A 144179-nucleotide genomic window follows, 5' to 3' on the forward strand; every position below is an offset into this window, starting at 1 on the left:
GGCCAGAGGAGGATTGCCAACTGATGTTTACAAACACTATAGCAACCTGAGTGCCTCTGATATGCAGAATTCCTTGCCCAAAATTGAATGAAATGATTTTTCCTAAAGAGAACCTACAAAGAAAGAGCTCTTCAAAGTGTACAGACTTCAGTGTAGGAAGCTGCCAGTGGCAGGGGTGTACCCTGTCATTGGCAGGGCCTATCTGTGATGAAGAGCGTGCACACCCGGGCATGCGCCCTGACCACACCCCGTGTCCAACATCAGGTGCAAGGGGTGTGGTCAGATGTGGAAATGGGACACTTCGGCCCCATTCACGAGGCACTTCAGCCAGCGTTGGGGTTCCAACCTGGCTGGGAATGACATGCTCCCAGCCAGGCTGGGAACCCAGTGCTTGCTGAAGCACCTTGCAAATGGGGCCACTCAGCCCCATTTCTGTGTTTGACCATGCCCCCTGCGCATCAGATGCAGGGGGTGTGGCTTGGGCTGAGGGGGGCGTCTCCACGGGAATGGGGGCCTGGGTGCACAATAGTGGCTCTGCCCCTGAGTGCAGAATGCCTTTCTTTCAGGAACACACTCAATCATTTTTCAGCTGCAGAATTCTTCAAAAATCCAGGTGAGGTCATTACATTTTTGGTTAATGCCTTCGGTTATGACAAACTCTGCTTCTCATTAAAATGGTCCTAGATATCAAGATGTATGATTCTACCTTGAACATGCATCGGAATTACCCCGTGTCACAAACTCCTTCCAAAAGGAAGGGAATTCCACCTGCATTCTGCTGCTATGGAAGAAAGTAGAGTGCCTTGGGGGGTTTCCCAAGAGTGCCATGTGGGCCTAGCATATTTTGCTTTTGCTGCAGGGATAGCCATCTGCTGATGTTTTTCTCATCTATTTTTTCCCTTGAAAATACAAAGGGAAACCTAGTAATCTTGTCAAACATTTTCTTCAGTTTATTTCAGATATTCTACAAAATGTTTCACCTGAGCAGAAGCCTCCAAATTTACTTCATATTTAATGTGAGCTGAAAGTTAACTCAGTGGTAATGTTATTTTCCAGGCAATCACTTGTCCGTAGGGGAGAGTTCTGCTCTGGGACATTGATTTGATCTGTACGACAGCCATTGGGGAATCAACACATGCACATTCATAAATGCACCCAGCAAAGACCAGCCTCTTTGCCATGCTGAGACTGCAATCTTTTGTACACTTACATAAGCTCCATTTCAATCTAAACCTGAGTAAATATGCACAGCATGAATCATCATGCAACTGCACAGTGGGCAGGCATTAGCATTCACAGTGCACACATCTGCACGTCACTACAAATTTGCCACCACAATCATGTTAAGCCTCAGTATATATGCATATATACCGTATTTTACGGACTATAAGACGCTACGGACTATAAGACGCACCTTAACTTTAATCCGGTTTTTCAGAGTTTTAACATATTAAACTGTTAAAACATATAAGACGCACCTGAATTTTGGCGGATATTTTTCGAGGAAAAAAGTGAGTCTTATAGTCCATAAAATACGGTAACAATTATTCATTCACATGCAACAACAACAAAAATGGCTTAGCGGTAGATTTTTCTGGTTCTGCATCTTCCAGTTCTGGCAATCAGCCAAGAGCTGGTTGAAAATTTGACTGAAGTTTCTGGACAGTCCTATTAAATTTAAGGCAGAATCAAAAGTTCTCCTATGAGAAACTTCCACTGCATTTTTTGTGATCCAACCATAGTACTCCTTGGAAACTAGTAGCCATGCATTTTGTTCTTCATTGCAAGCAGAGTATCTTTCTAGAGGTGGGACGTCATCCTCAAGCTAATCAGAGCTTGAGAGTGATTTCCCAGCCTCACTGTACCTAGTGCTCTGCCTGCTGGGTAGGAAAAAACAGTATCTGCCAAGACACCAGGAACCACCATAGCTGCAAAGAGAAAGTTTATCATCCATTTCTGCCTCCTTTCACTCCCTTTGAAAATGGCTAAAATTGCTTCCAACTTTACCCCTGCCAATGGTAAAGGCTCCCAGAATCACAGTGTAAGAAAATGAACAAAAAGCAGAGCCTACTTGGTCTGTAGGCCAACTCCCACTGCTGTGTTCCAAACTGGCAAGAGGAGTGTGGAGAGAGAGATTCTTGCTAAGACAAAATGCTGCAGAAGGAACAGAAGAAAAAGGCTGGTTTGGTCCTCCACTTGCTTCCTACATGGCAACAGAACCCCTCTATCACTCGGCATATGCATGCATCCCCTGGAAATACCATGCTGGCATGCTGCCTTTTAGACCTCATTAAAGACATCCACATTTCCCCATCCATCATGCACACCATGCCTGTGTTTAGTGCCTTTTGGGATGTGCAGCTTCTCTACCCCACCAAACCAGATATGAACCCTGCACAAACATACACATACGTGAAAGATGATTTGTGGTTTGTCAAGGGAAAACCCAGGCACACATGCAGATTTTGTTTATTGTATTCTCCGTTTTTCTGGTTTCCTCCCATGATGTGGCATTTCTACTGAAATCAGTGAGACTTCTAGAAACTGTACCTGATCATTTTTTCAGAGAAATATCATGATGTTCATCTTTCAAAAAGCTTTTTGAGGAGTATTGGATTTAATTTCTGTTTGTCTACTTTATGGTGTTCTTGTTGTATTTTTACTGATGTATTATTTTACTGAACCTGGGCCCATATCAGGATATGAAAAAAGATGGAACAGAAAATAAATTATATGGAATAAAATAAATATTCCAAATGGCAAACATATGCATTAAATGCATACATCTAAATATGGTATATTATTTTTGTTCATTCATGGTATAAACTGCAGTTGTGGAAGCTGCTTTAAAGGCCAAGTGCTGACTTGTTACTAGAAGCAACATACATGTACCCTAGAATTCCAGCTTTGTGTGTTTTGCTGTTTTAAAATTTTATAATATAAAAACTTTTACTAACAAAAATTGGTTAAAATGGGCATTGAAAGTATGTGGGTAACAGTGTTATAACTACGGTAGTAGCTAAACAGATCAATAGATGAATGAAGAGGGCCATCTATATAAACCACATTCAAACAGAAGTTGTAAATAGCTGTCGTAATTGAGAAGGGCTGTATGGGCTGAAAAGCTTATCTTGCCTGACCTCCATTTCCATTCACATGGTAAGTAATTTGAGTTTTAAAGTTGGCACACATTCATCTCTTTTGGTGTATGTGCACAGATACATCAATGTGAAACTAAATTCTGTTCCCTTATGTGGACATAATTATGTGGAACACCTTTGTTTGTGTGAATGAATGTCTTAGGTGCGATGTTTCAGTTGGAACACCTCTGTGATCTTGAGAAGTAGGGTGCAAAAAACTAATTTTATGTGGTGTGTATTCATTTATGCAGAGTGTAAGAGAATGGATAAAAGACACAGAAAGAAAAATATGCTATCCTAGTTTTTAGGATACAAAAAATTACAAAAGGTTGTTTATAAAAGCAGGCCTGGGGGGGAAATGTAGAACATTAAAAATAAACTCGGATTCTGAACCCCATAAGTGTGGCTGTATTCTAATGACATTCTTTTACTATATTTATATTTTTGACATTTAACTATGTATTAATTGTTGCAATACTTTTATGTAGTAATATTGATCTATTTATTATTTATTTATCATATTTTTATATCACCTGATATGTCCACCCCAGGCAGTGTACACAATTTAAAATATAAAAAAGTAGAAACAGATTGATTGATTGATTAAGTGCCATCAAGTCGGTGTCGACTCTTCGCTGATAGATTAGCGCATAGATAGATTCTCTCCAGGATGATCGGTCTTCAACTTGGCCTTTAAGGTCTCTCACTGGTGCATTCATTGCTGTCGTAATCGAGTCCATCCACCTGCTGCTGGTCGTCCTCTACTTCTCTTTTCTTCAACTTTCCCCAGCATTATAGACTTCTCAAGGAATCTGAGTCTTCGCATAATGTGTCCAAAAGAGCCTGGTCATTTGTGCCTTGAATGAAAATTCTAGATTGATTTGTTCTATGATCCATTTGCTTCAGGGGCATAGCTATAATTGAGCGAACGGGTTCAAAGAACCCGAGCTGTGCCCATTCAGGAGCTGCCATTAGCGGCCCTGACACACCACACGCGTCTGACATCAGACATCAGGGTGGGAGTTTAGCTCCCGAGCAGGGGCCACGCGGCCCCTTCGAGAGCTAAACAAAGGCTGGCGCTGTGTTAGCAGCACCAGCCAGGAGCGGCTCTTCCCTGCAAAGGCAGGGAAGAGTTGCTCCTGGCTGGTGCTGCGAACGCAGCGCCAGCCTAACTAGCTCCTGAAGGGGCTGCCCGGCCTCTTCAGGAGCTAAGACTGGTGCTGCATTCGCCACACAGCCCTGAAGCGGCTCTTCCCTGCAGGGAAGAGCCGCTCCTGGGCTGCGCTGCGAATGCAGCACCGGCCTTTGCTTAACTGCCGAAGGAGCTGCTTCTCCTGAACGGAGCCTGACCACGCCCCCCACGTCTGATGTCAGATGTGGGGGCGTGGCTATCTCCTGCATCTGACATCAGATGCAGGGGGCAGGGCTATCGGGGCGCCTGCCGTGGCTGCACATGGGCTGCCGGCGGGCTAGCTACGCCCCTGATTTGCTTGTTTTTCTGGCTGTCCATGGTATCCTCAAAAGTCTTCTCCAGCACCAAAGTTCAAAAGCGTCAATGCTTTTTCTATCTTGATTCTTCAAAGTCCAGTTTTCGCATCCATAAAGCATCATAGGTAAAACCATTGTCCGAATGAGTCTAATCTTTGTAGGCGTAGACACATCACGGCATCTAAATATCCTTTCCAAGGCCTTCATTGCAACCCTACCAAGTGCTAGTCTGCGGCATATTTCTTGACTGCTGGATCCTTTACTGTTGACAGTCGATCCTAAAAGGCAGAAGCTATCCACCACTTCAGTGTCTTCATTATCAATTTTGAGACTGGTTGCTGTACCCGTTGTCATTAGTTTAGTCTTCTTTACTAATGTCATTAGTTTAGTCTTCTTTACTAATTGTAGTCCCATTTTCCCACTGTGCTCCTTGACTTTCATTACTTGATCTGATGATCTGATGCTTGCAGATCATCCACATTCTCAGCTATCAGAGTGGTGTCAACAGTGTAGCGCAAGTTATTGATGTTTCTTCCTCCAACTTTAAAACTACGCTCATCTTCTTCCAATCCAGCTTCTCTCATTATATGTTCAGCATATAAATTGAATAAAGAAGGAGAATATATACAGCCTTGTCTTACTCCTTTGCCGATCTGGAACCAGTCTGTTTCCCCATGTTCTGTCTGGACTGGGGCTTCCTGTCCTGTGTATAAGTTTCTCATGAGAATAATGAGATATTCTGGGATGGCCATTTTCCTAAGGATATTCCACAACTTGACATGGTTGATGCAATTGAAGGCTTTTCTGTAGTCAAAGCACATATTAACTTCTTTCTGGTATTCTTTGGCTTTCTCAATTATTCAGCGTGTATCAGCAATGATGTCTCTTGTTCCTCGGCCTTTTCTGAAACCAATTAAGACACAGATTAAAATTCCACAAGACACAATAAAAACAATCTCAAAAAACAAATTATTAAAAATTCCACTTAAAAGCCTGCGAGAACAGATGCGTCTTGAGAGTCTTCCTAAAAAGAAACGGAGAAGGAAATGCCCTTATTTCAACAGGGAGCATATTCCAAAGCTCTGGGGCAACCACAAAGAAAGCCTAGTCCCAAGTTGCTACCAAAGGAGCCAGCAGCAACTGTTTCATGGGGTGACCTCTAGTCTTGACGTACTAATAAAATTTGTAGTAATTAGCGGCAGGGTTCATAACAAAGAAGGTGCTCTCTTAAATAACCTGGGCCCAAGCCATTAAGTGCTTTATAGGTAATAACCAGCACTTTGTATTTTGCCTGGAAACATATCGGCAGTCGGTGCAGTTCTTTCAAAACTGGTGTTATATGGTCCCTTTGTGTTATCTCAGAGACCAATCTGGCTGCTGCATTCCGCACCAACTGTGGTACCATTATGTACCAATTATCTAAACCTCTCTTAAAGCCATCCAATTTGCTGTCACAAGTTGGCTGTCACCACATCTTGTGGCAGAGAATTCCACAGACTGATTATACATTGGGGCTATTCTCACGATAAACAAAAATCAGGCTAGGAGAGCCTAACCCAATTTTTGTTAATCGTAAGAACCACTGGGCTCAGCTGTGAGCCCAGTGGTTCTAGAGCGGGTAACCCACTCGAGAACCCCTGGTCAAAAACCAGGTTTACGAAGCGAGCGCTCCACAAACCTGGTTTTTAGTATCATGAGTAGCCGCAGTGTGGCTTCGCGCCACACCTACTCAAGAGTAGACCCCTGGAGGGGAGATGAAAAGCCGCCTCCTGTCTCCGGGGGTCTCCCCAGTATGCCCTGCACACTTGTGCAGGGCATACTGGGGCTTGTGGGGGTCACGTGGCCCCCGCTCCCCCAAGCCCCCACCAGCTCTGTCACGGAGCCGGCAATCATGTGGGCAGCTGATTCGGCCGCCCAGGGCTCCCTCCCCGCTGGCTGCCCCAAACCGGGTCTCACGGATCGTGAGACCCGGCTCATTGTGTGAAAAAGTATTTCCTTTTATCAGTCCTAAATGTCTTGGCAATCAGTTTCATGAGATGACCCCTGGTTCTAGCGTTATGCGCATGAGAGAGAAATTTCTCTGTCACCTTTCTCCACACCATGCATGCTTTTATAGACCTCTACCATGTATCCCCCTCAGTCATCTTTTTTCTAAACTAAGAAGCCCCAGGTGTTGTGGCCTAGAGCACCAAGGAAGGTGCTCTAGGCCACTTATCATCTTGGTTGCCCTCTTCTGCACCTTTCCCAATTCATATGATCCCTTGTTCTCTTCTGCATTTCAAAGCTGACAGCATCAACCATCTTTTGGGTGGGTAGCTGTGTGTGTAAGTGTACTCACACACGGGAACAAAGAGCATTTTGTAAGAATGTGCTCCTTGCATACATATCTCTGGATCAGGGGGAAAGTAACTGGCTGTATTCGTGACAAGGTTCTTATTAGTGTGAACACAATAAAGCTTATAAAGGAAGTTCTGAATTTAAAATACTGAAGAAATGATAAACAGAACCATGACTCATGAATGGGACATTTTCACCTCTAAATTAACATTGTCTTCTGACAGCAAGATATCATACAATATTCGGCAAATTATCTCAGAAAGCACACTATGTTTGTAGATCTTGGGAACAAAAATATAGCCTTAATTGCAAACAACATGTGATGCTAACTTCTTGACGGAGTCAAGTTAGCAAGAAACATACAAATGAAAAACAGAGCATCACGCGCACAATGGGTGACCAGCAACCCCTTTGAAGCCCTTGTATTTGTTACTGTGCTTACCAGATGGCAGCACCCTTTAATATCTCTTGGAGGTGCTGACTTGTGTTGCATCATTCTGTCAGGGAACTGAAGTCACTCTTATTTTGACTTCTTCTTTGAAGAATTTCCCATGATAATTTCACTTTTGTGAGTGACCAAAAAAGCAAGCACTTTAAAGGAAGAAATGAGAATGGGGTGGGGGGGGGAACCCAAACAATCTGTATAATATTTAATATTACATCCTGAAAGGAAAATAAAACTGTAAAGAGACTTATATAGAACTTAGTTATTTCTTATCTGTTTTAAAGATTTTCTCCACATTCCCAGTAAAAGACTTAAAACATAAAACAAAAGTTGTAAAAATAACCAATTTGCTTTCTACCATTTAGTTAAAGTAAATCTAAATTAAAAACAAACAAACAAACCACCGGGAACAAAACAAGAACTGAAGATAACTAACAAGGAGGTGCTTCACACAGGCAGTGTGAAGCGCCATAAGGGGGTTTGGGGGAGTGGAGATGATCCGCTCTCCCTGCACATGAGCAGGCAGCTCGCCTTGGGTGGCCGGTGCCATCACGGAGCCAGCTGGGGCAACAGGGATCAGGGGCCTCCCACCCCCCAGAAGTACTGGAATGCCCCACATGAGTGCACAGGGAATTCTGGGGAGCCCCCTGATGCCAGGAGACTTGTTGTAGACTCTCTGTCAGGGGTCTACTCATGAGTCACCATGGCACGGAGCCACACCGTGGTTACACACGACCAGGAAAATGGGTTAGCAGAGCACGCATTCCACTAACCCCATTAAACGGGGTTAAACGGGGGGAGCATTTAAGAGGTCTGGCTGGCTCCCTTAGTCCAGTTTCGGCTGGTTGTGAGAATAGCCTCAAGGACTACCAAGAGTTGTCAGCCAATAACATTAGCAGCATAAGCATAACAGCAACAAAAATAATAAGGAAGAGGCTGGATCGGGGTGGGCAAACTTTGCCTTCCAGATACTGTTGAACTACAACTCCCATCATCCCCAGCAACAGTGTATTGGAGCTGGAGGGCAAAGTTTGCTCATGCAGAGGTTAAATGAATCTCCTGGGAGAAGAATTTCCACAACAGGGGTGCTGCCCCTAAGGTAGCTTCTCCCACCAGCCATAATTCCAATAGTGGTGGAACATGCAGAAGCACCTCTCCAGATTATTTTAGAGAGTGGACAGGTTAATACGATAAGAGATCATCCTTTAGATATCTCGGACTTGTTTAGGGCTTTACAGGTAATAACTAGGACTTTGAGTTGAGCCCATATTTGCACCAGCGTGCCATGGAGGCCATGAAATCCCAAGCTGCACCAGACAAGCAGGTTTTGGTCAAGTCTCCCAGAACGACCAGCCTAGGGAGCTCCAACACAACATCTGAAACCACTTCAGACAGCTCTGGCAAGACCATTGGGCAGAAGGGTAGGTGATGCACCTTGTCTCAATCATCCACTTTCAGATACAAACCCTCAAAATCAGATGACAGGGCACCTGCATAGGAGGAGGATGGAATCATGATAGACCTGCCAAAATTATATGTCCCCCTTCCACCCAATCAAGGTTGCTGCTAAACCTCTCACATGCTATTGATATTGATGTATGATCACTGCTCACTAATGGGCAGTACCATATTAGGCAATGCATCTTCCAGAATATTGGTGTCTGAACAGTATTTTTCTATAGTTTTTAACCTTGGCAATCAATGTGGTCAGCAGGTGATTGTTTAGAAGCACACTAGAGAAGAACTGAGATATAAGGACTAAGATATGAATTGTTCTCCATAATGTTCTCTGGCTGCAATTGAGTGGGATTTTCTAGACTTTCCCCAATGGTGTAAATGGCCATACCACCCAAGTTGATGATAAGTGCAGAACCTTCTCAGGTAAACTGTTTAGATTAGCTTGTGATGCATTCACATATTTGTCTCGGCTACAAATGTGCTTTCAGAGACAGAGTGTTATGAGACAAAGTATGAACTCTCAGGGGACCTGGAAAGATATATGGTGGCAGGAGTGTGTCAGCATCTGTGGAGAAAGCTGTCAGACAGGTCTAGAAGCCATTCAGCCTAAGCCTTGTTTTCTTTGCCACACTTGAAGGTTTTATTAGCTTTCTGTTAGATGTTGCTGGTTTAGGACTGAGAGTTTTGCCCTCCCTGCAAATTATACATTTTCCTCCCTCACCCATTAAGCAAGTGCTCTGACTTCTGTCAACTTTCATAATTAAGGTGTTTTTAACTCCTCTACATCTGTGATGCATAAAGGGGGGGGGGACATTCAAGGAAAGCGAGTGACCTCTGGAAACATTCACCCAAACCAAATGCCGTACAAAACAGAGATTAAAGGATCAAGGAAGGTTGAGAATGTTACATAGCAAATGTGACAAGGTATTTATTTTTTCAAATCCTAAACTTTAAGATAAGTCGTGCTGCCTGTAGAAAACTGACATCTATAAGCAAGTGATCGAAACTTTTGTTCAGTTTAGTCCAGTTCCTGTGAAAACATGTTCTTTGAGAACCCGTTGCAATAGTTGGTTCTCATTTAAAGCAACACCTCCATCTAGTGGATTTATTTTTTAAAGAGCCAATAGCATTTTTCATTGGTTTCACTGGGTGTTTCCCATAAAGCTTAAATCACCTCTGAACCTCTCTCACACTTCTTATGTTAATATCTGATCATTGCTCATGAGGAAGCAGAAAGTGGTGGGGAGGTATCTGTAACACAAACTAATGTTCTTTCCAACTTAGTCTCTACAAATGTATTCTAAAACCTGACTGAAGCAAGATCCACTTCAACCCACATGCCTGAAAACACCCTCAGAAATAACTATTTCTGCAAGTGTAACATTAGTAGCACACAAAAGCTAGTAACCCTTGTCAGGTGAATATTGATGTTCGCAAAAAACCCCTGTACTTCATACCAGTGAAGAGGACTGCTGTGCCTGCAGGGCATGAGAGAATGTTTCTATTTCCACTGGTAGCACGTGAGTAATAAACAGCAAATAAGAATGTAAGCCCATTGCTAATGATGGCCTGTTCTTATTATCACTGTGTTTTCATCTTTTATCATCTTTAAAAAATAAACCAGAGAAGTGACCTAATCCATAGAGGACAGCCACATGGAGATTTAACTCTTTCCCTCGCACTTTCCCCTGTACAAATTCCACACACACTGCTGTTTGCCACACGCCACAGGAGGAAAAACACAGTGAGGCTGTTCTCATATGCAGGAAAAACTGGGCTAATGCCAAGCCGGGTCTTGCCCATGCATGAGAACTGCCGGGATTGTCCCCGATCCTAGTGGCACCTGGGCAGCAAACCCACCAAGCCAGTCACCCTCTTAAACGGGGTTACGAGAGCGCGTTCTCTCTTAACCCCATTTTGCTGATTGTCAAGCAGCCAGGACTGGGAGATTGCGAGGCTCCCAGCCAGCGCCAAGAGGTGCCCCATAATGCACTGTGCACTTGCACAGTGCATTATGGGAGTTCTGGTGGCCTCCCGGCCCCCAAACCTCCTGGGCACACAATCCGCTTGCCCAGCAAGACGACCAGGATCATCTGCAGGGGAGGTAAGCATTTTAAGACTTCCTCCCCTGCAGCGTGCAATTCTTTCTCCGTGATTGTGGGAAAGGGCTCACTGTTGCATCTGGAATGGAGCCAGACAATCAAGTTGTCATCCTAGCAATGTTGAGCACTTTTGCCTTCAAATATTTTTGTTTCCTTTCTAGGGACTACTTTTATGTTAGCACTAGACTACGAATGAGTTACAACTGTATTATGGCCTCAGAATGTACTCTTATTGATACGAATACAATGAATATTTATAAACTGTTTTTCAACAAAAGTTCCCAAAGTGGTTTACATAGATATAAATACATAAATAAAATGGTTCTCTGTCCCCAAAAGGCTCACAATCTAAAAATAGAAACATAAGATGGACACCAGCTACAGCCACTGGAGGGTTGCTGTGCTGGGGATGGATAAGGCCAGTTTCTCCCCCACTGCTAAATAAGAGAATCACCATTTTTAAACTGAGCCTCTTTGCTCAGTTAGCAGGGGTGTTAAGATGCAGATCAAGATACTGTCATGGAAAGATAAAAAGTGCTTTGTTCTGTGCTTTCTCTGACAGCCCATCCTATAGATATTCAGCTGCTCACAACCCTTAACTAGTCAGTGAAACTTAAGAAGAAATCACAACACAAAATAGTAACAACTCTGTGGCATCAGCAGAGCAGTATTTATTTATCATATATATTTATATAATATGATATAAATATCAACATATTTATCAGCCATAGAAGAGTCAAAGGCTCAGTTCAAATGCAACTATAAAGCATGGTTTGGTATTACATGAATCACCATGCCCCTTCTGCCTTACCAAACTCTGAACCAAGCAAATTGGGATTTGCACAGAGTCGTTCATGCAAACACACCTTCTCGCAATGCAATGTTTTGAGCACATATTCCTTGGGATATCAGCAGGCAGGAACCAAACTGCTTAGTGACGGGATGCTGCATTACCTGGTTGCCTGGGTGGCCCTGTGGAGTCCAGCGGGGAGCACAGCATTCCTCCTTTGGAGCTTCTGTCTTCCCCTGAAGGCAATGGGGGTGAGATGGTTCCAGGTCAGTCATGTCCCAGTGGGGTTGAGCAAAGAGGCAAGGAACAGCTCAAGTGGGGCTGCCATATTGGATGTGGAAGGAAGCAGGGAGTGAGACCAGGGCGAGGGCAGGTCTTGGAGTACCCTGTCAGGTCAGTATTAGGGTATTTAAAGCCAAGGTAGCCAATGACGAGGGTTGCTCTTGAGCATGGGAGCTGGCATTCCCCTGGAGTCGGAACCAGCTTGATGTAGTGAGCCAGGAGAAGAACTAAGGTGATGAAGTAACTACTTCCCTGGCTTACTCCAAGGCTGACCTTGGCTGTTCTCACCCGGGGATTCTGGAGTCAAAAAGGGCCAAGAACACACCTCATCCCCCCCCTGGGAGCATGACACGTATTGATGATTGAAATCAATAAGTTGGTCATGAGTAACTTAAGCCTCATTAATTTCAATGGGACTTAGTCATGATTAGTTTAGTCTGGATACTGCCCAGTATTTCTTGGGGTATGTTCTGTTTGGGTTCTGTCCTAATTTAGATTCATTTTTTGAACTCCACCAACACATATGCCAGTGCTGCACTGGTGTCTCTCAAGTCAGTGCTGTCAGCAGTGGTGACCAGGAAATGTTGATTGGGCTTTAACACCAACAACCTTTGTCAATGCACAAGGAGCAGCACTAGTTTGACAACAGACTAGGTGCTAAGAACATGGGAGGCTGCTTATACCGAGTCAACCATTGGTCCATCTAGTTTAGTATTGTCTACACCAGGAGTTCCCAACCTGTGGTACTTGAGATGTTGCTGATCAACAGCTCCCATCAATCCCAGGCCACAATAAATTATAGCTGGGGGTGATGGGAAAGGGAGTTGTAGCAACATTTGGAATACCATGGGCTGGGAATCCCTGGTCTACACTGCCTGACAGCAGCTCTCGAACATTTCAGGCAGGAATCTTTCCTAGCCCTACCTGGAGATGCCAGGGGTTGAATTTGGGTCCTTCTGCTTCCAAAGCCGATGCTCAACCACTGAGCTACAGCCCCATACTAGACCAGAGATGTCATGGAAAAGGCTAGTTATTTACAATGAGGAGAAATATGAGCATCTTTTACACCTAGAAAGCCAAATAGATCAAAGCAGGAGGTGCCTCTTGTTATGGTTCATCACCACTTTCCCTTCCAACTGTAGCTGAAAAACAGAACATTTTGGACTTGGCGTTTCAGTCTTGTGCAAAGGGCCATTAGTGCAGAAATCATTCTTTAGAACAACTAATTTGTACACATCCTTTAATGATGTAATCTGCCATGGCAAAAAGCTACCCCAGTCAGGACAAAAAGCAGCAGTCTGTTTTCACAATGTTTCGGCTGCTAGCTGAAGCAAATGACATCAGCATAATCACTGCTTAAAATACCTAGTAAAAGAGCAGAACTGAAGTGGTTTAGAAGCCTGCTCTGTACCTTGTATCATGTTCCAAAGGCCACCTTTTGTCAATAAAAGGTTCTTTATCACATAATGTACCTGTCCACATCTTTAGTCAGGAGCTAATATAAAAACATCCAGAACTACATTCTTTTCTTTTCTTTTTTCCTTTTCTTTTACAAAAGTTCCCCACTACTCATTTCACAATGTGTGTGGATTGTGAGCACTTGACTCACACTTCAACAGGAAGCACCTGTGGGTTGACCATTTATGGAGCAGGTGGAAGTGACTTGGGGTCTATGGATGCTGTAAATGGTAACATAGTTAACCAGCAAACTATCGATTCATGCCAGAAAGGAGTTTTATGAATTAAAAACACACATTCCTTTGCCATGGTGGTCTTGCAGGCCTTGAAACATGCAGCATCTGCAAAGGACTTTAGTCAAGAATGGGGGTGACCTATTTCTCAACCTAGGAGACTTTGCAGGTATAATTTGTATTTCAGCAGAATTGAAGACACATACATAAGACTGCAGGTTTATACCTAGTTCAGTGAATCTGCAATAATTACCACCTCATTTCCATATTCACACCCACCCACCACAGTGCTGCAGGTTGTAGGATCAAACTTTAAAAGACACTAAATGTGAAGGAAGCAGTGTTGTAAAAGGACAGATTTTAGAAGGTGTAAAAACCATCAGCCTGGCCCCATACACTGTCATCTACAATATGGATTTTGAGACATCTATGTTCCTTCTTCTATGTTCTTTCTTGAGTCATCTATGTTCCTCCTTTTTTTCGTCCTTTTACGGGCCTCCAAACAGGTTCAAACACGGGGCTGGTTCAAAGTTCAAAGGCCTCGGGGAGTGGCACTTTAAGGGCGGGGGAGGGTGCACTTAATCCTCCCGCCACTTTCCCCCCACCAGTGTTATTTTTTTGTAAAAACCTTCAGGGCGGCAGCATACCTCCCTGCCGCCCTTTTGCCCTCCTTGGCCAGAAGTGGCTGGAAGTACTGGGTGAGTGTGCACGCATGTGACGGCCGTGCGCCTGATACTTCTGGCCACTTCAGACCAAGGAGGGCAACAGGGAGGTACTTTGCCACCCCAAAGGTTTTTTGGGGGGGGGGGACAGCGGCAGGGGGAAAGCGGCAGGAGGGGTAAGTGCACCCTCCCTCCACCCTTTAAGCACCACCCCCACTGTTTCCAAACTGCAGTTCCGTGCACATCCCTACCTTCTCCCTCTTTTCCTCCCGCTTTTTCATTTCTTTTCTTCTTCTTCTTCGGCGCATTTAAGGAAAAGGAGACCATTTTGGGAATGGGATAGGGAATATTTGTCCACTCAGTGTATGGAACAGGCAGTTCAGAAACAGAAGCATTTTAAAACATGATTACCCTGTGCTATTAAATATAGCACTATTCCTCTCTGTCCTATCTAGACCCTTGGCTATAGGCTATATCTTAACAGCTTGGGTCCAGGGTATTTAAGAGAGTGTTTCCTTTGTTATGAACCCAACCACCTGTTACGATCTTCTGGAAAAGTCCGGTTGCCGACTCGTTTGGTGGTGACCCAGGACTGGGCTTTCTCTGTGGCTGCCCCGTGGCTTTGGAATAAGCTCCCTGCTTTAATAAGAGCATCTCCTTCTCTGTTTGTTTTCAGGAAGACCCTCAAGACAGTTTTTATTTCTGTTTTTATGCTACTGTTTTAATTGTTTTGTATTTTGATCTGTGTTGGTTTTTAAATATTATTTTGAATTTTGTACACCTTCTAGAGATGCACATATCAGGCGGTTTAAAATATGATAGATAGATAGATAGATAGATAGATAGATAGATAGATAGATAGATAGATAGATAGATATCTGCTGCATTTACTAGTTTCTGCAAGCTGGTACCAAATGGATGAACATACATATTTAATGGATGGGTTTTCATTACCTGCACGATGCCAGCGAATAGGAAATAAGAGATTAACATAGTGCATGTGCTTCTGATTTCCAGTTCTAAGAACCCAGAAATTTTAGTCCATCTTGGTTTGGCATGGTGGCACCTAACATTCAATGGAGATTGATAATCTAGAATTTGATCTAGGGTTGCCAATCTCTGAAGCTCTTCTCATGGTCAGTGAGAAGAGCTTCCGGGTCTTCTCAGGTCTGCGGCGGGTCTGCAGGGAGAGTGGGCTTAACCTCCTCTCTCCACAGATGAGCAGCCTCCGAGCCCTGGGCGGCCAGATCGGCCACCCACATGACTGCTGGCTCCGTCGTGGATCCAGTGGAGGCTATGGGGATCAGGGGCCACGTGGACCCAGGAAGTTCAAGGATGCCCCACACAAGTGCACAGGGCATCCTGGAGAAACCCCCGAGACCATGCGGGGGGGGCTTGTTTCAGCTTCCTGACGGGGGTCTTCTCATGCATTGTAGTGCCGCAGCAGCACAGGACCAGAACACCTGGTTAGCAGACCGCTAGGAGGGCTTCTTTGGTGGGCTAGCCGTCAGAGAAACACCAGGCTTGCCCTTGAGCCTGGTGGTTCTCACGATGGATGAAAAACAGGCTGGGCTCTCTGGTTTCCATCCATCGTGAGAATAGCCTCTCTGTTAAGTAACAGGTTGGCATGATGTTAAACTAACAGCAATGAAACTTTCTGGGTTCTTACAACTGGAAATTGAGAGCACGCATGTCTCACAGATCTCCCCTCCCCTGTTCCTCTGGCACTCCACGGGTCATAAGAACCTGCCCAACGTATCTGGTGATCAGAGAGATACTCAAGAAGACTCACTTCTACCTAAGCATTCATTCCGCATTTGAGCTACAGACCAGTCAAGCATGGGATTATGAGATATGCTTTATTTTGCTGACTGTGCATCTTTTCCTTGGATTATGATTTCTGACCTTACTTTCTGTTTTGTTTATGCTTCTAGTTTTGAATTTTTTTTTTTTAAGGCTGCTCTATGGCTATTTTTTTTATTTGTTGTTTTGAAGTTTTTTGGATTACTGTTTTAATTATGGATAATTTTTGGATTACTGTTTTAATTCTTATAAATCACTTGAAGCATTTATTTGAAATGGAAATGCGGGATGTAAATTGGACAAAAACAATAAATCACCACAGCCGGACATGAATTTCAGAGCACAACTGATACTAACTTACATTTGTATTTCCTGTGTAATGCAAACAAAGTCTGTTCCAAACAAGGTCATATTAAGCACAAATGCAGACATGGAATAATCTAAACTAGAACATTACGGCCAATCCAAAAAGGCATGAATAGAGAATTGTAATAGATTACTGTTAAATTACTTAGAGCTAGTTCACAAATGCATTTTCAACACTCCCCCATAATGGTGACATCAAGTGATGACTTGCGTGTGTGATAATAACCGAACCTAACTTCTTACACAATTATATTCAATGAAGGCAGTTCACATATTCATCACTTGAAGACTGACAGCCTAATACGTATGTCAGAATCAGCGCACGGAGAGGCTATTCACACGATGGGAGGAAATCGAGCTAGTGGAGGCTAGCCCTATTTCCTCCCATTGTGAGAACCACCAGGCTCAGCTGTGAGCCTGGTGGTTCTTAAGCGGGTCACCCGCTTAAGTAGCCCAGCAGTTAAACCCAGTTGTTCTGCTCATGAGTTGCCACTGTGAGATGCTGTGAGTTGCCATGGCTACTCATGAGGAGACCCCCGACCGGGACGCTGAAAAGCAGCCTCCCAGCTCGGGGGTCTCTCCACCATGGGGATCCAGCATGGGAGGCCCCCGACCGGGAGGCTGAAAAGCAGCCTTCCTGGCTCGGGGGTCTCTCTGCATGGCCCTTGAACTCCCCAGCTCCCACCATCTCCGTGACGGAGCCAGCAGTTATGTGGGTGGCTGCCGCAGCCGCCCAGAGCAGACTGTCTGCTCGTCTGCAGGGACAGCGGGAACTGCCTCAGAGTTATATAATTTTATAACACCACTTTTGGATGCTGTAGTTCCAGGGGTGGCCTTTTCATGAGGCAAGGTGAGACTTGCACCTCAGGCCGTAGATTGCTGTGGTGCCATCAGGGCAATAAGATGTTCCTCTGCCATCATGATCTTTGCCACCAATCTGATCTTTGCCACCCTTGTAAACTGTAAACATCATGTAAACATCATGATCTTTGCACCCTTGTAAACTTTTCAAGGAGCACCTCTCCTTGCAAAACTTGCAAGAAGCTTGCAAGAAGAAAAAGGAGAGAGGAAGAGGCTGCTGGCAATCTTCTCTCCTCCTGGTCCCATGCACTTTCAAAGCTTGCAAGGGTTGGTTGGTTTTGGAAGGGGCAGAGGTTCACCTAGGAATTTCTGGAGCCTGGACCTCAAGGCCTTTGGAGGGTCCCCCCACCCCCACACACACCCCCCCCGTGTACTCACAAGAATGTAAGAATATGAAACAAGTATATATATATATATATATATATATATATATATATATATATATATACATACACACACACAAATATGCATTAGCAGAACTATTTCAACACACAACTTAACATATTCCCATCCCACATATTTATTCCCATACTCTCTCCTCAGTTTCTAAAGCAGAGGTCACACTTGGCCACCCAGCAAAGGTCACAGTCATGTTTGGCTGCCCGGCGCAGTGTGAGCCTGCGGTGCGGTGACCACATCACCCTGGACAGGCTAAAGAGGACTTGGGGGGCCCCAGGGGGTGCGGAGGCCCTGAACGTTGTCCAAGACGTCCAGGGTAAGAGCAACTCTAGGAAGGGGGCAGGCCCCTAGAAGGGGAATGGGACCATTCCCCTTCTCCTCAGGTACCTCTTCTCAGGTGAGGCACAACATCATTTTGTGCTTCTCATCAGGCGTGTCACAATACCATGGACCACCTCATGTGATCTGGTTAAAGGATATGTTCATGTGACTTCCCACAAAACGTAAGTGTGTGTGTGTGTGTGTGAGAGAGAGAGAGAGGGGGGGAGCTATTCTCACGATTGGCCAAAAGAGGGCCTAGCCCACTTTTGGACGAGCATGAGAACCACTGGGCAGGCGAGCCTGGTTTCCTCAAAGCAGGTAACCCGCTGAAGGAGCCCTGACCTAAAATGCCCCCACTGGGCAGGCAAACCACCGGGCAGGCGAGCCCAGTTTCCTCAAAGTGGGTAACCCACTGAAGTAGCCCTCACCTAAAATGAGGTTAATGGAGTGCATTACCATGGCACGGCTCTGCGCTGTGGTTACACATGAGGACACCCCCGCTGGGCATCCCCCCGGGAGGAGACCCCCGCCAAGAGCGAGTGCGCGAGGCATCCTGGAACTTCCGGGGACCGTGCACCCCCCCGATCCCTGCAGCCCCTGCCGGCTCCATGACGGAGCCGGAAGTCATGTGGGTGCCCTATCTGGCCGCCCAGGGCTGCTGCCTTGATCATCTGCAGGGAGAGTGGGCTAAGCCTGCACTGCCTGCTAACACCCTTACGGTGAGTCTCACTGATCATGAGACGTGTATGTGTGTGTGTGTGTGAGAGAGAGAGAGAGAGAGAGAGAGAAAGAGAGAGAGAGATCGATCAGGAAATGTGGCTCCCACACAGATGGATGGATAGCCTTACAGTCTCATTAGTCTGTTGCAGCAAAAATAATGTAAGAGTTGTGAGACACCTTAAAGACTAACTGATGCCTAGATCAGATGGCTAGACATTTACTAAAAGACCAAAAAATATTATTCTAAACTTGATTAGAATCCGGATCCAAAATTGTACAGCATTGTTAAGACTGTTTCAGTATAGACTAGAAAGAAACTAAGTACTATACTTTCCAATGACTATATTTTAAATCCTTGCCATTTTGAAAACCCAATGTGACAAAATGTATTCTTCGGTATGCACTCTTCTACTGGCTGCATTAATTTAAATGAAGACCTAAGCTAAGCATCATTCCATAATCACACCATCCCACAATTAACTACATGAGAAGAAAGGTAGAGCTCTCCTTCTTTTCTTCCCTCCGCCCTTGCCAGTTTCTCACAGTTTGTGCCAGTGGGATTTCGGCAGCTAAAGATTTGCCAGGTCAGACCTTTGGCAGCAAGCATTAAAAGGCAGGTGGTGACACTAAGAACAGCAAAGCATGTGGAGACTGCAAAATGCCTTCAGTCCCCCCCACCCCCGTCCACCCATTTTACTCTGAGTGGCCAGCACATATTCATCTCTGTTTTCATGAACTTTAATGATAATGTTAAGCTGCACAAATGGAAGACACAACCTTAATAATTAGTTGAGCCGAAGTGTTGAAGGGAATGAAATGAGGTTTGTTGGCACTAACACTGGAGACACAGAAGCCTGTCTGTTTGGAGCATTTACTACAATCCCATGTCTGGGGTGCTCTTCCTACAAACACTGATCACCTGCTGAGAGCTTGAATTGAATTAGGGTACATTATAATTGGATTTTCCTAAGGCAGTGCATTAGCATTTTCCATGATCTCACCCTTATTAGCCAAATCACTAATCAGGAGTAGCACGGTTACACTGTCTGCTGGTTAAATTATCTGCTGCTATAGTGGCTGTTTAAGCCAGCTTCCGACCCAAACATAGAGATAGATCTTTCCCATCTTCCTTAAAGGGCACTCACATTATTCTCCCACGGCTAAAACTGCAGCATGTGTTTAGACCCCGAAAAAAACAGATGTGCACTGGAGAATTATAATCTTGGTCTGTACAGGTTCCATTTTACTGTACGATAAAGTCAGGGTGAGCTGTGTGTCTGATAAACGAATGTAAAAATAAAGCTGTCAGTTTAATTGCAAGGATGTGCCTAATCATTAATTGTACCATTGTGACTTAAGTATTTGAGATAAACACACGTAATTATTTAAGGTTATTAGTTCAATGCTACTACCTATGTTCATTAATTAAAATCACATTTATTTTTATGCACATGGGAGCTATGTTCAATATAGTCTCTGTGTATATGAACATGTCTTTCAAAATTGCCTGAGAGGACACTAGAAACTATCTAGAATGCTATTTTGCAGAGTCAAATTTGATTTATGAATGCAGGAATTCCTACTTTTCTGAGATGTCTGAGCTGTTTTACAATGCTGATTCAGAGACCTATCCTTTACAAGGTTAAGTTCTGTAAGAAGTGTGCTATTATGAGAACAGGTAATGCTGTAAGCAGATTAAATCACATAGTATTTTCACAAACATCTGTCATGTTGATTTCTTTCACATTTTGAAATGCAATTATATTTAGGTGCATTAGATTTATTCTCAAATTGAGAGCCAGAGGCACAAATGTTTAACATTATTAAACTGGTAAACCCATAAATCAAACCCTTTGGCCACAATGTAGTGTAGAGCTATGCATGTTTAAGTCCCAATTAAAATCAATGGCATTTAAGCACACCTAACTCTTTGCTGGTCTGTGGAAGTGTTCCCTCTAAGGTATGGACATATGTGCACGCTCACAAGTTTTTGATGTCATTAGAACATAAGAAAAGCCCGGCTGGATCAGGCCCAAGGTCTGTCTAATCCAGCATCCTGTTTCACACAGTGGCCCACCAGATGCCTCTGAGGAGCCCACAGGCATGAGGTATGTGCATGCCCTCTCTCCTGATGTTGCTCCCCTGCAACTGCTATTGAAAGGCATTGTGCCTCTGAGGCTGGAGGTGGCCCACAGCCACCAGACTAGTAGTAGCCATTGATAGACCTGTCCACCATGCATTTGTCTAAGCCCCTTTAAATGTTATCCAAGCTGGTGGCCATCACCACATCCCATGGCAAAGAATTCCATAGATCCATTATGTGCTGTGTGGAAAAGTACTTCCTCTTGTTGGTCCTAAATTTCCTGACCTTCAGTTTAATGGGATGACTCCTGGTTCTGGAGTTGTGAGAGAGGGGGGAAATTTTCTCTTTGTACACTCTCTCCACTTCATGCATAATTTTATACACCTTGAGTATGTCTCCTCTTAGTCGCCTCTTTTCCAAGGTAAAGAGCCCCACCCTTGCCTCATAAGGAAGGTGCACCAGGCCCCTGATCATTTTGGTTGCCCTCTTCTGCACCTTTTCCAGTTCTACAATAGCCTTCTTAAGATACAGTGACTAAAGCTGTATGCAGTACTCCAGTTTTGACTGCACCATAGATTTGTATAAGGGCATTATAATATTAGCATTTTTATTTTCAAATTTCAATCCTCTTCCTAATGATTCCCAGCATGAAATTAGCCTTTTTCACAGCTGCCATGCACTGAGTCAACACTTTCAATGAGCTGTCCACAACAACCCCAAGATCTCTCTCCTGGTCAGTCACTGACAACAAAGATCCCATCAGCGTATATGTGAAGTTAGTGTTTTTTGCCCCAATATGCATCACTTTACACTTGCTTACATTGAAATGCATTTGCCATTTTGCTGCCCAGTTCCCCAGTTTGGAGAGATCTTTTTGGAGTTCCTCACAATCTGTTTTGAATTTCACTACCCTAAATAGTTTAGTGCCACCTGCAAATTTGGCCACTTCTCTGCTTACCCCCACTTCTAGATCATTTATGAACAAATTAGGGAGCATTGGCCCCTGGGGGACCCCACTTCCTAGCTCCTTCCATAGTGAAGACTGTCCATTTATTCCTACCCTCTGTTTCCTGTCCTTCAACCAGTTACCAATCCACACATGAACCTGTCTCCTTATCCCATGACTGCTAAGTTTACTCAAGAGCCTTTGGTGGGAAGCTTTGTCAAAGGATTTTTGGAAATCCAAGTATACTATGTCAAAGGAATAACCTTTATCCATCTGCCTATTGATACTCTCAAAGAACTCCAAAAGGTTAGTGAGGCAAGACTTTCCCTTGCAGAAGCCAACCTGGTTCTCCTTCAGCACGGCCTTTTTCCCCCATATGTTTAACAATTTTGTCCTTAAGTATGCTTTCCATCAATTTACCTGGCACTGAAGTTAAGTTGACCAGCCTGTAATTTCCCGGATCCCCGCTGGATCCCTTTTTGAAAATCGGTGTTACGTTGGCTACTTTCCAGTCCTCTGGTACGGAGCCTGATAGTAGGGACTAGTTAAATTTTTTGCTAGCAGATCAGCGATTTCAAATTTGAGTCCTACAGAAGAACTCTTGGTTGGATGCCATCTGGCCCTGGCGATTTGTTAATTTTTAGTTTTTCAAGACTGTTTAGAACATCTTCTCGTCACCTCAAATTGGCCCAGTTCTTCAGCCGCTAAACCTGAAAAGCTCAATTCTGGAGAGGATATATGGTCAGTGTCCTCCGCCGTGAAGACAGATGCAAATAACTCATTCAGCTTCTCTGCAATCTCCTTATCCGCCTTAATAATCGCATTCACGCCCTCATCATCTAAGGGGCCAACTGCTTCCCTGGCAGGTTTTCTACTTCTGATAATCCACTCAGTTAATTTTAGATCCCGCTCAGGTTGAATCAGGAAGGCCCCACTCTGAATGCACGTGAACACACACTGTCTTAATACTGCCACCCAGGACAAAACTCTGATGAGAAAACAATTAGAGGGAACACTGGTCTGTAGCCTTAATCTTCAGCTGAAAATATTAAAATCATCCCAGTAACCAGGGGAGTAGCCACCATTGTGTGAATGGGTTCAAAGAATCCGGGCCACCAATGGTAGGGGCTGCTTAAGCCCCCAAAGGGGTGTGGCTTGGGCTCCGGAAGAGCCCCGAGCAAACTCCCCATGCCCAGGCTACTAAAAGCCCCAAGCAAGTGCTTTTCAGGCAGCGTTTTCAGGCAGTGTCCTTTTCAGGCAGCGTTTGCTAGCTACCTGAAGGCATCTATTTCCCTCTCTCTCCCTCCAGAGAGGGAGAGAAAGGGAGAATAGGTGCTTTCAGGCAGCAAGCACTGCCTGAAATGACATGGAAGCGCTAGCTCAGGGCAGGGCCTTGAGTTCTGAAAAGCCCAAACAGCACTTCCTTGTCATTTCAGGTAGCACTTGCTGCCTGAAAGCACCTATTCTCCCTTTCTCTCCCTCTCTGGACGCTGCCTGAAACGCTGCCTGAAAAGGATGGGGAAACTGCAGTGCTTACTCGTGGGTGGGGAGGGGATTCTCTTGGGGCTCGGGCACGCCCCTTGTGCATGACATCACGTGCACAGGAAGTTGTCAGGGGGCCACTGGGCGGGGCCGGACCCAGGCCACTGCTCGGCTGGCTCCACTCCTGCCAGTAACATTCCATTTATATATGTGTACACATCACCGGATTAGAATTACAGTATAATTCATAATTTATACCCATTTCATACTTTCTCATTTCCTTTTACAGAATCCAGAGACCTGACATCTATAAAAATGGATGCTTCAAAAGATTTTTGTTTTTACCAGAAATTAACATTTTGATAACTGAGGATAAATAATTGGGATCTAGTTTGCAATCTTGAAATAGTTTGTTCACAGTTTTATTAAAGTGGATAAGACTGTCATGGTGCAGGCATTCTTTAAAACCCATACTTGAGTAGCCATGGCAACTTGTGATCCACCAATCAAATGCTGCTCATCAGCCATTATTGGCAGCCCACCAACGGTTCTTGAACATCTTGATTTTGCTGCCTTCTGGAACAGCAAAAGCAGATAAGTTATGTTTCTGCCAAACTACAAGACATGGCTGTAGGGCTATATCTGATCTGGTAGGTTACAAATTGTCTAAGTCTCTTAAGTAGAACTTTCAATAATAAATCAACTAAAATTTAGAAAGACAATAAAGAAGTGATAAAGTTTAATGGAAGTATGATCACAACGCACTTGTACTTAAAACTGTGGCAGTCAAATAATATACAGATACTAGGAAAATGGTTTGCAATTTGCAAGTATCCCTCCAATACTACAAAGTCCGGACTTTCTGTGTCTAAAAGTACCTAAGAAAACTGCTAAAGTTTGTTCAATTTGTAACCCTAACCCATGCTTTCCCAATGGGAGAGTTTTCCCACATTTTCTGGGATATTAATGAATTTTTTCTGGGATTTTAAAATTTTTTGGAAGGTTGGGCGATGTTTGGGACCTACCTGTTTCTATCAGGTATGTTTCTGTCTTTCATGGTTTAGTCTGGGTATTTAATGTCAGTGAGAGAGGCCCAAGTGGTTTTATATATAAAAATTCTCTGAAATCCTGCTGATATTTATCCTGACATAAGTGGTTGCAAGCAACAGATTATTGCAACTGGTTTTGCAGAATCTTTTCCAGAAGAAAGAAAATTATTTCCATGCAGCCAACAGAACTGTAATTGGACAGAATCTGCTCCTTCACCACAATCACAAAAACCTCTCATGTACATATATTACAAAAATGTATATTATGTACAATACATTGGAATAAGAGAAGAACATGCAACATCAGTGACAAGCTGAAATCATGCGAACTGCTGCATTTGCTCCTGTGATTTTTCTTCATGTGTTACAAGTGAGAGACTTCTTTCTCCAAAGAGGGACCTGTAAATAAATAAATAAAAACATCAAATAATATTAGATATTGAATTAGTGGCAGGTGTCTCACTCATATTGGTGGGTGGTTATCAATTCACACATCACTAAGTGCCTTGATCAGAGTTTCTCTAATTTTTTTCATCTGTGTGCGAAATGAGTTTTGTTCTAGGCAGCAGTATCAAGGCAGTGTGTGTGCGCATGTGCATTCAGAATGGAGCTTTCCTGATTCACCCTGAGCGGGATCTAAAATTAACTGAGTGGACATCCAAAAACTTGTGAGCGGGCGCACATGCGCATGCCTTAGAGGGAACACTGGCCTTGATTTGTTACTTTTCTTATGGAGTTCCATTCTAAGATAGTTTGCCATGGCACTTTAAGGACCCAGTGGATGGAGGAAGAGAGGAGATCATCCTGACTATCTGTGACAGCTTCTGTAGTAGTTTTGACCAGTGGCAACCCCCGGGGGGAGGGGAACCTGAGCGGGGAGCAGAAGCGGGGGAAGTGTCCCAAATTAGATTTCTGAAACAGAAATGGGGTGGGGGTTGCTGGTGGGGTGCTTGGCCTGCCTCTGGAGCAGCCTTGATTCTGACTCTATGCTCTTCCTTTTGCAGCTAGAAGAGTTTCTGCCAGCTGCCAGGAACTTGTGAGTAGCTGCCTACAAGACTCCTTTCTAAGGGTACTCAGATAGCACTAACGAAGAAGAAAAGACAAACAATGATGCATCAAGCCTCAGAACAAAACCAATGAAATGTTGGATTCTTAATTTACAGTGGAAACATTTATTTGTATTATCATGCATTACAAACTGTAAGTTGCTTTAACTATCAATGAGAAAAGCGGGACAGATGTGATAAAATAAATAAATAAATGGCCAGCTTATCTTATTGGTAACTGGGGAGCAGAACTGGTTCTAGGATAATTCAATTGGGTTGTGAAAGGGTGGCAAAGACCATAATGAAGAGAGCAAAGGTCTGTTTTGTTTTGGCTGTTGTTCTTAGGCAGGCAGCTAGTGGGAGTAGGGCTGGCTGCAAGCCTGCTGGCTGATAAGCGGCATCTCTCATTGTTTCACTGGCTCCTGCTTGCTGGGTTGGAAGTTGAGAGGGGAGAGGCATTATACCAATCAATAAATTAAAACCACCTGCAGCTTAATTCAAACTCAGACATTCATCTACTCTGATAATTAACTGGTTGACATTCATGAAGCTATGCTTCATGAAATTCCAGGCACAATGGGAGAGAGATGGAATAGCAAAGATCAGGGGGGTGAGGTGTGTTTAGAATAGTGGGTTTAAGATAGTGACCCTTGTTTTGTTTTGTTTTTTAAAAGGATCTCTTGATTAGATTAATCTTTGTGTGGAAGGAACTTTCAGAAGATTGGATTTGATGCTCTAGGTACCTCGCTCAGTTCCATTATTCTAGGAAACCAGGACCGGACTGGCGGCACTGAGAGGGCGGTGGAATGTATGTGGGGAGAGTGCCAGGTTTTGAGCAGAATAGGTAATTAAGGGTGGGAGTATTCACTGCTGCTGAGTGTGGAGGGGCACAGGGGCACCCCATGGGTGGGCTGCACCGGGAATATGCCTTTTGCCCAGTCATGTGTATGTGTATGTGTATCTTCTTCTAAAATTCATAGGATATATCATTTTATCATTCCCCTACCTATAAGAATTTCATTTTGACCCTGAAACTGGGTCAAAAAACCAAAAACCAACAAGAACTACCTGGTAATCAGTACAATGTTTTAATGATACTTAGGGACAAGCCCAAAGGAAGCATTTTTCATTAAGGTTTGCAGTTTCCATAAAATTAATACTCTTCTAACAAAAATTAGAGAGCACCATGAAAAGGGCAAGGAGAGCAGTTCCGAGTATTCTGAAATTATCTTATTTAGAATGAGGGCAAGCAGCACTGCTCTCTATCTGAAATAGTTTTGTGATGTTGCATGTAACCCAAACTGATTATGTGTATCGGACAGTCTTCTTATACTGTTCATATTCCTAGGGAGGAGAACAAAGACAAAAAGGCATTGTAGCAGCAGCAGCAGCAGCAGCCAGTCAGGAAACAATCCCCAGATTGGTTACTAAACAGGTGAAAAAATGGGTTTCAGAGATATTCCATCCTCCAAAGCATACCCTTTACCCCAAAAGTGTACACATTCATCATAATCCTATCAGTATGCACTCAGTTCTCTGACTGGTTCTCTGTCATTAGAACTGTACCAGTTTAAGCTTCTGTGGATTATAATTCTAGCGATAAGGATTTGTGATACATGAGATTGAAGAGAAGAGGAAAGAGCAAAGATGCACAGGAATCAGCTCATTTATTAAAGCCCAATGCAATTTTAGTCATGACTTTTTTTCATGGGCAACTGAACCAGTTTCTTCAGAGGAAGTGTTTAGACAGTCTTAGACTAGCTCCTTTCCTTCCATCCTCCCAATCTGATACACAAGATAGTTGGGACCACAGTTACTCCTGAGCTAGAAATGCAGAAATCTCTTTCAAAATCCTTGTTAGATGGTCTATTTACTTCACATCCTGTGGCTGTTTACATAAGCAATGTATGTGGAAACCCATGCTAGTGCATGGAGAGAAAAGAGAGCACACTATAAGGGACACAGATGCTGTGTTGGTACCAGGAAAATCGGAGGGAAGACACAGGCCTAAAAACACAACTGATCTGTATTGATACATTTAGGATCTGCAGAAGCTCCACCCAACAGCTACAGCTTCCAAAAACTATAGGAGCTGCAGAGGAACAAAAAGCACAACTAAACAACACAGCACCCTGTGGCATACATAATGGTGGGGGGGGGCATGGAAAATGGGTTAATTTCTGAATTGTGCACCCAATTGACAACCTTTAATTACTTAATTACTTAATGCTGAAAGGAAGGCTGCATTCACACGTAACATGGAACAGCAGGTCCTCCCACTCTCCCGTCCAAATTCTGACATTACAGAGAGCAATTTCTCACCTTTTCTCTGCAACAGGCAAATTGCGAAACCAATGAGAGGACCGAGAAGAAAACCCAATAGGAATTTCAATTTAAGAAGCAATTAAGAAGTCCAATTCAAAGGACTCAGTAAAACAAACACTCACAATTTCAACTCTTTCAAGGTTGCAGCATCTACCGTATTTTTCGGACCATAAGACGCACTGGACCATAAGACGCACCCAGTATTAGGGGCTGAATTGGCCCAAAGTACTACCGCTGTGGCTGCCGCCGCCCGCCCGCCCGGATTAGGGGCCGAATCGGCCCAAGCTAACTGCCGCCGCGGCCGCCCCCGCCGCCGCCCGCCCACCCTCCCAGCTGCCCAGTCCTAACCTTCTAAGCCCGATCAGGGACCCATACTGGTAACTGGAGAAGGAGAGAGGAGCTCGCAAGCAGAGCTCCTCTCTCTGCAAAGCCTCGGCCTGAACTGGCGCTTTGGCCGCAAAAGACGCCGAGGCTTGCGAGCTCCTCTCTCCTTCTCCAGTTACCAGTATGGGTCCCTGATCGGGCTTAGAAGGTTAGGACTGGGCAGCTGGGAGGGCGGGTGGCGGGGGCGGCCGCGGCGGCAGTTAGCTTGGGCTGATTCGGCCCCTAATCAGGTGGGGGGAGCGGCGGGGGTGGCTGGTGCACAGCCCTACTGGACAGCATTCGGACCATAAGACGCACCCCCATTTCCCCCCCCCACTTTTTTTTGGGGGAAGTGCGTCTTATGGTCCAAAAAATACGGTATATTAGTGAACAAATAGCATGGAACTAATTTTGCATCCTTCTTCCAGATAATGGATGAGAAGGCAAAGATTTTCCACATGTTAAATGAATGCCTCATGAAGCTAATGGGCAGGGGTGGGGGGGGGTGGGATTATAGCCCCATTAGCATCTGGGAATTTAGATTATATTACTAGAATACTAGTATTACCAATGCCATATGCAATTGCAATGCAAACTAGAGACAGACAAGTTGCTATAAAATGCGTTGATATCTTCCCTACGCATACTGAGCCTCATACCAGATAAGCACTGTGCTTGAAGCTCTTTATAGTCACTTTGACCAATAACTATAAAGTAGGAAATGAATAAATATTGGAACAGTTGGTTGCCGAAACAGAAAACTATGCTACTGTTTAAATCAGGTGTACTGCTTCCCGCTTTCTTTTATTATGGTGCTTCTTTCTGATTGACTTTCTTCAAAGAAACTGTAGGCTTGCATCTAGAAGGCTAATGCTGAATGCAGAAGAAGTAAAGGCAAAAGAGGGCACAATATTTAAAGTTGTACAGTTTTAAATATATAGGGATATGTTAACTTTAAAGTTAGTGCCAAGAAGATAATGCTTTAATCATATGTGGTACGTCTTATTTATACGCCGCAGACTAGCACTTGGTAGGGTTGCAATGAAGGCCTTGGAAAGGATATTATATGCCATGATGTTTCTATACCTACAAAGATTAGAATCATTGAGACAATGGCTTTTCCTGTAATACTCTATGGATGTGAAAGCTGGACTTTGAAGAAGCAAGACAGAAAAAGTATTGACGCTTTTGAACTTTGGTGCTGGGGAAGACTTTTGAGGATACCATGGACAGCCAGGAAAAAACACAAATGGATCATAGAACAAATCAATCCAGAATTTTCACTTGAGGCACAAGTGACCAAGCTCAAACTATCATACTTCAGACACATAATGCAAAAATCCAGTTCCCTTGAGAAGTCCATAATGCTGGGGAAAGTTGAAGGAAAGAGAAGAAGAGGATGACCAGCAGGAAGGTGGATGGACTTGATTACAACAGCAATAAATGCACCCTGAGAGACCTTAAAGGCCAGGTTGAAGAGAGATCATCCTGGAGAGAATCTATCTATGTGGTCACTAAGAGTTGACACCGACTTGACGGCCCATAATCAATCAATCAATCAATCAACCAACCACATCTTATTTGTGTTATCCATCTCTTTCACTGAACATTGCTTTTTAGTTATTTTGATCCAAGAAGTCTGTTCAATCGTTATTTGGCCCTGAAGTTCTACACAGGGGTGAGGCAGGATGTGGGACCAGAGAGATGGACTTTCTCTCTGATCCTTACTCCCTTCACAACATTGAGACGGCAGCATCTGAGCCAGGAGGGTCATCCTGTATTTATCTGAACAGGGAATATCCCCTACTCTGTGAGAAGGGATAGAACTTTAGGGGAATCCATCTGTCTTGGAAGGCCAGGAAGACCCCAAATTCAACCAGTTACGCTATCTTCCTCCCCTTCCCACTGGGAGAGTGCAGTACGGAACAGAGAATATAAAACTGAGACTAACTTCCAATATTTCTCTGGATACAAATCTCTTTGGGTACAACCCTTGGTGGGAGCCAAGTATGAACAGCTGTAGAGGTCTTTTTACACACTTGAAATAATATATTTCCAACATCAGAACCATTCTTTCTGTTTTAAAAATTTTCCCCTCATTTGCAATCCCAACCAATAACTCCTTCCCTTATTTCCTAGAATTGTTCAGGCAAAAGAAGCTGCTGATGTGCTTTCAAAGTTGTCTTCGGTGGAGAAAGAGCTTAGTGATACCCCTTCATCTGTGCACACAGTCAGCTGTGCACCAACTTTAAATAAAATTTGATATCTTTAGATATAAAGCACCTTGTAATTACATGAGGGCTTTGGCGCAGTGGGGAAATAACTTGCCTAGGGAGCAAGAGGTTCTGGTTCGAATCTCCGCTGGTATGTTTCCCAGACTATGGGAAACACCTATATCGGGCAGCAGCAAAAGGCATCATCTCATACTGCACGGGAGATGGAAATGGTAAACCCCTCCTGTATTCTACCAAAGGAAGTCACATGGCTCTGTGGTTGCCAGGAGTCGACACCGACTCGACAGCACAACTTTACTCACTTAAATAAGATAACTGTGGTTTCTGAATACAAATGATGGGGAATAATTCTATATAATATATATTATAATAATTATATTCCATCGCAAAATGCATGTTTGGAAGTGAAACAGACATTACAAGCTTATGATTCTGGCAGGCAAACCAAGGTCTGAACAATAAAACCTCTTTCCAAGAGAAATTTGTTAAAAGTAGTTTCAAGGAAATCTGCAACTCCATTTTTAAACTCTCTTTGATTTTTCATAGTTGGACAAGGAAGGAAGTAAAACGGATCCACCTGCCAAAATAAGCACTTAGAAATAGCTGTCCTTTGTTCCTGAAACCTTGGTCTCCTCCCCCTAAAGAAGCCAATATTAAGGAAGGGTGATCACTAGCTATATTGAAAGGAAGTCAACTGATTTTTAGATCTGGTATCCAGCAACAGACACACACACACACACACACACACATGGTAGTACTAAGAATGGCTAAGGAAGCAGTGGTGTATGTACATAATGGTGACTTTAAAGGAACCACTCTAGAGAAACCTCTGTCTGATTGTCTATACCCTCATTGCTCAACCACAGAAACATCCCATAGGCCTATCTTCATATTTCTCTATTTTTCACCACACACACAATTTTGTAATAAAATTGCAGGAGGGGGGAAAAGACAACAAAGCAAAGTGTTTTTCTTTGCTTTTCCTACCATTAGATGTAGCTTATGACTCTTCTGCAGCCTCGTCTGGTGAGCTTGATCATTCTATTATATATACTTGGGAAAGTTTCCATGAAGGAATTTAATGAGATAACTCTGTGCACTTTTATGAGCACACAGAGAAAGAAGAACTTATTAAAGTCTTGAGTGGTAAATGTGGAGCGAGTCACCGCCCTTCCTACTTGATATTTTAAGACTCCTGGATCCAGTGTAGGTGGACTCAAGCAAAGCATGTAGCTGGAAGCACCCTGAGCTTGGCCAGGCATTGCTGCTGAGGAAGCAGAGACTGGCAGCCTTCTTTTCCCTCAGGACACTCCCATGGTCACCATGGAAAAACAGCCAGTTCCTGGCAGCTGCGTGGACACGCTGTCTGGGCTGGAGGCATCAGAGGAGGACTGAAACAGACACCCTGTTCCCAAAATTCCAACCACCAGGATGTGCCTGAGGTTGTCTCTTTATGACACACCATCCTAAAGTAGCAAGACAGGGGGAAGATAAAGGGAATGGACAGAGGGAGCAGATTAAGGACTTATGTTCATCAGCACACATCATGCATTTCCTTATAAAACCCTCTTAGCATGACACAGTGCAGCCTGGCATTTATTCCTATGCTACCCAAATCCATGGAAACTCCCTTAAGTTAATATCCTGCATATGTGAAGGGCAGGGAGCACATTAAATGCATCATTAAAGAAGAAGAAAAATCATGTATTTTTTTAAAATTAACTTTTAAGTGGTTGTTAAATTGTCTCCATAGCCTAAAGCTGGAGACAGCCGATGCTGTCTCTCTACTCCTACACTTTTTGTGGGGAGGATATGCATGTAATTTCTGGATCTTATTAAAGCACTTGTGGGTCACAAGTTGATGTACATGGATAACTATTTGATAATGTCTAAGCTACGCCGCCTTTTGACCTCTCCTCCCTCTCTAGCTACCATCCTACTCTGAATTGTCTACCGGCAGAAGAACTAATAGGCCTGGGTGTTAGTGAAAGTGAATATCACTTTCTCCATAGTAGCACAATCACAGTTGTTGCTGCCATAGCTAAAGCATATCAGTATGTTTGGTTAACTACAGGCAATAAACACAACCTGTGGAGGAGAGCAAACAAGCAGATAAATCAATTTTGGAAGTTGTTGAATATAGATTACTTTTCTGCTCCCAACTCCTTGACTGACATGATGAGGAAAATTACTCCAAGTAGACCCACTGAACTTAAAATGACAAGTTAGGCATTAATTTCAATAGGACTACTTGGAGTCTTTTCCCTGATCATGTCAGCCCTTGTCTACTAACCTGGGCGCTTTCCAGACTAGACCTTGCAATGGGGTCAGGACGCATCTCGGAAGTGTGCTTCCACACTTCCTGCATCCTGACACCGCAGTCCTACGCGGACAGCTGGGTGCCGTTCACATTTCCAATGCCTTGTGTCAAATTTAATTGCTGTGAAATGGAGATACTATCACATCGTACATCTGGCATGGGAAAGTTGCTGTTTTGTTGGGTTGTTAGTTGCTGCGAGCCTGCTTCCCCTGCTGTTTCCGAATGTGACTTGCCCGAACGGAGGCATTTTGCTGCTAATGAGAAAGTGACTTGCCTGAACGGAGGCATTTTGCTGCTAATGGAAAGTGCTCTGGATACTTCAGTTGCACCTCTTCCACACCACTTTTGATTGTACACAACTCACCTGATATGGAGTTGTGAACTTGCTTTGTCCTTGCACACCTGAGATGCTATTGTTTATTTAGTCACTTCTTTTCTCTCTCTTAATTTACTTCAGCCCCTTGAACGTGTAAACAAACCAGAGGCTAAACTCTGCAGGCGTACTCAACTTTGGCCCTCCAGTTGTTTTTGGACTACAACTCCCATAATCCCCAGCCACAGAAGTCAATAGCCAGGGATTATGGAAACTGTAGGCCAACATCTGCAGGAGGACCGAAGTTGAGCAGCCCTGGGCTAAAGGAAGTGTCATGCACTCTTCAAATATCATCTTTCTAAGGCTAAAGATTGGTTTTCCTCGTCAAAGCCATGTGTTCCCTTGGGGACAGCTAACTCCAAAAAGTGCAACAACTTTATAAACCGAAGCTTTTAAGCACTTAAGGGCTTCAGCGCATGCAGCTAGCCAGTTTGATCTCCTAGGTTAGCTGCCTCAGCAAGGCTAAGCTTTATGTATTTGAGTGATTAAGTACTTATCAGGGCTGCAGAGTCTTCTTATGGAGATCTTACCAGACTGTCTTACAGTTAACCAGTTCATGAGCTGCAAAGAGCTTTAGTTCTAAGAGCAACGGACATTCTTCTAGATATTTGAAACTCACTTAGGGGAAATAATCCGCTAGGAACTAACTTCTCAGCATGAAATTCTGTTTAAGCAGGTGGGTGGGGGGGAAGAGGGAAATTTAGCTTGCACACCGGACATGGAAGAATTCAGAACAGCATTGAGTACACTTACTAACCCTGTAACACAGCTGGTACTGGGGACAGGAGAGCTGGTCTCGTGCCATGGAGTCGGTGTCAACTCCTGGCGACCACAGGGCCATGTAGAATACAGGAGTGATTTACCATTCATTGCCTTCCCCCCACACACTATGAGATCATGCCGTTGTCACTGAAGTGAGCATCCGCCTCCAGCACCGTCCTTTATTGCTGCTGCCCAGTATAGGGGACTACATGCTTGCAGAAGATCCCTGGTGCACCTCCAAGATAGGGCTGAGAGAGACTTCTGCCTGTAACCTTGGAGAAGCTGTTGCCAGTCTGTATAGACAATAATGAGATAGATAGACCTATGATCTGACTCAGTATAAAGCAGCTTCCTATGTTCCTATGACAGCTCCCCCATAAAGTTGCAGTACAGGCACCTCTCCCAGCTCCACCACTTGAGTCATCCCACCTGCCTGCAACCATTCCATCTCTCTTGATTCTTTTCCTTCTGTACACCACACCATCTCACTGGCCCCGCCACCTAGGGGTGTAGGGACAATGGAGCAAGAGGGAATGACTGTCTCCCGGCCACCAGGATCTGGGAGGGCCAGCAAGGCACCCCCCTGCCCTCCGCCAGGGCACCCCCTCACCTCCTCTGCACCCCACCAGTGAATGCAGCACAGACCCTCTCCCAGGCAATGGCCATGCCCACTGCATCTGACATCAGACACAGAGGGTGTGGCCAAGTCAGCCCCTGTATAGGGATGTGTGAATGTGTTCAACATCAAACCAGTTCGGTTCAACTGTTTGGGGTCAAACTGAACCACCCCGTTCAGTCCGACCCCAGACCGAACCCCCTGGGGCTCTGCGTTTTATTTATATGATTCTGAAAAAAACTTACTCCCTTCCAGGGGAGTTGTCCGAGGTGGGGGGGCAGTCCCAGAGAGGTTCCTCCTCCCCCCGCTGGCCTCCCTTAGTCCATAAATCAGCCGGTTTTCAGCCATTCTTTGGGTGGTTTTCGGCCTTCCCCTCCCCCCCCCAGTGAGGCAGACTCACTGGGTCTGGAGGCCACCGCACCTGTGCAATGGGCCTCTGCAGGGCCTGGCATGACCGAATTGCTCAACAGTGGTGCCAGCAATGAGGAGAGGCCACCATTGGATGCAAGCTTTATTCATGCTCCTTGCCCGTGGCTTGCAATGCCAAGCAGCAGAGCACCCTGGAAGGTGAGGCTGGCCCAGTAGTGATGAGAAAGAGGGATGGTGTTAGGGCCAGTGAGATGGCACACGGCCAGCACCAGCTACAGCCCAGGAATAAGGCCAGCAGCTCATTGCCTTTCATCTCAAGCAGCCAATGGCAACGGGCCAGCTCCACATCGTATTGCACAAGTCTTACAGTATCCACTTCTGACATGTAGCCTGCACAATTGGTTTCCAGTGGGAACATGGTGACTGCATTTAAGCAATTCTCCCCACATGTTTGATTTAGGAATAAGGAGCAGAAAAGAGATGGTAGGAAATAGTGATTTAATCAAAGTTATGAATGAAGTAAGTGTGAGTGTGTGTGTGAGAGAGAGAGAAAACAGCCATTGGTGAACACAAGTGGGACCCTGACGCTCATGTGTATGTTGAGTTTCTTTGTGATTGTGTTACTATTAAAAGAACAAGAGACCTCTGAGGAAAAGGCTGGAAACCCTTTTCATATAAACCACCCTGAGGCACTTCCAGAAGGGCAGTATATAAATTGAACAAACAAATAAACAAACCCTATAGCATATTGTCATTTCAGTGATACAAGTTCTTATCAGGGGTAGTTGCTGCAGATGACTGAGGTGTGTGGGTGTGTGAAAAAATAGGTTTCAGGGCTGTACATTCACCCTTCCTGCTGCACACAGGCTGCGTGTGTGTGTGTGTGTGTGTGTGTGTGTGTGTACGAGCAATGGCCCTGTGGCTCACACACACCCTGCTACCACCTACCAGCTCATTTGCAGCAGTTGCCCTTGGTTCTTACAGGTACCCAATTCCATCTTCACTCCCCACCTGCACTCCTCAAAACTGCACCAACCCAACACCACTTGCTCCATATATCCTCCATAACCAGTTCAAAACACCTGCCTGTTCCTGCTTCCTGGTGCAGCCCCCATTTTCCTGACTCACCCACGTCTGCATACGGCTCTGACACTGTCCACCTACAATTACAATGAGCCAGACGACCCTCCAAACGGCAGACCCATTTGTCCTGTCCCTATAGAGAAGGGATTGGTTAAGTTTGGTGTGTTCTCTCTCTCTCTCTCTCTCTCTCTCTCTCTCTGTCTCTCTCTCTCACACACACACACACACACACACACACGAATCTCCATGGTCAGGCAGTGTGGTTTACACTGAGAGAGCCAGTGTGGTGTGGTTAGAGTGCTGGACTAGGACCCGGGAGACCCTAGTTCAAATCCCCATTCATACATGATCCTTGCTGGGTGACTCTGGGCCAGTCACTTCTCTCTCAGCCTAACCTACTTCACAGAAGGTTGTTGTGAGGAGAAACCTAAGTATGTAGTACACTGCTCTGGGCTCCTTGGAGGAAGAGTGGGATATAAAATGTAAAAAATAAAATACATACATAGATAATGCAGAGTGTATACCCGGAATCTTCTAACACTTCACATAGAATCTTCACACTTAGTTCATATTCTGAACTAATCTGTGCTAAGTACTCAGTGCCTGGATGGGATCAACATCTATCTAGTCTAACAATCTTTGCAAAAATCCAAGGGACCAGCAGATACTAGCTCATCCACGAGTGGACCTCCATCTGCTTCTGCTACCTCCTACCATGCAGCCTTTGAAACAGGGTGGTTTTCTGCTCTGGGGGTGTTTACATAAAACTGGGAAGAGGAAAGGAACATGCATAAAGGGCAAGAGAGATATTATAAGATGGTTCTCATGGATTACTGACTTGTTTGCATACTTGTACAATGACTTGACCATAAATAAATGAAGATGCCAAACAGCTTCAGTTGAGAGAAAGGAGAACAATTTGCGATTGCTAGGCAGTATTTTCCCATTCTGCAACTGTGTTGAGGCTGAGCCAGCCATACACCTAAAAATGGTGCTTTGCAGGCAGCAGAGCTGGTAATAAGGTATTGGAGAGGGAAGTCCAGTACCAGCTCCAGGGACCTTCAGAGGGCCCCTGAAACTGGAAGATGTGAGGCATGCAAATAGAGGATTCCCTCACATTGCCTCTGACCTTCATTGTGAAGTGCAAAGTGAGAATGGTGACAGTACTGAGGCCACGAAGCCCTAGTTGATCTTGGACCCACAGCAAATAGACCATGTGTGTGTGTGTGTGTGTGTGTGTTTTACCTGGTTTGTGGCCCCATAGGCTATATATAAAAACTATATTAGGCAGAAGCTCTGTGATTAGACTTTCCCAGTTTTTCCTATGTCAAAAAGCGGGGGGCAGGGGGACAATTTGGATTAGGACCAAATGGGAGGAATCTAACCCTACACTCCATGCCACAGCCCTGAGCCAAACAGAAACTGAATAAATAATAAAATAATAATAAATACCCGCCACCAGCAAAAAACCCCTACTAACTACAGAAGGGAAAATATATAGGCATATTTTTCTGCTTAACTTTCTGCCCCCCCCCACTCCATGATTAATAACAGCTTTGGGGGTGAATAAAAATAGAGAATCAGCACGAGGGGGGGATGGTTAGACCTCCCCCATGACAGCTTTTTGAGAGAGAAAACTGGGCAATTCCAGTCACAGAACTCAAATGTAATCTGTAGTTTGGCTGTGATATGGCCTGCTGCGTACTCTGATCAGCCAGCTTTAAGAAATAAAAGAAAATTTCCGAACACAGAACTCCCAATTAACAGAATTTGGCCCTTAGATACACCATTTACCATTTTGTCAACTAAAATGTGGATGGATCACTATATACCCCCAGAAGAATCCAATTCCAATATCATTCATTTTCCTTGAGTGTTCAGTGAGAGATTGATGTGATCTTGTAATTCATGGTGTGTGTGTGTGTGTGTGTGTGTGTGTGTGTGTGTGTGTGTGTGTGTGTGTGTGTGTGTTTTAAGCAGCTTGGTAATACTGAAAGCTGTAACACATTTGCATCATATTTAGAATCTGTAGCCTTGGCCACATGTATGTACTGCAGTTTTACAAAACAGAGCTGTATACAAATCACACTCTGGGTGCTTATGAAAGTTTACTAGCTATCACAAAAAAGAGACCCCATTTAAAAAAAAACCTCTTTAAAAGTGTGTTCAGTACAGCTGTTGCCTTACCATTTGCCTTGTGCTGCACATCTGGCGGAAACCGGTCAGGAACATACCATTGATAGTCTGGCTGCACAGAACAATAAAACATTATTACAGCAATATGGACTTCATAGACACTTCAAACAAAAGAATAGCAGCATGGTAAATATAATTATGCTGTGAAGCTTTTCATTAGTCATACCAAAGTAATTTACCCCCAAAATACTCCCTCTTATTTTGTTCAAATAATTCTTCTGATTAAGTCTTTCAGCTGGCTTTCTTTTTATTGCTGTGTCTTTTGGATAGTGGGCACATTATAAAAAGGTTGTGTGAAACCTCCTAGATCCCACAAATCAAAACAAACTTTATTAACATTAACAAATCAGGTTTCTGGGAGCCTCCTGAAGCTTGACAAGGAGCAGGGAGAAGACAGGGTGAGATGGAATGCACCTGATGCTATCATAAACAGTTAGGTCTCTCACTCCAGTCAATGTCAGCTGTTAAGAGGCTAAGCGAAACCTGGTGTGCATCAACATGACAGGTGATGGTGCTCCCAAGCAAACTTGTTTCCAGTGGGTTAGAATTCTTCTGAAACTCTAGTGGCCCCACAAAACAGAATTCTAATCTCTCACCTCATGGCAACAGGTCATTTTAACATAACATAACCATGATTTTGTCAAAAATATATATTATGGGAACAATGATTGTTTTTACAAAACCATGTAGGATTTAAAGAATGATACTTATGTCATCCTTTGACTTCGTGCTTCTAACTGAAAAAGTTGAATAATTTAGGGAGGCAGTTTTTCAATTTAGAAACAATATGGTCTTTTCAAAGTAATTGAACTACAATGCCACCTAAGTGTTCCGCTCATACTACAGTAGAAATGGATATCATTCTGAATAGATGTTTAATGTTCCTAATATGCTTAATATTCATTAAAGCTCTGATTACAAAATACATATATCCTTACAGTGGAACTTTTATTTCTATTTATTACACCTTTATCCCACCTTTCCCTGAGTAGCTCAGGGTTGTGAACCTAGTTCTCCCTCCCCTATCCCATGTTATCCTACAAGCCTGTAAGGCAGATAGGAGATAGGATTGGTCCAGGCTAACTCTGTGAGTTTCATGACTGAGTGGAGATTTGAAGCTGGGTCTTCCCAGTCCCAGTCAGACACTTTAGCCAATACATCACACTGGCATAAAGGCGACAGGTTTAAGCTGTGGCACTGCCATTTTAAAAGGATATCAGTTTACAAGGCTGGGGAAGACCTCAGCCTGCAATCTTAAAGAGCCATTGCCAGTCAGAATTGACAGTACTGGGCTATATGCATCAATAGGTTGACTCAGTATAAGGTCACATTATAGGATATATGCAAGAGTTTTCCTGTCACATTTCCACTTTAAGTTCCAACCCCGAGTCATGGGGGAATAAATATCTGATTAAATAAACACATTTATTCCCTAATAAAACATTCTACTGTATTAAATCACAAACTTCTATATGTTCATAGAGGCCGAAACAGCAACGTACAACCACTACAGAACAGTTAACATTTTCATAATTATAATCTTGAAAGCATTCCAGGGAATGAAGAGACATGATTCAAAATCAGACTAAACAAATGTTTTCTTGGATGATTGAAAAGTAAACAGTAAATGCGAGATACAAAAAGGGATTTAGAAGGTCAAAAGAGAACGAAGGAAATGTAGTATATGCCATATGCTAAGCCTACAGACTCACTCCATTCTAACACCTTTCATATTTGATGACAGATTGCTTGGGGAATTATAAAGAAATAAATGTTGGCGCAGTCATAGCAATTCTTGAATAAGAAAACAAGCTCAAGGAATTCCAGAACCAAATTCAAAGCAACGAATCAACAATGGCCCTTTCCAGGGCTCTTCTAAGGAAGACAAAATTTATAAACTCCCAGGATGCTTTGCTCAGCTAGAAACCCAGGTGGTGAAAGCTCTAGGACACAGGCCAAAGTTAATTGGGCCTCAGCTTAAATTTTAGTGAGAAACTTTTCTTGAAGCTCATACAAGAGAAGGAAATGTTTTTAAACAAACAAACAAAAAGACTTATCTGTAGTTCTTTCTTTGTTATATCTATGCATAAATACTTGTGTTCTTTGGCCAGTCCCACTCACTTCAGGAGAGACTTGCACAAGAGAACAACCTGGTGAAATGTGAAAATAGGATCCCATTGCTAAGTTCTTCATAATGTGTAGGACCGCTTATACCATGATGTGTCTCAGGGGCATAGCCAGATTGGATTGAACCCTGGGACAAGAAGTGAAAATGGATCACTGGACCCTCCACCTTCTTCTACTCCCCTCCCTCCCCCATGTCTTTGCTGCAGAAGAACCGTAAGGACATTGTGCTGCCTCAACAGCATCACAGGTTTAGTATGCTAACTTGGCAAAGAGGCACCTTTTAACATGGTGCGCTTTTTTCCCCTATTTAGCAGGGGGAGAGTAACTGGTCCTATCCACCCCCAGCACAGTACCTTCAGTGACGGTTGCTGGTGTCTGTCTTATGTTTCTTTTTAGAATGTGAGCCCTTTGGGGACAGGGTTCCATCTTATTTATTTGTTATTTCTCTGTGTAAACTGCCCTGAGCCATTTTTGGAAGGGCAGTATAGAAATCAAATAAAGACATAAATAAGGAGCAAGCCAGGTTAAAATTGTTAGACTGTTGGAATATGTAACTCTAGAAGAATGACTTAGTCTATGTTATTAGGTGAACTGGAAGCCATGCTGATCATGTACACAGAGAACAGCTAGTACAGCCTATTTAGAATAAATGCGGAACAGCTTAGTAGGGCTGTCTCAGTCTGAGAGCCAATGGAAACACTGGCTCCTCCTTTGCCATTGCCTTTCATTTTGTCCCTGCTCAGCCTACTGGTAGCTGGGGAAGTGACCTTTCTGGGAAAGAGACCTTTGCTTTGATCATCACCCAAACCCAGCTGAAAACAGTGGTCTTTTTACCTAATGGGTTTAATGTCCAGGCATAATCAATCAGAATGAACTCACCAACAAACTCTGAGGAAACTTTATCTATGATATGTAAGTTATCCTTTTGCATGTTAGACTATAAAAATCATTTAACCTTTTTGGATGTTATCTCGTTTGAGTAATACTGCATGAAATCACTGAAAGGACATGGTGAAAAACAGCATTTTCAGCATGACTTTCCTTTCACTCTTATGCAAATAATATCACACTTCCCACGCATGCAGACTTTCACACACACACACACACACACACACACACACACACACACACACACACACTCACTCTCTCTCTCTCTCTCTCTCTCTCTCTCTCATTCCCCTGGCTTAGAAATATTTTGAAAACTTATATACCTACTATAATCACCTCATATATTTGTACAATATCAACAGTGAAGAGCAAAGGGTGAGCTGGCACCCATTTGGTAGGCCTCCACTCTCAAGAGCCCAGGGACATTTGTCCCCCTTTATTCAATTATATTATGTCTCCGATGTGACACCATAATATTGCAAGTTTCCCTGCCCTTACCAACAGCAGTCAGCTATGTGCGAAAAGGGCAGAAAAAGATGCAATGTGATACTAGCTGGGCGGGTGCAGAGCATCTGCGCGCCAGTTCTCCATCCGCTTGTTCTCCGGCCCCCACTGCCTTAAGCTGCCCCCGCCATCCAGGATGGCAGTGGAGGTGGTGAAAGCTCCTTCTGTGGGCCCTCCAGCTGCCCAAATCGGGCCATCTTCTGCCCATTTCGAGGCTTTCTGCGTGTGTGCACAGAGAGCCCCCAAATGGCCCAAAAATGGCCCGACCTGTCATTTGGGCAGCAGGAGGGCCCATGGGAGGAGCTTTCGCTGCCTCCACCACCATCATGGCCTCGGTCTCTCTTCTCCACCACAGGGGCTGGTCGTGCTGTGCTGTGGGTGCTGGCACTGTGGTGGTCAGCTGCCGCCACCACCACCGCCTCCTCCTCCAGCCCCTCAGAGTATCACCGCCACCTTGGCTCCAACATGGTGGCCACTGGGAGTGAATTTGCCTGAGAGCATGAGCGCAAGCAAGAGAGAGTGTGCATGCTCCCACAGTGCCCTGATTGGTTTAGCACTGTGAGTGTAGGGCAAGGGCGGGGCTTGCCACATACGCCCTAAGCCTTTTATAGAGAGAGACCCAGTCACAGGACAAGAGAAAAGCGAGAGAGAAATTGACAGAGGTACCATTTTTGGTTTCTCACTATGATGTACATAATATAGTTCTAGCCTTAGTTTGCAAACTCACATTACTTTTATTACTATTCTTATTAAGTGGTTTCTAAGTACTTTATTGTGCTTTTTACCTGAAAAGTGAAAACATTTTGAACTTATTCCCACTCTGGTAGGGTCTCCAGAGTCTATCCTAGCCTGGATTATCCTATCAGTCTGTGTGTCTTTATGAGTGTGTGTATGTGAGAATGGAGCTGAACACTGAGAATACTTCTGCACTAACTATTTTGTCTGGAATTGCCATTGTTTGTTCACTCATCATCATCAGCTTTATTGTTTAGCAAAATGCCATAACAAAAGACAGAGAAGAACAGAGGCAAATATTTCACAATTAGGTAATCAATTTTGCTTTTAACTTCCTGGCTGCTAAAGCAAATAGGGGGAAATGCAAGTTTACATTATTTTCAGGATTGAATAACAGAAAATATACAGATTCACTTGGTGTGAAAAAGTTTTCCTTAGTTCTAAACTGCAGCAGGAATTTATCCTCGGATCCTTTTATAGGAACATAGGAAGCTGCCTTATACTGAGTCCGACCATTGGTTCATCTAGCTCATCTGCCTTATACTGAGTCAAATAGTTGGTTCATCTGGCATGCTTGCTGCCACAGGAGCAGCTCTCCTCCTCCTCCAGTAACACAGTAGACAATATCCTCAACTGTGGATTTACAAAAAATGCAGCAACACTCCTCAACTGGGCAGCTCTTGTAGTATCCCTCTATAAATTCAGAGGGCATACTATTAAATTGTGGTAGAGTAAAAACATTCCTGCGAGGAGCTAATAGATAGGAATCTTAATGCACGGCTAAAATCTTGAAATTCTGGACAACTGTATAGTTAACATAGCGGTTAGACTGTCCTTCTCAAATAACAGAGATATTAATCAGGATTTGGGCAAGTACGGAATCACATCCAGGTCACAATCAATCCTCTGACAACCATCTGTGTTGCAGTTAACCTTTGTTCACACACTCTTGATGAAGCAATGACAGGACATATCCACATGACAATGTTAGTGGCCCATTGGTAGCCTATGTTTTCTGAATAATTCTCCCCCATTTTTTCAGACCTGATTTTTGGTGACCATTTTGACTTAAAACACAGTCATAGTCAAAGCCTATGACTATGACTATGACTTATCTTAGTGTGGATAAACAAAGCACAATTAAGACTTGTCAGGGGACAAGCGTCTTTAAGTCGATGCTTCCCTTCTAGCAACCACATATTAGTCCCTTAGCAGCCTTCAATTAGCAAATAATTCCCTGCTTTCAACATCAATGCCCAGTTCAGATTTCTGCTCTCCATCTGGCAACCCCCATATTATGTCCTCCAGAGTGCAAGTATCTCTTGCCCACGGTGCCTATCTTTCAAAGGATGAGAAGAGGAACTGACCCCATTCACACATAATGTGGAACCACGGGCCCAATGGACCCATGGTTCCACTCCTGCCCACCCCCACTCTTCCGCTCTCCTGTCCGTATTTGGACAAAACGGAGAACGGGCTCTCTGCAGTCAGGGAGATTGCAGAGAGGAGGAGGAACAGGCTGTGCTGGCTTCCTTCTTGTTTGAAAGACAGCCTGCACAGCCAATCACACAGAGAGAGGGAGGAGCTTCTTCCCTCAACTCCGGTTTGACTTAAAGCAGCCTTCAGTTCTGCATTTGGACATAACGCACCCAGACTGGAACCCCAGTTATGAGCAACGCAACTCACTAGAAACCGAGGTTGCTGGATGAATGGGACCAGAATTGCACGCATTCGGACGTAACGATAGGGAAACCTCTCTTCCCTGCAACTCTGGTTCTGCATTAAAAGTGAATGAGGCCAGTCTCTTTCTCCTTTGCCTTTTCATCACTTGCAAGCCTCACACTTCCCACCTTCCAGTCTTTTAAGCAGAGCACAAAACACACTGGATACAGGCAGGGCTTGCACGACATACAGCTGCTGTTTTCCCCATCACTGCTGCCTTCAGTCCAAGCTGCCTAGACTCTGCTGACCAGCCCAGTTATCACATGGCCAGCAGGACTCCAGCTTTCAACATTATAGCTGTTGTCCCTACTGGAGGCTGACTCTCACTTCTTCTGTGCAACCCAAGCACTTTCCTGTTGCTTTGAAAAATTATTATTTAATGTTACTGAAATTGCAGAAGTACACTTGCAGAATTTGACATCCCTGGTTGCGAAATGTTGCTTTTGAAGGTTTCTGTTTTGTGAAATGAAAGCTGACAGGAGTCTTACTTACTGGGGGCTGCTGCTTTCTGTTAATGCCACATGTGGCCAGTGTTAGTCGAGGTTCAGGGTAAGGGTGAGGTAATCCATAGTTCCCATAATGAAGACAAGAAGGAACAAATATCTGATGCGGGTAGCTACGTTTCTCTGTCAGTGCCTGGAGATCTCTGGCCTATACATACATTGAAATAAAGAGGGAAAACATTAAAAGACCACACTTCCCAGTAAAGCAGGCCTGCTCAACTTTGCCCCCTCCAGCTGTTTTGGACTACAACTCCCATAATCTCCAGCTACAGTGGCCAATAGCCAGGGATAGTGGGAGTTGTAGGCCAACATCTGTAGGAGGGCCGAAGTTGAGTAGCCCGGCAGTAAAGTGATAGCATCCTAGAGCTCATGAAAATGGCAGTATCCTGTGCCTTAGATAGTGTAGTGCAGTGTTTCTCAACCACCGGTCTGTGGACCAGTGCCAGTCCAGAAGGTGTTGGTGTCCGTGATGCATCACTAACAAAAATCATTCCACAAAAATGCAATTTCAGGCCGGCGGGGGCTGACAGGAGCTCTTCAGACTTCATTTCTATGCAGCCCTCGATGCTGGTTAATGTTCATTTCGCTTCCTCGAAATGAACATTATCCAGCAGTGAGGGCTGCCTGGAAATGAGCTCCGGAGAGTTGCACGAAACTGTTTTTTGGGGGGTGCCTGGGAGTGGGGTTGGGGGTGAGGGGACAACCTCCTTACTAACTGCTGTTCTGGGAAACTGCACACAAATAATGTAACAGTCCATGACTCCAAAAACATTGAGAAACACTGGTGTAGTGCACAACCAGGAATGTGGGTATTGTCGCACAGAATGGCAGGTGCCATTTCATCCAGGGTGTTGCATCCCCACAGTGAATATGGCGCACACCCACACTGTGGACTGCACAACCTGCTCTGACCATTCCCTTTTTAAAAACAGCCAGAAATGGAGAAATTCGGGTCTTAACAGGGTGCATTCCAGAGCCCCAAGGCAGAGCCCCAGAAATGAGAGCCTCCCTGACAGCTTTGAAAAGGTCTTTAAAGATGCATTTATTCACCCAAGCTTTTTAACTAGAATTTTTTAAATCTAGGTTTAATTTTTTTAATGTTTTGATTTTTTGATTTAATTTGTTTTATTTGTTGCAAACTGCCCAGAGAAGCAAGTTTGGGGTGGTGTACAACTAATGGTGCAGTAGGGAAATGTCTTGAGTAGCAAGCCAGAGGTTGCCAGTTCCAATCCCCGCCGGAATGTTTCCCAGACGATGGGAAACACCTATATTGGGCAGCAGCGATACAGGAAGATGCTGAAAGGCATCATCTCATACTGCGCGGGAGGAGGCAATGGTAAACCCCTCCTGTATTCTACCAAAGACAACCACCGGGCTCTGTGGTCACCAGGAGTCTACACCGACTTGACGGCACACTTTACTTTACAAATATAATTAATTAATTAATTACAGTAAATTTCTTCAGCTGGCACAAAGCCTGTGTTAGACCGACAACATTTGGTCTCCTACAAGGAGAAAGCTGCAGTAGGAACACATGTATCCATACACACACCTGTTGCTTTACTTTCTTCTCAAGCAGTTCCTTTTCTTCATTGCAGTCTTTAATCTGCGGAAGGAACATTTATTCTGATGAAACAAGTATATATATATATTACAAGATGTATATTCCACCTTTTACAGAACCACGTAGTTGTATAAATGGGGGAATAACAAATACTAGTGCATAATTCCTAAAAAGAAAGCACTGGAGTAATTTCTGTGCTTTACCTAAAGGTGGAAATAATTTCTTTTTTGTTAACAGTTCTAGAAACCTGCCTTTACAATAACTGTCATATGCGTAGTCAGTCAGGATATCAGTGTGTACTATTATATCTGCAGATGTTGATTTTTCCTCATGTCATAATGTGTGCCCCTACCTGGCAGAGTCATAGGACAATAACACACCACCAAAAGGGTGGTGTATGTGTGTGTATGCATATACACACATTGTTCTGTAGGTGATGGAAAAGGAGGAAGAGACAGAATTTGACAACTGTGGAAATCAGGGACTCTCATGCCCTCTAGTGGTAGCTTGATAGGCTTCTCTAAAGAAAATTAATTCTGATGATAGGATTATTTGTACTTCAGGCTCAACATAAGAGAATTGTTTGGGTGACACTTACAGAAGAGCTATTTTTCAATGGAGTGAACTGTCTGAATTCAGTATATGGGTATAAGAGATAGTTTAGACTGAACACTTTAAAGAGATTATAAACACAGTGCAGCAATAGTTCCAGCTGCCTGAGTTGTTGTTTTCTGGCCAGGCGGTGGGCGGGGGGGCATTTCAAGCATCTTTCAGGAGTGCTTTAGTACTGGGAATCTTGTGTTGGGTCACAGATGTAGACCTGATGGCCAATATGCTCCTTTCTAGAATATGGCTCCTTATTCTATTTCCTTGAATCACTCTGAGCCTTTTGTTCTGTACTAGGAGTTTGCAACTGCTGAGAGATGCCATCAGGACTTCTGGTTGCCAAATGCCTCTCTCTTTCTTCCCTCAGCATTTGAAATAAGGCCTGAGCAAGAGCAGGGACACCCAAGTGGGAAAGTGAATGCTGATTCTCTTCTTTCTCACTTCCTGCAGGGAAGGCAGATAACTGTACTTATGCGTCACTTCTTTAAACTTTAAAATATAAAGTATCCCAATGATCTCACTGAGATACAATCATCACTAATGAATTACCATTCTATAAATGGACATTAAGACGGATGCTTACTAGGCAGTTGTGAGATCTTCACCCAGGCAGGGCTTAGAATCCTCACAAGCATAAAGGCAGGCAGACCATAGCCCTATGGCTGAAAGGCAATACAGGAGAACCTCGATATCTGTGGACTCTCTACATCCGTGGATTTGCATATCCGTGGTCGGGTAATTAAAACCCGATGTTGGTATACGCGGGGAGAAATAAGAAAATAAGGGGTTAATGCCGCATATCCATGCGTTGGGCATGACCAGAAATTACCTTGGAGGGGTTTTTTGTGTGTCCAGGAGCTTCAAAATGACGCTGTTTTAAAAAATATATAGACTGGTGGTCCATCTAGCTCAGTATTGTCTACCCAGACTGGCAGCAGCTTCTCCAAGATTACAGGCAGAAGTTTCTCCCAGCCCTGGCTTGGAGATGCCAGGGAAAGAACTTGGAACTTTCTACATGCAAGCATGCAGGTGCTCTTCCCAGAGCGGCCCCATCCCCTAAGAGGAATATCTTACTATAGTCCCCTAAGGGGGATATATGTATAGTGACTGGAACAAAACCCCATTATAGAGCTTTAAGAACAGAAGACCTTAATCTAATGAAGATCTATAGCTCACTGATGAAATCATAGCTGAAAAGGGATTTTAATTTAGACTCCCAACTACAGATCTTTCCACTGACTGGCTGTCACTAGTTTCTTATATCTATTTGTAAATCTATATTTAAATCTATCACAAGTTTCTTAAATCATACCAAACAGGCCAAGAGGATTTTCTAATAAAAATGTTTCTTTGTCTTATTCTTTCATTAATCTGAGACATACGGTATATTGACCATATTTACACTGGTGAAAATCCCAAGCCATTCTTTTTTTTTAAAATGGGCCTAGGATATATTCAATTTTTATATCAGGCTTTCAAATAAAAAGGAGGAGATGGAAAATGAACATTTATGCTCTTTACAAAATATTGGAAGAGCCATTGCATTGGTCACTAGTCATCCCATTAACTTCTTTGAAGGAAAAAAAAATATCAAATTATTCCTTTTCCCACCACCATTACTTCAGAATGATTTCATCCCAGGTGGTGACCCCATATAAAACCATGTCAATTAATGGAAGCCAGAAAGTGTTGGGTTACATGGAAGGTGAGAAAATAAGAATAAAACACACATGTTTTGGCAATGGTACCTTTGTTTTGACTCATACCTGCGAATTTAGTTTGTTCAACTGGGACTGTGATCTCTCATTAATACTCTGCAATGCTTCTTTCTCCTCATTAAGCCTTTCTCTGTCAGCTCTTTCCTTTTTAAAGTCTTCTTCATATATGTTAACCTGAAATTAGGAAGGATTATTTATTACTGATACTGCAGGAGTACCTAAATATTCCAGAATTTAATTTGTTCAGAGGCACAACATCATAAAGAGATTAAAGTTTCTCTGTATGAGGACACATGTACAAGTGTGAGGGCCAGACAAGATGTTCACAGGAGTATATTGTTATATATTACGTGCTTCCTACTGGAAGTGCCTCTTTTTCACAAAAGAGGTACTCTTGGTACTCTAGTCTCTTTCCCTCACAGTTGAAAGCCACATGTGGAGAGAATGATTCTGGCAGACAAGAAAGAAGCTCAGATTGCTTCTTGCTTACATGTCCCATCTGTTTCTGTCTCTGCTCAATTTCTAACTACTTTCTCCCTTCCCTGTCCCAACTCAGTCAAGAGAGTCGACCATAAATGTGAGCAAGGTAAGGACTGTTTTGCTTGCACTCCATAAGATTCCCTTCCAATGGGAAGCTGATTGGAGGTAGTGATGAGAGGGGTTTTCACTTTGATCATGTTGTCCGACCATTAAGGAGGACACAGGCCAGCCTTGGAGAACTCTCACTTGATCCACTTGCATTACAGTCATGGCAGTGGATACCTACCAACCCCTCTTCCCTATACTTCTTTGTCCATCTTCACTGCCATGATGCAATCATCTGCATCAAACCACTCTGTAGCTGCTCATCAATTGATTGCAGTGGCAGAACAGGGGAACAGGGACCAGGGTTCTCCCCCATCCCTGGCGGCCCTGCTGGGCGTGTGCCAGTGACACCCCTTGCACATGATGTCACACAAAAGGGTGTGTGGCTAGAGCCCCATAAGGGCCACACAAGCCCTTCAGGGCTCATTCCCAGCCAGTGTTCGCAGGCTAGGTGAATGTTTTGTTCAATCTGTCCCTTGTGGAGAGAACAAACAAAATGCACACCCAGCCAGCAAACACCTGCTGGGAATGAGCTCTGGAGGGCTCACACGGCCCTTCTGGGACTCTAGCCACCGGCGGGGGTGGGTGTGTGCCGATTAAGCGGCTCACAGGAGCTAGGCAGCCTGGGTTCTTTGAACATGTCCACCCAATTATAGTTCTGCCCTAGCTTGATTATGCTCAACATGCTCATTTTCAGCATTTATGTATAGTATGTGAGTAGTAACTTTTTTCTGTATTAGTAAACTGGGTACATTTGTGTTCAGATTTGCTAGGCACTAAAACATGCAAAAGGACTAAGGAGAAGGCAGGAGCAGGTCTATGGATATAGTGGAGACTTCACATGTTTGCAGGAATTTCCATTTTCAGAAAAAATCTGGCATCTCTCCTATACCCCAGAATCTGCAGGGGTCAAGGACTGCCTTCATGCTGCTTGTAAATATTAGTTGCAGAGGGAAGCATGCGGGTATCACTTTCTGCCAAATGGGATTGAGATTTAGATCTGCTGCTTACTCCCCTTCAATCTGCAGCTGAAAGGGAAGTGGGTGGGTGAGAAACAGCCTTAGAAGACACACTCCTTCAGGTCCCAATTTTCCCACCCCCAAAAGGAGCCTTTGACCTGAACTAAACTGGGAGGAGGCAAAGGATCCCAAGGAGAGGGTGGGAATTGTCTTCAGAGGACTGCAATCCCTTGCAATCTGGAGCTTTCTTTGGGGTTAAGGAGACTTGATCTGAGGACATGTTTTGTCTGAAGCCAGTTCCTTCTTTATTCACCCATGAAATTTTTTATGAATTTCTACTAGTAAAGAGCAATTCACTGACCACTAGCCAATGAGCAGTCCAGAAGAAGACTGCAATTAAAACAACATGAGCAGTGACTCATCGGAGGTGTTATTAACTTCAATGATAAAGTCCCAGTTTCTGTGGCCACTGGGTCACCATCCCCTTGAGTCATGCAGCCTACTCCACGCATTCCCGAGGAATTCTACTAGCAAATATTACAGTCACAACTCTGCAGCCAAACTCTGAATTCTGACCACAACACAGAGTCTTTATTACCACAACAGTTGCTCAGCAGGCAACTTGTTCTGGCTTTAGAACTCTGTTCTAGTCATCATGGTGACTTGTGGTCCCAACACTTGCTGTCGACATGGGCAGCTTCAAAACCACCAATGCAAAATTCATCAAAGAGGAACATCAAGAGGATATCAATGGAAACATTTTGGGGCCATCTGAAATTTTGACAGAGCTGTTCCTCAAGGCTGACTTGGACCAATACTTGTCCTACAGAAGCTTGGGACTTACTTGGAACTTCAGAAACATATTGCTCACACTAAGAATTATTTTCATTTTAAGGCAGCTTTAAGATCAGAGATCAAGCACAACCTGACAAAAAGTCTCTAGCATAGCCAAAATACTAGATTGTGATGTCAAAATGGGGTTGGGGGGGGCATATAAATGTAATAAATAACAATGGATGTTACAAACCTTATTAGAATCACAGTGGTTTACATTTTGACACATCCAACAAAAGCTTTTCACTGTTTTCTCAGGTAATTTATATCTGTGAACAGTGGCGTAACTAGGGGAAACGGTGCCCGGGGCAAGCACTGAAATTGCGCCCCCCACCGCCGCCCCCCCAGCATACATCTGACTGACACACATGTTTCAGAAAACTTTTATTTTAAAAATTTAAAAAATTACAAAAATTACCAAACATTTCAAAATGCGATAAATAACCAAAAATCCAACAAATGACCAAAAATCCAACAAATGACCAAAAATCCAACAAATGACCAGTTTAGTTGAATTTACTTGTTTTTAACTGTTCAATTTTAAACTATGCATGTTTTACTTTGGTTGAGAACTACTTTGACACACGAGTTACAGGCAATATAGAAATACAATTCTCTGGCCAGCAACCATAAATAAACTGAACTGAACTACAATAAGTAAATTACTTCTGCAGACAGAAAGAAGTTTACCTCAGACATGCATGGTTGATTTGAAAATATTCAGTTGCAGGTATCTGACTAGCACTCTAAAACAGATATGAAAGTTTTCTTAAAGCCACTATTCCTTTTACAAACTAAATACAGATAATCATTACCTGATATTATAAAGGGGTTGTGTCTGATGTACTACAATGTTGCACTTTGGACAAGTAGAAGTGTCTAACTATGCAGCTTTTACAAACTGTAAGAAGATAACTGAATTGGTATTCACATACTATTACAAAGTAGTATTCAGTCATCAAATATTATTCAGAATATGCAATACATGTTGGCTAGAATGCCATGCAAAAACAAGAAAAAATAATCAAGATAATAAGCAAATCTGATACTGGGTTCAGAACTACAGTCTGTTAGCAGTTTTTGAGTTTTAGGAAGGCTGTCTTTTAATAATGATGTTCCACAACCCACAAGTGGAAGGCAACATAAGTCTTATAAGTAGCAATACACCAGTCATGTGTTCCGGTTTTCATAAAATAGATTTGACAGTGCAAAATAGATTTGAAAAAATAGATTTGACCAGCAAGGAGGTACACTGCAGAGGAAAGAACATGCACACACCTTTTCTCTTAAGATCTATATTCCATTTTCCTCTCCACAGCAAGATGTTTCTTAGTGATGAAAAGAATACTAACCTCCAAAATTGCTCAAGGGGTCTTCTTTTATATGTCATATTTACAACTATGTCTCACTAAAGTTTGGAATACATGTACCTTACTTAGTGGCACAGTTAGTAACAATCTTTGGTCTCCCTGCTGTTGTTGAACTACAACTCCCATCATCCCCAGCTGGGGATGGTGGGAGTTGTAGTTCAAAAACAGCTGGAGTGCCAAGGTTCCCCACCCCTGCAAAATGGATCAAGCTCAAGCATCTATTTGCCTACCACAGGGTGGACTGAAGGGGATGCAATCGAGCTTTCCTATCCTAAGACGAGAGCTTACACCCTAGTGAGTGTGTTTAGGACTGCAGGGTTGCCCCGTGCAATTGATACAGCCAGCGACTGACAGTGCTAGCTGCTGAGCAAAAAAACAACAAATAAACGTTGGTGGCTAATGTAAACAGAGCTACTGTTGCTCTGTTTACATTAGCCACCAACGTTTATTCGTGTGTGTTTTTAACATCCTCAGCCCAACGCTCTCTCTCCCTTGGCTGCGTTTACCTTCATCCCACATAGCACCCGACTGCAGGCAGGCTTATCAACAGGAGGAAGAGGACAGCGACTGCTGCACAGCCAACGCCATGATGCTTTGGCTGCGCAGAGACTACAACGCCACCTTCTGCTCTTCTTTTGCTACCCAAGCCCAGCAGTCTGCCGTAGACTGCGTCTGCGCAGCAATCCAACTGTCTTCCTCACACGCGCCTTGAAACCGAAGCGACATCTGCGCATGCTCACCTCGTGCTCCCCCAAACCCCAAAAATGTTGCATGTTTTAAATGCAGGGATACGCACCATCACTGAGTCGAGTTTTTTAACTTAATGAAAAAAGACGCTTTGCCTTTGTCCCGTGGAGACACACAGCCCCCCCCCCACAAGGGCACTTTTCGGCACACAAGAGAAAAGGAGCGCGCCCCGCTCGCGCTATCTGCGACTCTTAAGTTCTCCGTCCTCATCATCTCGTTCCCCTGGACTCTCCGAGCAGCTGAGCTGCCGCCGTAGGAAGCGGGAGGGAGCCCCCTGCCGCCCCCGAGCAACCCGGGGCTTCAGTAATGTAACTTCCAGACTAGAGGATCTCCTGCTTCTCCCCTCACAGTCCCAACCACAAACCCCTCGCCCTCGGCCCTCGCCTTGCTTTCCCCATGTCTCAGTCCTGACTCCCGCCGCCGCGAAAACAAAGGTGCGGTCCACTTTGAAGAACGCGACACAACAGCACACAAGCCACTGAGGAAGGCACGCTGCGCTGGGGGACCTGGCTTCGACGCAGGCGCCCACTCTCTGCTTTGAGAGAGCATAGCATTGAGCAAACTTTTCAAAATAATAAGAAAAATCAATGTTCATCACACACACACACCTTGTCTGTAACGCTGGCTTGCTTGTTGTGGCACAGCACTGGTGATGATAAGGCAGGCAGGCAGGCCCTCAAATCCTCTTCTTCCCACTCCTGTGCTGCTGCTGCACAAAGCGCTGCGGTCTCCTGCCTCGTAGTCGCTGCGTGAGGCCAGACATGCATGTGCGACTGGTGGGGGGGGCGCCATGAGGCGGGGACGCCATGTCAGCGGACTGATGAGGTGATGTTGTTGAATGACGGTCCCACCCAGGACGCCGGAAGCGAAGCGGCAGCAAGCAGCCAGGCAGGCACTCAAGTCACTGCACTTTAGGTGCCCGCGCCGCCGCGGCGCCAAGAGCAATGGCCCATGGGGGGTGCCAGGACCCGGGGAGGGGGAGGGGGACTGCCCAATGCCTCCCACTGCCTGCTGCGCCAAAATTTTTTTTCCCCGAACACAAAAAAAAATTTTAAACGGAAAGGCAGGTGCCCCCCACGTGGTCAAGCAGAGTGGCGCCGGGGGCACGTGCCCCCCCTGCCCCCCCTATCATTACGCCTATGTCTGTGACAGAAGGAGCCTGGCCTTGAATCTATAACAAGCTGCCTTTGGATAGCTAATAACACATTTGTACAGTGGACATTTAACAATTATTTCATTGCTTCATTATATTATAGTAAATATTATATATGATTTTCTCCAGGGTTGTTTCACCTAGGAGTGCAGCCTTAAAATGGAGATCGTAAGCGTTTTGACTTAGAAATAGTCTCATTCACTTCAGAGGGGTTTGCTCTGAATTGGGCTGGAGAATGGAAAATCTACATTGGGGCATCTGTCACAGGAGGTCAGATGGGTTCTCCTCCATCTGCCACATTCCATACTGAGGTGTCTGTCTGTGCACTCTCGGCTAGCCCACACTTCTCTGCCTGTCCTGTAGCACCTTTGTTTCCTACTTTTGTTTGGCTGCAGACAAGTGAGGGAAGCTTGTCTAAGACCCCAGAGCCCAACCTTAGCTGGGGAAGAAACTCAGCTCTTGCCAAATCTAGCCTCCATTGCCCAGGATTTTGCCTGCCTCCCTTGCTCCTTCCTTTCCCCACTTCCTCCCAATGCAAGGTTTTGTTTTGTTTTTAACTGTGCTTGTGCTGATGTGCACCAAAGGGAACGGAAAATTAAGAAGTTGGTTATCATACATGCAGTAAAGCATATCAAAGGTATTAGTGTTAATTTTTTTTACTGCACTTGCATTTAAAAATAATGCTAAAGCATTACAAGATTTGTAGTGGTAGTGTAACCAGGAATTGGTGGGATATCCCCAGCCATGACAACTCCTTCTGCCAAGTGTATCATGATTTTTCAGGGCTTTAAGCTTGCAGGATGGGAGCGGGGTATCTGAGGAGTGAATCCACTTTGCATCAGAATCACAGCAAGTTCAATTCGGGGACTCAATGGGGCCGTTCGCATAGGGATGCCTCAGATGCGGTTCCTCTCCGTTCCGTGTGAATATCTTTTCCGTGCATGTTCATACCGCTTCCTCCCAGATTTTTCTCCAGTTCCCTTCTGGCCAAGGGCTTCCTAGAGGAGGCAGGATGCTATGCCTCCCTATTTTCCAATGACACATGCATGGACATGGAGTGCTTTCCTGAAGTTTTTAGTTGTTGTTGGGTTTTTTTAGTTTTGTCAGTTAGCATTCTGCAAGAATGACTACTCAGAACAACAGCATGTGATTCTCTTTCTCCCCACATTCTCAATTTTAAATCCTGTGTCCCTTAACTTTGAAGCTGTTGATTTCTGCCCCTGACTCCATTAGCTTTCATAATATTATTTGAAATTACTTTTTTCTGTTGACCCTGTGACTTCTGCAAGTACAGTGACTTGGAAATAAGCCCCACTGAACAGTGATTTACTTTTGAGTAAACATGCATAGGATTGGCTGGAGAGAGGAAGAGTAGGGGTGAGCCTTTGATACACACACACACACACACACACACACACACACACACACACACCACAAACCAGGTCTTTAAAAAGAAGGAAGGACAACAGGGAAAACACTGGATTGCAACAGATTGGCAATGACATCATCTGGGTTATTCTGTAATCACTTAGTAAACACAAATGTTATCAGTTCTGGAGAAAGTAGGCCAGGGCTGGCTAAGCCTTAGAGCAGATAACTTATTCTAGAGATCAGGGGCATTGGTTCAGCCAACCAGTTGGCATCCCCTCCTCACTTCTTAGCCCGCTTTCCCCACAGATGATCAAAGTGCAGCCCTGGCTGGCCAGATCAGCCACCCAAACGATTGCTGGCTCTATCACGGTGGGGGCTGTGGGGATTGACAGAGAAACCCCATGCCCCGGGAGGCTGGCTGCAGCCCCCCAGTTGGGGGTTTACTCGTGTGTTGCCGCACACCGTGGCGACACTTGAGCAAAACAACCCTTGCTCTGTTAACCTCATTTAAGGGGAGGGGGATTTAGGCAGGCTAGCATCTTGGGAGAACTGGGCTCGCCTGTGAGCTCAGTGGTTCCCACAATCACTGGGAAGCAGGCTAAGGTCCCTTAGCCTGCTTACCAGTGGTCGTCGGAATAGCCTCACTATCAGTCAGAATACTGAGCTAGATGGACCAAGCGTCTGATTCAGAATAAGGCAGCTTTCTCTGTTCCTATGAGCCACTGCACACAGATCCTAACTTGGAATTGCAACCTTCTGTTCTCCAACATGCAGTGTAAACTGTCCCTATGGATACATAAAACGATATATGAATGTATATGCATCTAGATTTAAGTGCCCTGAAAAGAATTTGGGAAAGAGGGAGGAAAGGTACACTGTTTTACTGCATACACCATCTATTACTATACAATCACATTCAAGGTTTTACCCTTCTGCATGTGGCATGCATTACATGAGAGTAAAATCTGGCTCAGCTCTTCAAACGTGACAAAAACAAGTATTTTAGTCCATGGGCCTTCCGACTGCACACATTTGTGTTTCAACAACTGATTCTAACAGTGTCCAGAATGACAGACTTTAAACTTAAGGTTAACTGGAAAGTATCATAATTCTAAACGGATGGGTTCCTACATAAAAGAAAGCCCAAGGGGGAAAGTACATCTTTTCCTGAGGTTCAAGATGGCAACACAGATTAAATCAATCTTCCGTTCCACAGATAATGGAGTTTCTTTGAGCTGGTCGGGGATGTTTTATGTGCTTTTAATTTATATACATGTTCTCTTGTATGCTTAGGATACTGAACTATACAAAAGCTTTGCACTTAGCAGAACCAGATTCGCAGAGAATGCACACAGCCTCATGGAAATGGAGAAATGGCATATGGCTTCTTGATCTTAACTCCTAGCAGAAACTTTTGATAGATGAACTGGATGAACTGGGTAGGAGTACGGCAACCAAAGTAGAACAAGGCATTATGCAAATTAATGTAGATTGACTGAGGGGGGAAATAGAAGTTCCAGCAATTTTTCACTCTGTTAGGCGCAACCAGAAGCAGAAGACTTATCTACTCTATGGACAGGAGTGATTTGGGTCAATCTTCTCATCCTCTGGAAGTGCCCTCCAAAACTATAGGAACATAGGAAGCTGTCTCATATAGCATTAGACCATTAGTCCATCTAGCTCAGTATTGTCTCTACTGCAGTGATTCCTAACCAGGGTTCCTCCAGATGTTGCCAACCTTGGATAGCCCACTAGCTATCAGTAGAGCAGTGGTTCCTAACCAGGGTTCCTCCAGATGTTGCTGAATTACAACTCCCATGACCCCAGCAACAGTTAATTGTAGCTGGGAATGATGGTAGTTGTAGTTCAGCAATGTCTGGAGAAAACCTGGTTAGGAACCACTGCTCTACTGATTGCTAGTGGGCTATCCAAGGTTTCAGGCAAGAGTATCTCCTAGCCCTACCTAGAGATGCCGGGGATTTCATCAGGGACCTTCAGCATGAAAAGCAGATGCTCAACTACTGAGCTACAGGCCCATCCCCAAAGGTGGCACACAGTACATGGGTGTCTCATCCAGGCACTGACCACATCATGATCAGCTTAGCTTCAGCAAAGTGCTGCACTGTGTGCCATTGTGTGCCCTGAGAGCATAACAGTAGTGTGGAAAACTTTGGCTGTGTGGACACAGATTTCATTGCATCCTCACTGCATTGCTCTGTATGCCAGCCAGTGAGGTTCTACTCACGATCAGTGTGTAAAGCCTAATAGGGTTTGGCGGGGAGAGCGGGTCAACCCGCTCACCCCACACATGAGCAGCTAGCCCACCCTGGGTGGCCAGATTGGCCGCCCACATGACTACTGGCTCCATCATAGAGCTGGTAGGGGCAGTGGGGATTGGGGGCTGCCTGGCCCCCATAAGTCCCAGAATGCCCCACGCAAGTGCACAGCGCATCCTGGGGAGACCCCCAAGGCTGGGAGGCTTACTGTTGCCTTTTGGTCAGGGCTCTATTCGTGAGTTGCCATAGCACGGAGCCACACCATGGTGACTCACAATCAACTACATGGGATTAGCAGAGTGCTCGTTCTGTTAACCTCAGGGGACGGGACAATTAAGCGGGAGCCACATGGCTCCTAGCATTTCACACACGAGGGAAACCGAACTGGGCTTCCTTAGCCAGTTTCCTCCACGCATGTGAATAGCCTCAGTGTTTCTGTGCTCATAAGGGAATCTGAGCATATAACCTATTTTGCAGTAACACGTGCCCTTCTGAAAACTTTGGGTTTTGACTCAAATTTTACCTTCAGGATAAGTTATGTTATGCTATTGCTTAGTTTAAAATTCAGTCAATGCATACCTGTTGTCTGAGAACTTCCATTTGCATCCTCATCTCCTCCTGGCTGCAGTTTCTGTCTGAAGCATCCACATGGGACACATGAAAGGGTGCGCTTTGGTCTTTCAAAGCATCCAAAAGGGCCTGTAGAAAATTATTTTTATATATATTTCAGATTCACCACATCAATAATTCTTTTAAAGCAATCTTAGCTAGCCTCTGTAACAGAATCTCGGTTTAGGCATTTGCCTTTATAGCAATGGTTCCTAACACAATGGTACACAAACACCTGAGGATACTTTTAAGGAGTGATTCTGTCGATGCTCTGGTGCAAATATGGAATAATGAACTTACTAGAGCAGTAGACACAATCGCGCCTAAGCATCCTCTCCAACCTGCCCCATGATATTCGGATGAACTGCGGGAGTTGAAGCAGTGAGATAGATGACTAGAGCGCAAGTGGAGGAAGATTTGGCACAAATCCGACAGATTGCAACACAGAGCTCATTTGAGGATCTATGTTCTGGCAGTGTGGACGGCACAGAAGCCGTTCTTTTCTGCCTGCATTGCTTCTGCAAATTCACGTGCAGCTGAGTTGTCTATGGTCACGTTAGTTCATGCTCCCTCTGCCTTGAATTTGAACTTGGAACCACCTGTCACTCGCTGTGATGTTTTTAACAACTTTTTTGCAGACAACATAACTTGTATTCATGCTGAACTAGACTCCACAGTTACTGCAGAGCCTATTGTAGAGGTGCCCACAATCCCTCTTTTAGGATTGAATTGGATCGCTTTCAGTTTGTTACTTCTGAGGATGTGGACAAACTTCTTCGGGCTGTATGCCCTACCACCTGCTCTCTTGATCCTTGCCCAATTATTTATTTATTTATTTATTTAAACATTTTTATACCACCCAAAACTTACGTCTCTGGGCGGTTTACAACAGAATAAAAACAAAGTAAAACATTCGTTAAGACAAAAATTGGGGGGTGGGGGGGGAGAGACACACACATTACAACAATTTTAAATTTTAAAATAATATTTTAAAACAGCATTAAAACCATTAAAACAACATTAATTAAAAGCCTGGGTGAAGAAATGTGTTTTTAAAGACTTTTAAAAAGCTGTCAGAGATGGGGAGGAGCGCATTCCGAAGCCTCGGGGCAGCAGCGGAGAAGGCCTGTCCCTGAGTGGCCACCAGACGAGCCGGTGGCAGCTGCAGATGGACCTCTCCAGCAGCTCTCAGTGGGCGGTGGGATTCATGCCGAAGAAGGCGTTCCCTTAAATACCCAGGGCCCAAACTGTTTAGGGCTTTATAGGTTATAACCAGCACCTTGCATTTTGCCTGGAAACATATCGGCAGCCAGTGTAGCTCCTTCAATACAGGAGTTATATGGTCTCTCTGAGATGACCCAGAGACCAGCCTGTCTGCCGCATTCTGGACCAGCTGTAGTTTCCGGACTATGTACAAGGGCAGCCCCACATAGAGTGCATTACAGTAATCCAGTCGGGAGGTTACCAGCAGATGTACCACTGTTTTGAGGTAATTCACCTCAAGAAACGGACGCAGCTGGCGTATCAGCTGAAGCTGATACAGTAGAAGGCACTTCTGGCCACTGCCTCAACCTGGGACACCAGGGAGAGGCTCGGATCCAGAAGCACCCCTAGACTGCAAATTGGCTTATTTCATCTGGCAGTCATATTATCAGGGAGGGTCTGGTAATATCATAAATGCTTCTCTGAGGGAGGGCATAATGCCTCCTTGTCTTAAGGAGGCTATTATTAGACCTTATTTGAAGAAACCTGCATTGGATCCCTCAGAGTTAGCTAATTACAGACCTGTCTCTAATCTTCCTTGGTTGGGCAAGGTGATTGAGCGAGTGGTTGCTTCTCAGCTCTAGGCAGTTTTGGATGACACAGATTATTTAGATTCTTTCCAAACTGGCTTTTGGGTGGGCTATGGGGTTGTGACTGCCTTGGTTGGCCTGATGGATGATCTTGAATTGGCGATCGACAGAGGGGGTGTGACTCTGCTTATCCTTTTGGATCTCTCGGTGGCTTTTTATACCATTGACCGTGGTATTCTGCTGGGTCGCTTGAAGGAGGTGGGATTGGGTGGCACTGTTTTACAATGGTTCCACTTCTACCTCTCTGGCAGATTCCAGAAGGTGTCACTTGGAGAAAAAGTGACACTTGGTGTCACTTTTTTCAGAAAAAGTTGTTCTGAAAAGCGAGAGCTTAAGTGTGGGGTTCCACAAGGCTCCATACTTTCTCCAGTGCCTTTTAACATCTACATGAAACCGCTGGGAGAGATTGTCAAGAAGTTTGGTCTGGGATGCTATCAATATGCTGATGACACCCAGATCTATTTCTCCATACCAACTTCATCAGGAAATGGCATGACCTGGCTAAGTGCCTGCTTGAAGGCAATATTAGGCTAGATGAGGGATAACATGCTGAAGCTGAATCCAAACAAGACAGAGGTAGGAGATAGGGATCTGAGAGATGGTTTAGATCTGCCTGTTCTGGATGGGGTTACACTCCCCCTAAAAGATCAGGTTGGTAGTCTGAGAGTGCTCCTGGACCCCAAATTCTCCCTGGTTTCTCAGGCTGAGGCTGTGGCCAGGTTTTTAACAACTTCAGCTGATACGCCAGACACGTCCATTTCTGGAGACAAATGGCCTTAAAACTGTGGTACATATGCTGGTAACCTCTAGGTTTGACTACTGTAATGCTATGTGGGGCCTTTGTATGTAGTTTGGAAACTACAGTTGGTACAGAATGCAGCAGCCAGATTGGTCTCTGAGTTTACCCAAAGGGACCATATAACACCAATTCTAAAAGAACTGTACTGGCTGCCAATATGTTTCCGAACGAAATACAAAGTGCTGGTTATTACCTATAAAGTCCTTAATGGCTTAGGTCCAGGATGCTTAAGAGAATGCCTTCTCTGTTCTGAACCCTGTCGCCTATTAAGATCATCTGGAGAGGTTCCGTTTCAGTTGCCGCCAACTCGTTTGGTGGCAACCCGGGACCGGGCTTTCTCTGTGACTGCCCCAGGGCTTTGGAACGCGCTCCCTGCTGAAATAAGAGCCTCTCCTTCTCTGTTTGCTTTTAGGAGGACCCTGAAGACATACCTGTTTTCCCAGGCTTTTAACTGAAATTTACATTTTAAATTTTAATGTGTTTTTATCTATTGTGATTTCTATCTGCTTTTATGAATTTAAAATGTTTTATATTTTATATTATGTTTTAATCTGTACACTACCTAACTATTTCTATATTAGGCGGTATAGAAATGCAGCAAATAAATGAATGAATGAAACCCTCCTGCCTCACTGACTAGGGGGGATTAGGATGCAGCTCCTCCGGATAAGAGGACTTGGCCACTGTAGTCTCTGGTTTACATCCAGATTAAGTTATACATGAGTCAGTGGTGCTATTGAAATTAGTGGGACAAGCTTACTTATCCTTACGTAACCTAGTCTGGATGTAATACAGAGACCGTAATAGACTAATAAATGTAACATTTACATTTTTGTTTTAGATTAGGTACAGAAACACCCAAAGGGGAGCATAAATTTCCAAGGATTAATATCATTCTGAGACAAGAATCTACAATTTAAAGTGAACCATCTAAATGATCAGAGACTGTTCTCTGTTTACAGTGTAGATCTACTGAGCTGACACATCTCTCTCTTAATTTGTTTGCTCAATTTACACTCAAAATAAGTGTAAATGGGTACACAAGTCAGAGACCTGGAATATCTAAACATATGCTTCACGTTCCCACAGCCAGGCACAGCAAAACAGAAACAAATGTGAAAACATCTCGCTCCTATCATTGCCACACTTTTTGCATACAAAATAATCTAAGAAAATAATCTAAGAAAATAAAATAAAATAAAATAATCTAAGAAAAATTCTAAAGTTGAAACGATGAAGCAACCTTAGATTTCATTTGTCTAAAACATGTTTAAATTATCATGGTAACAGAAGGAAATAATGAATGTAACAACAGTGTCATAAGAACAGCCCTGCTGGATCATACTCAAGGCCTATGTAGTCTAGCATCCTGTTGCCCATGGTGGCCCACCAGATGCCTCTGGGGAGCCCACAGGCAAGAGGTGAGGGAGCACTCTCTCACCTGCTGTTGCTCGCCTGCAACTGTTATTCAGAGGTATCTTGCCTCTGAGGCTGGAGGTGGCCTATAGCCCACAAACTAGTAACCATTGAATTTGTCTAAGCCCCTTTTAAGGCCAAGCTAGTGACCATCACCACATCCCATGGCAGAGAATTCCATAGATTAATAACGTGCTGTGTGAAAAAGTACTTCCGTTTGTCAGTCCTAAATTTCCTGGCAGTTGCATGGAAAGACCCCTGGTTCTAGTGTTGTGTGAGAGAGAAACATTTCTCTCTGTCCACTCTCTCTACTCCATACATAATTTTATATACCTCTAGCATGTCTTCCCATAGTTGCCTCTTTTCCGAGCTAAAAAGCCCCAGATACCTTGGGGCTCAAAAGCCTTGCCTCGTGTTTTCTTTTTTAATTACAAAATGTTCAATATGCACCTAAATGTCTATTATTCAAATTAGACTTTATATCTAAGAACAACCCTCCTGGATCATGCCCAAGGCCTAGCACCCTGTTTCCCACAGTGGCCCACCAGAGGCAAGAGGTGACCAACAACCACATGCTGTTGTGATATTAACTTGTAAAAAGAATGCTGTGCAATAATAACTCTTGAGTACGAAGCTGCCCACTTTTCGTAGTCATATGGGGAGGCCCTCTTGCGTGTTCCATTTCTATGAGAAGGATGGTTAGCCAGCAACTTGAGAGGGCCTTCTTGTTAGCAGTACCCAGGTTATGGAACCCCCTGCCCTGAATCACACACACACACATTGCAGTTATGAGACAGATGGTTACTGGCGAGTACTCCTCTTGTAATTAATACGACAAGTAAACTTATCTAAGCGAAGTGCCCGTGCAGTGTTCTAAAGAAATTCACAACAGCCTGCTTCCACCACAACCCTTTTACATGCACAGCAGCAGTCCTGGAGACTTCCTAATGCCAAGGTTATGCACCAGAGAATGTCAACAACTCATTCTAAAGCATTATTTTGTGCATATGATGTTTTCACCTCTGTACCCTGCTGATCTCAAAACCAAATGCTAACCTCAAAATAAGGGTAACCTCAAAATAATATGTATAATGAGATTTTTTAATATATATTATAGATTTATTTGTGAAACGCATGGTCTGAAGAAAATAATATGAAAAGATCGTCACTGTTCTTGTTTCACTTTCATCTCTGATGATGGACATTACCATTCCAGTTCTATCACTGTGACTTTGTATATTCAGACTGCTGATTCTTTGTGGACTTTTGATATATTTCAAGACTCTTGTTGCCACACTTTGGCTAGTCTGGATTCTACTTTAGCCTCAATTCCACCATGGACTGCTGAGGCCTTGATGCAGATAGACCATTCTCTCTCAATGGATTATATTTTTTCTACATTTTGTTTCTCATGTTTTTTATGCATTGGGAGAATTGGTACAAGTACTCATCTTGGGAATTGTTTAGTTATTGCATTCCTATGCCAATATATTGTTATATGTTTACATAGCTTTTGAGTCCATGTATGTTATCTACTAGTTGCTTTAGATTTCCAACAAGGTTTTTTCAGCAGAATCCAACGGTGATATTAGATCATTACACACACTTCTTTTCAGATTGATTTGACCTTCATACAGGTCAAATTTTAGTTGTTTTAGTTTAGTGGGTTTTTTCTGTGTTTTGGGGTTTTTTAAAAGAAGTTTTTTAGTTTAGTTCCTTTGTGATTGGCCTTTGTTAATCACAGTTTCTTTTTGCTTTTTTGTTTCTTCATTATTCGTGATCCCCAGGTTTTTTTGGTTGTTAACCTCAAAATCAAAACAGATTCCTAACTAGAATTACTGGTGAAATACTCAACGCCAGGATTAGCAAAGAACTTTGGGGGCATGTAAAAGCCTGTCTGAAGCAAGAGGCTAACTTTTAAGGCCACCAAATTCCAGGCTTGCTAGTTTCCACCATTCCCCCAAGCCTTATGCCAGTGCCCTCAGGCCTCCAAAACACCCTTACCTCTACCTGTCAAGTAGTGGGGGCGGGGGGGGGGGTGGCTGCAATGCTAATATGCAAGGATGGGAGAGGAGGTTTATTCTCTTCCTCTCTCTGTGTTGCCCTGATGCACTGGCTAGCAGTACATTGGGACGCTGCTGCCCAGCACATCACAGTGAGAAAGGGAAGGGGGATACTCTTCTCTTCTCTTCCTGCATGCTACTGTCCTGTCCATCTCCTCTGCCATTTAACAGGTAAAGTAAAGTGTGCCATCGAGTCGGTGTTGACTCCTGGCAACCACAGAGCCCTGTGGTTGTCTTTGGTAGGGGTTTACCATTAATAATAATAATAATAATAATAATAATAAATTTGATTTCTATACCGCCCTTCCAAAAATGGCTCATGGCAGTTTACAAAGAGAAATAACAAACAAATAAGATGGCTCCCCGTCCCCAAAGGGCTCACATTCTAAAAAGAAACATAAGACACACACCAGCAACAGTCACTGGAAGTACTGTGCTGGGGGTGGATGGGGCCAGTTACTCTCCCCCTGCCAAACAAAGAAAATCACCATGGCAAAAGGTGCCTCTTTGCCCAGTTAGCAGGGGATTGCTTCCTTCTGCAGAGTGTGAGATGACGCCTTTCAGCATCTTCCTATATCACATTGTCTGGGAAACATACCAGTGGGGATTCGAACCGTCAACCTCTGGCTTGTTTGTCACATCATTTCTCCACTGTGCCATTAGGTGGCTATTTGACAGGTAAGTAAAAAAAAACAGAGGAAATGGGGGCTGGTGGTGATGGCTTTGTGGTACGGTTAGGGCTGGTAGGGATTGGAGAGGGCATAAAATCTAAACATTGACTTAAGAAAATTATCTGAATTCTTCTAATTTTTCCCAGAAGAATTTTTATCAGTTCCGCATTAATCGAAAGTAAGCTTGGGATAGTAAGCTTGCCCATCTCTAGTCCTAACCATTCTAATTTCTTAGCACTATGCATATTTTAGAATCTAGTAGGTGTAATTATAACATACGGTTATTAAAATTAATCACAAATGAAAGGAAGAAGGGGAATGAACGAGAAACTTGTAAATTTTAACATCATCAAAATCATATTGACATTTGAATGTTCCCCTAATTCATTCCAAATCACAACCTGACTTCAATATGTTTTACTAACCAAAGATGCTTGAAATTAATGTGCATGAGCTATGGTTTGGGTTTTAATGTTACCATATGGCTTACACTTGGAGAGGGGGTAATACATTTGCGTGCTGTATGCAAGTCTCTCTTGTCCAAAAATGACCTTAAACAAGGCCTGCTCAACTTAGGCCCCCCAGCTGTTTTTGGACTACAACTCCCATAATTCCCAGCCACAGTGGCCAATAGCCAGGGATTATGGGAATTGTAGGCCAACATCTGCAGGAGGGCCGAAGTTGAGCAGGACTGCCTTAAACTATTGTTCCACTGTGGGAGTTCCCCTACACACACACACACACACACACACACACACACACACACACACACACACACACAGAGTCTCTTTTCCAGTTTGAAGAAACTAATTTTTAATAAGCAGTTGCCATACTTATCTTGCCCATTGTGGCTTGCTGACAAGGGTGCTATTCCATGCAAGCAACTTCCTTGAAACAATACAGAAGTGCATAAAGCTGTTCAGTCAGTACAATTGAGCTGCTTCACTGAATCGTTTTAAGCAATTTTCTTCCTGCTGGCCTCCCTTCTGGTATCTTAGCTGAGCTGAGGGGAAAGTGCTTAATGGGTCTACTCTCTAATATGTTGATGGTTACATTACATCCACATTATTTTTTTAAAAAAGGTCTACTTTTAAAAATATGTGAATGGCTGCCTCCATCACATCTAGTTGTTGTCCGCAGGTGCCATTCTAAGTCAAAAATTAGCACAGATAGACAAACAGATTTTCTGGCAGATGTAACAGTTTTCAAATTTTGTAGAAAGAAAGCAAAAACAGCCTTCCAAGAGACCCATTTCTCATTATTTAAAGGCCAATTCCATGCTAGGGATCATTAGGAAGGGGATTGAAAATAAAACAGCTAACATTATAATGCCCTTATACAAAACTATGGTGCGACCACACTTGGAGTACTGTGTACAATTCTGGTCACCACATCTTAAAAAGGACATTGTTGAACTAGAGAAGGTACAGAAGAGGGCAACCAAGATGATCAGGGGCCTAGAGCGCCTTTCTTATGAGGCAAGACTACAACACCTGGGGCTTTTTAGTTTAGAAAAAAGACGACTGCGGGGAGACATGATAGAGGTCTATAAAATCATGCATGGTATGGAGAAAGTGGAGAGAGAGAGAGAGATTCTTTTCCCTCTCACACAGCACTAGAACCAGGGGTCACTCCATGAAATTGATTGCCAGGTCTAGGACCAACAAATGGAAGTACTTTTTCACACAACGCGTGATCCACTTGTGGAACTCTCTGCCACAGGACGTGGTGACAGCCAACAACCTGGATGGCTTTAAGAAGGGTTTGGATGACTTCATGGAGGAGAGGTCTATCAATGGCTACTAGTCGGAGGGCTGTGGGCCATCTCCAGCATCAAGGGCAGGGTGCCTCTGAGTACCAGTTGCAGGGGAGTAATGGCAGGAGAGAGGGCACGCCCTCAACTCCTGTCTGTGGCTTCCAGCGGCATCTGGTGGGCCACTGTGAGAAACAGGATGCTGGACTAGATGGGCCTTGGGCCTGATCCAGCAGGGCTGTTCTTATGTTCTTATGATTTCATGAGGAAGGTAACAAAAAGAAAACATCACATTGAGCCTGCCTGGTGAAAAGCAGTTTATAAATGTGATAAATAAAAAGAGTTGTGGCACTTCAGAGACTTACTCCTGTCTACTCCTACTAACTGAGCAAAGAGGCAACTCTTAAAGCAGTGATTCTCTTCTATCTCCCAGCGGGAGAGCAACTGTCCCTATCCAACCCCAGCACAGCATCCTTCCAGTGGCTGTTGGTGTCTGCCTTATGCATCTTTTTAGACTGTCGGCCCTTTGGAGACAGGGGACCATGTATTTATTTATCTATCTACGTAAACCACTTTGAAAAGTGGTATATAAATATTCCTTGTAGTATTCTTCCTTACGTATTTTAAAACACTACACCTTTCCTAAGCTTGACATATGCGTTAGAACAGCCGTTCTGGATCAGGCCCGAGGTCTATCTAGTCCAGCTTCCTGTTTCACACAGTGGTCCACCAGATGCCTCTGAGACGCCCACAGGCAAGAGGTGAAGGCATGCCCTCTCTCTTGTTGTTGCTCCCCTGCAACTAGTATTTAGAATCCTCTTGCTTCTGAGGCTGGAGGTTAGTGGCTTCATAATAGATAAAACATAAATTATTGGGTCCAAAAGCCCCTTTTCACATGTGGAAGGTATTCAGTGACAGAAAGGCTGTTTTACAACCTACACTACATGGTTGCACAAGAAAAGTAAAAATAAATCCAAATATATCTTCCTGTTTGAATAACCTCTTGAGCAAGCAGAGGGTTGAGAACTGCCACAGAATCTATCATAGCACTTCACAAGCTCCTTGCGGAATAGCGCTAGCAACTATTCTCCTTCTGCTTATGGTTCTTCAGATCCAACTCATTGACAATAAAACGTAAATTGAATCACAACAAACTGCAGACAGCCAAATGAGGAAACACACAATCAAATTATAGAAGCACCAACCTACAAATGCCTTTCAAAAAAAGGTGGATTTTACACATTTTTTGGAAAGTTAAGAAATCAGGTACACAGCTGACCTTTCTCTGCTGCATTCGCATGTAACATGCCTCCCTCCCCCTGCCTTCCCATCCAAATTTGGATGTTCAGGAGAGCTGTCTCACTGCAGTCAGCCAGACTACAGCGAGACAGAGGAGTTGGTTGTGCAGGCTTCCTTCTTCACTGAAGGACAGCCGACACAGCCAATCATGCCAGAGTTGAGGGAGGAGCTGGAAACTCCAGTTCCAGGGCACCAGCAGCCTGCGGTTCTGAATTTGGATGTAACACAAGCTGCTTGGAACCTTGGGTTGTGGCAATGAAACTAGCTACAACCCGAGGGTTCAGCTTGGAGTTCCAATCCAAACTCTCGGTTTCATCGCCATGCCCGACTGCGGTTCCCCGCATTCAAACGTTACATCCGCAGACCTGTTCAACTATGGTTCCACGTTACATGTGAATGCGGCCTCTAAGAATGCCTCTTAGAATTCCATAACCACAGGCAACTATGAAAAATACTCTGCTTGTTCCTACTGCTGGCTGAACCTCTTGGGCAATGGGTACCCTGAGTAGCGCCATCTCCACATGGAGTGAAAAGTTTATACAGTGAAAGGCAGTCATTGAAAGATGAAGCTTCTAGGTTGCTATTTGAACCATAAACCTTTGTAGAAAGCATGCTACGATGTAAGTATTCTTCTTTCATGCATTGGATGATAGGGGCTGTTGCTTTATGAAAGTTTATGTCAATTAAATAATTAGGTTCTATATTTCCCTATGGCAGCTTTCACACAATTGCAACAAACCAGAAGTGGAGAAATGGATTTTGACTGTGCCACCTGTGCTGATTTAGCTGCATTCAGCAGAGGGATTGCCACATGGTGGAACGACAAATTCTATTCAATGTTGAGCTGCTACCAAAAAGAGAATCCTCATGTTGAATTTTCTCCCTCTTGTCTGTAGCGTGAAGGATCCCTTACCCATTGTGGCACCACCATATTGAGCAATTCCCTGCCTCTGCTTTGTACCATTAGCTGCTACTGATGGGGGCGGGAAAATGAACAACTTGGTGTCACTACATCATGAGGTAAGCTATTCAATACATTATGGGGGAGAACTCAACATGGGGATGCCATTTTGGCCTGCAGGCTTGCATGTCATTTGTCATTGTGCTAACAGTCCCTATCTGGGTATCTGGAAACCAGACCATTGCTCAGTAGTAGAGCATCTGCTTTGCATGCAGAAGGCCCCGGGTTCAATCACTGGCATCTCCAGGTAGGGCTGAGAATAAAATCCTGCCTGAAGCCCTGGAGAGCTGTTGCCAGTCATAATAGACAGTATGGAACCAGATGGAGCAATGGTCTGACTCAATAGATGTCAGTTTCTTATGTTTCTATGAAGGAACTTTAGGACAAGATTCAAAGGGTGGCATGTGCTGGGACTTTCCAAGGATTCTTCCACACACTGCAGCCCCTTGCATTCTCACAAGGGCTACTCTTGAATGTTGAGAATCACTCTTTAGTGGCATCTGATACCGTGGTTTTCTGGCTTTTACTCTAGACTAACATTTACACTCCTTCAGATAGGGATGTGCCAAAATGCAGTTCGGCATCCGAATCGTACGGACATGCCTTTAAAAATGAGGGCTCACGTAGCCCCTTAAAGCAGAGGAGAGCAGGTCCATACCTGATCCTCGTCCGATAGCCACCATTGCCATAATCCCAGCTTGGCCCCCAGCTATGCCTGTGGGCTGGCAGGGCATTGCCCTGCTGCCCCTGCACAATACTGGCACGTGCATGGCCTCCACACATGCGTGGCTGCCATTTGTGTGGTCAGCATGGTTGACCACATCCCTACTTTCAAACCCATCCTGAGTCTTGAGGTAATATTTCCATGTGCACAGTATGGAATAAGGAAATTTTGGCATTCAAATTAAGAAGTTTGAAGCACTCAAGCATGAGGCAAATATTTGGGGAAACAAACACGTTTATTTTTCTGTAATACGTAAAGTTCCCCAAATAAGACTGAGGTATTTTTGGTAGATTTCCATTACCATTCAGAGGCCATAGTTCAGTGGCAGAGCACACACTTTGCCTGCAGAAGAGCACCAGCTCGAACCCCACCATTTCCACTTAAAAGAGCTGGGAAAGATTCTGCTGGATGAGATCCTGGAAAGCAGCTGCCAGTCAGACTAGACCAGGGATTCTCAACGTTGGTTCCCCAGATGTTATTGGACTTCAACTCCCATAATCCCCAGCCAAAGGCCACTGGGCCTGGGGATTATGGGAGCTGAAGTCCAATAACATCTGAGGACGCAACGTTGAGAATCCCTGGACTAGACAATACTGGGCTAGATGGACTAATGGTCTGATTCATTATAAGCCAGAAGCCATAGCAGAGTCATGCTTTAGTGGCAGACTACATGCTTTGCATGTGTAAGTTCCCAGGTTAAATCCCCTGGATTTTCAGGTAGGGCTAGGAGGTGCTCCTTTCTGAAATTCTGGAGAGCTGCTGCCTGTCAGTGTGGAAAATACTGAACCAGATGGACCAATGGCTCTGACTCTGTATAAGGCAATTCCATGTATCCAAATATGGTTGGAAGTTTTGCCATCCTTAGCTTTTCATAATTTATGAGTCATGCCTCAAAACTCTTGAGCTTATAACACAATTTTTTTAAAATTTATTTCATTTGCATTCTGGCCTTTGAAACTTAATGTTTCCCCATCTGTAGTTCATTATAAGAGTCTAGTGGATCAGAGCTAACGTATTTAAAACTACTAACAGTGACTTTTATTTGGCCTGCCTGAAGTTGTGTGTCTTGTCTCTTAGCTTAGATAGAGCTATTTTTCAAAGAAACGTATTTCCTCAGGAAGCGTTTGTGGTTTACCAGGAGAAGCTTTCTTTTAAAAAAATTACACTAATTGCTTTATGCAGCCTCTTGGTGAAAATATAGTTCTCTCCAATGCTGGCTTTTCATTCTGCATGGGCAATATTTTAAGAAAAATGTTAACCTTTTGTAGAATCCAACTAGGGGCGATTCATGTACAAAAGCTGGGTGGAAACTGATGTGCAAACAGCTACTAACATGATGCCCCACACCACCCCTTCTCTGGTCTGAACTGGGGCTGCACATTCATAATGGGCCTCTAAATACTGCTATCAGGGGTTCAGTACAAGGAAGGGGCAAGGTTTATTCTCTCTGCTCTCCAGCTAGCTGATTGGTGATGCTACATCACACAGACCTAGCTGCTCTGTGTGCAGAGATTTTAATCAGGGCCATATTATCCAGCATACCAAAAGAGATATACATGTACATACCCACGTGCAAAGTCATCTTAGGAAATCTGTGCACAATATTTTTAGTTCAAGATAGGATGTATTTATTTTTATTTATTTATTTTTACATTTCTATACCGCCTTTCGTTAAAAGAAAACCCCAAGGCAGTTAGGGTTAGGGTTAATAACCCTAACCCTAGTTGTATAACTCAAACTAGAGCACATATAACTATAAATCAAAATAGGAACAGTTATAACATGTATATACAAAATATTAGCGTTTAAGGGGATTTTTAATTAACCTTTAATAGAAGGAACAGAAACATTAATGTGTTTCTGCAATGAATATGCAGAGCTGACTTTTACATAAGAACATAAGAACAGCCCTGTTGGATCAGGCCCAGGGCCCATCTAGTCCAGCATCCTGTTCCACACAGTGGCCTACCAGATGCTGAAATTCTTCCATGGAACTGTGTTGAGCTCAAGCATACACTTTCTCTACCAAAATGCCATATGAGCTGATACTATCTGCATACATCAGAACTTGCAGTGATTCTTATTCTCATAGCAGGTGCATAAACTGTTGAAATTATAATGGAAATCACCGACTCCATACTTTGGTGCATATGTGTTCTTCACATATGCTCTGTTAAGACATTACACTGTACATGCACAGTGTGCCTGTACATATTGTACATGCTTTAGTATGAATGACTGCATGTGCATTTATTTTAAAAATGAAAGGGCACAGGACTTCTCAAATGCAGGATACAGATAGAAAGTATACCACTGTATGTATGTTGAACACAATGTGTGAATAAACTTACATACAGATCTGTATATGCTAAATATTAGGGCTGTACATGATTGCAAAAATCAGATCGGGTTGAATCCAGAAACACAGATGTCAGTTCGGGTCCTTTTGGACCCTTCAGAAGTTTGGAATCAGACATGATCTGGAAGCTGATCATGTTTCCACCCCACCCACCCCCAGCAAAAATCCCCATAGAAGTCTATGGGGAAAGGGAAAAAAATCGCTGGGGGAAAACACACGGCTAGCCCTGAAAGTTGCCCCCACCCCGGTAAGTAGGATGGCTGGACTCTGTATATTTAATTAAAAGTGAATCCAACCATCCATTGTTTTAATTTTTTTTTAAAGTAATTGTACTCGCAAAGAATGCAGGAAAAAAGTTAATAGGCATCCAAGCAGCACCAAAGGCAACATTTCCACTACTGCTACCCACCAATGTCTAGTAGGTCTGCCAAGTGGATCCCCCTATGTGGGTAGGCCCTTGCAGGCTTTGGGGGCAGTGCCCAGCAGCAGCACCAATGAAAGCGTTCCTCTCAGGTAAAATAGCAACTGCAAGGATGAAGAGTTGGATCAAGACTGAGGTGGGGGCAAAGGGTTAAAGTTCCATCCCCTGAGCTGTGGTCCCAGTTTGCCATTTTGCTTAACTAGTCACGTCAGGGACAAGCATGCTAGTAATATAATGTGTAGTTTAGCCCTTAGATGCATATTAGCATAGGAGGTAGCAGAAAAGAAAGCTGAAATTCTCTAGACAGATAATGCCAGATGAGCAGGTAAGGACTTCTAAGCAAAGATACAAAAATATTGAAATCAGAACTATCAGTACCTTATTGAGCCGACTTATTTCGCATTCATAATGCGACTTCTTTGTGTTTGCCAAAGTGGTTTCTTTTTTCAAAAGCCTATTCTCTTCCTTTAGGGTTTTTTTGTCTCTCTGGAATGTAAAAACACATAGCTTCATTGATAAAATGCAGATGGTTGCTTTTTAAAAAATAAATTCTGGCAGACGTGCTGTTTTTTTTTTTTTTTAATTATTATTCTAAGGAAGTGTGCCAAACTTCTCAGAAAGAAAACAGCAGCAAAATTGATGGATAGCTCATCGCAGATAGTCTAAAGTCTGATGAAATTCCACTGACTACCTTTTGGGCTCTCTTGTGGCACATTCAGACCATAAAACTGCATGAGGTAGCTGAGGAAATAGAACTGATCCCATCACATCTATAAAAACCACCCTGAAGGCCTTGTTGTTGGAAGATGTGTCTGTCAAAGAAGCACCGGAGGTCACGGTGGGAGTGATAAAATGGCCCCACAATTCCCAGCCACAATGACACCCTGTGGGAAATTACAGGTTTTTGTTTTAGTCCTGTTTTTCAACTTGCTCCATCCTTTAGGTTCAAAGCATATACCACACTTTTAAAATGTAAAATGTTAAAAACAAAAACAAAAAACCCTATGGATTTTATTTCTGGATATGAATGTAAGGATATTCTACAAGTGGAAAGTCTGAAGAAGTTGGCTTTATCCTACAGGCTCTTTACCCCCAGTCTGGATGAAACAGCAAAGATTCACATGAATGAGCCTCTGTGTGAAAAAAAATTCCCTCCTCATAGAAAACCAGATATCAGGGTGAAGTGTGCTAATCTAGCCTTATCTCTGACACACTCATTTTCTGTCTGTGCAGGCAATTATTTAAAAACCAAACCAAACCAATACTTTTTCCCAAGTTTTCCCTTGAGGAATTTGAAAGCTTTGAGCTAGACCCACAAAAGCCTCAGCCCATTTGGTTCTATGCTAAATAAAAGTATTGTTCAGGCAGGTGAGAAGTAAGAATGGAAGGCCCCCTGTTTCAAGAAAGTGGTGCATGGAACAGCTGAACAGAAATAGATGCATCTGTGTTGTTTTTTAACCAGTGTAATAGCAACACACACTGAGAGCTAGAGAGATATTTTGCTGTTGTAGAGCTGAAGTCATTTATTTCACTTCAGAAATATGGTTGTTAACTGCACGAGCCAGGCCAATGAATACTAGAATCCAGACCTACATAAACGGAGAGAAACAACATTGTTCTCCTACCATTTCCTTTAGTAGCTGATCTTTAGCCAGGGCTTCCAGCCTTTGGCACTGTTGCCGCATTTGGAGCCTTTCTTTTTCCAGCTCTCTTACAGTCTTCTGCATTATTTCCAGTTTTGCTTTTGCTTCTGTGACCTGCAACACGATCAGACACACTGATCATTAACTGAGGTGAGATCTGTTGTTCTTTTTCAAAAATACTCTACTCGAAAGCAGCAGTTGGGTAATTGATTTTATTTATTACTTATTTAACGTATTTGTATACTGCCCAAAACACAAGTCTCTGGGCAGTTTAAAACATAACAATAAAAACAACACATTAAAGGTTAAAACGTTACAACAATTTAAAATTTAAAAGGTTAAAACTATTTAAAATAAAACAATTAAAAGAGTATCTAATTAAACCCTGGGTGAACAAATGTGTCTTGACTGCCTTTTTTAAAGTTGTAAGAGATGAGGAGGCTCTTATTTTTGGCAGGAAGCATGTTTCAACTCCTCGGGGCAGCAGTGGGTAATGCCACGGCAAATATAGGAATCTAGAGAACGCAACAAACTATAAAACATGTATGTAGTACACTGCTCTGGGCTCCTTGGAGGAAAAGCGAGATATAAATATAGATAGATAGATAGATAGATAGATAGATAGATAGATAGATAGATAGAGAACTGGGTGGCTGAGATGACCAAATCAAGATTTCAAAAACAGATATTCAGGAGCTTGTGGTGAGTTGCACCATCATGACATAGCTATACAGAGATGGTGTAATGGCTAATAGAGTCTGTGTGAGGGGGAGTCCCATCACCTTATTTACAAAACTCCCTAGGCTAACTTTTGGCAAACCATTGTCTCTAATCAACAGTTCCTGCCCCACTTTCCCATCCAGGGGCGGATCTTCTCTATGGCAATGTGGGCAGTGCTCACTTTAAATTTCTCAGTCAGCCATGTTGTCTCTGTCTCCATTTTGTGTCCTTACTGCCTCCCTCTGTTCCCTGCTGCTGCTGCTGCTATTATTATCATTATCATTATCATTATCCCGCTCTTCCTTCAAGGAGCCCAGAGCAGTGTACTACATACTTAAGTTTCTCCTCACAACAACCCTGTGAAATAGGTTAGGCTCAGAGAGTAGTGACTGGCCCAGAGTCACCCAGCAAGTATCATGGCTGAATGGGGAGTTGAACTCGGGTCTCCCCATTCCTAGTCCAGCACTCTAACCACTACACCACGCTGGCTCTTGCCTGCAGCCTGCTGCTGTTTTAAGAGTTTTAGGGGGTGGGCGACAGTACCAAAGAACAAATGAACAGCACCAGATCTTTTAAAATATTAATATTAATAAGGCAGGAGCCAATAAGCATGCTCACTTTTGTTTTGCAAAGTGGACAGTCCTAGGACCACCCTATAAAGTAATCAGAAAGGGACTAGGCTGATTGATTCCTAGGCAGCCAATCAGAATGCCCAGAGGGTGGGGAAGTCTTTTTCTTGTAGCTCTTCAGAATAATCCAATCACTATTTTGGTTAGAGAGCAGGCAGACTGGATGGATGGCTCTTGGTAAATCTGATCTTTTGCTGGCTTATTTGTTTGTGTTTGTTTGGAGAGGAGGAATACAATCTCTGCTTTCTCTCCTATCTTATCTGTACGCAAAACATTATGGCCCATTCCCAAAATGGGAATCAAACACTGGAAGGAACAGCAAACCATAAGACTGGACTAATTAGATTAGAAACAGGCATAAGAAGCCAGAAATTTATTTTAGGGCATATGCATGGATTTCTGAGTCCAAACTGCTTTTCACATAATTGCAGAAGTGGCTTTCCTTGTGGGTGTGGTGTACAGAAGGAATGGATTCTGTTAGAAGGTAAATAATTTTTAAAAATCCATTTGCTATGCAGAGAGCTAACCAGGTTTTTCTCTGGATTGTGGCCAGTATCTGTAACATTGTGTATGTTTTAAAAACTTTTAATTAGAATTGTATTTATATATTCCTATTTAATATTTTAATTGTGTAACTATTTTATAGTTTTATATTGTTTTAAATGTTCTGTATACCTCCTTAAGTTGGTTTTAATGATGGGTGGTATAAAAATTTAACAATGAAAATAAATTAAAATGTCCACTGGGTGTTATGGTTCTCTGGGCAAGGATTAAGGAAGTGATCTCTATCTAAAACATTTGTTGCTTGCTAAAATGGACACCTAGGCTAAGTTGTGGGCACCGAAGGTGGGCAGAGAGTGGCACCCAGCTGTTCAGCTGGCATGGAGTAGGGTGTCCCCATGCATTTTGCTTCCCATGGTGTCCTCTAAATTACAAGCGATGGTTCATAGCTGCAGTAAGGATCATTGAAAAACCTGTGGTTTTTCTTTTATTTATGTATGCATTTTTGAAATAAGTAGGTAGAGCTGCCTTATAACTTCAGAATGTATTTGTTCTTCACTTTTGTAGCTGGTATTTACTTTACCTGTGGCTTATATAGATTTATTTACTTTTACACTTACAGCCTGTGCTTCCTCCAAGAAGCTACGGTCATGCTAAGACATAAGTGACTGTCCCAGAGTCACCCGGTGAGTTTCATGGCTGAATGGGGACTTGAACTTGGATTTCTCCAGGCTGGTCCAGCACACTAACCACTGTACCACTCAGGCTCGGAGTTCTTTCTGATTGTTTATTAGTAGTATTCATTTTTTAAATAATCAAGCAGACAGAGCTGCCCTGGTGTCTTCAGAATGAAGATGATGAGCAACTGAGATTTGTGTGCTTGTTTGTGTATTTGTATTTTGATCCCACTCATAAGCTTCAAATCTACACTTTGACAGTGTAGGCACCTGCCTAGTCCTGGCTCCATCTCTGCCCACACTTGGCTTCAACCCTCACTAGCTTTGGCTCCACCCATCACCTGCCCTGCCTAGCAACCCCCCACCCCGCCAGTCCCAGGAACCACCAGCCACCACTGTTCCCACCTGCAGTATGAAGGTAACACTGACCTATCTTACAGAGCTGTTTTAAGGTTCATTGGAATGATGAAATCTAGAAAGAAGGTTGTGGCAAATCACTTTCCTTTTAAAAGGGTATTCTGGGATAAATTCTTAGCTTTATACCTCAGAGTAAACGCAGGCTGCATTCACACAAACATGGTGAACCTGGATAAAGAGTTAACCAGGATCACTGAGCCCTGCAGAACTGACTTTAAGAGCTCAGAATTTCTGGGCAGTCCTTGTTAAACAAGGTTTAGCAGCAGAGGTTTGACCAGGATTGCCCAGAAATTCTGGGTTCCCCCAATCAGCTTTGCAGGGCTCGCTGATCATGATTTACTTTTTAACCAGGATCCTTGTGATTGTGAGAATGCAGCCTCAATAAGGATATGTAGTTTTGTGTGCTGGCTAACATCCTGGTTAAATTTACTCAAGGAAATCCCACTGAAATTAAAAGGACAAATTAGGCATGTCTAATTTCTCCTTTTCTTTTCAATTGAACTTCCTCTACATTTAGTCAGGATGTCAGCCACTGTTTTGTGCTATTCAGGGGTATAACCACCATTGAATGGGTGGGGGGGGACAAATGTCCACCAGCCACCTGTATCCAGGGGCTGCCTGGGGGCTCCCTTGCCCCCTCCAGACACCTGCACTCAGGGCACCCAGTGGCAAACGGAGGGCTGCCTCCAACAGTGCTATATCCCTGGTGCTGTTCAGAGAGGCTAATGCCCTCTATTGGCGACAGAGGCAACTCTGTTGCTAAGCAGCACCAATGGATACTGTTGCTATGCAGTTGGCATATCAAGAATTGTGGACGGGGAGTGGGGTGCTGGAGCCTAAAAGGGGTCAAGAGAGAGAAAGCAGTTAAGTTTACTTAATACAGAAAGCAAAGACAGTCGGTTTGCTCAGGGAAGATGGTTGTAGAAGACTGAGGCTGAGAAACTGGAAGGAGAAATTGTGAGGCAAAGCAAGAGAGAAGGAATTGTGAGATAACTTGTAGGCAGGTAGACCAGTAAGGGAGAGGAAGGCTTCACTTGGCACTGGCAAGAGGATGGGGGAAACTTTAGACTGAATACAATCTGTATCATGGAACATATAAGCCAGGAGAAGCATGACTTGTCCCCTTAGCTAAGCAGGGTCCTCCCTGGTTACATATGAATGGGAGGCTAGAAGTGTGAGCACTGTAAGATATTCCCCTCAGGGGATGGGGCCGCTCTGGGAAGAGCAGAAGGTTCCAAGTTCCCTCGCTGGCAGCATCTCCAAAATAGGGCTGAGAGAGGTTCCTGCCTGCACCCTTGGAGAAGCCGCTGCCAGTCTGTGTAGACAATACTGAGCTAGATGGACCAATGGTCTGACTCAGTATATGGCAGCTTCCTATGTTCTAGTGCCTGTGTACATGAGTGACTGCTATGGAGGAGTTGATCTATGGAAGTTTGCAATTTAAATTAACTGGGGGAGTTATTTGTGACAGGATTCTAGCCACTGCTCTTTTGCAGCAGACATCTATATATTTCAAGAACTGCACCTTTATCCTTTTACAGTTACTCTTTTATTCTTAGAAGTATTTTTACAAAATAAAAGTCACTCCCTTCTAGTGTAAAATACACCTTGTATTGGTTCTTTCCTATGTTTAAGTCTCATCCCATTCTATCAAAGTGGATTTAAAAGGATTTAAAAGTTCAGAGTTTAGGAATAATTGGTGACAGCAAGATTGTAAGGAAGGATGTATTTTATAAAGCAACCTCCACAAATAGTTGCTAAGGCAGAACCTCTAAGTAGAGGGTACATATACAATTGTGTTTTTCAATGAATGCAAGAGAAATATAAGCATGTAACATTCAAAAAGAGGACAAGCACTCTCTGAACGCTTTCTCACAATCCATGAGAAGGGCTTGAAGGGGTGAGGAGAGGAATCCTCGAAAAGCTTACCTCCCCTCACAGACAATCCTCGCCTTGTTGCTGGGCAGGCAGATCTCCTACCCATATGATTGTTGGCTTCTGCCGGCAGCAGGGAGGTTTGGGGGCCGGGAGGCCCCCAGAACTCCGATAATGCACCACATGAGTGCATGGTGCATTATGGGGAGTCTGTCAACACCAGACGGTAGGCTGATGGTATGTGGGTGCCGCATGGCACCAACACATGATCAGTTAGCCGCCCAGGCTAATGGTGCATTTGTGCCCTTAACCCGGGCTAACAGCTGGGACTCCCTTGTGGGTTTGCCACCATGTCACTACCAGGAGCCACATGGCTCCCTGCAGTTCTCATGCACAGGCAAAACCAGACTGGGCTTCCCTAGCCCGGTTTTACCTGCACGTGAGAACAGCCTCTCTGTCTTGCTCTACTAGAATATTCAGGGGTCTTACCTTTTTTTCATAGTGCTGCTTCATCCGCCTGAATTGTTCATCCCATTGATTGTTCACTGTCAAAAGCTGAAACAATTAATGAATAAACTTAGGAACACTATTTTCATATTATTCTTAATACTTTACAGCAGTCTTTGATTTAATCTTTGAGGCAACATATTATTTTAGAAGTTTGCCCTACCTCCTAACAGGTATCATTAAAAAATAGCAAAATGTTAAGTTTTAATTTATAATACATCCAAATATATTAGTAAAAAATACCCACAGCTCAATCATGGCCACCAAATCCTTGCTTCACTGTGGAGAATTTTACTCTATTCTTTTATCAGCTTCACTAGTTGCCAGCTCTTTTCAGACACAATTAAAGGTGTTGGTGTCCTAAACAATTTGGGACCTGGATACCTCATGGATCACCTTCATCCATACCATCTGATTGACTGAGGAGGCCCTCCTGAGGATCCTGCCACAGTCTGAAATACAGTTTGTGGGCATAAGGGAAAGGAAAGTCTCAGCAGTGACACCCAGATTATAGGAGTTCCCACCCAGAGAGATTCTTTTTTTTCTCGCTCACTCCATCTTTTGCCATAGTTCATCATTAGGCAAAGATGTGGATATTTTTACTAATCCATTTGGATGTAATATAAATTTTTATTTGGCCATCTATCTGATTTTGTTGGGGTTTTTCTTCAGCTGCTCTGAATATGTCAAAAGTATTGTGCTGTGGATTGTTAATATGATTATTATTTTGCTGTCACTTGGTTTTCTGTTGCTTATTGGCCATGTGTGGGAGGCAGGAGCTGGCTAGGACAGTGCCATCTTACCCAGCCTTCATACTCAGCACTTGACCAAGTAGGAGGAAAACCTGTCTCACCCAGCCCATTTCCCACACAGTCAGTTCTCCCTCCTCCTACCTAATTGTTCACTCCCATACAACCAAAAATTGGAAAGTGCACAGCTCTCAAACCTGGGTAGGACACTTGTCCTACCTTGTATTTGGTTGTGTGAACAGCCATATTCTGGGCTACAGTTTAATGAACTTCTAAACATGGGAGAGTCACAACTAGTGTGAACAATCATTAAATGCCTCTACCTTTCTACAGAGCCTCACTCTTTGCATTTTCTTAGAGCCAAAAGGGATATAAGGGGGTGGGGGGGAATGTCCTCTAAATTATGGAGGCCTCATTTAAGGCTTTCTAGGTTACTTCCAGTCTCTTCATAACATTATCTATGACTGATTTACTGTACAGCAGGCTTACGAACATTTTATTTCCTTGCAGTAGAGGTGAAAAGATAGAGAAATCAACACAGGCTTCGCAATACAAGACAAATAACTAGTGAGGGAGTAGCCCGTGACTCAGCATTAATACCGTAGCAATGCAAATATTAAACTCAAAACTCCCTATAGGGATTTTAAAGATGCACATATTTCCCTTGTGTACCTGTGAAAGTTCACTTAGTTCACAAGAACATTAAATGTGCACCTCTTTCCCATCATGACAGGTTACGTAAATATTCCAACAGAATGTTTTTCAAAACATGAAACTAGTCCGACTAGCATAACTTTAGAAAGTCCAACTGAGTACAAGGTCACTTCAAATATAAGTTTGTAGAGTGTATATCTAAAACATGTTGCATGTATCCTTAAAAATATAACATGTGCTCACACGCATGCACACACTCATGTTTCAGCAACACATATGATAGGATCCACACATAAGAGAACCAAGATTAACCATGGTTCCCTACAGCAGAAAACAGTAATCTGCATTGGCCAACATACAACTCTAGAAGCAATCCTCATCAATGAGGTTATGTAAACTGGAAAACGAAGTGGGGATTGCAGTTATCATATAGAAAGTGAGCAGGGAATCAATATATGCAGTTTTGGAAATGCTGACATTATCCCTACAAGGGAACCAGACCTGGGATGACTGTGTGAGGAAACTCCACTAAAATGGAACCAAGGTTTGCTTAGAATAAAAATTTCAAGCAGATTTGGGGGCTATAACCTGTAACCTGGGACTATTGTGTGTAAATGGAAATCCTTGGCCTTTGCAGATTAGAGTCAGAATGAGCATTAGCTTGGTCTGACTGGGTTTTTAAATACCTTTGCTGAGGCCCAGGTTTTTACTTCTCTGAAGATAGCTGGAAGCATATCTAGTGGTTGCTTCTTTTGCCTTTTTTGCCCATGTATAGTGGAATGACTAGGCACAACAATAGAGGACACCAACAGCTGCAGTTGCTAGCTCTTGAAAGACCCAGTTTTCATGCCTAGCATTTGATCAAGGTAGGAGGAAAAGCTGCCCTACTCAGCTCCCGTCTCCCACATAATCACTTCTCCCTCCTCCTAGAGCAGGTATCCCCAAACTGTGGCCCTCCAGATGTTGCTGAACTACAACTTCCAGCATACCCAGCCACAAAAAATTGTGTCTAGGGATGCTGGGAGTTGTAGTTCAGCAACATCTGGAGGGCCGCAGTTTGGGGATGCCTGTCCTAGAGCGTTCACTCTGTTATCCTCATTTAAGGAGAGGGATTGTTAGGTGGGCTAGCTGCCGTGGAACCACCGGGCTTGCCCGTAAGCCCAGTGGTTCCAACGATCACTGGAAACCAGACTGGGCTCCCTTAGCCTAGTTTCCAGTGATTGTGGGAATAACCTCTTTGTCTAAGATTATTGCTGCCATTATGGATCCACCTTTCAGATAGTTATGTTCCTAGATCTCTTGCAATATCACAGAAAATACTGGAGCTCAGCTTTCACACTGCACATGCTTGACTGCAATTTGACTAGCTACTTATGAGATATTATTGCCAGTTATTCTGGAGCTTTGCTCCTAACTATTCTGTAAGGGTGGTCTAGAAATCGAACAAACAAACAAACAAACAAATAACTTGCATACTGCTTTCCTTGGCACTCTTAAAAATATTGCATGTATTCTCAAGTGGGCAGCAGTATCCAAAGATCTGCATGTGCTGAACCACTGTTCTACAATGGAAAATACCATTGCACACAGAAAAACTGGTTGCTGTTTGGGGGCAAATATGTTCCGGAGAATCTCTCCATAAGTTTATACCCAATTATTCTAATGTAATTGCATTGTGTGTCTGCCTGAGAGTGCAAAGCGGATGCTTAAAATTACCTCTTGTCTCTGTTTTTCCAGTGATATAATCTGTTGTTCCAGCATATCTGTTGATATATTCTTTTTTGTCAATGTATGCTATGAAAACAAAAATTAGTTGAGTCAAACACAAATCTACTTACATTGCATCATAAGATATGATCAAAGAGCATTTTACTAACTTATATTGTTTGCCACTGAATTATGCAAAGCTCTCTGAAATCAAGAGACAAATTAGAAGATCCCTAAAAAGTATAACTTAAAAAAAGAACAGATAAGGTGTCTGTTACGTAGTTTATAGAGCATACAGCAGCAGTTATGGAATAGGAAATATATATATATATACTGCCTAACCCAATGATACATATTTGTTATCCCTAACATTAACAAAACCCAACACTTTTTCATGAAAAGAAGCAAGAAAATGTTCAAAAAGCACACATTCATGTAGGATAGTTCTATCAGTGGCTGTTAGCAGGGGTGCAGCTAGGTGATTTTGGAGCCTGGACCTAGTAAGTTACTGAGGGGGGCCCTTGCAAAAGAAGCATCCTCTACTTATGCATGCAAACAGACCATGATTTCACACAGCTTCCCATTGGCATGGGCAGGCAGGAACAGGAAGGAAGGCACAAACTGAGGCAGCAGCATACAGAGCACTCTGCCTCAGCCAGCTTCTCCCACTTGCTGAACACCTGAAGGATCCAAACACCTTCTTGATCATTCATCACAATCTCACAGGTGTGGACTAGAGTGCATTTGCGGGGGGGACACACTACACAACCCCACAAAGAATCCACACAGGTTCTTGATCATTCACGACAAATCCACAGGTCTGGGCCAGAGTGCATTTGTAAAAAGTAAAAAAGAAAAAGAAAAAAATGACAGCACAGCCCCCAATGGATTCTTGACCATTCACAAACCAACTGGGACAAAACATGTGTCCCTTGCTTAACAGTCCAAACACACACCTGGATCACAAACCAGGTTGGACATATAGTGCATTGGTAAGGAAACAAAGTTAAAACCACAGCACATGCCTCTTGCTTCACAGTTCTCTCTCAGTCCTGCTGGATTGTAAACTAACTTGAGCATAGTGCATTTATTTAAAAATATATAGGGTTTTTTAAAATTCAGACATTAACAATTAGCTCCACGGCCACTAGGTGTGAAGTACTCTATGGATAAAGATAACTCTGGCAGCTTTACTGCAGTGGGGGGGGGGATTAAAAATTAAATAATTAACCAATCCACTTCAAATTAAATATATAGAGCTTAGCATCCCACTCTGCCCTAGATCTGTGCTCAATATCAAAGCCCTATGCTAAGCCATTCCAAGAGATCTAAAGGGTAGGTTAAAAAGAGAGATGCTTTACCCTTTTTTATGAAGGCAAAGGGCAGCCTCCTCCATGTGCAGGTGGAATGATGGTCGGGGGTGAGGAGGCTTCAGTTCCAGAAGTGTTTGTAATCTCTGCTATGAAACAAGCAACTTATAGGACTTTTTAATTTTTTTAATTAAAAATTTTTTAAAATCAAGAGTGACCAATCCACTTCAAATTACATCTACAGAGCACTCTCAACCTGCCCTACATCTTTGTCCAATATCAAAACCCTATGGCATGCCATTCCATAAATATACAAAATGGGGTAATAACCACAAAAGGGAAATCCCATAATTTCAATTGCTGACTCTGAAGAGCAGGTAGGCACATGCTTAGCATACCCGTAGGCATTGACAGGGCAGGGCAGAGGGTGTGTACAGTGCTCTGGTGGACAGCCAGAACTGGCCATCCTGCCTCATTTCTTCTCTGCTGCCTACAGGTAACCTGCCAGCCCATCTGGAGAGCTTCAGGGAGGCCAGCAGAGAGGCCTCTGGAACCTCCACCCACCCACCCCAAAACAGCTGATAGGTGGGTGGGGGGAGCGGTAACAGACAACCTGACCCAGCATGCACGAGCTTCCCAGTGGCCAGACAACCCTCTCCGTGGTGTCCAGCCTCATGCTGCTGGTGTGCGGGGTGCAGAGAAGACATGGCAGAGCCCACGTTGACTGCAGGGCAAGGAGGCTGGAGCCCTCCAGGAAAGGGAGGCTGCCAAGGCCATGGACCTGTGCCCCAAGGTCTGGGCCTAACAGCACCTCTGGTTGTTAGGCTCCAGATTCAAAAACACCAGAATACTAACTTGTGGGCTTTCCAGAGGCATATGACTGGCCACTGTTGGAAGTGGGATGCTGGACTGGATGGATGGTCTTTTGGCTTGATCCCTCAGGGCTCTACTGCATTATTGTTCTAATTGTTATCTGTTGTATCAAGGGAGCTTGTGTGTCTTCTCAAAGTGGGAGATATTAAAGTTCTACTTCATGTATGACATAAAGTATGACATGTTGCATGAATGTTTTAATGTGAACAGTTTAAAAAAAAAAATCAAAGCCAGGGACTCTCCTTCAGACAAAAATGATTTATATATTTCACACTGAGCTATTCAGCAATTAAAAACTTATGTTGAAAATATAGCTCTTTACAGTCAGTTCAACATTATGTAGACTTATCTGTAAAGAAAAAAGAGATACATCTATCATAATGCAAGAGTCCCATTTAATTATAAAATTATTAGAGCCTTCTCTACAATTTACCAAAATAGACTGAACAATGCTGCAACATACTATGATCAAATCTACTAACGTTCTTATTTAGCCTACTTTCCAGTAGGCTATGAGGTTACCCAGCAGTGTGTGTGTTTGTGTCTGCACACGCACGCACGCACGCACGCAGATCCCCATCTACTTCGCAATGCCTGGACCAATATGAACCAAATTGGGTGCAGTTGTAGGGACTCATAGGAACACCTCAATGGCACAGTTTGTGATAATTTAATCTACCCCAGTTCAAGATGGTGGACATTTGAACATTTGAGGCACAAATGGACTAACTTATGGATTAACCAATTTGAACCAAATTTTGTACAGTTGAAGGGACACATAGAGATGGCTCAAGGGCATAGTTTGTAATGATGTCAACCAGCCTGATTCAAGATGGGGGACACATGAACATTTGAGGTGCAAATGAGAACTGATTTGGACCCAACTTGGTACAGTTTTAGTGATAGTGAAAGAAAAGTAGGCAGATTAGTTCTAACTAGAACAACTTGTTCTACTTGCCTTTGTATGTTTTTTTTTAATTTGCTTTAGTTCCTCCAAAAGCTTGAGAAAGTGAGAAACCAGAAGCAAGGCAGGCAGAAAGATTAGCAATTGACAATGGGGCAAGAACAGAAACTGGAAACGATAATCATAAATCAGCAGCATAAAAATGATAATTGATACCCCCCCCCACCCAAGAAAACACCTTAAGAGGTTCATGTGGCAATAGATTTTATTCATTCATTCATTTAATTAACATATTTGTATACCGTCCAAAACTTATGTGTCAGGGCAGTTTACAATAACTGTAAACCGCTAAAGAGTAAAAAGAATAGAGGGTCCCAATACAGAAACCTGCAAACTTTAAAAGATTGAGGAAATGAGACTGAGAAGGACCTGTTGATAGAAACGCAGTAAGAATGGTTGGACTGATAAGAAAACAATGCAAGAATAAGATCTTGGAAACTAGGTTTATGCAAAGATGACAAAATAATTGTATAATCAATTGTATCAAATGGAAATATTGGAAGAAATATTCAACAATAAGGGAACTGAAAACAGTCAGTGATGTTTACACAAAAGAAAGAAGTCAGTAATAGAAGTCAAAGCTTTTCAGTTTAGTAGAAAGGACAAAAACCAGATTGATTAGGATAAAAGTCTGATAAGACTTTATGAGACAAGAGAAATTATAAGCATTGTGCAAGCACAACCTACTCCATAAAAGTTGATATGTCTGCAGTGCAATGCGCACTCCATAAATTTAGAAGCAACATGTTTTTGCCCAACGAGGAGATTGGGGGAAAATTTGGGAAAGCTTTGTAAAAAAAGATAACTTTTTTTTAAAAAGGTTGAGCAACAGCTGACTTGAAGTCAAGAGAAAAAGTCCAAAAGATCAAAGAAATATTAAAAAATATGTAAAAGAGAAAAATAGCTGAAATAAGAGGAAGGATCAAGTTGATCAAGAATGTGTTAAATCTCAGTCCTGTGATTAGGGATGTACACAAACCGAGGTTTGTTCACAGGTTCAGCAGCACCCGGGGAAGTGGCAAGCAGGATCTTTAAAAAGGCTTAGTGCAGGTCCTTTCCTGCTCTCCACTGCTGCATGAAGCTTCTTGCTGTGATGGCACCCCCTCCACCCACCAAGAAGCCGCACGCAGCACCGGGATGCACATGGAGTCCGCGCATGCACGGGTGCCATTTGTATGGGCAGCAACACTATGCTGACCATGCAAATGGCTCCATGCATGCATCAATGCCATGTGTGACCTGGTGCCACACACAGGTTCTTGGGGGGAGCGCCGTTGTAGCAGGAAGCTGCATGTGGTGGCGGAGATCAGGTAAGGACCTATTCTCCTCCTTTTTAAAGATACCGCTCACCACCACCCTGGCAGCACTGAACCGGTTCAGCTCCGAATCATTGCACGAACCCCGGTTCGTGCACATTCCTACTTGTGAGTTCACCATATGCAAGTCACCTGCAAAACACAACACTCACACATGGCAGAGATCAAGCAATGTTATCTTAACAGAATTTGCCCTACATAGTACTATTTCTTTGGTACTTCCCCCACCACTAAAAAAGCTGGTAGGGAAGTTGTCATCAGAATATGGTGCATGAGTGTATGATCACAAAATATAATTAAAATCCACAAGTGACAATAAATTATCATGATTTTCCCCATTTAATTAAGGAAACATCAACACATTCATTCAAAGACAAAAGGTCCACATTACATATATAGAGTTACCAAACTCTTATTTTAAATTTAGGGGGCAATCAGAAGGGTGACTCTGGCAAATATGTAATTAAAATATGGGGGGAAGTGGTGTTAGTCCATTAGGAAAAACCCCAAAGCAGTAGTAATCCAATGGGTTCAATCACACAATCAGAAACTGTGTTGTACCCAGGTTTGGGAGCTGTGTGTCCGACTCCTCTCAATTTTCAGTTGTGTGGAAGCAAGGTAAGAGGAACATCTTGATAGAAGTGATTGTGTGGAAGCAAGGTTGAAGGAAACCTAGGTAGCTTTTCCTCTGAACTTGCTTCCACACAAGTCCCTTCTACCCAGGTTTTCCTCTTACCTTGCTTCAACACAACTGAAAATTGGGAGCACACACACAGCTCCCAAACCCAGGAGCTGGTAGAACAGTTTTTGATTGTGATCTCAGTAGCTATTAAAACTGAGTTCAAAGAATTCTGATTCACCTGAAAGCTCACTATTTTCTGGCATTTCAATTGCTCCTATTATGCTTCTTTTGCTTTGGTTTAATAATACTATTAAAATAATATTATTAAACAGTATTTATGCTTCTTTTGCTTTGGTTTAATAATAATTATTGGTATTATTATTTAATTAAAAATAGTATAAGCCAAAGCTGCAAGGAACTCATGATCAAACACTTTGAGGTCATTCACACAAGTGAAAACTGTGTTCTACCCAGGTTTGGAAGCTGTGTGTGCTCCCAGTTGTGTGGGTGCAAATAACTAGGTAGGAGGAGGGGAAAGTGATTGTGTGGAAGCAAGGTAGGAGGAAAAGCTCTTACCTTGCTTTCACATAATCACTTTTCCCTCCTCCTAACCTAGTTGTTTGCACCCACACAACTGAAAATTGGGAACTTCCAAACCTGGGTAGAACACAGTTTTAACTTGTGTGAATGACCTCTGTGATTTAAACCAATTTAATATGACTTTGTTGGGTAAAGAATAAGTTCCATGCTTGCAATCACACCTGTAAAGGTTTTTCTGGCTGAGAAATAAATTCACATTTAAGCAATATTGAAGTGAAAAGGGGGGGGGGGATCTGAAAAGTCAACTGGTATTATTTAAAAGAAAAATGCTACCTTAAAAACTTAATAGCATGGGTTTTGTTTGTTCATTTGTTGGCTTTTGCAATTTTTCTTCTCCCTAACAAATCTTTTTTAGAAGTATGATAAAACACTGAATTTAAACTAATGTCACCATTTCATGATTTATATTGGTATATTAGCACATAATATATTAACACTTTTTGGACAATGAGGCAACTCCTTGTCCTAGCACAATATGAAAGGATCCAAATGCCACAGACATGTACCTCCAGCCACTGCTCCCACTTACCTCTGACAGACTGCCAGAAGTTTCCTTGCTTTCCATGCCAACTTGCATCTGTCCAGAATACCCTAGGGTGCTGCTTTTACTGAAGGCCTTTAAAGCAGACAAAGCAAATAAATCACATACATTGTGCGACAGACTTGTTCAAGGTAGAACGTAAGTGCACGAAGACTTGGGTCTCAAAAACTTCACGGATAACTTCTCCGACTGTGTGTGGAATACAGGAGGCGGTGTATTTGAATCATTTCCCTTTCCTAACAGGGGCTTCCCAGAATGTCTCAAGTATGCAGCCTGTGATTAACGTGAGAAGATAGCCGTCTGTCTGGTGCGGTATGTAAACTGCTGTTTCCCTGTTGTCTCCCTATTCTCTTTTGAGAGGGGGAAGCTAGGCAGATAAGAAAAGGAAGAGTAAACTTTTCAGTAAGTGTCACTAGGAGAATTACATTTTTTCCCCAAGCCACTGATAACCATTTCCTACTGAATTTTTACCCTCTGTTTCCTTGCATGTACAGAGAAAAATGTTGATAGGATATTAAGACATACTGTATATTTGGCTGTGACTGTGAAATAAGTGAGTCATACTTTATGTAGAATGAGAGTAATGCTTGTAAAAGCAATGGGGAAGGAAATGCCCAGGATGAGGAACATTGTGTACCATGAAGCACCCAAACCTAGGTTTTTTGTCCCTTACAAACTGGGTGTGGAATTTTTTGTCCCATAAAAAGTTAAACATCCTGGACTGAACAGATTTCATCTCTTCTTAGGATTTTTGTGGAAGTGTTAGTAAGACAGTAACTGAAGTGAATTCGCAAGGCATATGTCTAGATATGTGCCACTGTATATTCTGAAATATTAACACACTGTGATGTTATTGCTAGTCATATGTGGTCAGAAATGCTATGCATTTTCAAAACTTTGCATTTTACTTAAGCTGGCCTTTTTCATTCTAATAGACTTTTGTCCAAAAATGAGAGATCAAATGAAATAGAGCAATTTAGTGGAGAGAAGAAGAAAAGTCTGATCTTTTGAAACTAATGGAACATACTCACCAGTAAGCATGCTTAGTAGTCAGTGATAATAACAATTTTTTAAAGGATGATATTCCCATTTTTTTCAGTTATGTGACACTGTATATTAAGCAATTGTATATAATGCACCAAAATGCAGATCATATATACTTTGTGAAATCCCCTGCTTTTATGCCCCTTTCAGGTGAAATTGGTGAAACACTGGACTTTTCTATAGCTGAATTTCAGACATCCTGCTTGATCACTAAATGACTAAACAATGCATTTACTGTAGAAACCCACGCTTAACATGGATGACACAGAACTTCCCACAAACAACAGCACTTCAAATTTGAGCAGGATTAAACTTTAAGGTATTCTGGAACATATCCTGAAAGCCTTTCCTCAGTTTTTCTCGGCCCACATTCAGTTCAGTACAATATTTTGACTGTTATTCAAAATTCCCATCATTAAATTTACTAAGTCTGCTCAGAAAGAGCAAAGAACCCACAAACCTGAATTGTTTCTCCTATGGTATTCTTTGGTCATTCAGTGGGGCCAGTTCTCCAAGGTACATGGGCCTTACTCCTAGCAGACACTAGGAAATAACTGAAGTTAACGAACACTGTTCCACTGTAAGCCTACTGGAATGAGTGAGATTTGCATGGGTGAAATAGTAGATGCATTGCAGCTATTGTGCACAAGCGAACTTGTCTGGGGACAAAGTTGATCTGCTCCATTAAATATGGGGGAAGGGCGCTGTGAAATCTTTGGGGACATAGTGGGCTACCGAGGAAAGGGGAGATTGTTGAAAACCACAGCTTCCCCCTCACACTACGACACAGCTTTAGTCTGCATGTCCACCATGGTTGCACCAGTGCAGTGCAGGTGTGCATATCAGCTGATGTTCTTCACTTCACTGTACATGTTTAATGCAATATGCCTATAACCAAGAAAAACTAGAATGCATTTAAAATGATACTACTGCTTATCTTATCCGCTGTGAGTGGAGAGGAATAGTGGACAATGTCCAGAGTAATTAGTCATTACTAAGCACCACTGAAATTAATGAGGTAAGTTAGTCATTACTAATTTCTTATTAATTTCTAAATTGTTAATTTAAATGATGCTCAGTCATGATTAACTTAGTCTGGATGTTGCAGAGTTAACATAATTGTAGGGTAGTGAATAGAATGTTGGACTAGAACTGGGGAGACTTGAGTTTAAATCACCATTCAGCCATGAAACTCAGTGAGTGACTCTGGGCCAGCCATTTCTCTCTCAGCCTAATCTATCTCACAGGGTTGTTGTGAAGATAATCATAAACTTGTACACCACTCTGGGCTCCTTGGAGGAATAGCAATATATTAATAAAGACACACACACACACACACCTCTCATTATCCATCCTTGCCTGCTCAGTTTAGCTTAGGCATGTCATATTCCATTCATATTCTTATAGAAGTCAAATATTGTCACCGCTTCCTTTATCTGTATTCTACCTTTTCAATTTCCTGTCCATTTAGTTAATGTCTGAGGAGCTGCCATTAACTGGACAGAAAATTGAAACAATAGAATAAAGATAAAGGGAACAGTGACAGCATTTGACTTCTATTAGAATATGGATGGAAATCCACTCTGTTGGCATGCTATATTGTGAATGGTATTTAGTTATTCAGCATTAAAATTTTGCACATTTCTGAGGGAGGTGAATTTACTAAGAAGCACCACTTCCTTTCCACAATTCAGCATAGAGTTATGTAGCCTTAAACCACACTGAGTTCCTTAGATTTAAGTATGCACTAGATTATCTCATTATGTCTAATAACCTGGTTGCTATAAAAGCATGCAAGGAATCCCCAGCAAAGGTATGGGAGTGAATTTACAGTTTAGAGTCTGTGCTTATCCACTCGAAGTCAAAATACTGGAACAAGGATGTGAAATGGTACATTCACCATTGCTTTACATGTTTGTAAGCATAACTGGAGGGTTAAAAAAATTCACACAAGTGCGTTGCTGATGAAACTGCAAGATTGTGAAATATTTCACTTGAGAAAAATATGTTAAGAATGAGAGGGTGATTAAAGAAAAACATGTTCTTGTTACCCAAACAATCATATGACAGGAAAGTCCACCTTGGAAATAGGATAATGAGGCTGGCCATCTAAGTTAAAAATATGTAGCACTCTGCGACAAAAATACAGTGACATTCTTCTATTGGAGGTGTGAGAGTGATGTGGAATCCACTGATACAACACTGGAGTGTTAAAAATAAATGGCAAAATCTTCAGAGAGTTCCACATATATTTTGTGTTTAATCCTTACCAGAACCTTTTAAAAAGGACCAGTATTACTATCTCTGTACTATCGCTAACGTGCTGAGGCTAAGAGATTAACAATTTCCAAATGTCAATTACACAACAATGAAATCCCATAATCAGTTAAGAGTAGAGCTTCCTTTCTGTAAGATTACTGTGTAATATCTCTAAAGGGATCATGTGTAAGAATATTATCTGTGCCTCTGTTGTGGTTAAAAGACAAAAGAAGGCCCCTGCTGGATCAGGCCAAAGGTCTGTCTAGTCTAGCAAATGGTTTCTCAGAGTGGCCAGCCATATGAGAAAGTGGAATATGACATGGGTAGATATAGGGCAGCTTCACATGAACACCAACAAGTCTGTAAGTGGTGGACATGTCAATAAAATGTCGACAACTGAGAGCATAAACTCCCGGTAGGTATGGGAACTTGAGTACGAACCCACTCAGATCCAGTTCCCATGCTTTTTGTCTGATGATGATGATGATGATGATGATGATGAATTCGATTTCTATACCGCCCTACCAAAAATGGCTCAGGGCGGTTTACACAGAGAAATAATAAATAAATAAGATGGCTCCCTGTCCCGAAAGGGCTCACATTCTAAAAACAAAAAAGAAGATAGACACCAGCAACAGTCACTGGAAGTACTGTGCTGGGGGTGGATAGGGCCAGTTACTCTCCCCCCTGCTAAATAAAGATAATCACCACGGTAAACGGTGCCTCTTTGCGCAGTTAGCAGGGACAAATATTCTCTGATATTCTCTGCCCAAATCTGGTTTACAAACGTCAGGGAGAGAATATCAGAAACTGTTGTTGGGCAGGTTTGGACGTCACATCCTCCAGGAACACACACTCTCGGTCACTTACATTTTACCAACGATTTAACCCAATTACAGATTTGCCTGAGGTCATGTAAAACTGCCCACAATCTACCAAGGTATAATTTTTTTCCTAGTGTTTCACAGAATAATGACAATTTCCAGAGAGGTAGCCATGTTAACTGGTTTCAGACAACACAACTAAGAATCCTGTGGTACTTTGAATAGTAACAAAGAAAGGAAGTGCCCAACTAGTGAAGGAACTGCTCGCCAACTGGAAGAAGGGCAAGCAATGGGCGATGCATGCATTCCTCAATGCCAGCCACAGCCCTTGCATCGATATGCTTCTGATGCCAGTGTAAGGGCCATGGCCAGCATTGAAACATGGTAGTACCATCCATCACCCACTCCCAGCCAGAGAGTGGCTGCTTCACTGGCTGTGTGCTCAGGGGGCCAAGACACACACCCCCAGCAGCCCCGGTGGCCTAGGGACATTTGTCTCCCCATGTTCAATAGTGGCTATACCACTGCCATGAGGTACTAGGGAACACCAGGTGCTAGGGAACAAACAGTTGCTGTCTTTTCTCACTTGCAGGCTTCCCAGACACACCTAGTTGGCCACAGTATGAAGCAGGATGCTGGTCTAGATGGGCCTTTGGTCTGATCCAGCAGGGCTTTTCTTATGTTCTTATACTGGACAGGCAGATGCTGCAACTGTGATTTTAAAAATATCCCCAGAAATTAGGTCTGAAGAAAGACCAGAAGACAACACAGACAACACTGAAATCATACAATGATTTGGCAGCTACATTGGCCGACTCTCCATAAAAACTGAGTGAATTAATGGTGTCCATTCTGGAGAAAAAAGCTAATGTGGAAGTGACCATACCAACTTTAAGAAATACTTTTCTTGATGTATTTGTAAATCAATCATAGGTATTCCAAGCCATTTCTCGATTCACTGGAAACTGTTATGACTTACAAGTAGTTCGGGACACAATTCATTAAACGGTCTGATTTTTGTCTTGGGAGTGATAATAGTTGTAACACTGAGAACAGGTGCTTAGACAATTCTAGATCTAGTTGAGAAAAGAAGCCTGATTTTTTAAAATGGCAGTAATATTTTTCAGTTTGGAATTTACAGAATGATTTTTCAACTGAGCTAAAATAATGTTCAGAATGCTTAGAACCTATGTAAATTATATCCACTCGCATGTGACTCTAATATTCCATTTTGATGTTGCCTCACTTTTCAACTGTATCTAGAACAGCAAGTTGTGCATTGCTGTATATGCTTGCAGGTGAGGGAAAATCTCCATAAAACAAAATGCAGGCAACAATCTTGTCCTGGCAGGCTCCAGAATCAGTGACCTAGGAAGATATATCCGCCCTCTGCCCAAGTTCACATGAAATGCAAACAGCCACATCAAAGTGCTCAGTGAACTCATGAAACAATTTATGTTCCCTTTCAAGAATCCTTTCCAAAGTACATATACTGTGTTCCAAACAGAATCCGTGATCTTCGTAGTCTTTTGGGATGGGAGCCCAAGTTCATCTTTCTCTCCTTTCATCTCTACAAGCTGGGTCCTGCCTTTCATTATCATGTTTGCACTGAATTTCTTCCTTCTACTTCCAGAATTTCTCAGTCATTTCTCTTTCTTATTCACTTTCTCCCCAGAAATCCACATCCCTTTCTTAAACCAGGGATGTGCTCGAAATAAAATTCAGCATCTGAAATGCAACACAATCCCTTTAAAACCAAGGGCTTACACAGCCACTTTAACATGGAGGAGGAGCAGGTATGGACCTGAGCATACATGGTTGCTGACCACACAAATGGCCACTGCACATGCATGGAGGCCATGTGCGTGCCAGCATCATGCAGGGGCAACTGGGAGATGCCCCACCGGCACACAATCATAGCCGGGGGGGGGGTGCCGCAATTATGGAAGTGGTGGCAAGTAGAGGTGGAGCAGGTATGGACCTACTCTCCTCTGTATTAAAGGGGCTGCATAAGCCCTCAGTTTTAAAGGGATTGTGCTTTGATTCGGATGCTGAATCATGTTTCGAGCACATCCCTATCTCAAACAGAGTTGATTTTTTTTTAAAATGTAGTTGACTCTGGCTTAAAGTTGTAGGACTAAGGCAATGATGATAAGCACCTCTGGGAAACTGACAGAAGAACTGGTGCAAGAAATGTTTTGTGAAAACAAAGAGCACAGAGCCTACTTTTTGCATTGGCCCTCCTATGTTTGAAGGGTATGTGATCCAGAGCTGTGGACATAAATCACATCTCATCAACACCCACCACAATGTGATTACACACTTCGCTAGGGAGTGTACAACAGAAGGCTATGGGAGCCCATGATCTGGCTAGAATTAGAGGAAGGAGGATTTTTATTATTATTATTATTATTATTATTTTACATTTATATCCCGCTCTTCCTCCAAGGAGCCCAGAGCGGTGTACTACATACTTGAGTTTATCTTTCACAACAACCCTGTGAAGTAGGTTAGGCTGAGAGAGAAGTGACTGGCCCAGAGTCACCCAGCTAGTTTTATGGCTGAATGGGGATTTGAATTCGGGTCTCCCCGGTCCTAGTCCAGCACTCTAACCACTACACCACGCTGGCTCTCTGTGAATTTGTGGTTTGTGGATTTCATTACGGGCCCCCTACTTTTCTCCCATAATTCAAGCTCTGGGCCCACAGTTTCCCAAAGGCAGGGGAATCAGACTGTCTAAATGTAGATCTTTTCCAAAGGCCTGTTTCTCTATTGCCTGTTAAAATGCAAGTTCAGCTGACCAGCCTTGTCTCAGCAGTTAATAAGATGTTACTAAATATATCATATTTGCAAGCATCTTTATATACAGAGCTTAAGATGTGTGGTGCAAAATGATATGGTTGAAAGCAGATCCTGCAGTGCTTACAACTGATCCTCCCTTTGATCGTAGCCAGAACATTGATTGCAGAATAGTCCATCTCAGATCTTCTACTGTAAAGCAGAGGGCAATCTAGAATGGGGTGGGCATAAGGTACCTCAGGAGTTATTGGCAGCCCCCAGGATTATCTAAAGTAGCTCTCCAGATTCTTGGGCTTGCTTCTCCCTCCCTTTTTCCCCTTCCAGATAATACTTCAGATTGGACTGGCTGGCTTAAGTGGGGGTATTTTAATCTTTCTCTTTTTGATTGCTCAGGGTAGCTTTTACTTGTTCTCTCCCATTAATTTTTCTTAAGTTTATTAGCCCACACAACAGCGCTTCTTGCTCCACTCCTGTCATGCAGCCAAATTCCCCTAGAATTCTGGAATTTGATGTTAAGATTCCCTGTTTTGTTGACGTACATTTTTGTTCAAGCTGCCATTTTGTGGCTGGCTCTACCTTCCCAAGCTACAGTTGTGTGCTGGTAGCTTCCAAGCTTCTGGCAAAAAGAAAAAGAAAAAGAAAAATAGCTTCCAGAAGCCTTAAGTCTGCCCACCTTTGCTCTAGAAAAAGGAACCAATTAAGAATATTTTTGCTATGTGCCTGTATAGATATAAGGACAAATCTGTTCCTTAACTGTTGGTTTTATAAAGTTTCCAGCTTTAGTATTTCTGGGGGTCTCAGATGCACAACAGAACAGACCCAACCCAACCCAAGAAACTTTAACTGGGTATGTCAAGAAGGAATCAAACCTCATCTGGGCAAAAATATTCTTTTTTATTAGACACTACATCCTCTAATATAGTTTGGGACCTTCTTAAAGAAGACGACCTTAGCATTCAAATGCCTTTTTGCTCACACAAGGTTGATAGTGACATTGAAAATTCCCTTGAAGTTACACAGGGGGGTTAATATAAAGATAATTATGATCACTGTGTCCCAAGAAAGGACTAAGATTTCACAACACAGTTAAAAATTACAGATGCAATAACTGGTGCATAAAGCAGATGTTCACAGTTTTGTTGAGTTCTCACAGCAGATCTCAGTCATGTGGTATCTTTTAAGCTTAGTTTTATTTCCCCTATTAAGATCTCCTGGTTTTTATTAAAAAAAAAACAACGGGAAGGAAGCAGAGGGAATTTGTTTACACGTAAGTCCTGAAAACAGTCTTGCAAGAGCCTTGGGTTACAATATGTCAGTTTACGGGATGTCATCTGAATTCTCTGTTTTAAATTTTGTAAACATTTTAGAAAGGCACGCAGACCCACTGTGTTCTCAAACAGCTTCTTGAGAAGTTGTATACAGAACCTCAGGATAAATACAAAGAGGTTCAGATAAAAGCACCACATCTTATCCTCAAAATACAGAGAGGTCATTTACACAACTGAAAACCAGGTTTTGCCCAGGTTTGGGAGCTGTGTGTACTCCAAATTTCCAATTGTGTGGAAGTAAAGTAGGAGGAAAACCTCCTACTTTGATTGTGTGATTGTGTGGAAGCCAAATAGGAGGAAAGCTACCCAGTTTTTCCTCCTACTTTGTTTCCACACAATTACTTCTACCCAGGTTTTCCACCTTGCTTACACCCCACCAAAAACTGGGAGCACACACAGCTCCCAAACCTGGGTAGATACAGTTTTTGATTGTGTGAATGACCTCAGCATGTAGCAAGTAGTATTTGCTTTTCTTTTATGGCAACTGAGCATTTTCAAGAAATTACCTATATTTTTGTGCTTTAAACCATACAGTTAGTTCAGCTTTATGGGGATTTTTTGTTTTTTGTTTTGGTGGGGTCAAGATTTGACTCCAAGATTTGACTCCTTTTTTTTTTTTTTTAAGGGATAGGGTGTGTGGTGGTATTCAAAATCTGATCTGTGTACTTCAAAACACAGGCATAAAGTAGCTCTTGCAATTTATAAAACTATTTTTCCATATATTTCTGTTGCATTACAGGTTTTTTCCAATAGTTTTTTGCACTTTTCTTTTCTTTCTTTATAGATTCCACTGAAAAAGAAATGGATTTAAAAATCATAGACACACGAAAAACATAACAATGTGAAAAACTCAAATAATGTAAGTCAAGTACATAACACTGGTCTGCGGATTATGCTGATTTGAGGCTCTCCAAGAAAATCCTCCAAGATTTTTTTTAATTACAAGCAATACATTGCTTGTTATTCACAATATGGCACTTGAAGCCAATTAACAGGGAACATACATGTTTTCTATTTGTGCTCCACATGTCAGTTTGTTAAGTTCCTCATTCTTGGGAATTACTGACTTCTTTTGTATTTTGAGGTTGAGGGGTATGAATGAGGAACATATGGGATTATTCTTATACTAAAGTGGCCAGATCACACCTCTGCAGCAAGAAGAGGCATGTCAGAGACTTCCTCGCCAACATGGAGGACAGCCCAGCCAGTTGGGATGCCACATTGAATAACTCCGATTCCAAAATCAACTTCAAGGCTTCACCTACATCTCTCCTTTCTGCAACTCTGCTGTCAAAGAAAGGTGTGACATGCTCCATACATTTAAAGCAAGAGATAATGTGGTGCACAACAACTCAACACTGGCTTCATTCCCAAAACATGAAATGCAATATACCCTGTCAATTATACAGATTTGTTCATTTGGGGCATTTGGCTTTGATCATAAACCTCATAGGACAACTACAAAGCAGTCTAATGTAAAACTGATGTACAACTGTGCCACACGAAAGACACCAGTGTAGGCATGTGTTAAAATGCTGAAAACTAGCACCATCTCCTGGAAGTTTTTCACACCCGGCTTTTGGTTTGCATCTCCTCCAGAATGGAAGTGTGCATTCACATATCGGCCAGATTTACCCTGAAGTCCCTGAGAGCCAACAGGGAGCACTTCACACACAATTCAGGTTTTTCATCGGGCATTAGAGTGTACCCCAACTTATATCCGGGTTTTTTTAAAAAAATCCTTTTTGCATCGGATCTTTCAAAATCCAAAAATCCATTTTGGATCGGGTTTTTTGGGACAACTTCGAACTCACAGTAAAGCCTCACAGTTGGGAAAGCTCCTGCAAATGCTTTTGGTAATAACAAAAAGCAATTGCATAGCGAGAAGGTAATAGAGTATTTATTCCATCATTTACGCAATGAGGGAAGTACCCTAGTGCAGTAAATCCTGTTGATTTAAACAACTTGTCAGGAATGACAAAGTGAAAAGAAAGCGGCTTACTTTCAGAGTGTATGAAAAGATCTCCAACTTCTTACAGGATTCCGACTCACTGTTCTTCCCTATCTGAATTCTTATTTCATCATCAAGCTCTACACTGTCGCATCTAATTGGGAAGAGGAAAAAGGAATGATTTATCTCTAAAACTGACACAAATGTGTGTGAAAGAAAGAAAATCATTTTTGCTAGTAATTCAAATAATGTATTTAATAAAAGACATTTTCTGAGTCTTAATTTAGATTTTCATAAAGCTTTCCAAGAGCCACACTGCTAGGTCAAGCAAACTCCTAGAAAAAGCTCACCTGTTAATTATGAGACAAACTTTGCAAGATGTCAGATGCAAATGACGATGCATAAAAACAGCAGAACAAAAAGATAATTCCTACTCTTGAAATATGGCCACAGCTGCACACAAAACATGAAGGAGAAATGCTGCTTTATTTAGCACACAATTAATAGTATTAAATGGAATATATATAGATATATAGAAGTAGATATAGATGGACTGAACTATTTAAATGATTATCCCCCTCCAGGAAGCACAGAACTGATGTCAGTATAACAAAAATAGAAACTAAGGTAGGAGGAATCACTTAACTCTTTCATCTTTTGAATACTCAAACATGTGCACAGCTAGGCTTGTGCCTTGCAACTATTTGCTCTTCACCTAGATCAGAACCACTGCCCAGTTTCCATAATGTGCAGACTGACTTCCTAGAACACATATATGAAAGAGGCAGGAAAGCAACTAAGGTTGCTAACTCTTGAAATGAAAAAAAATGCTGGTATCTGAGCAGTGCCAGGGGCAGACTTCAGAACTGGTCCAGTGCTGAGATCCAAGTAGAGTCCAGTAATATTTAGTCAGCTTGGCCATGATTTTTAGTTGGCTTTAGTCAGCCCAGTGATGTTTAGTCAGCTAAGTTTGGGGTGTCCAGGAGCAGAGCCTCATGCAAAAGCTGCCTTTTCATCTTTGATGTACAGACGTTTTCATATTGTCGTCATTAAACCCCTTCAAGGCAGAAAAAATGACCTTTCCATTTGCTTGTCTGGCAAGTGGCCTGAAAGCAAGCAAAGAAAAGAACAAGGCCAGGCTGTTTTTCTTTTCCTTTTCCTAATTGGTTGGCAAACCTAGAAGCAATTTCATCACACTGGGGAAATTTATAGCAACTACTGCTCTGAAGCTGATGCTGTGTCTTTTAAACGAATGTCACCAAATCATCAATGGGCTAGTAATTCCTCATGTGAGGTCACAAAAGTTCATAATTTGTACTTCATTTGAATATGAGTTTGTTCCAAAATGCTCAGTCACCTGGATGACTAATTAAGCAGCATTTCCCTGCTCAAAAAAAGGTTACCTGGCTTGGAAAGGAACATTGGACTTACTGTGAAGGGTTATTTTTACCTGTGACTGGAGCGCATCAGAATGGGTTGTGGACTGAGCATGCTCAAGACAGGGCCGGATCACGTGATACTAGTTTTCTGTCACCAGGAGGCGCCATAGCCCCAGTTCCGGGACTGTAACGTAGTGTATGGCATATGTAGAAAGAGAGAGAAAGCCTAGGAAGGCAACATGTTAACAACCAGAACAATACAAACAAGAGAACATAGAGGTATATACTAACACTGTAGTACCCTGAGACCTGTTTCCACCCCAAAACTGGTAGACTTCCTAAATCAGGAAAACCATATATACATCTATGGGTGAGCTTGATGAGCTTCAGTCACAGGGGGAAAGAACCCTTCAAGGTAAGTCCAATGTTCCTTTCCACCCTGTGCTGGAGCTCATCAGAATGGGACATGCCCAAGCTGTCTGAGAAATGGGGTGGGAAGAATGTATACTCTAGGCCAGGGATTCTCAACGTTGAGCCTTCAGATGTTATTGGACTTCAACTCCCATAATCTCCAACCAAAGAACACTGGGGACCCAATGTTGAGAATCCATGCTCTAGGCTACCTGTTATAAGACCCAATGACCAAAGGCCGCTTGGGGTACGATAGAGACTATTTTGAAATGCAAAATGGAGTTACAGGAGGCCATGTAGCTGCTTTACAGATATTTATCAGAGGGATGTGTGCCGAAAAGGCCGCCGAAGTAGCTGCACTGGAAGTGGAATGTGCTGTAATTCCAGTAGGGACTGGTAAATTAAAGGTTTCATAAGTCAGGAGGATGCAAGGCCTGATCCATCTAGAGTCCCCTTGGAGACCTTGGAGCCTAGTGAAGAGAACTGGAATGAAACGTAGAGAGAGTCAGATTTGCAGAATTTTCTGGTGTGACAGATATAGACACGCAGAGCCCTGCTGGCATCAATGGTATGCCATGCCATTTCCCTAGAATGGGATGGTGATGGACAGAAGTACTACATCCTGAGAGGGGTGAAAGGCAGAGTTAACCTTAGGAATGAAGGTGGGGTCAAGCTTCAGTCTGGTTGGAAGATGCAGAACTCTTTCCTAACTGAGAGGGCACCCCAGTTCAAATACTCTATGAGCCGACGTGACAGCTACCAGGAATAGGATCTTGTAGGATAGGTCCTTGAGGGAGGCAGAGGACAAGGGTTCAAAGAGTGGTTGCGTGAGTGTGTTCAGGACCTTGTTCAGGCTCCATGTTGGGAGTCTGTGAACAGGAGCTGTGGCCAAATTGGATGTCACTTTGAGGAATCATGTAATGAGTGGGTGAATTGTAGACAACTCAGGAGAGGACAGGTCCAGAACTGACACCAGAGTGGAAGTCTGATGTTTCAGGGTGCTAGGGCAGAGGTGCAAATCAATCCAGGACCTCAGGAACTCCTGCTGAGATAGTCAGCAGTTTTCTATGTGACCATTGAGAGAAGTCTGCCCATGTGGCCTGGTAAATGTGACTGGTGGCCGGGCACATGGAGGCTCGAATAGTATCTTAGACTGGGGGTATAGTCCTGAATATGTAGCTTTGCATGCTTAACCTCCAGGTGGAGAGTTGGAGCCTCTGGGTCTGGGTGAAGGAGGGGACTTTGTGGGAGGAGGTCCCTTTGGAGGGGAAGTTGCCAGGACAGATGGACTGACAGAGATACTAGTTCAGAGAACCAGGGTCTCCAGGGCCAATGAGGATCTATCAGTTCTGCTTTTTCTTTTATGAGTTTTCTGAGAACTCTTGGGCGGATGGCTGTTGGAGGAAAGGCATAGAGTAGGGCCTGTGGCCAGGGAGCCGTGAGGGCATTGGTCACTTCTGCCAGGGGAGACTTAAACCTGAAGCAGCAGCAAGGGAGAATATATGGTTTGTTGGGGACACGAAGTGGTCCACCTCTGGCTGGCCCAGGTGTGATGTCAGCTGACAGAAGATGTCCTGGTCGAGGCTCCACTCTGCTGGGTCCACTGTTTGCCGGCTGAGCCAGTCTGCTTGAAGGTTGTCAGCCCCACTGAGGTGTTCTTCTGTGACTGACACTAGATGGTTCTCCTCCCACAGGAAGAGGAGACTGGATTCCACCATCAAGGACCGATTGACATGGGACTTGGTGGTGATGTTGTCCATGCAGATTAGGACATGGTGTTCCTGCAGAAGATGGTGAAAATGTAGGAGGATGAATCTGATGTTTCTAGCCAGTTGATGTTTCGGCATGACTCTCCGGGGGATCAGTGTCCCTGGGCATATTGGTTCAAGCAGTGGGTGCCCCAACCAGTGAGGCTGGCATCTGTGGTCACTACTATTATCTGAGGGTCTGTCAGAGGGAGGCCTTTGTGGGTTTCTGGAGAGAATGACTATTTCATTCCACCAACAGAATGACTGGCACATCCTGAGAGGGATGTTTACCTGTTTGTGTATGCCTACCATGATCAGTTCCTGATAGGGAAGGAGCAGCCACTGGAGGGGGCATGAGTGCCACCTGGATCATGGAGTGCACTCCATGCAGGCCACCATGGATCCCAGTACAGTGGCCAAGAGCATAAGATCCGTCTTCCTTTGCTCTAGGAGAGGTGTGATGAGAGCTGATATTTTGTCTTTCCATTCCTGGGGAAGGGAGACCGATGCTTGTACGATGTTGAATAATGCTCCCAGGTGCTGAAGGGACTGTGTCGGATGGAGATGGCTCTTTTCCTGATTGACTATGAAGCTGTGGTCTTCTAGGCACTGGAGAGTCCTGTATAAGTCTCTTTGGGCTTGATGGAAGGAGGCTGATCTGATCAAAAGATCATCCAGACATGGGTGTATTGAGTACCCTGGAGGCAGAAGTGTGCAATTAATGTCACCATGACCTTTGTAAAGACCCAAGGGGCCCATGATAGGTCAAAAGGGAGTGCATGGTATTGGTAGTGTTTCTGAACATAGGAGAATCTGAGAAACCTGCTGTGGGCCGGGAGAATAGAATGGAGGTAGACCTCCAAGAGATCCACTGATGCCGTTGCCTCCTTGATGGTGTGAAGATACTCCATCCTGAACTTCCTCTTTTTAAAATATTTTTGTTGAGCCTCTTGAGGTTGAGTACCGCTCTCCAAGAGCCGTCTTTCTTGGGCACAAGAAATAAGATAGAGTCGACACCTAGACATGTTTCTGACGATAGACATGTTTCATGTCTCGAGCATGCTCAGTCCACAACCCATTCTGATGAGCTCCAGCACAGGATAAAATGTAAAACAGCACCTGCATGGTAAGCATTCAGCAGCCCAGGAACCCAAAGCCTGCTAAAGGTGTGTTTTATAGCTGCTTCCCTCACAAACACAAAGTAATCTTAAAAAGATGTAACTATGAGTTTATTCAGAAACAACTCCATTTTCTCCTTCTCCTTCCCCTCCCTTTTCCTTTCTGATTCCACCCCTCAACACTGTCTACAGGATCCCCACTGGGTTTGGGACAAACTTCTAAACAACAAAGCATAAAATATACTGGATAGAATACAACCTGCGAAGTTCTTTAGAGTGAACTCTTACTCTCAGTGAAGCTGGGGATTAATTGCATGACCAGATTATCAGAAAAAGGAACCTTTGATTTGGCAAACATCTTCTCTATTTGCATCTTGAAATGTTTTATGTATGTTGTTTCCCATCCAGATCTAAACCCCTCTCTTGTTCCTGGATGTATTTGGGGGGAATACTGTTGAATTTGAGAAATGTATTTTGGGGGGATGCTCTCTACCATAGCATGTACTAGGAACTCCAGCCCCAAAGGGCAACATGATAAAGTGACATGTGCACAGCAAAATGCATGCACCAATGTTATGAGCAAAGAGAAAAGTATCAGAAAACATATTTTTCCCTCTTCAATGCTTGTTGAGAAGCTCATAATTATCAAGACTTTGTTTTTTACATTTATATCCCACTCATCCTCCAAATAACCTAAATTAGTGTGCATGGTTATGTTTATACATGGTTAAACATGGTTAAACATGGTTATGTTTAACTCACAACAACCCTATGGAGAGAAGTGACCAGCCCAGAGTCACCCACTGAATTTCATGATTGAATGGGGATTTGAACTCAGGTCTCCCTGGGTGCTTTCCAGACAGCAGCTTCAAAGAAGGAGGGTGTAAAATCCTACGATAATCATAACCGGCTTCAAAATGGGAATAAACTGATTGTGGCCAGAGCTATCTGAGGCTTTGAAGGGAAGAGAGTGAGAGAAAGGAGGAGGAGATAAAACAACCCCCACATGTGAAACAAATCAGGGAGGTAGATTGCTGGCAAAGCTGAGGAGTTGCAGTGAGGTGGTGGGGGAGAAGAGAAAGAGAGGGAGGGAGGGGAAAGAGGAGGTGGAGAGGGGGAGCTGGTGACATGAAGGATTTCCCTCTCCTTCCCCCCCCCCCCGGTGAATTTGTGCGAGAGGCTATTGCAAAAACAAAAACAAAAAACTGGCCGATTGCAATTGAAGGAGGTACCAATGGTACTGTTGCGCCAGAGCCCCGGGGATTTTTTTTTTTAAGCTGATTGTAGAGGCTGGTTGCTTTGCGCAAGCAGAGCAGGAATTTTTTTTAAAAAAAATCTGATTTCAAAAGCTGCGAGGCAGAGATTGGGGGGTGGGGGGGAGAGAGCAAGCCTTCCAAAAAACAAACAAACCACCAGCTACTATTTTCTCATGCACAGCACATACAACAGTTTAAACCTGAAATGTCAAGATAAGATCCAATTACAGGTTGTGGCTGTGCAAATGTTCCTGTATGCAAGATAGTGTCAAAACCCAGGTCGTACTAACACACACAAAGCCTAACCGTTGCAAAGCAATTTTAAGCTGCCATCTGGAAAGCACTCTGGTCTTCGTTCAGCTCTCTAACCACTACACCACAGTGGCTCTCAGTTTCAAGTCAAGTCAATTTCAAGTCAAGACAAGGAGAATTTGCCTATCACTAATAATTCCCTTCTTTTAAAAGGAAAGAAGGTTCAACCACTCTTATGAACTGAATACAAGAATCATAACTTCAGAGGCCTTTTATTTAAAGCTTACAGGTGAAACTCGGAAAATTAGAATATCGTGCAAAAGTCCATTAATTTCAGTAATGCAAATTAAAAGGTGAAACTGATATATGAGACAGATGCATTACATGCAAAGCGAGATAAGTCAAGCCTTAATTTGTTATAATTGTGATGATCATGGCGTACAGCTCATGAGAACCCCAAATCCACAATCCCAGAAAATTAGAATATTACATGGAACCAAGAAGACAAGGATTGAAGAATAGAACAATATCGGACCTCTGAAAAGTATAAGCATGCATATGTATTCAGTACTTGGTTTGGGCCCCTTTTGCAGCAATTACTGCCTCAATGCGGCGTGGCATGGATGCTATCAGCCTGTGGCACTGATGAGGTATTATGGAAGACCAGGATGCTTCATTAGCGGCCTTCAGCAATTCTGCATTGTTTGGTCTCATGTCTCTCATCCTTCTCTCGGCAATGCCCCATAGATTCTCTATGGGGTCAGGTCAGGCGAGTTTGCTGGCCAATCAAGCAGAGTACACTGTATACTTTTCAGAGGTCCAATATTGTTCTATTCTTCAATCCTTGTCTTCTTGGTTCCATGTAATATTCTAATTTTCTGGGATTGTGGATTTGGGGTTCTCATGAGCTGTACGCCATGATCATCACAATTATAACAAATTAAGGCTTGACTTATCTCGCTTTGCATGTAATGCATCTGTCTCATATATCAGTTTCACCTTTTAATTTGCATTACTGAAATTAATGGACTTTTGCACGATATTCTAATTTTCCGAGTTTCACCTGTAAATTAAGCTTAAAGAATCAATATGGTTGTTCACACAACCTTAGCTGCTGGGGTTGGGGGGTAGGCAGGAGTTTACCTGCCTTCCCCCCCACATGATCCTCGCCGCTCCTGCACATGCTGCAAATCAGCTGCTTTTAAAATGTGAGTTTAAGAATAGGCTAAAAACTTTAAAGAATTCAAAATAATTTTTAAAATGAGATAAATGCACAGGCAGGCAGGTAGAGAGAGAGCAGAAGATTTTTATTTTTATTTTTTTGCCAGCCGGGATCACAAAAAAGAGAGCAGACTCCCGTGGCCATTTAGAGCTTTGGAATGCTCTGATTTCCCCCCAAACAAGATTGGAGAATTCCAAACCAAAATTGGCTTCCCCAAGTTCATATTAGGAACCCCTCTTCCAAAATGACCTATATCAGGCCATTTCTGAAGTTCCCAACCCAACATCGCACAACCCTAGTATGCACAGAGGTGAGTCTTGATCCAGGTATAGCTACAAGCAACTAGTCACATGTAACAGCTGGTGACAATGGACTGTATATATATTTCTCTTCATATTAAAGTTGTATCCAGCCTGTTCAATAGGGCTTGGATGGGCATTGTGATACAGATTGACACGGACCTCCGGATAAGGAACTGCACATAGGGGACAGGGCTGTAGCCCAGTGGTAGAGCATCTGCTTTGCATGCAGTAGGTCCCAGGTTCAATCCTTGGCATTGCCATAAGTAGACAATAATGAGCTAATGACCAATGGTCTGTTTTGGTATAAAGCAGCTTCCTATGTTTCTGTGACTATGCGCATAAAAGGCAGGTTTTATACAGAAATCTCTCTTGCTAGCACCAATGTTTCCTTCAGAGTATAGTTACAGTGTGCCCATGCTGAGATCCCAGGTTCAATCCTTGACCTGGAAAGAGATCTTGCCTGCAACCTTGGAGAAGCCACTGCCAGTCTGTGTAGACAATACTGAGCGAGATGGCCCAATGGTATGACTCAGTGAGGTGATTCACACAATCAAAAACTGTGTTCTACCCAGGTTTGGGATCTGTGTGTGCTCCCAGTTATTGGTTGAGTGGAAGCAAGGTTTGTTCATAAAAGCTACCCAGGTTTTCCTCCTATGTTGCTTCCACACAACCAAAAATTGGGAGTATACACAGCTCCAATGTCTGGGTAGAATACAGTTTTTGATTGTGTGAATAACCTCACTAAAAGGCAGCTTCCTATGTTTTATTATTTTATTTTATTTTTTATTTTATTTAACACATTTGTATACCGCCCAAAACACAAGTCTCTTTTAACAATAGTTGAAACTATCCATCTCTAACATGGATCAGTAGTTAGAGCCTGAGATTGTGCATAGAGTTAGCAAATGACCATTATTTTGCTGGTCTTGCATCTTCTCTCTAAGCATTCTGGAAATAACTGAAGACTGCCCTTTTTCCCAGGCTTTTGGCAAGGGAGCTTCAGGGTCTCATTTTGTACTGTTTTAGTTGTAATTTAATGGCTGCTGGCTGACTACAGTGTTTTTGTGTTCTAATAAATATTGAGGCTACTCATGTGGAGTGCCAAGTTCTGCGAGGATCCCAGTGCTCCCATCTAGCTTAACCCCGCTCCCAAGCCCAGCTCTTAGCCAAGATTAAGGGAGCATGTGCTCCCTTAACCCAGCTGCTGGAATTGTGTGTCCCCTTGGTTTCCACAGAGCCCAAGGAGACACAGATCGGTGCCTAAAGCATCTGTCTGACAGGAATTTGCCAAGACACTGCACTTGTCATGAGGTGCCTTGTGAGATATCTGGAGGCCAAGAAAATGAGTCCCAGCCTCTGTCGATCCATGCTGCTCTTGGCAGCATGGGTCATGTGGGTGAATGGCTCAAGCACCAAAGAAACAGAAGATGACCATCTGGGGGAAGGTAGGTTGAACCCCACCCAGCCGCCCACTCATCTGCTCAATTGACCGCTCACACAATTGTGTTAATAGCCCCATTGAGTTTTATCCTATTCTAAATTGTTTTATTGTTTTACTCTAGAGTCTTGTTTGAAGGGCAGTCTATACACATAGGTAAATAAATAAAACTATCTTCAGACAGGTAAATAGTACCAAAATCTAAAAAGCAGTAGACTTAAGAGCTAGCCCAATGAAGTCTTGTCTTAATTAATTAATTAATTACTACCCTGCCCAAGCTTACGTCTCTGGGCAGCTCTGTATTTATATCCCACTATTTATTTATATCCCACCTTTCAACCCCAACAAGGGCCCCCATGGGTGGCAATGGGAGCTTCCCTCCTTGGGCAGCCATGGGGAAGCTTGATCCAGATTGGGATGGCAGCAGAGGCAAAGGACCCCACCTCCCAAGCCATGCTCCCAATCCAGATTGTGTGTTCTCTGCAGCTGCTATTTAGAGGAAAATGCAAGCACCCAATTCTTAGGCATATGCTTTACATATGTTTTAATCTGAAGGTTTGCCTGAAGCCACAAAGTACAGTTCATTATTGAGTGAAGATTTAAAACTGGGTATCCCACAGAAAACGCTCTGTTTGCACACACCTTGCAACATACTGGTTATCTTGTGGAATGCCCCTCTGCCAAAAATGTTATCTATACAAGGCAATAATAATTAAAATAAATAAATAAAATGCAATCTTTTTACTTTTTAAAGTAATCTTGACTAATAAAACTGTATGCCTGGGAATGCTGTAAGAAAATTAAAGGCTGAATTTCAGAAACATATGTTTTTAAGGTCCCAGAGGTTATTTGTTTTGTGGCTGCATTTTAAATTCATTAAAATATGATTTTTACATTATTCCAACATGTGACAGGAGTACAATAACCCTCCCTTTTCTCTCATCCACATCCCATTAAAAGCATGTGGCTCAGCTTCACAGAGCTTGTCCGTGTGCCTGCCTAATACACAAAATATATTTGTGGTACAATTTATTGTACTGAAGTAAGCAGGCCTGATGACACTGAAAACATTCAGAGGTTAAAACATGAAAGCAGTCATTGGACTTAGCTAGAACTGCACTGAATATTATTTACATAAAGAGCAAGAGTAATTTGTAGATTGGCACTTTAATCCTAAACACATTTTCTTGAATGTATAAACCCTGCTGATTTCAGTAAAACCTAAAAGAAGGAATATCAGAAGAGAGTGAGCATACAGGAACTACCATAGCACAATGGCCAAAAGTGTCAGCAGTGAAGCACCTGGTTCAAATCCTGATTCAGCCATGAACTCAGTGAGGCTGTTCTCACAAGCAGCCTAACCCAGACTAGGGATGTGCAGCCTGGGTTAGGCTGTGAGTGAGAACCACGGGATCGTGCCCGATCCCGGAGGGACAGCACCGCCTAGCCCTGCTGTTTACCCTGGCTGTTGTTGTTGCTGCTGCTGTTGCTGTTAATAATAATTCGATTTCTATACTGCCCTTCCAAAAATGGCTCAGGGTGGTTTACACAGAGAAATAAACAAATAAGAGGTTAGCCGAGGTTAAGAGAGAGAGAGCGCACTCCCTTACCCCAAGCTAACTGCTCATGTGTACACTGGGCTATGTTTAGCCCCAGGGGAAACAGAGACGGGCGCACTCTTGGGGGAATCCTCCAGTGCAACACGTATGTCACGTGTTGCATTGTGGGATTCACAGAGGCTGGAACAAGAAGTTCTGGTCCGGATCCCTCTCCCCTGCTCTGCGGTTCACATGTGGCAGCTTGTGAACTCCGATCACCAAGCCCTCGATCATCTGCGGGGAAGGTAAGCTTTTTGGAGCTTTCCCTGCCCTCACTCCCCACCCCCATGGCCACCCACTCTTGGTGATCACCCCACTAGGTAACCAAGTAGCTCTCAAACATAGAGACAGTAATACTACCTTATATTGCCCATTAGCAATTTTATTATAACATTATTAAAAATATTTATATACTGCCTCTCAACAAAAACATTCTCAAGGTTATTTAGTATAGCAAAATAAATTTTAAAAACCTTCCCTGACCCTCCCCCAAGATGCTATGCTGAATTGAATAGGGACTGTTTCTCTCCCTCTGCTAATTATAAGGAAGTCACCACGTCAAAAATGGCCTCTTTGCCCAGTTAACATGGGTAACTGATACACTGGTTGACATATGATGCAAGGATTCACCAGTGCAGGGATTAAGCAGCCTCACAGAACTTCCCAACTAACTGTACCAGTGCAGCAGCAATTGTTGACGCCCTCCCTTTCCCCAGGAAGCTTTCTGTGCTACCCAAAAATATGTCCTCAAGAGTTTCAGAGCCCTTGGGGGCATATTTCTGGGTGGCACAGACCTGGAGAAGGCATCAAAAATCATGGCTTCCCTGCTGCACCAGTGCAGTTGGGGTTCTGTTAGGCTGCTCTTTCGCTGCACCAGTGCATCCTTACTCTATATTTTAACCAACACTATTATTATAGTGTCGCTCTCCCTGTTTTCTCAGGTTGAGGCAGTGGCCAGGAGCGCTTTTTATCAGCTTCAGCTGATATGTCAACTACGTCCATTTCTTGAGATAAATGACCTTAAAACAGTGGTACATATGCTGGTAAGTTCCAGGCTTGGCTACTATAATGCACTCTACTTGGTGCTGCCTTTGTACGTAGTCTGGAAACTACAATTGGTACAGAATGTGACAGCCAGATTGGTCTCCAGGACAACACAAAGGGAACACATAATACAGATTTTAGAAGAACTGCACTGGCAAATTCTGCTTTAAAGAGCAGGGTCAGTGGGTGGGGGGACTCAACACACAGTTACTTAGTGGGATTGGGCAGCTTCACTTCTATAAATTATAAACCATAAATATGTGCATTACTGGGGCTGAGAGCCAGAAGCCTGGAGTATACATTGGCTGTATATATGTCCTCTATGTCAGAGTTTCTCAACTGGGGGTACTCCAGATGTTGTTGAACTCCAGCAACATCTGGAGTACCACCAATTGGAAAATTTCAGTTGGAGTACCACCAATTGAAAAATCCTCCTCTAAGTGAACCACTAATACAGTGGGGAAGAGACTGGAGGTGGAGCACATGAATTGCATGAACTGAAGGAATCATTTGAAAAAGAGGCAAGTTCTGGCATAGTGTTGAATCTAAGCCCCATTCAGGCATTATGTTGTATGTGTGTACAGATATATATACATTCGTACATGTTTTTGTGTGAATGACTGTACCTGGGATCATTTAAAAAGTGAATCCAGATAGAGGCCCTTCAAATGCATGGTACAGATAGGAAGTGCACTTCTGTACCTGCATTCAACATAACATGTAAATCACTGTACCTGTGTACAGATCTGTACCTGTGTTCACTGTATACTCCTTGTATGAGTGTTGAACATAATGTGTGAATGGGGCTCTAGAGAACAGGACATGTGTCAACATCAGCAATATATTTCACAAGGCATTTGATAGCATGTGATGGTCCGTGGAAAGCAGGAGTTAGAAATTAAATACTTCATCCAGTCTGTAAGATTAATTTAAACTACCCTTGACTAAGCAGGTTGGAACCCAGCTTGCAAAATTACTTGACGTGATTTTCATTTACTTTAAGTCTGATGACTTAATTAAACATGTGTCAACCAGGACACTCCTACCTAGTCTTGTAACATCTGTGTAATCACAACTCAAAAAATGCAACTCCTCCTCAACCAGGAAATATTCCTTTCCTTCTCCAAATCATCTTTTTTCCCCTCAGGACTTTGCCTTCAACTATATACACTGTCCCTGCCTCAGCTATCCCTGAAATATTTGAATGGGGAAATAAGTAATTATTCTCATCTTTCAGTGGAACTGTATAAAAAGGGTTTTGTGAAGTCTTGAATACAGTGCTGTGCAATAAAAATAGAGGGGGAAGTTCTACATATTTTTCTGTAGGTACATACTGTGTAATATAATGAAGATATTGAAGAGGTGGATTGGTTCTGCTGTTTAGGATTGGCCATCAACATTAAAGGATCCAGCAGTTAAGAAATACGCCGCAAACTAGTATTTGGTAGGGTTGCAAGGAAGGCCTTGGAAAGGATATTTAGATGCTGTGACATGTCTATACCTACAAAGATTAGAATTGTTTGGACAATGGTTTTTCCCATCACACTCTATGGATGTGAAAGCTGGACTTTGAAGAAGCGAGATAGAAAAAGTATTGATGATTTTGAACTTTGGTGCTGGAGAAGCCTTTTTAGGATACCATGGACAACCAGGAAAACAAACAAATGGATCATGGAACAAATCAGTCCAAAATTTTCACTCAAGGCACAAATGAGCAGGCTCAAACTATCATCTTTGGATACATTGTGCGAAGATCCAGCTCCCTTGAGAAATCCATATTGCTGGGGAAAGCTGAAGGAAAGAGAAGAAGAGAACAACCAGGAGCAAGCTGGATGGACTCGATTACAACAGCAATGAATGTACCACTGAGAGACCTTCAAGGCCAAGTTGAAGACAGACCATCCTGGAGAGACTCTATCTATGCAGTCACTAAGAGTCGACACTGACTTGATGACACTTAATCAATCACATACTGCATCTAATACCATATATCCAGGTTATTAGGCACATATGTTTATATATAGTGCAAATATTGCTGTTGAAGTATATAAGGTTTTCCCCCAATACCTAATTCAGTTTCAACCTTGTTTCTAAATATGGATACAAGACTTTTTAATGATGAGATCTTTGCAGATGCTACCCACCTCAAGCGCACCGCTTCACTGATTTATATAATGAGTGTATGTTTATGTAAAGGTTCATGGCCTAGTATCATGTTTTATGTTACTCTGAAACCCTCTACACGTAGACATTTCTATGAGCAGAAAACCTGGCAACAAAGCTAGGAGAGCTAATCTTGCAGTAACAAGCATGAATTATCACCTTTGCTAAACAGTCTGCCCGGGTTTGCATTAGATGGGTGATTGACTACATGTGAACACTATCTGCTATAAGATACTCCTCTTAGGGGATGGGGTCATAGCTCAGTGGTAGAGCATCTGCTTGCATGCAGAAGGTCCCAGGTTCACTCCTTGGCTTCTCCAGGTAGGGTTGGGAGAGACACCTACCTGAAACTTGAGAAAGTTCTAGCCAGTGTAGTAGACAATACTGAGTTATTTTATTATTATTTATTTATTTATTCAATTTCTATACCGCCCTTCCAAAATTGGCTCAGGGTGGTGTACAAATAAAACAAAAACAGTTAAAATCAATCAACAATTAAAACAAAGATTTTTAAATACCATAAAACAATTAGTTAAACAATAAAACAATTTTAAAACCCTGAAAAACCAGGTACATTAAAACCCCTTGCAAAACCCTGGAAGGCCAGGCCAAGCAGTTAGGTCTTAAAGGCTCTCTTAAAGGCCAATAAAGAGTTCAAATTACAGATTTCTGCAGGGAGCACATTCCATAGTCCAGGAGCGGCTACAGAGAAGGCCCGCCTCCGAGTCGCTACCAGATGTACCGGTGGTAACTGGAGACTGACCTCCTCAGATGACTTTAACTTGTGGTGGAATCATACAGAAAAAGGCACTCTCTAAGGTTAGATGATCTGACTCAATATAAGGCAGCTTCCTATGTTCCTTTGTAAATTATGTTCCTTTGTAAATGGCCCATCTGGTGGGCCACTGTGTGAACCAGGATGCTGGACTAGATGGGCCTTGGGCCTTATCCATCAGGGCTTTTCTCATGTTCTGTAAAAATGCTTGTTATATGTTACAGATTTTTAAAGCCTATTCTTTCTGTTTTTCCTCTAAAAAAGGTAGCTGAAAACAGATTATATGCATGCCATAAATCAGGGATCCTCAACGTTGGGCCCCCAGATGTTCTTGGACTTCAACTCCCATAATCCCCAGCCAAAGGCCACTGGGCCTGGAGATTATGGGAGTTGAAGTCCAAGAACATCTGGGGGCCCAACGTTGAGGATCTCTGCCATAAATAACATAAAGATTCCTTTTAAACAAACTATTTAGAGGTTTATTTAAATTAACATTGTGTGCCACAGTTCCCATGCCCCCTGTGTTTGGACTGGGTGTCATCAGCCCAGGGATTGATGTTCCACATCTGTCTCACAAGAGCTCTCCCATTAGCAGGGAAGGGGAAAGTAGCCACATGAAACATCTGAAGAAAGCTGCTCTATACCAAGTCAGACCAATGGTTCATCTAGCCCACTACTGTCTACATCAGTGGTCATTATTTTTCCCTTCAGGTGGGGGCCACTTTGGCAAAAAAACAAAAACAAAACCCTTTATGTAAGAGAGAAATTTCCCACTGCGCTGACCTCCACACTACTTTGTGTTTCACTTTTTCCCAGCACCAGGGGGCCCTTTAAGAAAAATGGAGCCCTGTAGAGCCCCAGTGCCATCTTGAAAGGCATGAATGGATCACTGGTAAGTGTCCCCACCCCCACCCCCATAGAGGTCTATGGAGGAAACAAATGCACTGAGGTGGTTTCCCTTCAAGGAGCCCACTGGCACTAGACAAAGTGCATCACTGCACGGTGCCAGGATGTGTGTGCAGTGCATTTGGCTTTGGTCAAAGCTTTGCACAGGCCTAATGATCCATTCGTCAGGGAGCTGCACTTACAGTTGATGGGAGCTACCACAGGCTCATAGGCCTTGCAGTGAAGAACACTGGTCTACAGTGGTTGGCCACAGCTTTCTGGGTATCTCCATTTTTTGGTAGAGAGCTAGAGATTGAACTAGTGAGCCTAGACATGTGAAAAAAGGAAAGTGTTGCCTACACTACTTTGTGCCGTGCTAAACCAGTTTGGGCCACTTCATGTATTTCACATTTCAGAGCACTTCCTTGTACAAATTAGTAGGGATGTGCAAAACATTTTGGATACAAAACATTTTGTACCCAAAACAGCCTGTTTCGGGTGTTTTGTAGACAAAACAAAACACCCATTTTCCAGATCCAAAAGTTTTGTATACAAAACAAAACGTCCCTGTTTCGGCTACAAAACGTTTTGTTGTTTCGGACCTCCATTTTGTGGTGATCTCTGAGTCAGTCTCCATTTTGTGTTGGACATCTCTTTGAATTTCCCACCCTTCCAGCCTTCTGATCAGTGACCTAAATCATCGGCTGACCTGCTGACAATTCCCTCCTTGTTCCCCATTGGCTCTTTTGCTTCTTCCCACTCTTTACTGATCCCACATTGGCCAGGGGAAGGGTTGCTAACCCATGGGGTGCTGGGTTCTGCTGTTTCTGTGGTGTTCTGAGTGTAGATTCTCTGGTAGCATATGAGAGTGGATTCTTGTTTTTCACTGAAAATCTCATATGCTACCAGAGAATCTACAATGAACACCTCAGAAACAACAAAACCCAGTACCCCACAAGCTTGTGGGGGTGGGGGTGGTTGGCACCCTATGTGCACTACACAACCCCTTGCTCTGGGCAACCCCAGTGCCCCCCAAGTGGAATTATGGGGCTGCTGAAACCTCCATTATTCCCCATGGGAGAAATCTTAAAGACACGTAAACGTCAACAAATCACAAAAGATCAGCCCTTTGCCCAATTCCTTTGAAATAATTCTGGAAGTTTCCTTGCCCCCATTGGGCACTACCACCCACCACACTCTGCTCTGGGTCATCCCTTTCCCCTTGATTTGAAGCTATACATTTGCTGGAATCTCAATTATTCCCTATGGGGAAATTCTTAAAGATGTGTAAACTTTAAAAAAATTCACACAAAAAATCAGCCCGTTGCCTAATTCCTTTGAAATTTGGGTGGTAGCTTCCACCCATTGGACACTACCACCACCACCCACTCTTTTTGCCCTGGGACCCTTTTTAAAAATCCAAATTGATTCGGATTCAGAAAATTTGGCTACAAAACAAAACAGGGCTGATTCGGATTCAGAAAATTTGGGTACAAAACAAAACGGGGATGTTTCATCTCGGATACAAATCAAAACAAGAAAATTCCAAAATGCACACCCCTACAAATTAGCACAAAGTCCATGCATAGGAACAATGAGGCACATTGGTTTCATACAATTTACACAGAAACAGTCTCTGCACAAGAAACAGGCAATATGAGAAGCAGGTCTTAATCTTTAACTTGGTCTCTTTAATAGAATGTATAATTCTGTCTGAGATCATCAGGAGAAGTTTGTCTGCAGTTGCCACCAGCTCATCTGGTGGCTACTTCGGGACGAGCCTTCTCCATTGCTGCCCCAAGGTTTTGGAATGCACTCCCTGCTGAAATAAGAGCCTCCCCATCTCTGACAACTTTTAAAAGTCCTTAAGAACTTTAAGATCTGTTCACCCAGGCTTTTAATTAAATACTGTTTTAATAGTTTTTAGCATTGTTTTAAAATTTTAAATTGTTGTAATGTTTTAACCTTTTCCTGTCATAATTTGTATTGTTTTACTGTAAACCGCCCAGAGATGTAAGTTTTGGAAATATGTTAAATAAATAAATAAATAAATAAATTTATACAAGAATGCAGTTCTTTCTTTAAGGTCTAGAGGGCACTCGGAATTTAGATAAAGAAACAGCAAAGCACTTTACTGAACACACAAACTCTGTTACTGACAGACATTTTAAAGGAAATTAAAAATCAAATTGAAAAGGATTTATCTCCCATCTGCTGCATTTTTGTTACTTCTACCAACATTTTCTTCTTGATTATGTATAGATGCATATATATGGATTGAAACAGTGAATGATGATTCACTATCATAGAAAAATCCCCTGCTAAATGGGCAAAGAGTCCCAGTTCAAAGGGAATCACACTATGGTGATTCCCTTTATATTAAGCAAGAGGAGAGCAACTGAACCTATTCAATCCCCAGCACAACATCCCTCCAGTGTCTGTTGCTAGTGTCTACCTTATGTTTCTTTTTTAGATTGTGAACCTTTTGGGGACATGGAACCATCTTCTATGTGAATCACTTTGAGAACTTTCGTTGTGGTTGAAATGTAGTATATAAATAATAGTGCTAATAGTAGTATTAATAAAGTAGTATTAATAATAGAGGAACTGTTTTGTTTTGTTTTTAAAGCAGATGCCAGGCTTCCAGCACAAGTCAAAAGTAATTTTTCAAAAATTCTTAAAATTCTTTTAAAAAGCCCATTTGTACAATTGCCATTCCTCCTGCCCCCTCACCCCCCCGGAAAAGCCTCTATTCTTTTAATAGCTGTCTGAGAAGCCAAAATTCAATAGGTGAAACTAAACCCAGGACACAGATCCCATTATGAAGAAAAACCTCACCTGCCGAATATTTTATTTATTTATTTAATTACGTTTATAAACTGCCCCATCCAAAGGCTCTGGGTGGTGTACAACAAATTTAAAAAGACCTAAAAACACACACCATTTAAAACACAGTGCTAAAAACAAAAATCAATTAAAAATCAATTTAAAAACCATTTGAAACTAATTAAAATACTAAAAAAAAACAATTTACAAACCTTGGAAGGCCAGGCCAAACAAGTAAGTTTTTAGGGCTCTCTTAAAGGCCGACAGCGAGCCTAAACTGCGGATATCTGCCGGGAGTGCATTCCATAGACCAGGAGCAGCTACAGAAAAGGCCTGGTTCCAAGTCGCCACCAGACGTACTGGTGATAACTGGAGACGGACCTGTCCAGATGACCTCAATGAGCAATGGGGATCATAACAAAGAAGGTGTTCTCTAAGGTAGCCTGGACCCAAGCCATTCAAAGCTTTAAAGGTAATAACCAGCACTTTTTATTTCGCTCGGAAACATATCAGCAGCCAGTGCAACTGTTTTAAGACAGGTGCAATATGGTCTCTCCGGGTTACCCTAGAGACCAATCTGGCTGCTGCATTTTGAACTAACTGAAGTTTCCGAACTACATACAAAGGCAGCCCCACATAGAGCGTATTGCAGTAGTCAAGCCTGGAGGTTACCGGCTGATTTACCACTGTTTTGAGATCGTTCTCTTCAAGGAATAGACGCAGCTGTCAAATCAACTGAAGTTGATAGAAAGCGCTCCTACACTGTGTTTTCAAAACAGCAGTGAGAGAAACACACAATCAATTAAAACTTGCAGAAATCCATTTTTGACAAAGTTAAAATACAGCAGTAAAATCCATAAAATCACACTGAAACAACCAATACAAATCATGAAAACACAGAGACCGAGAAGCAAGACAAGGATGTATATTATTATTATTATTATTACATTTATATCCCGCTCTTCCTCCAAGGAGCCCAGAGCGGTGCACTACATACTTGAGTTTCTCTTTCACAACAACCCTGTGAAGTAGGCTAGGCTGAGAAAGAAGTGACTGGCCCAGAGTCACCCAGCTAGTATCATGGCTGAATGGGGATTTGAACTCGGGTCTCCCCGGTCCTAGTCTGGAACTCTAACCACTACACCACGTGGACCAGCCCATGAGGAAGTAAGAGCAGAAGCAAAGGACCTTGCGTAGGGGCAGAGTGCATTTCTTTCACTCCTGAGGAAATTCCACAGAATCCCCAAACAGTTGGGATAAGGGGAAAGTGTTCAAAACCTAAGAACGTCTGGATCGGACCAGATGCCCACCAAGTCCAGCATATTCTCACAATGACGAGCCAGATGCCTCCAGGAAGTCCAGAAGCAAGGCATGAAAGGTAATGCTTCTTCCTTGCTGATGTCCTACCAGCAACCAGTATTTAGAGGTACCCTGCCTCTGAACATGGAAGTTCCACATAGCCATTGTGACTAATAGCCAGCGATAGAACTGGCCTCCATGTATCTGTCTAGATACTTCCCTGTGGAAGCCATCTGCCGCGTCCTGTAGCAGCCATCTCCATAAATTAATTATATGCGAATAAGAAGTACTGTCTAGCAAACCAGAAGATGGTGTTTCTAGAAAGCCTTGAGCCCCAGCATCTCTTTCTAGAAACAAAGAACTGCCCCTTCTCCCACTTTTCTTCTTTTTGTTTTAATGTGCTTTTAATTATAGATTAAATGAATTCCAGGAACCAGGGGTTAAACAGATGCCTTTTCACCACACATTTGAAGCAAAGAGTTCTTGAAGCTTTGACAGAGTGGGGAAAATGTGGAACAAAATAGATTTGTGGTTGTCTCCCTAAGACCAACCACTTTTTCCTCCAGAAAAGCAGCCTGTTGTTTTACTGAGCAAATACACACCTGCTGTGTGTATGCCAATGTTGCACCAATTTCTCCTGCAGCAAACACCTGAAACAAGTATATCATGATGTCTTTAAACAAATACACACGTTTGGGAATACTGTGACAGCAGTGTCTGTACAGCAATCAGACATGTTCGTGTGTAAAATACCAAGCTGCCCAAAGTGAAAGCTGCTTTCTCAAACCAGAACTTTTAAGACTTTTTTTAAAAAAAAATCCTCTAGTTAATACTTGCCCACTAATAATTACCAAATTAGATGCTTACGGTGTGTTCTTACTCTGTGCCAAAATATTGTAGAATATAAATGGAGGAAATTAGGGGTGCCAGCCAGTGTTGCTTCTAATTTTTTCCATCTGTACACAGAATGAGTTTTGTTCTGGGCAGCAGTATCAAGGCAGTGTGTGTGCACGAGCATTCAGAATGGGACCATTCTGATTCAACCTGAGCAAGATCTAAAATTAACTGTGCACACGCCTTAGAGGGAATGCTGGTGCCAACATTTCTTCTGGAAGGACCACATAATATTGGAAGAAATTTATCAGGTGGACCTTTCCCATAAATTCATCTAGATGACAGGAGCTGTAACTGTTGAATTTGTGCTTGTTGTACTTTAAAGGCAAAGGAGCTCAATCTGAAAAGAAGTTGGCAGCCCTAGAACAGATGCATTTGAAAATATACAGACAGTGTTTGCGAAGTGCTCCGGTATTCAGGAAATGAAACTTCAGTGCTCAGCAATATCCTTGATCCTCCTATTTGGTCTCTAGTAATTTGTTCTAGCTCGCACACTCCTCTCATAGGGCTGCCAGTTTTTTCCTTGCAGGGCTCCAGTGCCTTTGGCAGAAATTCAGTAGGTGGGATTTTTTTCTCTCTAGTATACAGTTGCAGCTTTTAAAAACAGGGAACCTTTGGCAGAAAAAAAAAATGTTTGTTATTCTATGCTATTAGCCTACTCCTTATGTCTTTTTTCCTTAAAAATCTCACTTCCTGCCAAAGCAGAAATATTGAAGATGAAAATAAAGTATCCCAACTGAAACACATCTTTTACAAAAGAAGTACATCTACATGCATTTTAATCATTCGTATAACATAATGCAGTTATAAGCAGTGATATAGTTGCAAATTCAGAAGTGCAGGCACTCTCCATGACAGCCCCCAGCCACACCCACCATGACATCTATGCCCATCCCAATGGCCACACCCCTCACTTAGATAGATGCAACAATTTGAGGGGTTCTGTTACAAGAAGTCAAGGATCATGTAGATTCTAGGGAATGCCCACTGAAATGCTGTGGTCTTTCCAAATGACCAGAGGAATGCATGGAATTTCCAAGGCTTCAATAAGCCTGTAGCGCGCACACACGTCGGCGGAGACGTGAAGGCTTATTGCCTTCATGGCTTATTGCCTTCATGGCTACAAGGCTAGCGTGAAGACGCTACAGGCTTACTGAAGCCTTTTGCCGCGTAGCCGGCAGCAGCAGCAGCAAAACATAAGAAGGGGAGGCAGGGAGGTATCCTGCCACCCCAAATATTAAAAGAACTACGGGTGCCGGAGGGGGAAAGCAGTGGGAGGGGTAAGTTAACCCTCCCCCTGCTCTTAAAGGAACCCCCCAGCCCAATCACCCGAACCCCGAGCCGCCCATGTCCGGACCGGTCCAGAGGCCTGTAGAATGGCCTCCGGAACGGTCTGGGCTCATCACTAGCTGTATACACAATTCAAGATACAATATAAAAATAAAAACAATTAAAACACTTTCACAGAACAATTATGCTTTGAAAGAAAGATGACATTGCTATCTATACTGCATTATATACTCGTTCACTTGGCCTGATATGGATAGGGTAGCCAGGTCCACATCACCAAAAAAAAGAGGACACTAAATTGCATAAAATTCACATGTGTTAATTTATATGTGTTATAATTCATTCATATGAATTAACATATAAGAACCCAGCTTTTTCCAATGGCAACATTAATAACATAAGAACAGCCCTGCTGGATCAGGCCCAAGGCCCATCTAGTCCAGCATCCTGTTTCACACAGTGGCCCACCAGATGAACAGGCAACAAAGTATAACATGTCTGTCTAATTCTTTTGTCTCCCGACCCACCAAGCTGCCCCGATCCCGGACAAAGCAGCAATTCAGACAAATGGTGCTATATTAGATGTATTCCCTGACTTGATTTTCAGTAGGGTGTCCAGGTTCATATCACCAAAGGAGAGAGCATATCGGGGGGGGGGGTGGACCCCCAAAAGAGGATCATCCTCTATAGCAATATGGCTAACCTAGATATGGAGCTCACAGTGGCGGTATCAGAAAAGAACATTGAGGAGGCACAGAAGGGGCAAAGTGCATCTTGGGGAGATGAACTTTATTCCACGTTTAGGTGTCTGAAAAAAATAATAATTGTATATTTCATGTTAAGGTTTTCATCATTTTCTCTGAAGTCATATTTATTTTGGTGGCATGAAAAGTTCTCTTCCCCACTCCACTTCTGTCACTGACATACAGACGTGAGCCACCTGAGAAGTGCTCTTTAGTACCTTATGATAATAAAGAAAATCCCTCTGACTGTGCGAAAAGTACCTTCCCTTCAAGTAACGGCAGGGGATCGAGGCATGAGGGGGTGGAGAGGCAGTTACTTCTCTGCTCAAGATCCCGCACACGCTGCCTATGAGCTCAAACAGCATGGGGGGTGGGGCGGTGTAGCACACAAGTCTGTATTCTGTGTGCATGAAAATGTCAGGATCTCAAGAGAAGCTTTAGTTGCTGTTGCTCCACCTGGAAATCTCTTGTGGAAAACTATGGTGGACGGAAATTACCTTTTGTCCAGTCTAATGTACATAGGTTGGTGTAAAAATAACTGTTCTTTCCTCTTGAGAAGAGAACACTGTGGCATGATGTAGCTCAGGAGTGAGGAACCTTGGCCCTCCAGCCAAGGTTCCCAGCCCCTGATGCAGATAATGGAGACTTAACATATACAAGCCTGTGATCTAAACAAAGAGAAAAAAATCAGCACAACTTTCCTTCAATATTGACTCAACCAAACATCTGCCTGTCACCCCATAAATGTCCCTGTGCTTCTGTTCCCCTTATGAAAAAGGAATGAAACATTTAAAGAATAGCTAATAGGCAGCAGCTGTTTGACTGCCAAATGCCACATCTGGAAAAGCACTGTGCTGTTAAAATGGACTGAACAAATTGTTTCCTAATAGCTTCTGCTTCAATTTTTAAGAATTGTAGAAATCACAAACAAAAAAGGAGATGCTCACGCTTCATAGAAACATCTAGTTTCTAGAACAGCAGTATCAAAATGGTCCAACAATTAGCTAAAGCGGTACCTGCAATCTATCTCCATATATGTGAGTGTGAAGCCTACTCTGGGAAGAGGAGGAGCAGACTGAGAAGGTAGCAAGCTTTTCTTCTCTTCTCTTCTCTTTTTTTTTTGGCGGGGGGGATCACCCTCTTTTTCTTCAAACAAACAAACAAGAGGAGGGGAATATTTTGTGGGGCTGATATCTCTTTAGGGAAGAAGTCCCAGTGTGTATGTGGTGTTTTTGTTTTTTGTTTGTTTGTTTGTTTGTTTGTTTGCCAGGGCTTGTTTTGCGGTTGTGTGGCTTTTCTATTTTAATTTCCTTTTTGCCTGAAAAGAGACAGTGGGAGGAGCCAGATAGAGATGAGGAGAGTCACACCTGGTGAGAGGCGGCACATTCCTGTTGAGCCTGTTTGCCTCAGTTTAAAGCCTACTCTCTACATAAGAGGCTACAGCCAAGGAAATTAGTGAACAGGACTTAGCAAACAGGTATCATAGGAGTTTTGCATGGGGTTTAGCAGAGAAGTGTGCTTGAGTGCTTGAAGGGAGCCCCTCTTGCTCACAAAGAAGAGAAGGTAAGTACTACTCCCTCTTTTATACTCCTCCAGCAGGAAGAGAAGGTAAGTACTACTCCCTCTTTTATATTCTCAGGAAAGAATGTTGAATAGCTGAAAACTTCAGCTAAGACCTAACTTTCAAATAAACAATCTCCAAATACTCTAAATAGACAACAAAACCAGTCATGAAGGTAGAAAGCCAACAGGGAAGGGGATGCTTCTCAGTGTATTTCACAGGGTGTTCCATATACGACTGTCTGCTCGATGGACAGAAGTCATGGGTGTATGGAAAGATCTCCTGGCTCTCAGGGAAGAAGTTTGTTCCTTCAAAGCCAAGGTGGCTGATCCGAAAAAGCTCAGAGAGGCACATGGACGAGACCTTCACAGATGTGATAGAGGCATCCCACTCCCAGGCTGACAACTCCTCTGCTGTCATAGAGAATGAAGGTCTCAGGGAAGAAGGACATCATTTTGAAGAAGAGGGAAATGCTCCCTTAGAAGGGACCCCTTCCATGAACGATGAGCACACACCCATGACTTCTGCCTATTTAAATACATCAGAAGCAGGATGCCTGCCAGGGAGGCAGTTGGACCATTAGATGATGAGAGACTGAAAGGGATTATTAAGAAGGATATGGAGATTGAAGAGAAGCTAAATGGGTTATCTGCATCTGTCTTCACAGCAGAAGATGCTGAGCATCTTCTGAACTGAGCATCTTCTGAACTGTGTCTGAACTGAGCTTCTTGGGGACAGAAGCTAGAGAACTGAGTCAGACAGCGGTGATGAGAGGTGACGTTCTAAATGGTCTGGAAAAATTAAAAATTAACAAGTCACCAGAGCCAGACGGTAGCCACCTGAGAGTCCTTAAAGAACTCAAATGCTAAATTAGCCAGCCCACTTGCAAAAAATATGTAGCATATCTACAATCAGGCACTGTAACAGAGGACTGGAGAATAGCCAATGTAATGCCAGTTTTCAAAAAAAGATCCAGGGGAGATCCGGGAAATTACAGGCTTAATGTCTGTTCAGGGCAAATTGATGGAAAGCATTCTCAAGGATAAAATTGTTCATATAGAAGAACTAGCCCCGCTAAAGAAGAACCAGCCAGCATGGCTTCTGAAAAGGTAAATCTAACCTCACCAACCTTTTGGAGTTCTTTGAGAGGGCCAAAAGGTGGATGGATAAAGGTGATCCAGTGGACATACTTGGACTTCCAAAAAGCATTTGACAAATTTTCTCATCAAAGATTCTCGAGAAAACTTAGCAGTCATGGGATAAGGGGACAGGTTCATGTGTGGATTGGTAACAGAGGGTAGGTATAAATGGATAGTTCTCTAAGTGGAGGGAAGTAAGAAGTGGGGTCCCCTAGGGACCTGTACTGGGACCAGTGCTTTTTTATTTATTCATAAATGATCTAGAAGTTGGGTAAGCAATGAAGTGGCCAGATTTCCAGACAACACCAAACTATACAGGGTAGTGAAATCCAAAACAGAGTGTGAGGAGCTCCAAAAGGATCTCTCCAATCTGCAGGAGTGGGCAACAAAATAGCAAATGCAGTTCAGTGTTAGCAACCATGCAGTGATGGGGCAAAAAAGCCAAACCACATATATATGGATGGGGTCTGAGCTGTCGGTGACTGATCTGGAGGCTTTGCAGACAGGGCTTTTATTTTGAATCCACTCCAGATTCATATCCACTCCAGATCCACTCTATTACTATTAACTGGATTTACCCCAAGTCCCTGCGGGCTATCAGGGACCAGGACAGACAGGACTTTGTTTTCCCCTGAATGGAGGCTGCGTATTCTGGCTTAGCCCAAAGTATGTCCAGCTTTCAAAAATCCTTTAGTTTGCGGCGGGAGTGGGGGCTTCTGTTATCCCCTGCAGTTTCTCTGTCATGTGTGTGGGTAGTCATGCTAGTAAATCGATGTTTTTCAAAACTCAAAGAAAGGGAGTTTGACAGCTGGGCAGCGAGAAATTCCTGAGTTAAACACAAGCACAAACTGAAAAATGTGTTTCTTCCTATGTTTTACATAGGCTTTAGACATGCAGAATGGATGTAAGCTGAGCCCTTTTTTGTCTGAGCTGATTCCATTAGGTGTGGCGGCGGGGGGGACATGAGGTGATGAAAGCAGTCACTCACAAAGGGTTAAGCGTTCTGCTGTTTGATCCAGCTTGGCAACTCATCATGCTGTCCTTCCGCTCTTAGCTGTCAAACTAAAAACAACAACACTTTCTTGCCTCTTTCTCTGTGGTGTGATTTGTGGTTGGTTGGAAGAAAAACCTGGAGCAAGTAGGTGGGAACGCACAGGGGAAAGATCTGCCAGGGAGTGCGGGGAGGAGCCAGTGGCTATGTGAACTGTCAATTTAATCCCCCAAATTAAACATCTTGCGTATCTGCTGCAAAGCAGATTCACTCTTCATTGTCCCCGCGAAATGAAGCCATGTGTGAATAACTCCCAGAAGAGGAATCTTGGTGTCGTGGTGGACAGCTCGTTGAAAGTGTCGACTCAATGTGCAGCAGCTGTGAAAAAGACCAATTCCATGCTTGGAATAATTAAGAAGGGGATTGAAAATAAAACTGCTAATACCATAATGCCCTTATATAATCCTGTGGTGCAGCCACATTTGGAGTACTGCATACAGTTCTGATTACCATTCCTCAAAAAGGGCGTTATAGAACTGGAAAAGGTGCACAAGAGGGCAACCAAGATGATGAAAGGCCTCGAGCACTTTCCTTAAGAGACAAGGCTATCGCATCTGGGGCTTTTTAGTTTATGAAAAAGACGACTTCTGGAAGACATAATAGAGGTCTATAAAACTATGCATGGGATGGAGAAAGTGGAAAAGAGAATTTTGTCTCCCTCTCTCACAACAATAGAACCATGAAACTAATTGCCAAACAATTTAGGATTGACAAAAGGAAGTACTTTTTTTTTTAACACAATGCATAATTAGCCTAGGGAATTCTCTGCCACAAGATGTGGTGACAACCACCAGCCTGGATGGCTTTAAGAAGGACTTAGATGAATTCATGGAAGTCAGGTCTATCAATGGCTACTAGTCTGATGGCTATAGGCCACCTCCAGCCCAAGACGCAAGATGCATCTAAATACCAGTTGAAGAGGAGCAACAAGCAGGAGGGAGGGCATGCCCTCAGCTCTTGCCTATGGGCTTCCCAGAAACATCTGATGAGCCACAGTGTGAAACAAGACACTGAACTAGACAGGCCTTGTGCCTGACCCAGCAGGGCTGTTCTTATGTTCCTAGTAAAAGGCAACTAATTTTCTTTCAGTGTTATATTCATTTGGCCCCAGCACAGTCACATGTTTTGTCACATGTACTTCACATGGCATAATCCATCTCCATAAACCTCAAGATGATTTAGTCCAATGATTTAAATGTGATTGAGTACAAGGACTGCAGCTCAGCTGTTTTGTAAGCAATCCTATTAATGGGCTACATCAGGGCCTTAGAAAGTTGGTTCCCCAGGCCATTGTGGCTGGGGATGATGGGAGCTGTAGTCCAACATCTGGGGACCCAATTTTGAGAACCCCTGGGCTACATGGAAGAGTATGACTAGCCAAGGGAGAACAAAACAATCATTTTTCCCCAAGTCACCAGTTGGTCATGTTGTGTAAAGACCTTTTAAGACATGTGCAAAATATCAGTTAAGAATTCCCAACTCAGGAGATGATAATGCCATCAAATTCTAAAGCTCTGTCTTCTTTCATGTACAAACACCCCAATTCCTTTCCTCTTGAGTTCTTCTCTTGCCTACTATAGGATGCAGACCTCTGACTGCCCACCACAATTGATGGGTTGAAGTGGGTTAGCTTGCAGTAAAATCAAGGTTATAAAACTGGGATTGGGAGGGCAATTCTAATATCATCTCTTGCCTAGTTCCATGTCCTGTGCTACATAACTATGACAAAAAAAATAGGTGAAGAATAACTCTGTCAGAAAGAAACATGCCTGATACAACCAATTACTCATTTAACTCACTTGTCTTTGTCTTGGGCCAAATGTAAGTTATGAATATTTCTAATCAGGAAAAAAAAAGGCTAAGACTTCCTCAAGCTGCATGATGGGTGCTATTTGATGAGACAAAAGGAATTCAATTTTGCCATGCAAATAAGAAATGATTTCATAGACTGGAGGGGGAAATCACCTATGCAAATGTCTGACTAGGCAAATTAGAGCTTCTCCAAATCTCCACACATATTGCAAGAAATGAATGAAGAGAATCTGTACAAGAATAACTAAAAGCTATCAGATTTGTAGAATGCCCCCAACTTTTGTCTCTGGGTGGTTTACAACATAAAACAGATTAAAAATGAACACCTTAAAACAATTTAAATTAAATTAATTTAATTTAGAAATCAACAATTTCTAACACAGTACAGTTAAAAAGCTTGGGTGAAAAGATAAGTCTTTAGAGGCTTTTAAAAAGTTTTCAGAGATGGGGAGGCTCTTATTTCAGCAGGGAGCGTGTTCCAGAGAAGGCCTCTCCCTGCGTAGCCATCAGATGAGCTGGTGGCAACTGCAGACAATTATCTCAATGGGTGGTGGAGTTCATGGTGAACAAGATGTTCTCTTAAATGCCCAGGGCTAGAGCTGTTTAGGACTTTATTGCTTACAACCAGCACCTTGTATTTTGCCCAGAAACTTATTGGGAACCAGTGTAGTTCTTTTAGTATAGGAGATGACCCAGAGACCAACCTGGCCAACTATAGTTTCCGGACTATATACAAAGACATCTGCACATAGAGTGCATTGCAGTATTATTAATTAATTAATTAATTAATTACATTTATATCCCGCTCTTCCTCCATGGAGCCCAGAGCGGTGTACTACATACTTAAGTTTCTCTTTCACAACAGCCCTGTGAAGTAGGCTAGGCTGAGAGAGAAGTGACTGGCCTAGAGTCACCCAGCTAGTATCATGGCTGAATGGGGATTTGAACTCGGGTCTCCCCGGTCCTAGTCCAGCACTCTAACCACTATACCACGCTGGCTCATAGTCAAGCCTGGAGGTTACCATCATATGTACCACTGTTCTGAGGTCATTTATTTCAAGAAACTGATGCAGTTGGTATTTCAACCAAAGCCAACAGAAAGCACCTCTGGCCACCGCCTCAACCTGGGACACCAGGGAGAGGGTTGGATCCAGAAGTAACCCCAGACTACATACCTGTTCCTTCTGGGGAAGTGTGACCCCATCCAGAACTGGCCAATCAAAATCGTTTCCCAAGTTCTGACCCCAAACAATAAATACCTCCATCTTATCTGGATTCAGTTTCAGTTTGTTATCTCTCATCCAGCCCATCACTGCCTCCAGGCAGACATTTAGGGAGGTCATGTCTTCTCTTGATGATGTTGGCATGGAGAAATAGATTTTGGGTGTCATCAGCATACTGATATGCTGCAGTTCAATAATATGCTTGAAGTTAAAGCATAGCGGCACAGTTGTTGCCATTTACAACATGCAGAAGCTGATGAGTAGCAAACCAGTGCTTTGGTCAGTGCATTAGTCCAGGTGGTCAGCCTAAGACTCTCCAGTTGTTCTTGGGCTATAACTTCCATCAATTTATTGTGGCTGGAGATGCTGGGAGCTGCAGTCCAACAACTGGAGAACCTCAGGTTGGCCATTGCTGCATAAGTATTTTTTGACTGATGCAGAGAACGCTTCCCGTTCTTACTACCATTTTTAATTAACCCAGTTTCACTACTGTGTGATGGCTCATACCTGAAAACATGTTACCAGCTTAAACTGTATTGAAATGAATATAATTTGTATCAGTGGTACAGTTTTACTTCATTTAAAATATCACAGGTCTTTATCAAAAAGCAAAGTAAAATACCGCTCTAAATCAGATGGTTGACTGGTACGTGTATCGAGAAGCTTCTGAGCACCTTGATAGCCAGCTTTAACCTGGCAGAAGTCATTCTGTTGAAAAAGAGAAGGAAAGTTAGAATTAATGTTAGCAAGACTTGTTTCTCTTATCTTAAATTACATAACTTCATAAAACCTGTGCCAAATCATTGTTATATATCCCATAGCAATTTGTTTTGAATTTACATTGAATTTATTTTTGCAGTAAACAAAACACATCATTTATTTAGCATTTGTGGGACACCACTCAGCAGAAAGATCCCAGAATACCGATGATGATGAATACAACAAGCAAAATAAGACACTGAATTAAAATCACACAAAGCAGCAAGCATCTCCAAGATTCGGCTGAGAGAGATTCCTGCCTGCAATCTTGGAGAAGCCGCTGCCAATCTGTGAACACAATACTGAGCTAGATAGACCAATGGTCTGGTGCATTATATGGCAGCTTCCTATATTCCTATTTACCATGGGTCAATAAAATCGAACAGAATTTTTAAAAAAAATAAATGATTTTTTTTTTAAAAATCATTTTAACATTTGCTAGAATGCCTGGATGGGGAAAAAAGACATCCGATTTGGTGCCGGGGAGCTTCTCCGGGGAAGGCATTCCATATATGGAATGTTGGAAGTGAAGGACTCTTCACTTGAAGTTTCCATGCTGACGGTGAGATTCAGCACAACAAAGCCAGACTAGTAGCGAAAGGATATTCACAAAAATATGGAGAAGACTATGATGAAACATTTGCACCAATAGTCAAACACACCACAGTAAGGACTCTGTTAAGTATTGCTGCTACCAAAGGAATGCACATTGAACACCTAGATGTGAAAACTGCATTCTTGCATGGTGAATTGGAAGAGGACATTTACATGCAACACCATCGAGTTTCTTAGAGAAAGGCAAAGGACCTTGTATGGTTTAAAACAGGCTGCCAGAGCGTGGAACACAAAGCTGACTATAAAATTATATTTTATTTATTATAAACATTTATGTCCCACCTTTCCTTTCTCATGGGGAAAGGTGGATTGCAATCAATTTAAACACATCAAGAAAATCAGTAACAACAAAGCAGCAAGAAAAGAAAGACCATCTCCTCAAAAAGAAAAAAAGAAAAAGAAATAACCAAAAGAGAAAGCATGAGCCAACTAAAACAAGTCCAAAGGTGGAACAGAGAGTTCCCTGCCCCCTTCTTTTTTACAGAACACTGGCAGAGTGGAAACTGCTAGCATTACAAGAGGCAGAGAATTCTACAGGTGTCCAAGTAGAATCAGAACTACTGAAATATGTCCCCTGTCCCCAGTGCAGAAATTTATCTGGAAGAATACCTGGCTGACTGTACAAAAGCAGAGAGGTTCAAGAGAATTTGCACGATTGCACTTGAGTCTGCTCTTCTCCAGGCACAGGTAGCCCAGCAGGTGACCGAGGCAGTTTCTATGCCAAAACCAGGCCTACATTGTTAAAGCTGCTTCACATGATGGCTCTGTGTAGAATGTCCAAGCAGCGCATGAAGGTTGCAGGCAGGGCCAGTAGGCACCATCTCCTTCCCCCTTTCATGCATTTAATGTACCCACATAGAAACTGCCTGCACACTGCTACTTTAAAAAGTGTTTGCAACATGGCACAAAGGTCTGCTATTCCAAGAGGGTAAACGGTTTGTTGTTTTGTTTTGTTTATAAAATCTCACTGGCTGTACCTAAAGTAGCTCTTTGGATTCTAACTCATAAAAATACAAATTTAAACCAGAAGCGTTTGGTTCAGAAGACAAAAATACTGCCACTATAACTCTCACTATAACTCTCACATCTAAATTTAGCAAGTGATGAGGCAGAAACTGGAATTTAAAGTCGGGGGGGGGGGTAAGATCATTATCAGATTTCTTTCCTCTCAGTTATGCTCTTTATAGATAACTAGCTGACCCCGCACAGAGCATCTGTGCGGCAGTACACTCTCCCCACCTTCAGGCCCAGTTTGTTCTCCCCCCCCCACTCTTAAGGCCCAGTTAGTTCTCAAACTTCTGCCCCAGTCTCTTCCGCTGCCCCCACCTTCTGCCCCAGTCTCCTTCCCCACACCCCACCTTCTGCCCCAGTCTCCTTCCCCACCCCCCCACCTTCTGCCCCAGTCTCCTTCCCCATCCCCCACCTTCTGCCCCAGTCTCCTCCACTGCCCCACCTTCTGCCCCAGTCTCCTTCCCCATCCCCCACCTTCTGCCCCAGTCTCCTCCACTGCCCCACCATCTGCCCAGTTTCCTTCCCCACCCCCACCTTCTGCCCCAGTCTCTTCCGCTGCCCCCACCTTCTGCCCAGTTTCCTTCCCCACCCCCCACCTTCTGACCCAGTCTCCTCCACTGCCCCACCATCTGCCCAGTTTCCTTCCCCACCCCCACCTTCTGCCCCAGTCTCCTCCGCTGCCCCCACCTTCTACCCCAGTCTCCTTCCCCACACCCCACCTTCTGCCCCAGTCTCCTTCCCCACCCCCCACCTTCTGCCCCAGTCTCCTTCCCCATCCCCCACCTTCTGCCCCAGTCTCCTCCACTGCCCCACCATCTGCCCAGTTTCCTTCCCCACCCCCACCTTCTGCCCCAGTCTCTTCCGCTGCCCCCACCTTCTGCCCAGTTTCCTTCCCCACCCCCCACCTTCTGACCCAGTCTCCTCCACTGCCCCACCATCTGCCCAGTTTCCTTCCCCACCCCCACCTTCTGCCCCAGTCTCCTCCGCTGCCCCCACCTTCTGCCCCAGTCTCCTTCCCCACACCCCACCTTCTGCCCCAGTCTCCTTCCCCACCCCCCACCTTCTGCCCCAGTCTCCTTCCCCATCCCCTACCTTCTGCCCCAGTCTCCTCCACTGCCCCACCATCTGCCCAGTTTCCTTCCCCACCCCCACCTTCTGCCCGTCTCCTCTGCTGCCCCCACCTTCTGCCCCAGTCTCCTCCGCTGCCCCTACCTTCTACCCCAGTCTCCTCCACTGCCCCCACCTTCTGCCCAGTTTCCTTCCCCACCCCCACCTTCTGCCCCAGTCTCCTCCACTGCCCCACCATCTGCCCAGTTTCCTTCCCCACCCCCACCTTCTGCCCGTCTCCTCCGCTGCCCCCACCTTCTACCCCAGTCTCCTCCACCGCCGCCACCTTCTGCCCAGTTTCCTTCCCCACCCCCCACCTTCTGCCCCAGTCTCCTCCACTGCCTCACCATCTGCCCAGTTTCCTTCCCCACCCCCACCTTCTGCCCCAGTCTCCTCCGCCGCCCCCACCTTCTGCCCCAGTCTCCTCCGCCGCCCCCACCTTCTGCCCCAGTCTCCTCCACCGCCCCCACCTTCTGCCCCAGTCTCCTCCACTGCCCCACCATCTGCCCAATTTCCTTCCCCACCCCCACCTTCTGCCCCAGTCTCCTCCGCTGCCCCCACCTTCCACCCCAGTCTCCTCCACCGCCCCCACCTTCTGCCCAGTTTCCTTCCCCACCCCCCACCTTCTGCCCCAGTCTCCTCCACTGCCCCACCATCTGCCCAGTTTCCTTCCCCACCCCCACCTTCTGCCCCAGTCTCCTCCGCTGCCCCCACCTTCTGCCCCAGTCTCCTCCGCTGCCCCCACCTTCTACGCAGTTTCCTTCCCCACCCCCCACCTTCTGCCCAGTTTCCTTCCCCACCCCCACCTTCTGCCCCAGTCTCCTCCACCACCCCCACCTTCTGCCCAGTTTCCTTTCCCACCCCCCACCTTCTGCCCCAATCTCCTCCGCTGCCCCCACCTTCTGCCCCAGTCTCCTCCGCCGCCCCTACCTTCTGCCCCAGTCACCTCCGCCGCCCCTACCTTCTGCCCCAGTCGCCTCCACCGCCCCCACCTTCTGTCCCAGTCTCCTTCCCCACCCCCCACCTTCTGTCCCAGTCTCCTTCCCCACCCCCCACCTTCTGTCCCAGTCTCCTTCCCCACCCCCCACGCCGGGCCGAGTGCTCAGAATGTGTGGCTCTCTCCATCCGCCCACCCCGTCTCCCACGGGGCCCGAGTGCAGCCGCCAGCTGCCGCCAGCCAGGCCCGAGTGCGGCCGCCAGCCTCCGCCTCACCTCCGCGGTCGGGCCCGCCTGGCTCCTCGGCCATGGCCGCCACCACCGTTCTCCTGGGTGCGCCAGCCAATCAGGCGCCCCCTGCAGCCCAGCCAATCAGCTGGGCTGCCGGGACGCATTTCTCCTGGGCACACCCAGGAGAAATATATATATATAGATTATATCTCATACAGGGGCGGAGCAAGATTGGAGTGGGCCCAGAGACAAGATTTTAAAATGGGCCCCCCCTCACTGAAGCTCAGCTCACGAAATAAAGAAATCTTAAATGAGGCTGAATAGTGGTAACAAAAAGCATAGTGTTATACACACACACACACCCTATGTGCCACAACAGAACATCATCCTAAATTTTTTTTTAAGGTTTTGTAAATTGTGGACAATGCAAGTCATTTAATGGTACTAGAGAAAGACATCCTGTTCTGGTTGCTCCAGGTCTTAACACTCACATCAATTTCGGAGGATGAATACAACTGAAGGAAGCCCGGGTGGGTGCGCAGCTGGGGGAGTTAGTCATGTGACTTGCCTCTGGGCCCCCCCCCACAAGGCAGTAGGCCCCCAGACAACTGTCTCCCCTTGCCCTATTATAGTTACGCCCCTGATCTCATACTATATGGATGAGTTGTTGATTTCTCCAGCAGTTATCATCAATTCAGCACACTGACTAAGGCAGGGGTGGGTCATCCTGAGGTTCTCCAGCTGTTGTTGGGCTGCAACTCTCATTATACTCAGGCACAATAAATGGTCACTAGGGATGCTGGGAGTTGTAGTCTAACAACCAGAAAATCTCAGGTTAGCCACCCCTTGGTTAAGGGCCAAATGACCAAGGACATGGTTTTAATCGTGCCATTGGCTGGGATTGTGGTGGGAAAGTAGAAGGAACTTTAACTCACTGGAACCAATGGAAGCATATACCCCGTCCCCGCTCCAGGGCTCATAGCACACAGAAGCCCAATCTGGACTGAAACCATGGCAGAGAGGTAGGATTAAAGCCCCCTACCTCATCAGGAGACCCACCCTCATATGCAGGGGCGGAGCCTCCATTGTGCAAACAGGTTCAATTGTGCAAACAGGTTCCATTGTGCAAACAGGTTCACAGGGGGCGTGGCTCAGGCACTGGAAGAGCCCCAAGCGAACTCCCCCCACCCACGCCTGGACCCAAGCAGCACTCCCCTGTCCTTTTCAGGCAGCATTTGCTGCCTGAAAATATCTATTTCCCTGTCTCTCCCTCCAGCAAGGGAGAGAAAGCGAAAGAGATGCTTTCAGGCAGCAAGCACTGCATGAAATGACAGGGGAGAACTTGCTCAGGCTTTCCAGAGGTCGAGGCCATGCCCCCTTTGTGTGTGATGTCATGCGCAAAAGGGGCATGGCCTCAGCTCTGGAGAGCCTGAGCGAGTTCACACAAGGGACGTCACTAGAGGGGCCATCAGGTGGGACCGGAACCAGGCCTCCATTCAGCTGGCTCCACGTCTGCTCATATGTGCTATGTATAGGGGGAAAGGAAGCATTACAGAGCCATTGATGATTAAAGTCACGTCTAGTTTGGCCCTGAAAGACAGGACTGAAAGCCAGGAAATCCTGTTCACATCTTGCCTCATCCATCAACTCTTAGGCAAGCCACTATCTCTCAGCTACAATCCAACCACACACCATTTATATGAGATAATAATGCCAGCATATCTTAACTATTGTTGAAAGGGTTACGGAGATAAAGTATGTGAAACACTCTGAACACTCTTATATGCTATATATTGCTAAGTATTTATTATTATATTATTAATAATAAATTGAATTAGCATGAAAATTAGCCCTAGTATTTAGGGAGCAGGTTTTAATTAAAGCATGCAAAGATTAAAAACTAAGGGTTTGCCCCTTTTTCTGCTGGACTAATTGGCACTTTAAAAAATATTAAGTAAACAAAGAGAAATGACAATATCCTCCTTACAAGTAAACAAAAAATAAAACACAATTTATCCTCAGATCATTATAAACATATTTTCTTTTTATGATTAAATACCTTTTTGATTAATTATATTTTTATGATTGTATACCCAATAAGGATCTAAATCAAAAATAATAATACTAGAATTGTAATTTTGCTGGTAATTATACAGGTAATTATACAGTAAATACACACAACTGGATACATGCCCTCATTCAGCACACAAGCTGAAGTGTTTGGATTTTAGCTAATTTAAACCTATGGGGCTCAACAGATTTTAACTGGAATGCACCAATTTATAGAGTGTGTTGTAAACAAATATAACTACATTGCTCATCTTTATAATACACAGAACATTCCTCCTAAACTCCAGCACTGAGTAAAGCCTTGTGGAATTATTCCCGGCACTGATACCATAGGATTGACCCCAAATGAGCAATCCTAAACATGCTTACTTGGACATAAATTCCAAGTAAATGGCCACAATTCAGTAAAATAATTTTGCAATCCTATGAATATTGTGGGACTTACTCCTGAATAAACCAGATAGGACTCTACATGTACTTTAAGCACATTAATCTTTTGGTTTCATTGAGCTTAAGTGCAGCTACCTCTGTGCTTATATTAGAATAATCTTCATCCTAAATTTTTATTTGATCTTTAAAACTGCTAACTTGACAAAGAGGCACCTTTTAACGTGGTGATTCTCTTTATTGAGCAGGGGGACAGTAACTGGCCCTATCCACCCCCAGCACAGTACCTCCAGACTGTTGCTGGTGTCTATCTTATGTTTTTTAGATTGTGAGCCCTTTGGGGACAGGGAACCATCTTATTTATTTATTATTTCTCTGTGTAGACCACCCTGAGCCATTTTTGGAAGGGCGATATAGAAATTGAATAAATAATAATAAAAATAATAATAATAAAATAATAAAACAGTCTGCAATTTCTAAAGTGTTGCAAGTTGTAAAAACTTTTACGGTCATTGACCCAACAACACAAAAGAAAGACAGTACAAATCACAGTACAGATAATAATACAAATAATACAAAATATAATGTCAGGGTCTTCATAATACCCATAACTCAAACCTGCTCAAACCTAATCTAACATGCGGCCGCACAGAATTTGGCCACAAACAGTGCTATGGGTACACAATGATCAGCTAGTAAAAACAATGCATATCCATCATCCGTTCTAACAGGGATATTTAATAAGAGGGGGGAGCTAATGTGTTGCATTTCCTGATGCTCCTTGACATATTAAGACACACATTTTTGACCAGGCTCTTAGTAACCTCTGAATGTTTTAAAATTTTAATAGCTGTTAAAAAATTTAAATTGCTGTAATCTTTGAATGTTTTTTTAAAAATTGTTGTTTCATAGTTGGTTTTGATTCTGTTTCTATTGTGTTTATTTTTTTGAACTGCCTAGAGCCTTTGGAGTCAGGCAGTATATTAGATAGATAGATAGATAGATAGATAGATAGATAGATAGATAGATAGATAGATATTCACTCGTAAGTCTGGAAAGGGGGCAAAAGAAATAAAGCTGATGATGAAACTAGCTAATTGTGATGTATGACAGCCACAATAAATCACCCTTATTAGGACCAACAAATGTTCAGAAAGAGATCTGTGAGCTATTGAGCATTATTCATAAGTCTTCCTAGGGCTGTATTTTTCAAATGAAAAAATGTGAGTAATTAAAAACAGGGTGCATTAAGTGCTTCGATAAAATTACTGCTGATTGAAAAAGTTGGATATGAAAGGTTTCAGTTGGACCGGTGTAGCTAAGTATAACTAAAGTAAAGAAGGAAGAAATTTTCAAGTACTCACCATTCTCTGAACTAGATGCCTGTTGATGCTACCAGATACAATGGCCACAATCTTAATAACAGAACAAAGTGCTTTGGAGACGTACATATATCTCTCAAAGGTCACGTTCAGGGAAATCCATTTCTAAAATATCCACAGATGAAAGACAGCTTAATCATATTGCACAGAAGCACAACCTACATGGTTTAAATTGAAAGTACGGTACTCATTCTGAAAGAGCACAGAGGATTCCCTCTCATTCACTGTGGAACAAAAGCAAAACATTATACCCCACTGACGGGAGGGAACTCCGTGGGAGAGCCAAGTATCCTCTACAATGGAAAAAGGTTGCATCGCCCCCTCCCCAAAAGGGCACGACACCCAAATATTGTTTTTTGAAGTGGCACAGTTTACTGTAAAGTTGTATAAATCACATAGTCATTTCGTGGAATGCATATGATGCTGGCTTTCATCTGATTAGTGCTTTCTCTAAAGAATGTTCTTTTTTCATTTACATAGTCTTCTTTAGGCCCATGATATGTAAAGATCCAAAAAGATACAGTGCTTCAGAACTGACAATTTTTTCTTCCGTTCCTGGAGGGAAAAGTATGAGGTAACAGCCCTGCTACGCATTTCCTTTCTGCTTTATGAGAAATGATGCAGCTCTTGATCAGTTTTGTCCAGTCATGTTAGAGGGAAACCTGTACAATACACTGACCCAAAAAGAGAGTTCTTAGTGATGAGAATAAGTCAAGCAGACAGGCTCTAAGTAAGAATGTATTTATCACATTCCACATGGTCAAAGCACTACACAAACATTGTCTCAGTGATCAGTGTGAGCCAGTGTGGTGGAGTGGTTAGAGCAGGGCTGCATAATGTTCATCCTCCAGCTGCAACTGGACTACAACTCCCATCACAGTGGCCAATAATCAGGTATAATGGGAGCTGTAGTCCAACATTTGCAGGAGGGCTGAAGTTGTGCAGCCCTGGATTAGGTGGTAGGCTTAGGAATGGGATGTCTCAGGTTCAAATCCCCACTCACCCATGAAGCTCACTGTGTGACCTTGAGCCACTATCTCACTATCTCTTAGCCCAACCTACCTCACAGGGCTGTTGAGAAGATAAAATGGAGGTAAACCTTGTATTCTGCACTAAGCTCCTTGGAAGAAAGATGAGATAGAAAAGGAGACAACCACAATCCTAATCATAGCCCTGAAAAGGAGACCTCTACCATTACCTTCATATTACAGATGGGAGCATATATTAATATTAATAATAATAATAATAATAATAATAATAATAATAATAATTATTATTATTATTAGTTTACACAGTCAGACAGGTGTTATTGACTGGTTTGTTTTATCCAGACATCGAGTCCTTCCCAAGGACCTGGGATGCCAGAATTTTATTGTCAATGAGGCACTACCTTGGCGTGGTTGTGGGGCTTGCATGCTCTGAGGAAGGTGAGAGCTATGCCAGAGGTCCAACCATACTGGACAGGTCTCACCAGAGGAGCCAGACAAAGAGTGCCTCTCCCATCAACAATATGGTGAGACGTAACTTTAATAAATCTATACCGGATCGGTTGTCACCCAGGTCAAAAAGGACTGTGCCAGGTGCTGGAGTCCCTGGACATCTGGTGGCAAATGGGCAACAGGACTCAGGATCTTCAGCTGAGCAACCAGGGCTGAAGACAGAAAAGTTACTGGAAGAAACGTTGCTTAACCGAAAAAAATATACGAAAAATGACAACAAGGAAATAATAATAATTTATTATTATTATTATTATTATTATTATTATTATTATTATTATTATTATTATTATCATTATTATTATTATTATTATTATTCAGTTTCTATACCGCCCTTCCAAAAATGGCTCAGGGCAGTTTACACAGAGAAATAATAAATAAATAAGATGGATCCCTGTCCCCAAAGGGCTCACAATCTAAAAAGAAACATAAGACAGACACCAGCAACAGTCACTGGAGGTTCTGTTCTGGGGGTGGATAGGGCCAGTTACTCTCCCCCTGATAAATAAAGAGAATCACCATAGTAAAAGGTGCTTCTTTGCCCAGTTAGCAGGGGATATATTGAGGTCAGCTCTGCATTACGCTGGGCCTGCTGTGCGATCTGAATAGTGGTTGAAAACAGGGCAGCTGCACACTGCATGGCGTTTCCAACAGAAGTAACCCTGTGCAACTCTGCTAACACTGTTTTAAGTTGTTGCGTAGCTGCCCTGTTGCGTGACACCATCAGGGCTGCCATTCAAGTGGTGCAGCAGCCCTGGCACGTCACTAATGCCAGCATAATGCTGCGCATAATGTCAGCCAGTGGCTTGCCCCGTTCATCAGTGAGGTATCCTTTCGACTGGGGGTTCCACTTTTCGGGTTCTTTCACACACTGAGGCTGTTCTCACAAGCAGCCAAGAACGGGCTAGGGCAGCTAAGCCCAGGCTTGGCTGCCCATGAGAACCCCCGGGAGCCCTGGGGAAACCTGCCTACAAAACCTGCCAGCTAGCTGAGGTTAAGGGTACCCTTAAGTTGGGCAAACTGCTCATGTGTCAGCACAGCTGTTCCCAGCCGGTGCTGACACAGCAGCGAGCTCCTGGCCATCTCTAGGGGATTCCCACAATGCACTGTGCACTTGTGCGGTGCACTGTGGGATTTCCAGGGGCCGGGATGACATGTCCTGGCCCCCAAACCCAAACCTTCGCACTGTCTGGGGAAGCATAAGCCTGTCTGGGTGCAGCTGTGCAAGATCGTCTGCAGGGCAGGAAAGCTGCTCTAGCCCAGGGTTTCTCAACGTGTGGGTCCCCAGATGTTATTCGACTTCAACTCCCATAATCCCCAGCCCCAGTGGCCGTGGGTTGGGAATTATGGGAGTTGAAGTCCAATTACATCTGGGGACCCACACGTTGAGAAACCTTGCTCTAGCCTGCCCTGCCGCCTGCTTTCAAGCCCGCTCACGGGATCTTGAGACGGGGCTCATTATGTGGCAGCAAACCCAGGTGTGCCGCCTGAAAGGGAGCCATTGTTAATGCTGGCTCTCCAACAAGTGCACCTGTATGACATGCATGGCTGGAAACACGTTTGCCATATTCATAGTTTCTACTTCTTTTTTAATGTATACACCTACAAATTGTTTTAAGTTTTTGTATATGTTTTTAACTTGTTTTATGCTATTGTTAACCTCCGAGAGATGAAAGTTTGGGGTGGTGTACAAATTAGATAGATAGATAGATAGATAGATAGATAGATAGATAGATAGAGTGGAACAGCCCTTAGCCACTAGGCTACATCAAGAATTCCAAAGGTCTCAAGAGGATAAATATATCAAATAAGACAATAGGAACTGTTTTTACAGCATCAATTTGCAGAGCTGAAAAGGAGCGAAAATCTAGACCAAGCCAATCCTTTGCATTAAGACTAGATCTTCCATTCCCAAGCCACTCCAAGAATCACCATATGCCAAAAAAAGCACAGAACCCACCTTTCTCTTTTAAGATGTTATGATCCCACAGTTCACAATATGTCAACATCAAAGCCATGATTGATCGATCTACAAGTTTGCAGCCCATGCACACTATATGTACATATAATGCAGTTACAGTTTACAGGTGTAAGAATTACATGCGGCAGACTGTATTAAGTGCCTTTTCCTACACAGAGATGCCTTCCATTTTATTTTATTTTTTAAAGCATAGTCCATAAAGCAGCTCCAACAGATGAGTCCATGGCACTTGGGTTCCAGAAGGAATAGCAAGGGTTTTGAAGACAACTATTTTTAGCAATGATGATGGTATCATTATGCCCTAGGAGGTGAGGTTTTGTGACAGAGAATCTCAGCAGTTACGAACAATAATATTAATGATTGATTACCCTGATGCCAGCCCTTCCCTTAGGGGGTCTTCCGACTGATTAATTGCATGATAGATATGCAATCTGCAATCAGTCAGAAGACCCCCCTAAGGGAAGGGCTGGCATCGGGGTCATCAAGCAGGGCACCAGCTGACCCTCGAGGCCCCAGGCCCCTGTGGAGGATGCTGGAAGGAGGTCATGGCTCTGTGATCTTCTCACACTGCTGCTGCCGTCTCTCACCCACAGCTTCCCATGTGGCCTCTGGGAGGTACTGCCATTCGGAGAAGGAAATGGTGACATGAAAGACTGCATTCCCCCATTCTCCACCCTGTGATGATGTAGGAGCCTCTTAGAGAACAGTCTGTGCACCAAGCATGAGAGGAAGAGGAGGAGGAGCTGTTGCTGAGAGCTTGGATGGTGGCGCAACCCCCTCAGCAAATGGGAGCAATGCGGGCGGCAGGTGGCTCCTCCTCTTTTCCCACCCTTCCAAGGACAAGGAGGAACAGCTTGGGGGCACATGTCAGGGGTGTCGGGGAATGCATACAGGGGGGTCTAGTGGAGGGCGCTGCCCCAAGGCGACCCGCAACCTGTGCCAGCACTTCCTGATTGATTTGATTTGATTGATTGATTGAGTGCCATCAAGTCAGTGTCAACTCTTAGCGACCACATCCTAAGGAGTGTGAAATCCTCATCGTGACAAACAGAAAAAGAAGGAAAGCTGAAACACAAAAGTATGAGAAGTCTTAATCCAAATACTTGGGAAGCCCCTTAATATGAAGTCCCTATTGCCTATGCACATTTATTCAAATACGTTACTCCAGGGTTGCCATTTCAGATTCCACACCCCACCCCACACCCCCAAAAGGAGGAGCAGACAAACAAGACTATTCAGCAGAGTTTAAAGGCCTCTCTTGGATATATTTAAGATTAATTTACAAAAACAAAAGATAAGAACATAAGGACAGCCCTGCTGGATCAGGCCCAAGGCCTATCTAGTCCAGCATCCTGTTTCACACAGTGGCCCACCAGATGCCTCTGGGAGTCCCACAGGCAAGAAGTGAGGGCTTTAAGAAGTGTACTTTAAAAAACTTCAGGTAAATGTTTTCTCTGTTTATGCTTACTATTAAAAGTGTGTTTGCTCTGAAATAAGTCCTTCTGTTTCCAGCAGAGCCTGCTCTGAGGTAAATATCCAGAAGATTGTAGCCATAGCTATAGTTAACTTTTTTTTAAAAATCTGACAGTATCTTAGCAAAGTTATCAGTGAAAATCAAACTTTTCCCTCAGCTTAAGTACATTGAATTGTTCCTTTCCCATGCATAAGCTCATTCAATTCTCCCCCCCCCAAAAAAAAACAAGCCCCAGTGAGTTGGTCAGATATGCCAGGTTCTTCTGGGAGCAGGGACTAAGGCAGAGCTGAAGCAGGGACCCATTTTCACAAACCGTGTCACTTCCTGCAAAAGCCAGTCTCCCCCAGGTTTGGTGATTGCACAGAAGGAAGGACACATAAAGAGGACCCCACGTGCTCCTTTCAGGTAATCCCCTCTGTGATTCTCTCCCCTCTCTTGACAAATGCCACTTTCAAGGAGGTGATTCATAACACAGCCCACAGCACAATGCACCCACCCCCGTCTCAGCAAGAACTTTGCCAAGTTGGGGGGGGCGGGGGGCGGAAACGTACTTTTGCAGTGAAAGGTGTGGCTGGTTTTTTTTAAGAGAAAAGGTAATGTTTCAACAGAAGTGTGCGGCTTCCCCAAATAACTCTTTTCACTGTGCAAAACGAAGCCCATGAGAATTCAGTGCAGCCCTTGTCTACATACAATACATTCAGATTAGATGCAGCCTTCAGTCTACCTGTAACTCATATAGAGGAGGAGGTGCAAAATGAAAGTGGAAATGTACTCCCTTCAGGCTATTCAATTAATTTTAAGGGTCAGACCATATTTTTCCATAGTACCTGTAAATGCTTGTTCATTCTGAAACTAATGACCTTTCCCTTGCAGAAAAACAAATAGACCACCTCACCCAACAAACTAGGGGGAAATGGAGCAGCATTCAAGAGAAGACCTGAAGGGGGAAATCCTCTTTCTTCCAGCTGTGGAAAAATGTGAGGGTCTAATCAGACTCAGTGGTATTTTGCAACCCCTGCTTTCCCACTCTGTCTCTTAAAAGTGTTTTGTTTTGTTTTTTGTTACAGAGAGCATACTCAATGGATAGCAAATCATTTTATATATAGCAAAGCACAACTAAACCTTTTAGCCACAGAAAACAAAGACTGGAGTTCTGCCATTCAAATTGTTTTACTGTCCACTGCAGACCTATTTGTTTAGGGATTTCCACTGGGGAGCAATAAGGAAATGAGTTGGAGAAAATTTAATAAAAGAACATAAGAGGAGTCCTGCTGGATCAGGCTCAAGGCCCATCCAGTCCAGCATCCTGTTTCACACAGTGGCCCACCAGATGCCGCTGAAAGCACACAGGCAGGAGTTGAGGGCATGCCCTCTCTCCTGCTGTTACTCCCCTGCAACCAGTACCCAGAGGCATCCTGCCTCCAAGGCTGGAGATAGCCTATAGCCCTCAGACTAATAGCTGTTGATAGACCTCTCCTCCATCAAGTTATCCAAACCCCTCTTAAAGCCATCCAGATTGTTGGCTGTCACAACAAGTGAGACATAAGAACATATGTCCAGCCCTGCTGGATCAGGCACAAGGCCCATCTAGTCCAGCATCCTGTTTCACACAGTGGCCCACCAGATGCCTCTGGGGAGCCCACAGGCAAGAGGTATGTGCATGCCCTCTCTCCTGATGTTGCTCCCCTGCAACTGGTATTGAGAGGCATTGTGCCTCTGAGGCTGGAGATGGCCCACAGCCACCAGACTAGTAGCCATTGATAGACCTGTTCACCGTGAATCTGTCTAAGCCCCCTTTAAAGCCATCCAAGCTGGTGACCATCACTGCATTCCATGGCAAGGAATTCCATATATTAATTTATGCACTATGTGGAAAAGTACCTCCTCTTGTTGGTCCTAAATTTCCCGACCTTCAGTTTCATGGGGAGACCCCTGGATATGGTGCCTAAAGACTAAAGATACGGTGACTAAAGCTGTATGCAGTACTCCAGATGTGGCTGCACTATATATTTGTATAAGGGCATTATAATGCCCTTATGTGAATGTAAGCCCTTTGGGGACAGGGATCCATCTTATTTGTTTATTATTG

At 43.4% G+C, this 144179-nt stretch overlaps 1 protein-coding gene and 1 long non-coding RNA gene across 6 annotated transcripts; one reads left to right on the top strand and one right to left on the bottom strand.

Moving 5' to 3' along the window:
* Positions 1-24100: 24100 nt before the first annotated feature.
* Positions 24101-90631, bottom strand: TNIP3 (TNFAIP3 interacting protein 3). 3 transcript variants are annotated; one of them, XR_008307520.1, is made up of 13 exons: positions 90512-90631; positions 88996-89082; positions 82791-82868; positions 79654-79719; positions 74328-74459; positions 73081-73188; positions 58354-58473; positions 48528-48653; positions 46144-46197; positions 44581-44739; positions 38104-38164; positions 35920-36049; positions 24101-24824 (listed from the first exon to the last, which is right to left on the bottom strand). XR_008307520.1 is itself a non-coding variant. In XM_053251217.1 (12 exons), the coding sequence occupies exons 1-11, from the start codon at positions 89041-89043 to the stop codon at positions 36000-36002; spliced, it is 1002 nt and encodes a 333-aa protein (XP_053107192.1). In that variant the 5' UTR covers positions 89044-89220; the 3' UTR covers positions 24101-24824; positions 35962-35999. The 3 variants fall into 3 exon arrangements, 2 of the variants coding, with proteins under 2 accessions (XP_053107192.1, XP_053107193.1); XM_053251217.1 differs by lacking the exon at positions 90512-90631 and having other exon boundaries at positions 35962-36049; positions 88996-89220; XM_053251218.1 differs by lacking the exons at positions 35920-36049; positions 90512-90631 and having other exon boundaries at positions 88996-89211.
* LOC128325628 (uncharacterized) lies at positions 40837-99488 on the top strand. 3 transcript variants are annotated; one of them, XR_008307522.1, is made up of 6 exons: positions 40837-41151; positions 69134-69257; positions 76818-76881; positions 89251-89319; positions 89943-90040; positions 98046-99488. It is a non-coding gene; the product is annotated as an uncharacterized LOC128325628 (long non-coding RNA). The 3 variants fall into 3 exon arrangements; XR_008307521.1 differs by lacking the exon at positions 69134-69257; XR_008307523.1 differs by lacking the exons at positions 40837-41151; positions 69134-69257; positions 76818-76881 and adding an exon at positions 77246-77290.
* The last annotated feature ends 44691 nt before the right edge of the window (positions 99489-144179 follow it).

Source organism: Hemicordylus capensis, chromosome 5 (assembly GCF_027244095.1).
Source record: "Hemicordylus capensis ecotype Gifberg chromosome 5, rHemCap1.1.pri, whole genome shotgun sequence".
Taxonomy (NCBI): Eukaryota; Metazoa; Chordata; class Lepidosauria; order Squamata; family Cordylidae; genus Hemicordylus; species Hemicordylus capensis.

Coding starts and splice junctions, on each gene's coding strand:
- TNIP3 (XM_053251217.1), bottom strand. CDS start 89,043: ATGCAAGTTGGCATGGAAAGCAAGGAAACTTCTGGCAGTCTGTCAGAG. Junction 79,720..82,790: donor TGGAAAAACAGAGACAAGAG/GTAATTTTAAGC, acceptor TAATTGTTTCAG/CTTTTGACAGTGAACAATCA. Junction 74,460..79,653: donor AGCAGCACTATGAAAAAAAG/GTAAGACCCCTG, acceptor ATCGTGTTGCAG/GTCACAGAAGCAAAAGCAAA.